This window comes from Oncorhynchus gorbuscha, linkage group LG11 (assembly GCF_021184085.1).
Source record: "Oncorhynchus gorbuscha isolate QuinsamMale2020 ecotype Even-year linkage group LG11, OgorEven_v1.0, whole genome shotgun sequence".
NCBI classification, from domain to species: domain Eukaryota; kingdom Metazoa; phylum Chordata; class Actinopteri; order Salmoniformes; family Salmonidae; genus Oncorhynchus; species Oncorhynchus gorbuscha.
In genome coordinates this window covers 47,800,453-47,936,565 of record NC_060183.1, presented here as the reverse complement: position 1 = coordinate 47,936,565, position 136,113 = coordinate 47,800,453, and the positions used below count along the sequence as shown (strand labels likewise).

The 136,113-nt window shown below is 43.3% G+C and overlaps 6 protein-coding genes across 16 annotated transcripts; 2 read left to right on the top strand and 4 right to left on the bottom strand.

Moving 5' to 3' along the window:
* Positions 1-3,263: 3,263 nt before the first annotated feature.
* On the bottom strand, positions 3,264-17,635 carry LOC124048796 (synaptic vesicle 2-related protein-like). The gene is made up of 16 exons (XM_046369884.1): positions 17,512-17,635; positions 12,210-12,349; positions 8,736-8,821; positions 8,516-8,614; positions 8,175-8,246; positions 7,073-7,197; positions 6,274-6,337; positions 6,016-6,141; positions 5,747-5,875; positions 5,543-5,616; positions 5,330-5,406; positions 5,048-5,155; positions 4,800-4,911; positions 4,540-4,621; positions 4,355-4,444; positions 3,264-4,240 (listed from the first exon to the last, which is right to left on the bottom strand). The coding sequence occupies exons 1-16, from the start codon at positions 17,571-17,573 to the stop codon at positions 4,016-4,018; spliced, it is 1,671 nt and encodes a 556-aa protein (XP_046225840.1). The 5' UTR covers positions 17,574-17,635; the 3' UTR covers positions 3,264-4,015.
* Positions 17,636-18,856: 1,221 nt separating this feature from the next.
* LOC124048797 (forkhead box protein N4-like) lies at positions 18,857-27,533 on the bottom strand. Of its 3 annotated transcripts, none has more exons than XM_046369885.1 (10): positions 27,122-27,533; positions 26,626-26,716; positions 21,674-21,837; positions 21,479-21,591; positions 21,281-21,391; positions 20,986-21,137; positions 20,748-20,844; positions 20,402-20,618; positions 19,936-20,283; positions 18,857-19,789 (listed from the first exon to the last, which is right to left on the bottom strand). In XM_046369885.1, the coding sequence occupies exons 1-10, from the start codon at positions 27,198-27,200 to the stop codon at positions 19,527-19,529; spliced, it is 1,635 nt and encodes a 544-aa protein (XP_046225841.1). In that variant the 5' UTR covers positions 27,201-27,533; the 3' UTR covers positions 18,857-19,526. The 3 variants fall into 3 exon arrangements, with proteins under 3 accessions (XP_046225841.1, XP_046225842.1, XP_046225843.1); XM_046369886.1 differs by having other exon boundaries at positions 27,061-27,252; XM_046369887.1 differs by lacking the exons at positions 26,626-26,716; positions 27,122-27,533 and adding an exon at positions 25,969-26,238.
* Positions 27,534-29,700: 2,167 nt separating this feature from the next.
* myo1hb (myosin IHb) lies at positions 29,701-46,069 on the top strand. Of its 5 annotated transcripts, none has more exons than XM_046369874.1 (32): positions 29,701-29,832; positions 36,546-36,707; positions 37,007-37,122; positions 37,257-37,455; positions 37,559-37,639; positions 37,739-37,927; positions 39,770-39,868; positions 39,997-40,110; positions 40,298-40,369; positions 40,484-40,603; positions 40,760-40,827; positions 40,952-41,057; positions 41,156-41,236; positions 41,361-41,452; positions 41,620-41,714; positions 41,950-41,996; positions 42,255-42,335; positions 42,462-42,567; positions 42,772-42,889; positions 43,043-43,156; positions 43,251-43,327; positions 43,486-43,554; positions 43,666-43,750; positions 43,863-44,025; positions 44,142-44,225; positions 44,344-44,437; positions 44,555-44,610; positions 44,697-44,832; positions 44,966-45,036; positions 45,177-45,274; positions 45,372-45,471; positions 45,589-46,069. In XM_046369874.1, exons 2-32 carry the CDS (start codon positions 36,582-36,584, stop codon positions 45,628-45,630), a joined length of 3,099 nt encoding a protein of 1,032 aa, XP_046225830.1. In that variant the 5' UTR covers positions 29,701-29,832; positions 36,546-36,581; the 3' UTR covers positions 45,631-46,069. The 5 variants fall into 5 exon arrangements, with proteins under 5 accessions (XP_046225830.1, XP_046225829.1, XP_046225832.1 ...); XM_046369873.1 differs by lacking the exon at positions 29,701-29,832 and adding an exon at positions 31,203-31,354 and having other exon boundaries at positions 37,739-37,918; XM_046369876.1 differs by lacking the exon at positions 29,701-29,832 and adding an exon at positions 31,203-31,354 and having other exon boundaries at positions 40,063-40,110.
* LOC124048806 (BTB/POZ domain-containing adapter for CUL3-mediated RhoA degradation protein 3-like) lies at positions 46,057-54,266 on the bottom strand. 3 transcript variants are annotated; one of them, XM_046369900.1, is made up of 7 exons: positions 54,112-54,266; positions 52,816-53,089; positions 51,947-52,116; positions 51,545-51,628; positions 51,375-51,427; positions 47,541-47,736; positions 46,057-47,390 (listed from the first exon to the last, which is right to left on the bottom strand). In XM_046369900.1, exons 1-7 carry the CDS (start codon positions 54,112-54,114, stop codon positions 47,172-47,174), a joined length of 999 nt encoding a protein of 332 aa, XP_046225856.1. In that variant the 5' UTR covers positions 54,115-54,266; the 3' UTR covers positions 46,057-47,171. The 3 variants fall into 3 exon arrangements, with proteins under 3 accessions (XP_046225856.1, XP_046225858.1, XP_046225857.1); XM_046369902.1 differs by having other exon boundaries at positions 52,876-53,089; positions 54,112-54,265; XM_046369901.1 differs by lacking the exon at positions 54,112-54,266 and adding an exon at positions 53,794-54,096.
* Positions 54,267-54,907: 641 nt separating this feature from the next.
* On the bottom strand, positions 54,908-91,134 carry LOC124048789 (autism susceptibility gene 2 protein homolog). 3 transcript variants are annotated; one of them, XM_046369869.1, is made up of 18 exons: positions 89,940-91,134; positions 71,873-72,088; positions 70,057-70,149; positions 69,898-69,924; positions 69,132-69,161; positions 67,296-67,344; positions 62,849-63,185; positions 62,526-62,746; positions 62,136-62,365; positions 60,109-60,159; positions 59,782-59,886; positions 59,594-59,662; positions 59,423-59,497; positions 58,999-59,134; positions 57,631-57,702; positions 57,333-57,416; positions 56,986-57,217; positions 54,908-56,895 (listed from the first exon to the last, which is right to left on the bottom strand). In XM_046369869.1, the coding sequence occupies exons 1-18, from the start codon at positions 90,288-90,290 to the stop codon at positions 55,866-55,868; spliced, it is 3,408 nt and encodes a 1,135-aa protein (XP_046225825.1). In that variant the 5' UTR covers positions 90,291-91,134; the 3' UTR covers positions 54,908-55,865. The 3 variants fall into 3 exon arrangements, with proteins under 3 accessions (XP_046225825.1, XP_046225827.1, XP_046225826.1); XM_046369871.1 differs by having other exon boundaries at positions 59,423-59,494; XM_046369870.1 differs by having other exon boundaries at positions 62,526-62,743.
* An 8,569-nt stretch (positions 91,135-99,703) lies between these two features.
* Positions 99,704-124,262, top strand: LOC124048794 (polypeptide N-acetylgalactosaminyltransferase 9-like). Its single transcript, XM_046369880.1, has 10 exons — positions 99,704-100,201; positions 109,523-109,712; positions 109,822-109,988; positions 110,205-110,379; positions 111,757-111,954; positions 118,183-118,300; positions 121,640-121,825; positions 121,920-122,156; positions 123,359-123,526; positions 123,636-124,262. The coding sequence occupies exons 1-10, from the start codon at positions 99,961-99,963 to the stop codon at positions 123,780-123,782; spliced, it is 1,827 nt and encodes a 608-aa protein (XP_046225836.1). The 5' UTR covers positions 99,704-99,960; the 3' UTR covers positions 123,783-124,262.
* The last annotated feature ends 11,851 nt before the right edge of the window (positions 124,263-136,113 follow it).

Here is a 136,113-nt window from a genome sequence, read left to right as displayed (position 1 = left end):
CTAGTGGAAAGCTTTCCCAGAAGAGTGGAGGCTGTTATAGGAGCAAAGGGGGGACCAACTCCATATTAATGCCCATGATTTTGAAATGAGATGTTCGACGAGCAGGTGACCACATACCTTTGGTCATGTAGTGTAGCTACCAGTGGTGTAAAGTAAAGTATAAATACCTTAAAGTACTACTGAAGTAGTTTTTTTATGTGTACTTTAATTTATTATTCATATTTTTGACTACTTTTACTTTTCTACATCCCTAAAGAAAATAATGTACTTTTTACTCCATACATTTTCCCTGACACCCAAAAGTACTCGTTACATTTTGAATGATTAGCAGGACAGGAAAACGGTGAGAACATCCCTGGTCCTCCCTACTGCCTCTTATCTGGCGTGCTCACAAACACACATGCTTAGTTTGTAAATTATGTCAAAGTGCTGGAGTGTGCCACTGGCTATCTGTAAATCTGGTTTGCTTAATATAAGGAATTTGAAATAATTTATACTTGTACTTTTGATACTTAAGTATATTTTAGCAATTACATTTACTTTTGATACTTAAGTATATTAAAAACCAAATACTATGACTTTTACTCAAGTTGTATTTTACTGGGTGACATTCACTTTTACTTGAGTCATCTATTAAAGTATCTCTATATTAAGGTCAAGTATGACCATTTTGCACTTTTCCACCACTGATAGCTACTGTAACTATTTAGCTTCTTGTACCCGTTGTTGGCGCTTGTTGACCCGCAGTGTTGTGCCAGTCCCGCTTGATCTGGTGCGATTCAGAATGGCCATCCACGATCTGTTTGCATCGCCAGACTCAACCCATTGTCCCGTTGTTGGCTTTCCATAAAGGGTTCATCAGGCCCACTCAGGGTCGATCCCCTATCACGCAGATGGCTTAGGGGGCTGCTGTATGCGTTTCCACCAATTCCCTTTCCCCCTCAGGTAGGGAGGACGATCAGTCTCGAGAGCGCATCTTTTCTACTTGTTGCTCCACTTTGGCCACAGCAACCATGGGAACTCCCTCTCCGGGCAGACCTCCTTTCACAAGCGAAAGACAAGCTTTGGCTCCCCAATCCCAGCATACTGAAGTTGTTGGTGTGGTCCCTGAACATGACCTCCGTGTAGCTGCAGTGTTGTCCTTCTTGGTAATTGATCAAATTCAGGCAACCAGGGAATCCTCTATCTGAACCCTGTATTAAGTGGAATGTCCTCAGGATAAGGTGTCGACCATGCAGAATTGCCTTTTCCTCTCCAATTTCTGTCATTTTGACTTTCCTCCAGGAGCTTCTGGCTGCCGGGAAGTCCCCATCTAAACTCAGCAAAAAAAGAATCGTCCCCTTTTCAGGACCCTGTCTTTCAAAGATAATTTGTAAAACTCCAAATAACTTCACAGATCTACATTGTAAAGGGTTTAAACACTGTTTCCCATGCTTGTTCAATGAACCATAAACAATTAATGAACATGCACCTGTGGAACGGTCGTTAAGATACTAACAGCTTACAGATGGTAGGCAATTAAGGTCACAGTTATGAAAACTTAGGACACTAAAGAGGTCTTTCTACTGACTCTGAAAAATACCAACATCTCATCTGCGTGAACGTGCCTTAGGCATGCTGCAAGGAGGCATGCGGACTGCAGATGTGACCAGGGCAATAAATTGTAATGTCCGTACTGTGAGATGCCTAAGACAGAGCTACAGGGAGACAGGATGGACAGCTGGGTCCGTCATGGTCTGGGGCAGTGTATCACAGCATCATTGGACTGAGCTTGTTGTCATTGCAGGCAATTTCAAAGCTGTGCATTACAGGGAAGACATCCTCCTTCCTCATGTAGTACCCTTCCTGCAGGCTCATCCTGACATGACCCTTCAGCATGACAATGCCACCAGCCATACTGCTTGTTCTGTGTGTGACTTCCTGCAAGACAGGAATGTCAGTGTTCTGCCACGGCCAGCGAAGAGCCCGGATCTCAATCCCATTGAGCATGTCTGGGACCTGTTGGATCGGAGGGGGAGGGCTAGGGCCATTCCCCCCAAAATACTGACTGTTACTTTTGATTTTGACTCCCCCTTTGTTCAGGGACACATTAATCCATTTCTGTTAGTCACATGTCTGTGGAACTTGTTCAGTTTATGTCTCCGTTGTTGAGTCTTAAGTTCACACAAATATTTACACATGTTAAGTTTGCACACAATAAACAAAGTCGACAGTGAGAGGACATTTCTTTTTTTGCTGAGTTTACATTGAAAGGGTATAGGGCAGCCACCTCTATAGCTCATAACCAGGGACACACCCTTTAGTTTCGAAATTCATGAAAGTTGCCCGCAGGCTACGGCCATCCAAGGCCCCTTCAGTACCCTCATTGGAACTAGACGATCACTTATAAGTCCACCATTTGAGCCCCTGTCTTCACTTGAGCTATGTGAGCTCTCTGTCAAGACGGCTTTTTATTGACTATTGTTTCAGCCAAGAGTGTTGGAGAATTGCATGCTTTTTCTACCTATCCTTCATACCTCACTTTAGCAGAAGATGGATCTAAGGCAGTGCTTTGGTTAAATCCAGCATTCTTACATAAAGTGCTTTCATCGTCACATGCTAACCAGACCCTAACAACGCGAAACTCCATCTTAACTCCTCTTCCATAGTTACTTTCCTCAAAAGTATGTATGTAAGTGTAACGGATGTGAAATGCTAGCTTAGTTAGCGGTGCGCGCTAAATAGTGTTTCAATCGGTGACGTCACTTGCTCTGAGACCTTGAAGTAGTAGTTCCCCTTGCTCTGCAAGGGCTGCGGCTTTTGCGGAGCGATGTGTAACGATGCTTCGTGGGTGACTGTTGTTGATGTGTGCAGAGTGTCCCTGGTTCGCGCCCGGGTATGGGCGAGGGGACGGTCTAAAGTTATACTGTTACATAAGGGACCTAGTTTCAGGCGTTTCTTTTACGCCTGCTACGTTAGGTAACTGCATACAATCATACTCCCCACCCAGAAACAAAATGCTATTTATCATGAAATGTCTTGATGTGAATATGTATTTATTTTTTGGATTTTGGGGCTTTACCTGGCTCATCACACTCTAGCGACAGCTTGTGGCGGGCCGGGTGCCAGAACGAGCAGTATGGCTGGTGGCATTGTCATGCTGAAGGGTCATGTCAGGATGAGCCTGCAGGAAGGGTACTACATGAGGAAGGAGGATGTCTTCCCTGTAATGCACAGCTTTGAAATTGCCTGCAATGACAACAAGTTCAGTCCAATGATGCTGTGATACACTGCCCCAGGGTGTGTTCGATCTTGTCTCATTGCTGAAACTCCCCAACGAGCTCGGGAGAGACGAAGATCGAGTCATGCATCCTCCGAAATATAACCCGCCTAACTGCGCTCTTTAACACCCGCAAGCCGCATCAATGTGTCAGAGGAAACGCCGTTCAGCTGGTGATCGGAGTCTGTTTGTCAGGCACCCGGCCCGCCACAAGCAGTCGCTAGAGTGCGATGAGCCAGGTAAAGCCCCAACGGCCAAACCCGGGTCTGTAGTAACTCCTCTAGCACTGCGATGTAGTGCCTTATACCCATACGCCACTCGGGAGGTTCCCATATTTGCACATTTTAAGTGGGAAATTCAAGCAAGGAACAATAGTACACACATTTCAGAACTCATGCACAGATATGCACCCATGTATTGCAATAATGAATATGAACACTCTTAAATGATCAAAATAGTTGTAGCAAAATTCATAGAAAAATGATCTGAGCCTCTCAGGCTACACAATATCCATAAATAGTCAGTCATCAAAGTCCCGTTAAAAAATGCTGGTGTGCAAACGTAAGTGTAGTCATGCTAATGTGCTGTAACTTGAGTTCTCTCCCCATCCAATAAGGTCTGCGTGGGGTTCCAGCTTGTAAACTGTCCCATCTTTAATATCCTTTTGTGTGGCATCCGTGAGAAATAACTTGATAAGACTAAAGTGGGAATAAGTGCCCTTTATTTCTCTCAACGGCTTACTCCCTATTGTCCTCATCAGCTGTTATAGGATGATCCATAGCTGGTGTGCGTTGGTGAAGCCTCAGAGCCATTTGACATCTGGCCTGTTTTCATCTCCTCCTGACCGGTTGTGATTCGACTAGACTCCTGCAGGCCCAGGCCTGTGGTCTCAATGGGCAACAGCATGGATGCTCCTGTGGCCAGCAGGCAAAAGATGCAGTACACAGACAGTGTGAGGTACACAGACTTCTTGAGCAGCACCTGTATGGGCCAAAATAGCTGGAGGTTAGCAGTGCTGGGGAGCCAGAGGGCTGGGAGTCCTCTGAGGGGGCAGGGTGTCTTCATCCGAATGAAGTAAAACAAGGTCATGATTACCTGTGACACAAAGGGAGTTAGAAGGGCACCCACCCTGGCCATCCCACTGCAGGTCCCAATGCCCAGAGCTCTGGTGGCTGTGGGATATACCTACAGAAAAAAATCATTTATACAAAAAGTCCTCAACAGCAGAAGCTGTGGTTTTGGATGTCAAGTACCTACTGATGGAGAAAAAAAATGCTTACCTCAGGCGTGTAGACATAAGCAACTTGGAACCCCCCAGTGATGAATGCTCTGGCGATGAAGATGAAGACTGTCAGAGCTACCCTGTAGACCAAGTGTATGAGACATCAGCAGAGCATGAACACAGCTGTCGCCCCCCCACGCAGCGTTAAGAGAATGGATGAAGCCAAATCAGTGACTAACTGGGCCAGTTCAGATTGAAGGCCCTTGATTACCAAGGTTCGCCAATCTTGGACCTGGTCAAGGTGAAGAGTGCACTTACCTTCCAACACAAGCGTACAGGGGCAGAATGCACACAGAGAACATCAGGAAACACATTGCCATGCTTTTCTTCCTGCCAATCCGATCGATCAAAAACAATGTCACAAAAAGACCTGCAGAGACAGGAGAAGAAAGAAATGGGACATACAGAATGTCCCACTCAGCACATCAACAAAACACAAGATTCAGTTCCGTTAAATTACTGCTGAACAGTATCTATGGTATATAAATGCCTTAAATATCATTCACCTGGAAATTCAGCTAAGGTGGTCCAGAGTAGGTCTTTGTAGTCATCTAATGTCAAGTATTTGCATTCCAGGTTGCACTTTGGCTCAGTCTTTGCACCTTGGGTGATGACTGGAGGTACATATTTTTTTAAGTCAAAGGTTCTAAAAGAGCAACTAGAAGGGCAGGCTTGCAGGACTGTTTACCATGTTTGATCGCTAGGGCGGTGCAGGAGTTTCTCCTTAAGACTATCAAAAAGGGAAGTTTCAACCTTTCAGAGTAACATGCAGACCAGCTGTCACTCACCACCACATGCATCTCCTGCCTGGAATAGCTCAGTGGTCAGGAGGACCAAGCCATAGTAGGAGAAGGCATTGGCAAACCTGAGACAGAAACCATACAAACACAGATCACACAAAGGGACCAACTCTGGGTTTCTGAGGTTCTATGAACTGGGAGGACGGGGTGCAGTGGTTGAGCTAATGAGATGCCTGTATAATGAGAGCAAAATCGACCTACCATATAAACCACAGGAGAAGGGTGGTTCTGCGATATTGAGGAGTTAAGAGATCTCGGATCCTACCACGCTCCTCCTGCTTTACAAATATATAAAAAGCACACCCGAGCGATTGTCGTGAATACACAAAAAGTTGTCAGCTAAGATGGTCTCGGATAAACATATACCACATGAATGCACACACCACACCAATTATACGGTTTCACCTGTTTATTGGCAATAAGCTTCCCAAGAGGCATGGTCTTCCCATTGTCAGCAGCGATGAGTCTTAACGTTCTCATAGCATTTTCCCTGTTTCCCGAAAGCACATCAAAGCGGGGACTCTCAGGCAGCCACTGTATCAGACGCAGACACGTGCATATGACACACTTCATCCACGACCTATGTGTTCAGTATCAACCACCTTTGTGCTGCATGTCAACCATTGTCTCGGAACCATAGGTACTGCAGGGCTCAGTTCAGTCGTAATACTTACAAAACAGAAGATAACAAAGACCACCAGGGGTGCAGTAGACAGGCCAAGCAGCCACCGCCAGCCCATGGTAGGCATGATCCAGATGGCCAGAAGGACCTCAAACACAGCGCCTAGGGCCCAGAATATCTGATGGCCGCCAAGACAAGAGGATTAAGCACTGTAGGATGGAACGCTACTCCAGAAATGGTTTATTTTCTTATGAGATAAAAACTAATGCAATAGAACAAATATGATTAAAGGCCAGTGGACAGAAAGTACCTGAATCAGCATAATGCAGGTGGCCCTTGACTTCCTTGGGAGGAACTCGGAGTACAACGTCACCCTGAAAGAAGGTGTCCATTAATGAACCTAAAAATGACTTTCCTACCTGATGCAGAGCACAACTATGGGGAATTCAAATAAGCACGGCACACAACATTAACTTCTACAGGTAATAGGGTTGCCCGGTATTGGTCAGAAAATTCAACCGTTACCTTGGCTATAAAATAGAAGGTTCCACAGCATCAGTTACATTCAGTACAAAATAAACTACTAACAGTCAGCATTTTATCAACAAAAGGCAATATTTTCTGGTCCTGAATCATTGAGTCTGGAACCAGTTCTATCAATCAGACTCAGGGCTAAAAATACATTTTGTTTTGTTCCTGGTTGGAGCGTTATTGTTGCTCTGCCATCTTCACAGGTCTAACTGTCCCAAGAGAGAATGTCAGTGTGCTACAATAACAGCGTTCTGTTAATTCAGCCTGATCAGCTCCACTGCAGATAAACCACATTTAGGAAAGGTTCAACTCGGATTGAGAGACTAACGCAGTCATTTCAAAGACAACAGTCATTTCAACAGTACTTTACAGTGCATCTCCATGATACTGTTAAAGTGGCATTTAGGGTGAATTTATGATGATCGTCTTTCATGTACGACTGTTATCATCTTGGAAATCTGGACAGTGACGTTGTTGTACAACAAAGTCTGATGTGTTCTATTCCACTGTATTGCAACAGAGTGCGGCACTGAGGAAGCCAGGTGTGCTGTATGTGCCTTATGGAGTACATCACTCACGACTGTGGGGCTCCTCCAATGCCAAAGCCCACCAGGCCGCGCAGCACCATGACCCAGCCATACGCCGGGGAAAAGGCACTGAGGAAGCCGTAGTATAGGACCCACATCATGCACATCGTCAGGCCCTGTTCACCACAGAAATACACAGTGTACAAGACATTAGGAACACCTTCCTAATACTGACATTTTGTCCTCAGAACAGCCTCAATTCCTAGGGGCATGGACTCTACAAGGTGTCGAAAGCGTTCCACAGGGATGCTGGCTCATGTTGACTCCAATGCTTCCCACAGTTGTGTCAAGTTGGCTGGATGTCCTTTGGGTGGTGGACCATTCTTGATACCCATGGGAAACTGTTGAGCGTGAAAAACCCAGCAGTTGGCATCCAATACGTTGCATTACTGCCCCCAACTGAACCATAAAAATAAATCCATTATACTTCGTAATACAAAATAAAATAACATCCTTCAAACTAACCCTACACTCACAAGCCATGTCTCAATTGTTTCAAGACATAAAAATCCTTATTTAACCTGACTCCTCCCTTCCATCTATACTTACAGTCCGCCATTAAACTCAGAAGAAGAAGATATGAATTGCATAGGTGTGCCATTCAGAGGGTGAATGGGCAAGGCAAAAGATTTTAAGTGCCTTTGAACAGGGTATGGTAGTAGGTGCCTGGCGCACCAGTTTGGGTCAAGGACTGCAACACTGCTGGGTTTTTCACACTCAACAAGGGCAGCAGGTAGCCTAGTGGTTAGAGTGTTGGACTAGTAACTGAAAGGTTGCAAGATTGAATCCCCGAGATGACAAGGTAAAAATCTGTCGTTCTGCCCCTGAACAAGGCAGTTAACCCACTGTTCCTAGGCCGTCATTGAAAATACAAATTTGTTCTTAACTAACTTGCCTAGTTAAAATAAAGATAACACTGAAGTGTATTTAACAGGTGGGATCATAGCTTTCACCTGATCAGTCTATGTCATGGAAAGAGCAGGTGTTCCTAATGTTTTACACACTCAGTGTATTTCACCATCAACATGACCAAATCATAGCCGTAAGATCTCAACCTTGTAGACATGTTAAACAATTGCAGACTGAAACTTACTACTTTTCTGCCGTACTTGTCAGATATATTTCCCCATAGAGTCGAGCTGAACATCATCCCAATGAACACCACCTGAGAGAGAAGAAGTGACCTGATGACATCACTGGAACATTGACACCCAATGCATGATGATTACTACAAATACTATCCTATTCAAATGTTGGCTGTATGCCTTCAGCATTTCCTCTCTAGCTGGTGGCTACCCTCACAAGCCTATATGATTAGGTCTGATGTGATGACGACGACATGGCGTAAGCAAACCCTTGCGATAAAGCTTATGAGAGAATAACCCCAGTCTCGATGCCTGAGAGGTAATGTTTTGGTGACAGAATGAGACTGACCGATGTTAGCATAGCCACCTTCCAGCTGGGCAGCATCCACTCACAGTGCAACTGAGGGGATATGACGCTCAGGATCATCATCTCCATGGCGTCCGCCATCTACAGTAAACACAACACGAGGGTCAGTGAGAGCAGCTCATGATTAGAAGGGGTTGTTGTTCCACAAATTAAAAAGATTTAAGGTCATGTCGGTCATTTGGAATCAATCCCACTCTCTCACCCATGACAGTCCAGTAAGGATAGAAAGCTTCCACTGAAACTTTCCAAAGCCAATGGCCTCCACTGCATCCTCCACTGTAAAGGTATCTGACAGGGCAGAGAGAAAGATGTGGTCAAGTTATAATAAAATCCCAAAACAACATATTACATGTTCTATCGTTCACAAACTTTCCCATACATGCTGCTTTTTCTACATCAGACCAGGAATGACTTCATTCATAATTCGTTCAGAATGGCTCTGAACGAACTTTATTTAACTCTTTGCAAACTGGAAAACATTTATCCGGAGGCTGCATTCATTGTAGCTGGGGATTTTAACAAAGCCAATCTGAAAACAAGACTCCCTAAATTTTATCAGCATATCGATTGCGCAACCAGGGGTGGTAAAACCTTGGATCATTGTTACTCTAACTTCCGCGACGCATATAAGGCCCTGCCCCGCCCCCCTTTCGGAAAAGCTGACCACGACTCCATTTTGCTGATCCCTGCCTACAGGCAGAAATTAAAACAAGAGGCTCCCACGCTGAGGTCTGTCCATCGCTGGTCAGACCAAGCTGACTCTACACTCCAAGACTGCTTCCAGCACGTGGACTGGGACATGTTTCGTATTGCGTCAGATGGGAATATTGACGAATACGCTGATTCGGTGTGCGAGTTCATTAGAACGTGCGTCGAATATGTCGTTCCCATAGCAACGATAAAAACATTCCCTAACCAGAAACCGTGGATTGATGGCAGCATTCGCGTGAAACTGAAAGCGCGAACCACTGCTTTTAATCAGGGCAAGGTGTCTGGCAACATGACTGAATACAAACAGTGCAGCTATTCCCTCCGTAAGGCTATCAAACAAGCTAAGCGTCAGTACAGAGACAAAGTGGAATCTCAATTCAATGGCTCAGACACAAGAGGCATGTGGCAGGGTCTACAGTCAATCACGGACTACAAGATGAAATCCAGCCCAGTCACGGACCAGGATGTCTTGCTCCCAGGCAGACTAAATAACTTTTTGCCCGCTTTGAGGACAATACAGTGCCACTGACACGGCCTGCAACGGAAACATGCAGTCTCTCCTTCACTGCAGCCGAGGTGAGTAAGACATTTAAACGTGTTAACCCTCGCAAGGCTGCAGGCCCAGACGGCATCCCCAGCCGCGCCCTCCGAGCATGCGCAGACCAGCTGGCCGGTGTGTTTACGGACATATTCAATCAATCCCTATACCAGTCTGCTGTTCCCACATGCTTCAAGAGGGCCACCATTGTTCCTGTTCCCAAGAAAGCTAAGGTAACTGAGCTAAACGACTACCGCCCCGTAGCACTCACTTCCGTCATCATGAAGTGCTTTGAGAGACTAGTCAAGGACCATATCACCTCCACCCTACCTGACACCCTAGAACCACTCCAATTTGCTTACCGCCCAAATAGGTCCACAGACGATGCAATCTCAACCACACTGCACACTGCCCTAACCCACCTGGACAAGAGGAATACCTATGTGAGAATGCTGTTCATCGACTACAGCTCGGCATTCAACACCATAGTACCCTCCAAGCTCGTCATCAAGCTCGAGACCCTGGGTCTCGACCCCGACCTGTGCAACTGGGTACTGGACTTCCTGACGGGCCGCCCCCAGGTGGTGAGGGTAGGCAACAACATCTCCTCCCCGCTGATCCTCAACACGGGGGCCCCACAAGGGTGCGTTCTGAGCCCTCTCCTGTACTCCCTGTTCACCCACGACTGCGTGGCCACGCACGCCTCCAACTCAATCATCAAGTTTGCGGACGACACAACAGTGGTAGGCTTGATTACCAACAACGACGAGACGGCCTACAGGGAGGAGGTGAGGGCCCTTGGAGTGTGGTGTCAGGAAAATAACCTCACACTCAACGTCAACAAAACTAAGGAGATGATTGTGGACTTCAGGAAACAGCAGAGGGAACACCCCCCTATCCACATCGATGGAACAGTAGTGGAGAGGGTAGCTAGTTTTAAGTTCCTCGGCATACACATCACAGACAAACTGAATTGGTCCACTCACACTGACAGCGTCATGAAGAAGGCGCAGCAGCGCCTATTCAACCTCAGGAGGCTGAAGAAATTCGGCTTGTCACCAAAAGCACTCACAAACTTCTACAGATGCACAATCGAGAGCATCCTGGCGGGCTGTATCACCGCCTGGTACGGCAACTGCTCCGCCCTCAACCGTAAGGCTCTCCAGAGGGTAGTGAGGACTGCACAACGCATCACCGGGGGCAAACTACCTGCCCTCCAGGACACCTACACCACCCGTTGTTACAGGAAGGCCATAAAGATCATCAAGGACATCAACCACCTGAACCACTGCCTGTTCACCCCGCTATCATCCAGAAGGCGAGGTCAGTACAGGTGCATCAAAGCTGGGACCGAGAGACTGAAAAACAGCTTCTATCTCAAGGCCATCAGACTGTTAAATAGCCACCACTAACATTGAGTGGCTGCTGCCAACACACTGTCATTGACACTGACCCAACTCCAGCCATTTTAATAATGGGAATTGATGGGAAATTATGTAAATATATCACTAGCCACTTTAAACAATGCTACCTTATATAATGTTACTTACCCTACATTATTCATCTCATATGCATATGTATATACTGTACTCTACAACATCGACTGCATCCTTATGTAACACATGTATCACTAGCCACTTTAACTATGCCACTTTGTTTACTTTGTCTACACACTCATCTCATATGCTGCTCTGTACCATCACTCATTCATATATCCTTATGTACATGTTCCTTATCCCCTTACACTGTGTATAAGACAGTAGTTTTGGAATTGTTAGTTAGATTACTTGTTGGTTATCACTGCATTGTCGGAACTAGAAGCACAAGCATTTCGCTACACTCGCATTAACATCTGCTAACCATGTGTATGTGACAAATAAAATTTGATTTGATTTGATTTGAACCATACGTAGAATGTATGCACGCATGACTGTAAGTCGCTTTGGATAAAAGCGTCTGCTAAATGGCATATATTATTATATTATTATGATCAGAAATGGTCACTAAATCAATGTAACAATTGAACAAGCGCAAACGTGATATTAGGTGCTGAATGAGGATGTCAGAAGAGTATTCTAGTTGAGAGAGATTGATTGGTTGTTTAACTGGCATAGACGTTTGTGTATAATTAGTGTTAATTGGATGAAAAGTTGGGTAACATTCAAGATAACAATGCCACATGTTGAAAATAAATGTATAGGTGTTCTCGTATCAATAAGTAATGGTAAACTGAGAAATAGTGTTGGTGAATTGAGTGGACAGTGGTTTAGTCAAGCTCAAACGTTGGGAGACTTTGTATGGTTCAGTATTTAGTTTGAATAGCATATTTTCATAAATCCATGGCTTCAAGAGCATCGTGTAATTCTAAACGACGAATGAGCAGCAAATAGATGTGGACGAAACAAAATATAAATCAGTATGTGAAACCTTCAGTGGGGTCCTGTCTTGTCCTGCGCTCCCCGAGGTCCACAGTCTGCATCCCCGTGGTGTACACCTCATAGTCTCCACACTGCTCCTCCTCATCATGACGCAGACTGTCTCCCGCTGTGCCTCGAAACGTCACCACACTGAAACCAAACCAAATCTTAAACAATACAGAGAAAGCAATAGATCGAGAGAATGACAACATCCTGATGTGACTTCCTGAACGTCATTGGTTTATTCCATACTGAATCTACTGTATTGTCCGTGACGACTATTCAATAGGCTACTCAAACTACTGCACATTGAGAAAAGATGTGACTAAACTGAATAAAAAGAAGACGAAACACTACTATGAAACAAATAAAGACTGAAAATAAGAAGATTTGATGCACCTTAAATGAAATGTTGGGCAAAAAGGTCAACTCAGCTCCATCATTCATTGAATTAGATGGCTCATTCATCACAGAACCCACTGATATTGGCAAATACTTTGATGATTCTTTTCATTGGCAAGATCAACAAACTTAGGCATGACATGCCAGCAACAAACACTGACACTACACATCCAAGTATAACTGATCAAATTATGAAAGACAAGCATTGTAATTTTGAATTCTGTAAAGTGAGTGTGGAAGAAGTGACAAGCCACCGGGGTCTGACAACTTTGATAGAAAATTACTGAGGATAGCGGACGACATTGCCACATCTTCAATCTAAGCCTACTAGAACGTTTGTGCCCTCAGGCCTGAGGGAAGCAAAAGTAATTACGCTACACAAGAATAGTAAATCCAACTTTACTGGCTCAAACAGCCGATCAATCAGCCTTAGTAAACCTTTAGAAATAATTGTGTTTGACCAGATACAATGCCATTTTACTGTAAACAAATTGACAACATACTCTCAGCATGCTTATAGGGAAGGACATTCAACAAGCACGGCACTTACACAAATTACCAGTGATGGAAAAAGTACCCAATCTACATACTTGAGTAAAAGTGAAAGTCACCCAGTAAAATACTACTTGAGTAAAAGTCTAAAAGTATTGAGTTTTAAATGTACTTAAGTATCAAAGTAAAAGTATAAATCATTTAAAATGTCTTACCAGACAACATGATTTTCTTGTTTTTTAAATTTACGGATAGCCAGGGGCACAGCTCAACACACAGACATAATTTACAAACGAAGCATTTGTGTTGAGTGAGTCCACCAGATGTTCTCTTGATAAGTGTGTGAATTAGACAATTTTCCTTTCCTGCTAAGCATTCAAAATGCAACGAGTGCTTTGGGTGTCATCGAAAATGTAAGGATTACATTATTTTCTTTAGGAATGTAGTGGAGTAAAAGTAAAAGTTGTCAAAAATATAAATAGTAAAGTAAAGTAGAGATACCCCAAAAACGACTTAAAAGTACTCAAAAGTATTTTTACTGAAGTACTTTAGACCACTGTAAATGACTGATCATTGGCTGAGAGAAATTGATGATAAAAAGATTGTGTGAGCTGTTTTGTTTGACTTTAGTGCAGCTTTTGACATTATTGATCATAGTCTGCTGTTGGAAAAACGTATGTGTTATGGCTTTACACCCCTGTTATATCAGAACACAGAGGGTGTTCTTTAATGGAAGCCTCTCCAACATAATCCAGGTAGAACTAGGAATTCCCCAGGGCAGCTGTCTAGGCCCATTACTTTTTTCAATCTTTACTAATGACATGCCACTGGCTTTGAGTAAAGCCCGTGTCTATGTATGCGAATGACTCAACACTATACACATCAGCTACGACAGAGAGTCTAATCACTGCAAGACTTAACAAAGAGCTGCAGTTAGTTTCAGAATGGGTGGCAAGGAATAAGTTAGTCCTACATATTTCAAAAACTATGATTTGGGACAAATCATTCACTATACCCTAAACCTCAACTAAATCTTGTAATAAATAATGTGGAAATTGAGCAAGCTGAGGTTACTAAACTTCTTGGACTAACTCTGGATTGTAAACTGTCATGGTCAAAACATATTGATACAACAGTAGCTAAGATTTTTAACAACACTATCAACAGGGCAGATCCTACAGGTTCTAGTTTGTTCGCACCAGTCGTGTGGTCAGATACCACAGAGGGATCTCTGAAAATTACAATTGGTTCAGAATAGGGCAGCACAGCTGGCACTTAAATGTACATGGAGAGCTAACATTAATAATATGCACGTAATTCTCTCATGGCTCAAAGTGGAGGAGAGATTGACTTCATCACTACTTGTTTTTGTAAGAAGTGTTGACATGCTGAATGCACTGAGGTGTCTGTTTAAACTACTAGCACACAGCTCAGACACCCATGCATACCCCACAAGACATGACACCAGAGGTCAAGAACAGAATATGGGAGGCACACAGTACTACGTAAAACCATGGCTACATGGAACTCTATTCCACATCAGCTAACTGCAGTAGAATCAGAAGCAGCCAATGGGGATCCTTAATAAATACAAATATAAATGACAGCAACTGGAATCAATCTACTGATAACATGGCAAGCCCAGAGTACCTGGGTCATTCCAGCAATTGGGTGCCTTTTGAGTAGTGTAACTTGATTAAAAAAACAAACATTTGATTTCACCTCATTTTAACATTCTGTCATAAAGAGCACATGTTCAACTAAATAGAAAAGCATGTTTTCCCATCTCAAGAGGTAAGTGCCTATTAAGTGCCAAATAAAGTAACAGCGTTGACTGCAACAGGTTTAATATTTCATCAGACAACAGCCATAAATCCCCATGTGACGAGACGTTTATTGTGTGCAACACGGAAGCGCAATTGAAAGTAAGCTTCACAATAAAAAAATAAAAAAATCGTACATTTCTAGCCTATTTATGGGTAACACGGTTGACATGTTATCTCCGACCCACTCACTTTTCCACCACAAAATACCAGAACATGGCCAAAAACAGTAGAACCAGCTCACCTGCTTTTACACTATGGTTTGACGGAGCTGCTCTTCCTCCCGGGGAAGGACTGCCCGTTCCATGATCTCGCCATCACGGTTGACAACTCCATTGTGTCCTCCTCCCAGAGCGCTAAGAACCTTGGCGTGATCCTGGACAACAAACTGTCGTTCTCAACTAACATCAAGGCGGTGGCCCGTTCCTGTAGGTTCATGCTCTACAACATCCGCAGAGTACGACCCTGCCTCACACAGGAAGCGGCGCAGGTCCTAATCCAGGCACTTGTCATCTCCCGTCTGGATTACTGCAACTCGCTGTTGGCTGGGCTCCCTGCCTGTGCCATTAAACCCCTACAACTCATCCAGAACGCCGCAGCCCGTCTAGTGTTCAACCTTCCCAAGTTCTCTCACGTCACCCCGCTCCTCCGCTCTCTCCACTGGCTTCCAGTTGAAGCTCGCATCCGCTACAAGACCATGGTGCTTGCCTACGGAGCTGTGAGGGGAACGGCACCTCAGTACCTCCAGGCTCTGATCAGGCCCTACACCCAAATAAGGGCACTGCGTTCATCCACCTCTGGCCTGCTCGCCTCCCTACCACTGAGGAAGTACAGTTCCCGCTCAGCTCAGTCAAAACTGTTCGCTGCTCTGGCTCCCCAATGGTGGAACAAACTCCCTCACGACGCCAGGACAGCGGAGTCAATCACCACCTTCCGGAGACACCTGAAACCCCACCTCTTTAAGGAATACCTAGGATAGGATAAAGTAATCCTTCTCACCCCCTCCCCCCTTAAAATATTTAGATGCACTATTGTAAAGTGGTTGTTCCACTGGATGTCATAAGGTGAATGCACCAATTTGTAAGTCGCTCTGGATAAGAGCGTCTGCTAAATGACTTAAATGTAAATGTTTGATTAAAATAGATATTCAAATGTATTCTTGTTTTTAATATTTCTTTTTTAAAGGACTAGTTTCACCACATTAAAACAAGAGTTCAAGTAACAGGGTTGACCTTACAATGTGGGACAGATGTACATGAATCACTAATGAATCACACATGAAATAAATAATACTTATTTAGAAATTACTTTGTCAAACCAACTCAATAAATAGGGCTTTACAATAGTGGTAAAAACTTGGTTTTTTTTCGGGTTTAAGTGGGTTAAATCTTAATACAGAATTTGGTGACGTTAGCTGCCACGCCTTGATCTGCTTCACCTGTACTTGTCCTTGTCTCCACCCCTCTCCAGGTGTCACACACCTTCACCACTTTTCCCATGGTATTTATACCTATGTTTTCTGTCGGTCTGTGACAGTTTGTCTTGTTTGTTCAAGCCTGCCAGTGCTTTGTGTCTCAGCGCCTGCTTTTTCCCAGTCTCGCTTTTCTCACCCTCCTGGTTTTGATCCCCACCTGTCCTGACTCCAAATACAGATATGCATCTGTTGGTTACAGATACCTTTTTAACAAATGGGCCTCACAGTGGGCCCTCAGGAACTCGTCGTTTGTGCATTCCAATTGCCAATCGATAAAATGCAATTGTGTTTGCTGTCCATAATTTATGCCTGTCCATACCATAACCCCACTGCCACCATTGGGCATGCTGTTCACAATGTTGACATCAGCAAACCACTTTCCCACACAACACCATACACATGGTCTGCGGTTGTGAGGCCGGTTGGACGTACTGCCAAATTCTCTAAAACGACATTGGTAAATTAAAATGAAAATAAATTAAAATAAAATGAAATTAACAATTCTCTGGCAACAGCTCTGGTGGACATTCCTGCAGTTAGCAGGCCAATTGCACGCTCCCTCAAAACTTGAGACACCTGTGGCATTATGATGTGTAACATAAGTGCACATTTTAGTGGCCTTTTTTGTGCCCAGCACAAGGTGCACCTTTGTAATGATCATGCTCTTTCATACGCTTCTTGATATGGCTTTCAGGTGGATAGATTATCTTGGCAAAATATAAATACTCACTGACAGGGATGGAAACAAATTTGTGCACAACATTTTAGAGAAATAAGCCTTTTGTTTATATGGAACATATCTGGGATCTTTTATTTCAGCTCATGAAACATGGGACCAGCACTTTACATGTTGCGTTTACGTTTTTGTCCAGTGTATAACAGGATTTTAAAATTCAATATTGGTGCACAATTTCTACTTACAATATAACAGGGCACTCATTTCATGGAACGACCCAGCTATGCAAAGTATCCAGTTTTCTTCCCCCTATGATTCCCCTACAGGTATTATCTAACGGAACACTAGGTCAGTCACCTTGCACTTCAACTTATCGTTAAGTGGGATTCCATCAATATAAAACTTCAGTAAGCTAGAATTTATGAGATTTAGATATTTACTGTACCTGATTTCAGGATCCCTCCATTGCTGGTAACTTATGTTGGATGTTTCCCCCCAGTTGCTCATGTCTATAAGGCTGAAGGACAGGGACTGAGACCACCTGGTTTCAGGTGTTGTTGAGTTGGTTAAACCTGCTGGGGCATCTTCTATCTCAAATTACAGTCAGTCATCCAATAGGAATTAAGCCCTCAGGGAAGGGAGAGGGAGGAGTTAAATCTACTGTAAACAACCTTTTGGGAGAGGAAGGAAGAAGAATGTAATAGACAATGAACTTTAAACCATTGGCGTCATAGTGCCTAATTGTACCATTGTCACTACTATGTATTACGTATACATAAGGGTTATACAACCACTTTTACAAATGGTACTTGGGATATATACAGTATGGATATGAAAATAACCACTTTGTCGCAATACTCTAGACTGACAGTAGACGGTGCTCTTGCATCACACTAGTGCCTACCAAAGTGCACGATTGACATTCAAGTGAACCAGCTGAAAATTAGGGGGCGCTTATATTTGTCGTTTCACACAACTGTGTAACCTGTACAAGTGTGAGGTGCGATTTTTTTTGTGTGCATATCCCACTTTGCCCGAGACACCATCGGAGCGGGGTCACGGCCATCAGAGGGGTATAGCGGTCTGTCAGATTCATCTCAAGATTGAATTCTTTAGTAAGAATAGCAAATGGCATCGGTAAATATTTACGGTTAGACAAATAGACAAATCCATAGTAGGCACAGGAGTCTATTGTCAGGTTAAAGCCGGTGAATATGCTAAGGCTTTAATACTGTTACGTTAACAATCTTTAGTTAAATGTTTTTAGTATTTCTGAAATAATAGTCCTCTATATTACAAATATACAAATAATTGTAAGGCACGGCATCAAGTGTCATGTTTTGTCATATATTGTCTTGTCATTATGCTTTCCCTTCTGTTCGTTTCCCCCTGCTGGTCTTATTAGGTTCGTTCCCTTTTTCTATCCCTCTCTCTCCCCCTCCCTCTCTCTCTTCTCTCTATCATTTACATTTACGTCATTTAGCAGACGCTCTTATCCAGAGCGACTTATCGTTCCGTTCCTGCTCCCAGCTGTTCCTATTCCCCTAATCAATCATTTAGTCTTCCCACACCTGTTCCCGATCCTTTTCCCTGATTAGAGTCCCTATTTCTCTCCTTGTTTTCCGTTCCTGCCCTGTCGGATCCTTGTCTAGTGTTCACCGTGCTGTGTTTGTTTGTATCGCCCGGTCGTGTCGTGTTTCCCTCAGATGCTGCGTGGTGAGCAGGTGTCTGAGTCTGCTAAGTTCAAGTGCCTTCCCGAGGCAACCTGCAGTTCAAGATCAAGTCTCCAGTCGGTTCTCGTCATTACGAGTGGAAATTGTTTTATTTGATTGTATTTTTACTTTACTGGATTAAAGACTCTGTTTTCGCCAAGTCGCTTTTGGGTCCTCATTCACCTGCATAACATCAAGAGTCATTTGGAGCATTTACTCAGAGCATAGTAAATAAATACAAATGAACCAAAATAAATACACAGAAAATGCAGAGATAATGCCTACCTAGTAGTACTATAGTACTACAAACATAACCTATCAAGCTACAGTACCACAGTGAAATCCGGTAAAATAAAAAGCATTGTTTGCACAAGCTAGTAAATCAGTAAGACTTTTCCTCCATAAGGAATAGCCTAGATGACAGATTAGTTTCCCCGACAACGTCTACATATCTTCACAGAAACAAACATTGACTCCGGCTCTTGTAGAAATAAAGTGGCATTGCATTTTACCGCCGAAGATCCACACACACAAAAAACGCTTCATCCTCATCACTCCAAAAAGCTGACAGACGCAATCAAACATGCCCATGCTTGTTGATTTTGGCTGCTTCTTACGCGCTTTGGTGTTTAAACAGGAATCAGGAAAAGAAAACACACAAAAAAAACAGACATAAAAGGGGCGAGACATCCTGTCAGGTGCAGAAAAGTTCAGGATTCTCATACAGTTGGTGCGAGGACTTTCAGATTCAACAGTAATGATCTTCCCATAGTCTGTCCTGGTGTATTTCAGTGTTTAATACACTGTATATCAGTGTTTCACAGTCAAAGTCAGAGCTGGGTGATGGCCTGGCCCCTGGCCTCTGTGGTTGTGATGTACTGGGAGGGGACACCTGTCGGTCCACCAGGGGCTGTCCAGTGCTGGGGCCAGTCAGCTCACAGTCAGAGTGGTTAAAGGTACCCAGAGACTCCAGGCTGAAGCCCTCCTCCCTCATCTCCTCCCATAGGCTCCCTGAAAGACAGAAACAAACACATTATCACCAGTCTTCCCCATTACTGTCTGTTTTAAACTATCTGTTTTGATAAATGTGATCAACAAATATGGCATTTTGATTTTAAACATACGGTAACATCCCTCCTATCCTCATCAGAACCCACCGGCAAACTCCATGACACTGGAGTCCAGAGCGTCCACCTCGGCTGTGACGTCTGGGTGGAGGCTGTACAAGCTGTGGCTAAAGGGGTGTCTGTAGGGCTGCTGCTGGGGGAAGGGGCTGTGGGAGTAGTCTGGGACAGCATGGAGGGGAGGGGTCCGGGCGTGTACAGGGGAGCTGGGTTCTCCTAGGAGGGTGTGATTCTGGGCCTGGAGGTGGAAGGGGAGGGAGGACTGCAGATGTCCAGACAGCGGGGGATCACAGGGCATGGACAGGACACATGTCTTCCTGGGATCACAGGCCTTTCTCCGGCAGCCGTCCGGTCGGTCTGTGATCAGCCAATCCAGCTCATCTGAGAGCCAATACAAGAGCATTAGCTATAAACACTCATCAAGCAATATTATATAATGAATCAGAATGTTGCAATTATTGTCATGTTTCCATTCCCATCATCCCCTGCCAGGTCTCACCTGGGTTGGCCATGCTGTGGCGGATGGCAGTCAGGTCCTTGCGTTTCCACTTCTGCATCTCCTCCTCCATCTTGTTGATCTTGGCTGGGTTGAGGGCCCACAGACAGCCCTTACGAGAGGTAGAGGAGGAGCCTCCCTGCTTGTTCTCCTCCTTCTCAAAGCACTTGTTCAGAGACAGGTTGTGTCTCACAGAGTTCTTCCAGCCATCAGGCGCCGTCTGTAGGGTGGAGAACCATACATCAGTAAGACACATTATACTGATCATATACAATGTTGCTGATGTTCCCAAACTTCCACGAGCCCTGACAATCTCAGGTGTGTAAAGCAGTATCTCCCCGCTCCTCACCTTGAAGTAAGGGAAGTGCTCCTTCATGAAGCCGTAGATCTCACTGACAGGAAGGCTGCCTGTCCGGCTGTTCTTCAAGGCCATAGCAATCAGGCAGCTGGCAAAAACCGTCAAATATCATGCATTTTCGCTCACTTTCAATTGTTCTGACCACTAGTCTGCTTTACACACTGTATTAAAACTGCACCAATTAAATGTCAATGGAAAAAGGAGGGGCCAGTGTGTTAGTGTATCCTACCTGTAGGAGTAGATAGGTTTAGGGAAGGCCTTGGGTTGTTGTAGCAGATCCTGGTTGCTGTGGGGGTTGGTGATGCTCGTGACTGCTGCTTGCTGATCATACAGGTTCGGGTTATGGTAGGAGGTGCTGTTGTACAGGCTGCTGGGGGAATGCTGGGAAAAAGCAAAACAAGAGCCCTATTAGGCTGTCTTTGAATCAATTACAAGTGCTAAAAATCCTCTGCATCTCTCTGACATACAGTCTTATGTTCATAAGAGTTCAGAAACACTTCTGAAACAGTCAGTGGATGAGTTACCTGTTGCACAGCCTGAGCTGGGCTGTAGGCCTGCTGGGGGGAGTGGAAGTAGTGGGCTGGGGAGGACTGGTATTCTGAGGCAGGCACAGCAATTCCTGGCAATCCTGCCATCTGAAAGACAAAGACACACAGTAGGAGGGGAAGAACAGTGTTGATTTAAAAATTATCTACAATAATAAGACCCCAAGAAATACTTACAATTCCATTTTGATTGTTGAGGTGGTTCATTCCAATATAAGTGTTTAGCATATTGCTATGTGGAGGGGCCATGGTATTATGTCCTAGTGCTGAACTCATGTTGCTTTGCTGGTCTGAAAAAAAGAGTTTGTTTCAGGCCAGGTGTGTATACGTGTTTTTTGGCTTGTGTGTGTGTGTGTCTGTATTGTGTCTCACCTGTGTGTAGTTCCAGTATGCTGCTCTGGGGTCCTGCGTTGTTGAAGGCCAGTCTGCCTGTGGCCATCTGCTGCAGCCTGGGTACATCCACGGTGGTTAGCCAGGACAGAGACTGCAGGTCCCCCAGCTCCTCACTCTGTTGGGGCGGCTCAGTGGTCAGTAGCCTGACAGACACACACAATGAGCTGGTTACATCTACTGTAAGGGAGCTACGGGATAAACATATTCCTTATAATGTATATTGCCACTGCCCTCAGCTTATCGAGACAAGAGGTCACTGAAACTTTTGCTAACGTGCTATTCTTCTTTTTTCCCCGCTTATATTGAGTTGAAATGTAAAATAAACTGAACAAAACCATAAACAAAACATGCAACAATTTGAAAGATTTGACCGAGTTACAGTTCATTTAAGGGAATCAGTCATTTAAAATAAATTCATTAGGCCCTAATCTAATGATTTCACATGACTGGGAATACAGATATGGCTCTGTTGGTCACAGATGCCTTAAAAACAAAGTAGGGGCGTGGATCAGAAAACCAGTCAGTATCTGATATGACCACCATTTGCCTCATGCAGCGGGATCTCCTTCGCATAGAGTTGATCAGGCTGTTGACTGTGTCCTTTGGAATGTTGTCCCACTCCTCTTCAATGGCTGTGCAAAGTTGCTGGACATTGGCGGGAACTGGACACGCTGTCGTACACGTTGATCCAGAGCATCCCAAACGTGCTCAATGGGTGACATGCCTGGTGAGTATGCAGGCCATTGAAGAACTGGGACATTTTTCAAGTTACCAGGAATTGTTTAAAGATCATGGTGCCATGCATATGAGGTGATGGCGGCGGATGAATGGCACGACAATGGGCCTGCATACGGCACGACAACGGTATATCTCTTTATTATGCCTGCCCATAAAGTAACCCTACCGCCATCATGGGGCACTCTGTTCTAGAGGTCGACCGATTAATCGGAATAGCCGATTAATTAGGGCCGATTTCGGAAATCGGTATTTTTGGACACCGATTTGGCCAATTTTTAGTTATTTATTGTTTTGTTACACCTTTATTTAACCTTTATTTAACCTTTATTTAACTAGGCAAGTCGGTAAAGAACGCATTCTTATTTTCAATGACGGCCTAGGAACGGTGGGTTAAGTTAACTGCCTTGTTCAGGGGCAGAACGACAGATTTTTACCTTGTCAGCCCAGGGATTCAATCTTGTAACCAGTTAACTAGTCCAACGCTCTAACCACATGCCTCTCATTGCACTCCACGAGGAGCCTGCCTGTTCCGTAAATCCAGTAAGCCAAGGTAAGTTGCTAGCTAACATTAAACTTATGAAAAACAATCAATCAATCAATCAATCATAATCACTAGTTAACTACCCATGGTTGATGATATTACTAGTTTATCTAGCGTGTCCTGTGTTGCATATAATCGATGCGGTGTGTATCGTTGCTCCAATGTGTACCTAACCATAAACATCAATGCCTTTCTTAAAATCAATACACAGAAGTATGTATTTTTAAACCTGCATATTTAGCTAAAATAAATCCAGGTTAGCAGGCAATATTAACCAGGTGAAATTGTGTCACTTCTATTGCGTTCATTGCACACAGAGTCAGTGTATATGCAACAGTTTGGGCCGCCTAATTTGCCAGAATTTTACGTAATTATGACATAACATTGAAGGTTGTGCAGATGTGGGATTGGCCATCCGATAGAACGACGGGTAGATCGGGGATGTAACCATCTCCCTCCTCTGGAGCCCAGCAGGAATCGGAGGATCATCCTCGCTTCTCCTTTTGTTAATTCATGTCCATGTAACAGCAATATTTAGACTTATGGATGCCACCCGTTAGATAAAATACGGAATGGTTCCGTATTTCACTGAAAGAATAAATGCCTTTTTTTTTCGAGATGATAGTTTCCGGATCCTACCATGTTAATGACCTAAGACTCGTATTTCTGTGTGTTATCATGTTATAACTAAGTCTATGATTTGATAGAGCAGTCTGACTGAGCGATGGTAGGCACCAGCAGGCTCGTAAGCATTCATTCAAACAGCACTTTCGTGTGTTTGCTAGCAGCTGTTTATGACTTCAAGCCTATCAACTCCTGAGATTAGACTGGTGTAACCGATGTGAAATGGCTAACTAGTTAATGGGGTGCGCGCTAATAGCGTTTCAAACGTCACTCGCTCTGAGACTTGGAGTGGTTGTTCCCCTTGCTCTGCATGGGTAACGCTGCTTCGAGCCCAGGTAGGAGCGAGGAAAGGGATGGAAGCTATACTGTTACACTGGCAATACTAAAGTGCCTATAAGAACATCCAATAGTCAAAGGTTAATGAAATACAAATGGTATAGAGAGAAATAGTCCTATAATTCCTAATAACTACAACCTAAAACTTCTTACCTGGGAATATTGACGACTCATGTTCAAAGGAACCACCAGCTTTCATATGTTCTCATGTTCTGAGCAAGGAACTTAAACGTTAGCTTTCTTACATGGCACATATTGCACTTTTAATTTTGTTTTTACATTATTTAAACCAAATTGAACATGTTTCATTATTTATTTGAGGCTAAATTGATTTTATTGATGTATTATAATAAGTTCAAATAAGTGTTCATTCAGTATTGTTGTAATTGTCATTATTATAAATAAATAAGGGGGGAAAAAATTGTCTGATTAATCGGTATTGGTTTTTTGGGGCCTCCAATAATCGGTATCGGCATTGAAAAATCATAATCGGTCGACCTCTACTCTGTTCACAACGTTGACGCCAGTAAACCGCTCGCCCAAACAATGCAATACACGTGGTCTGCGGTTGTGAGGCTGGCTGGACGTACTGCCAAATTCTCTAAAATGACGGAGGCAAATTATGGTAGAGAAATGAACATTCAATTCTCTGGGAACAGCTCTGGTGGGCATTCCTGCAGTCAGCATGCCAATTGCATGCTCCTTAAAAAGTTGAGACATCTGTGTCATATGACAAAACTGCACATTTTAGACTGGCCTTTTATTGCCCCGAGCAAAAGGTGCACCTGTGTAATGATCATCAGCTTCTTGATATGCCACATCTGTCAGGTGGATGGATTATTTTGGCAAAGGAGAAATGCTCACTAACAGGAATAAGCTTTTTGTGCATATGGAACATTTCTGGGATATTTTATTTCACCTTATGAAACATGGGACCAACACTTCACATGTTGCGTTTATATTTTTGTTCAGAATAATTTTTGTAAACTAATTTGCATAAAGGACATTTTCTTTATTTTAATGAGCATTTCCAGACACTGAAAAACAAGGTGATGTAACATCTGATGACCACTGATCCTAGTGCTCCATTGGCTGAATCACAATACACAGGGGCACACCCACGGTATTGAAAATGTGGAGTAGGGTCGGGTACACTGTGTGCACATGGTCTGCAACAGTTGGTCTGGCCATTGAATAATGATTAGTTATTGTGTCCCAAACGACAGTCCCCAGCCCAGCGACACGTGCCTCTATTGTTTCCAGAGGGCTGTTCCCGGATTGTCCCAACCCACTCCACCCCCATGATGACCAAAGCCTGCATTCATCTGGTTGAGTGACAGCTAATTGACAAGCGAGTTAAAGGAGAGCCATCTGCCTCTCTGTCACCACCAGACCCTCTGCACTACAACCAACCACTCTCTAGTGAAGGGGACTCCCTGAGGGGAGCAATAGCCTGGAAGGCAGGCTTAATGCTGTTGACTCTTCTAAACCGACATTACAATAACATGCATATTGCATACAAAATGACATAAGTCTGGCTTTACAGCTCCACCCACACACTGCTATCAGTAGTTAAACTTATTTTTAGTCACATGATAAAAACAACGTGTTGCTTGGAGACTCTGTGTGGGCTGTTTCATACCAACAAGCCAACAAGGGAATGGTTAATAACTATAAGTAATATAATGTGAAAACCCTGTCTACAAACTGGCCATTGAAGTTTGATTGTGGTTAATTTGACAGTTAGGGTTTGGTCAATGTGTTGAATTAATTCCATTGAAAGTAGGCTAATTATAAAAGAGCTGATCTGGGTTTCAATCAATGGGCCATAGGCTATGAGTTAAGAAACTAGGTAATAAGCATAAGAAATTAGACTACAGTGAGAACATTACAATAAAGTCACATTAATGTGGGAACAGAATATCCAGCATGATAAAAGTGACTGGAGTTCATTCGATGACAATTTGACTGCAAACAATCTCCAAACTTGATTGCTTGAAAAGTCACTAAACATAAAATCAGAAAAAACACCAACCTTTTTCAGGGAAACATCCATGTAACTGTGCCACAAATAATACCACTCAATTTAATACCGCTCAATTTAGCTTAGCACAAAATAATGATTCCTTCTGAGGTTAAACTCCCTTCACTCAACAACAATGTCGCTAGGGGAACTCCAAACAAACACAATGTGGAGGCTAGAGACAAGCAGGTCCAGTGCACTGAACAATAACCTAGTTGAAGTGAGCTCTGATTGACCAGGAAAAAAAGCTTGTACTCGAACTTGTAAAAAGGGGTGTCCGATGTGTCCACCCCCTTCGATTACCAGTACAAATTAGAAAGGCAGTGAAGCAAGTCCCCCCCAGGGGTAACTACAAGCAGTGTCCCCTTGTTTTCTATTTTTGAGGCCAGCCCTTCAAAGTCCCCACAACCAGACACCCAGGGATATATCTCCCGCTCTCCTCCATTGCCCCAAACAGCAGGACTGAAAACAGAGCTGATGTATTCATTGTAATGTTTTTTGTGTGCATATTTTCACACACACGTGGGTGTAAGAGAGAGAGAGAGGGGGGGGGGGGGACTCTTAGCAAACCATAACGTTAACATGAACCATCAGGTTTGCCTGCCAAGCTTTTCAGAGTTAGCTAGTTCAGACAAGTGAAAGCCTGATGATGTGATTAGCTGTCTGTACCTGAAATCATGTGATGAGGTGTGATGATTAACGTTAACGTTACTCCCAGAATGTCTGAGAATCGCTGTCATTCTGGGGGTGGTATCATCTCCTGAAAGATAAATAGCCACCGTTACTGTAGCTAGCTAACGTTAGTTCAAAGATGTTCATTGATCTATTTGTGGTTAGTTGATAAACATGGCATACTTACAACTAGCTAGCTAACCACAGAGATACAGCCAGCGTTACATTTAGCTATCCCGCGTAGTTACCTGGCCCATACCTGACTGTCTAGTTAGTTCGGTAAGTTAACGTTGCAAGCTAGCTCCCAACGCCACAACAACACTAGTGCGGGACATGTAGTTAACGTTAACGTCACTGTGCTAGCTAGATATCAGAGATAGCTAGCTGCGTTACATGAAATGCAAACAACTGTGTAAACAACACCTTGCTAACCTGTTTCTGAACGAATCCAAAGGTGTTCTTTTCAACTTTAAGTTTGAGTCCATTCATTCACCTTTCAAACCGTTTTTAAAACTCCCTCTTCTGTCACCGACTGTCCAGTGTCGACTCCTCTCTGTCGAGGAGCTGTTCATCAGCACCACTGGTCTGGTTCGAATCCCGACCCCGCTCGCTTGCCCGCGCCGTTTGGGAGGTGGTCGATGAGGCGCGGAGAGGAGGGGCAGTAGCGTCTGTTTTCAGACTCAATAACAGCAGTGGTATAAACACCAGTGAAAGCAGCAAACATTGACAGGTTGGGATGATGCTATTTGAAAGGGGAGGGAATTCAAAAGCGTGCAAATATTGATATTGCTTGTATAAAACATCGTTATCATATTTTGCTCAAATGGGACTAATGACCCTGCTAAACAATGACTTGGGGAGCCTAGGCCTAGGCCAACCTCCCAAATGAATGTATACTTTTTGAATAGTTTTTAGCCGTCCCAATGGAGTGCGCAAGTTTATCGTCCGAGTTGCTCTTGAAATGTATTTCCCCCGCAATAATCAGAACTGTTGCACATAGCTTCGTTCCTAGAATTTAATAATCCGAACACACTCTGTCTACAGAGTTGAAAGGTATGGTATGTTATCAACAGCAGCAAGCAGAACATTATTACTATATATTGTTTGGATCGTAATCAGTATGCTGTAGGCTATACTAGTTTATATCTAGCTGACTAAACTTAACGCCGTGGTGAAGGACGTTTCTGAGTTGAGTTCATTTTAAACAGTCGGGAAATGAGAGGGCAATGTTACACTTCCCGCAAATCTGTCACAATCCAACACATCATTTACTACTGAGCCGCAAGAAACAGAGAAAGTGGGACAAACATCTCGATTTAGTTGTTTCTTAAATAATCATTCTGGATAGCAATGTCGATCAATGACTCATTTATGGTTAGGTAAATCATGTATGATAGTTCTCATTTTCATTCAAACATAACTTTAAATATATATTTTTTAGATGACATAAGAGCCACTAGAATACATCATATGAGTCTCTCTGACACATGAAGGTTAAGCAGGAAAGCCATCATAGTATGGTATGTCCCTCTTACTGCAGCACAGGCTGGTGTTGACAGCAGCAGTAAGATGCACTGAAAGGACAATAGTTTCATCCCAACATGCCCGATACTGTAGATTCACCATGGCAGTGATGAGTGGTTTGTAATTAGTTAGAATTGTTGCATTGAGTTTAGTCAGCTAGTTGCTATCAAGAGTTCCAGACAGAAAAGTGTTGACATTACAGTGATCTGTGCCATTTTACGACACAGAGTATGATTCTCTGTATATTGCCATAATATTTTCTCACATTGGCATTTGTCTAGGTCTAGTGGCATTGTGTCTAGTGGTCTCTGTTGAGCTGAACAGGGAATGAGGCCAACCTAAAAAAAACAGAAGAAGGAAATTAGGACACCATGACAGCAAGTTTGCAGGGGCTGTTGCATTATGGGTTGTCCATAAATCCAGGTGCTATAGATCATGTTTATAGAGCTGCTCTTACCCTTGTATCAATGTCCCACTTCTCAGCAAGCATTCCTCAACCCACAGATCAGCTGGGTTCCTCCTTCTCTGTCCTATCCAGATCAGATTCAGCGTCTATTGACCTGGAATGGACTTGTCAGAACGGCCCGACCAGAAGAATTCTCCTTTTTATGCACATTACGCCATGTACATGTCCTCAAAGGTAAGATTTTTGTCATTTGATTGGTCATTAGATTTTCAGTAGAGCATCCTAAACTATTTTTCCATATCTACAACAATAACCTCCACTATCTGTACATTTAAGTGTTACCAGCTCTATCAGCATTATCATATTGTAGCTCAGTCAAGTATCTGTTAACCTAAGGGATTGCGTTTTAGCATACTTTTATTTTATTGCTATCGCATGCATTTGGTCATGGTGTCCTAGCAGAACGTCTCTCGCTCAAAGAACATGGCAGAGATACAGAAGGCTACTACAGCAACCTGGCTAGTGTTGACCTTCAGTGTCCAGCTCCGTCCTCAGTTATCTATTTGCTCCTATAAATAAAGCATTAATTGAATGTTGAGTTGTGTAAGACAAATTGAGCCTGTGCATATTTATTTGTCTATCCTGTGATGCCCTCTGGAGGCAGAGTTGTGCTGTAATTGGTCAGATTGTTTACCCATGATGTTCTGAGAAGTTAAGGGGTCACTGTTTTCCCCCAGGCACATGTTACCTAATAGGCTGATCTAGCTGGTTTTGTGTGTTTGTATTGTTTGGAGAAAGTTGGTGGTTAAGTGCCTTGCTCAAGGGAACAATGCCATACAGCCCTGGTAATTAAACTGGCAACCCTTTGGTTATAGGCCAGCTTCTCTAACCTTGAGACTACTGCCACCACTATTGACGGTGTTAAGGTAGAACAGTGAAATTGCTGTGTATGGGATCGGATATCCCATTTCATTGAATGATAGAATGAGAGTAAGGTCAGAGAGGTTGGATGAGGATGATGACCTTACCGCATGACTGGAGTGGACTTTGATGACTAAGGGATACCTCTTGTTCCTCGCATTACAGAGACATAAAGTGTCAGGGGGAAGAGAAAAGGAGTGTTTATGTGTGAGAGAGGGGCACGGGGGGCTGATGTGTGGGTTTAAAAATCGTAGTCCTCAAACTCAGCATGAAATCTGTAATGGGAAAATCAACCCGCTGACTCTGGTGTAATTGGATTTTACAGGGACTCGTGCTAATTCAGAGAGCTGTGGGTAGGTAGCACAAAGCTTTCTTGGGCTAGACAAGCCATACCGCATGCTAAAGGGGCAGGATGTGTGGTGATAGGACATGTGGTGTGATTGTAAGTATATGGGTGGGTGTGTTTGGTAGGGGGCTGCAACAAAGAGACAATAAACTGTTCAATAGTCTCTGGGAATGTAAGCGTCTGTAACGTTGACTGGAAAGGTAATAATCCCTTCTGTTCTGATTTGTAGCAGTGGTTGCTTTTAAAAAGCTATGTGGCTTTAAAATATAACTTATTTGCTGTGAATGTCTCCTCTCTGTTTAATCAGTGTGGCTGTAATGCAAGATTCCTTCGTTAGTGTTTACAGGATGCTCGACTTTAAATTTTAAACAGTTGGAATGAGAGGGCAATGTTACGCTTCCTACAAATCTGTCACAATCCAACACTGAGCCAATAGAGAAGGTGGGACATACATCTCTACTATTGTTGTTTCTTAAATAATCATTCTGGATAGCAATGTCGATCAATGACTCATTTATGGTAAGGTAAATCATGTATGATTGTTCTCTTTTTCATTCAAACATAACTTTAAATATAGATTTTTTAGATGACATAAGAGCCACTAGAATACATCATATGAGTCTCTCTGACACATGAAGGTTAAGCAGGAAAGCCATCATAGTATGGTATGTCCCTCTTACTGCAGCACAGGCTGGTGTTGACAGCAGCAGTAAGATGCACTGAAAGGACAATAGTCTCATCTCAACAGGCCCGATACTGTTGCTTCACCATGGCAGTGATGAGTGGTTTGTAATTAGTCAGAATTGTATCTGCCTAATCAAAGATCAGTAACACAATACCTGTGCTGTAATTTTGTGCGAGGAGGAGGATGAGGAGCTTGAAGCAGATAGTTTCCGCATCATTGTGTTACACGTGCACACACACACACACACACACACACACACACACACACACACACACACACACACACACACACACACACACACACACACACACACACACACACACACACACACACACACACACACACACACACACACACACACACACACACACACACACACACACACACACACACACACACACACACACACACTGGGTCTTTGGACACTCAGGTGAAGTGCTGAATGAGACCTCCCTAGACTTAATGAATGATTAACTATCTTAGAGCTCTCAGAGCCAACAAGATCATTATGGACCGGACAGGAATGACGCTTTAGCAGAAAGTACTAGTCCACACAGAGGCACTCCCAACTGAACCCCTCCCTTGGTCCCCAGAATCTGGCCAGTTCTGTCAGAGGGACAGTGGAAAGCGGAGGTAGAGCAGTGTGACGGTGAAGTGATACGGTCAAAGGAAAATACCTGCATCTGAGTCGTCAGAGGCTAAAAGTGACTCTAGAATGTGACTGCTTCTCGGTTGCTAGCCCCAGGACGAGAGTCCACCTCTACTGCGTACTTGATTTGGATTCTATCTGATCCATTACAAGACCGATTCAACCATGACTCACATGGCTTTGGAGATGAGTGAGGTAATACTGCGGTGTGTTTTTCTTTGTGTGTCTGTGGAGCCCTGGTTCTAACTTGCGTCCTTTGTCCTGATCTTGTCCACATTCTGATTGTGCCCACATTTGTTTGGCAGGTTTAGACAATCTAAAGACACATTGTGATCAGATCATCCTGCCCACCTCCAGAGGTAGTCAGACACACATTGTGTGCAGACAGATCTGGACAGAGAAACCATTTAAATCATTATTTTTCCACCTTCGAAAATCATTGACAATAAATAAAAAAGTCTTATTTTGAAAGAATAGCTGTGAAATAATTTGCATAAAGGGAAGGGACCAGGAATTCTGGTATCAATGCAAACATAGTGCAGACACATTTCTGGAAATGTGGCACAGTCAGAATGTAGACAAGATCAGGAAAAAGGACCCATGTTAGCACAAGGTATAAACGAGGCTTTTGTTTATCCTCTGTTTAGAACAACATATTGATAAGGTCTTATATGCAAAATAGATTTTTCCCCAATGCTATGAAGACCACCACCTAAAGCTTCTACCTTTGCCAGACTTTGAAAGAAATATATAATAGCAATACATATACAGTATTCATATTGTTTTATCCAATATCTATAATTGAAGCTATATAAAGGCAGCATGAAGAGATACAGAACCGTGACACTCGGGTTTCTCTAGACACCTGGAGCCCCCTAAACGTGTGTTTGTTTCCCTGAGTGATGTGATGTGTGGTGTCAGTCAGTGGCCCACGCACGAGCAGTGCTATCTGTTTCAGGAGCCTAACGGCCACTTTGTGACAGAGTAACAGGATCCTGTGCCATAGTGGAGAGCCTGGGACAATGGGCCGGCCTCTCGGGTGATGGCCGCTGGGTCAGATAGGCTTTCCTGTTCCGTTTTAGCCTGCCATCAAATTTAGGTATCTTGTTGCTCATTTTCCGCTTTTGCAAGTGTCATCCTTTTCTCTCCACATCCTTTTGCATTCTTTGTGTGTGTTATCACCTGTTTCAGCCTCCTTTCTACTCCCATCAACCTCTCCTTTAAAAATAGTCCTATGTACCATTACCACGAGATGCCACTGTTTCCTAGATTACAGTAGAACTGTGTTGTGCAAGTGTATCTGTGTGTGTGTGTGTATTCTTATGTATGAATTTACATGGATTGTGTCCTTGGGCCATACTGGTTGGCCATCTCATGACGACCTGGTGTTATCTTCTCATCTGCCGAGTGTTCTCCATTTTTCAGCTCAGATTCCCCCTGAATGGCTGTAATCTCTGCCTTGCTCTCTGAGGCGTACCACCGGCCTGCCCAGCCTGATGCCAACAGAGCATCAACAATGGGCAGAGTGCCAGAATCAGGCCTGGTATGCAACCTGACCACTCAGAGCCATTGTCTCTGTTCAGTATTTTAGGCCTGGTACAGGGTGGTCAGGTGTAAGCAGGCAATGTGCAACCTTGATGTCACATTGGAAGGAACCTTGGCATTAGAGGAAATAATACGAAATAGTGAATTTAATGCTTATAATTTGATGTTTTTTCCATTGTCAGTGATTTAGAGTGTGTCAAACACAAATGCCTAGAGCAACTCTTTCTCGCTCACGCACAGAATGGAATGTCAAGACAGTTTCCCTTTCAGTGTGGATAAGAAGGCTCCAGTTCCCATGTTGGTGCTAAGAAGGGGAGAAAGGGAGGGTTGATCCTCATCGCCCTCTTCTGTATTGTCAGATTGATTCTGACATCTCAAATAGGGCGCCTTCAATGATATTGTTCACTTGTCTCATTGGTTTAACTTGATGATGGGCTGGGGGGAGATTGGACAGATCTGGAAGGAGGGATGGAAGATAGTGCAAAATAAAGAGTGTCTTGGAGGTGGGAGAAATCAAGCCCCCACCCTGTCCACATCCATTACCCAGTTATCCTCTTTCCTTGAGGATCGGAATAACAATTCAATAGTAATAAAATCAGACTTAAAATTAGTTTCCATGTTTTTTCCCCCTCATGATAACTATAGGTGTCATAGTCCAACGCAAGTCTGAGACCTTTACTTCTCCTTAAAGTCTGTTCCTTGTCTTATGAAGGACTTGTTTTGGGGGTTCACAGATTAGACAAATACACCTCCCACCTCCGCCAACCCTCACCCACATCCCCTGTTGCTCTCTCTATTGCTCCATCGTTGCCCCCAGCATTGCTCCCCTTGTATTAAATAGGCCAAATCCCTTTTGTGTTTTGACTGCCGAGTGTGAAATTGACTATGACGTTGAATGTGTTCTAATGAATAATTACTGAGTAGATATACTGGCTGAATGTGTGTAATGGATTGTAGACTGCTCTTTAAAACATTTTTCACCAACGTTTTATTCACACGACCAAAAATGCTTTTCACATGCAAGAGAGAGGAGGGGCTTTGTGTGATAATTTTATACAAATTATTATCTTTTTATGGATGTTTTCTCAACTTCACAGAAACTTGAAAAAGCCTTTTTTTTGCAGTTCAGGGAAAAAGGTATAGGTTTTCAGTGTTGCAGGGCTGGCAACCAGGTAAGCTGTGGCCTGTTGCTGTGCCGGGTTGTTTTTTTTATCAGAGGAGTGGATTGAAGATGTTTTTAGCACTCCTGTGCCTAGTTTTAGGCAGCTTTAGCGATATCCCACTGGGCATAAACAAAATCAATCAATGTGATGATGTTGAATAAATGTGGAAAACTGACTGGATTTTCAAAAAGTAATCAGTGGAAGGGAATTTTCTTCACCCACCTTTTAACCTAAATCCAATAGCATGGTGACAATTTTGGTTGATTTCACGTTGAATTCACATTCGTTGTTGTCAACCAAATGTAAATCAAAACTAGACGGTGGGATATGTCTTCAGGTAGCATGGTGTGGGCCTGGGTGTGAGCCTCTGGATCTCAAATGAACATTTAACTCATGTCCGGACATTTACCAAACGGCTCCTAGTAAACGATTCACTGTAGCTCACTGAAGCTTAGAAGATAGGCATGAAGTACAGTCACCTCCGAAATGATTGGCACTCTTGAAAAAGAAGAGCAAAAAAAGCTGTATAAAGGAAATCATACAAACACTGAGCTATGTTGTATGCTAAAAAAAAGAAAAGTATACTATTTTATACTAATACAATTGCTCAAAGAGATTGTGTTTAACTCGTAATATTTGTTTCTCTCAAAACGATAGGGGTCAGAATGATTGGCACCCGTATTTTCAATACTCCTGCACCTTCCCCTTGTGAGGATAACGGCACTGAGCCTTTTTCTAAAATATTTTATGAGACTGGAGGAGTGATCTTAGACCATTCCTTCACATCAGATCCTTGATATCCTTCGTCTGTGCTTATGGATTGCCCTTTTCGATTCACACCACAGGTTTTCAATGGGGTTCCATTCCGTAGACTGAGAAGGCCTTCCCTATGGAAATGGCATCAGGAAACCACAATGAAAACAATTAAAAAAGTGATGAATCACCTTATGTGTTGGTGCCCTTGGCCCATCTTCCACCTTGTAACTGGGATTGGTAGTGTTGCTTTCCTGTAAGACGGGCTGAAAATAGCCCTGTTTCCCCTATAAATAAGAGTCCGGGGGGAGATTGCTATCCAGTGCTTTGCTGAGCAGGACAAGGGGGTCATTTGGTGGAAAGGGATTTGGAGAGAGAGAGTAGCTTTAGAACAGTTCAGTCATCACTGTACATATAGCTGTCTTTCCCACCTTTATGTCATAAATACTGTAAGTAAGCTAACAGTTTTATTCAAGACTTAGTAAGTAATAAAGGTACACATGTGCCTCCACACACACACACACACACACACACACACACACACACACACACACACACACACACACACACACACACACACACACACACACACACACACACACACACACACACACACACACACACACACACACACACACACACACACACACACACACACACACACACACACACACTATCACTTCTGCTTCCTTTCTCGCTCACTTTTAGCCATTATTGATGGCTTCCTATTGGTGGAAATGGAGGGGGCAATATGTCAATGTTTCCTGCCATACTGTTCTTTCCCTAAATAAACCCAGATGTTCAGTATAAAAAGGGATTGAAGCTCACAGCAGTCTGATACAGAAGACTTTCTTTCACTCAAGGTAGGGACTTACTTTGAAAATCTTTGTCAAGAAAAATACATATTAAGCTACATTTTGTGTATGGCAGTGTTTGAGTTGTACATTTAAAAATTGCCGTCACCATGAGGGTGGATTGTTGTGGGTATCGATTACGACACCATGGGACCAGGTTAACTTGGCACTGTTTGTATGCCAAACCAGTGGAGCGTTGAAATATTCTGGACAGTACTTTCATAGCACTGTAATTAAGGAGCACAGATCTGACTGATAATGTTACCTGATGCATATTGCGGCCCTGGAGCTCATTTGTTTGGGACACAAAACTTCAGCAACAATTGCATTCCATGCCGGTAAACCTTTGCCTTCTGTTTAGTATGTACATTATGGAAGCACAATAGCATTGTACATGACACACTCATGTTCTAAGCTGTCAAAGGGATAGCATTATTTGCATTTCTAGGAGTTGATTACAGTGCAACATCTTTGGAGTTGGTATGTGTGTTTTGACCCTGCTGTTGGGGTAAATTACAGGGCGGAGTCTGCCCTATAGTTGTGTGGGGAGGGGGACGTGTGTATCCTCTTAAACAGTGACAAGAGACTGATTGCTCCTTGAGGAACATGGAAGTAGATTAGATAGGGATCCCTAAACTGACCTGCTATCTGTGCTGAGAGGATGTGGTCAAGGCAACCACACACTGAGTGGAAGTGGATGGAGGGCCAGAGATGAGGACAGATTGACAGTAAAATAACTGGTGTAGGGCGAGATTGTCTGCGTGTGACAGTGAGCACCGCATGGCACGGCGTCATAACTGACGGATGCAGTTAACTACAGGGAAAACAGGACACAGTGGAACAGGACACATGAAAACCCTTAAACATGTGGCGTGTATCTGAAAATAATACTGCCGATACGTTATGTTGTAAGATGTGAAACATCTCAACTGGTTTGTCGTAAATAAACGTTTTACAGCAGTCATGTCTTGATGAGATTTGTGACAGTGTTGTTGGGTTGTGCTTCCGGGGCATTTGCACAGCTATAAGATATCAATGTAACCATCCTGGACCCTTTCTCTGATTGGTCAGAGCCTGGAGGAGCGCTGCAACCGGATCCTCCGGGACATGGAGGGCTCCCTTACGGCCCGGGATCGGGTGGGCATCCAGGATTTCGTTTTGCTGGACGCCTACACAAGTGAGAGTGCCGTCCTGGACAACTTGAGGAAACGCTTCAACGAGAACCTCATTTACGTGAGTCTATCACCTACACAGTCCAGAGGTATCACATAGCCTTCCTTTCAGCCAGAAAGCCACCCTACCTCAAGATGCCAGGGAGAACACAGTGTTCCTCCTCTAATTGAACTGGCACTTTGCTCTGCTGAAACAGCAGCTACCGTGCTGTAACTACAGCCATAGGGTGAGCTACCTTACTTTCTGTAAGGTCAGGTCTGATAATTACTCATACTGTGGATAACAAGCACAGCACATTCTCGTTGCAACCATGCAGTGAGGCATCCATCTCTCTTTCGATTCTAATACATTTCCCACAGACCTACATTGGTACGCTCTTAGTGTCAGTGAACCCCTACAAAGAGCTGGGAATCTACACCAAGAAGCAGATGGATATTTACATGGGCGTCAACTTTTTTGAGCTTCCACCCCACATGTAAGTTGCATTTGTGTTCGTGTGTAACGTGGCTGTGTGCTTGTATGTGTGAACCACACGATATGAAATAAGAGTGCTGCCCATCTATATCCACCAGCAGTATTACTGAACCTCTACATTGCCCTCCCTTTCAGCTACGCCCTGGCAGACAATGTCTACCGCACCATGTTAACAGAGACCAACAACCACTTCATCTTGATCTCAGGGGAGAGTGGAGCAGGAAAGACGGAGGCCTCCAAGAAGATCCTGCAGTTCTACGCTGTGAGCTGCCCCAGTACCAAACTGCTGGACAACGTTCGAGACCGACTGCTGCTGTCCAACCCCGTGCTCGAGGTGAATACCACAGTGAAGCAAATATGACACGAGAAATTAACATTGTTTTCACACTGCCATTTACAAATACAATGACTGATAATACAGTCTATACCTCTCTAAGGCTTTCGGAAATGCCAAAACCCTGAAGAATGACAACTCAAGCCGCTTTGGGAAGTACATGGATATTCAGTTTGATCACATGGTAAGAGTCAAGACGTTGAGCACAGCATTCCCATATTAAAACATCAGAGGAACATCAAACATCAGCACGTCAATCACTGTTATATCTTTAATAATCTAGGGGGGAGCTGTTGGTGGCCACATCCTCAGTTATCTACTGGAGAAGTCCCGGGTGGTGCATCAGAACCATGGAGAGAGAAGCTTCCACATCTTCTACCAGCTAGTGGAGGGAGGAGAGGAGGACCTGCTACGCTGGCTGGGTCTGGAGAGGAACTGTCAGCGCTACAGTTACCTGGTACAGGTGGGAGAGGTAACCTATCAACACTACAGTTACCTGGTACAGGTGGGTGAGGTAACCTATCAACACTACAGTTACCTGGTACAGGTGGGAGAGATAACCTATCAACACTACAGTTACCTGGTACAGGTGGGAGAGGTAACCTATCAACACTACAGTTACCTGGTACAGGTGGGAGAGGTAACCTATCAACACTACAGTTACCTGGTACAGGTGGGAGAGGAAATCTATCAACACTACAGTTACCTGGTACAGGTGGGAGAGGTAACCTATCAACACTACAGTTACCTGGTACAGGTGGGTGAGGTAACCTATCAACACTACAGTTACCTGGTACAGGTGGGAGAGGTAACCTATCAACACTACAGTTACCTGGTACAGGTGGGAGAGGTAACCTATCAACACTACAGTTACCTGGTACAGGTGGGAGAGGTAACCTATCAACACTACAGTTACCTGGTACAGGTGGGAGAGGTAACCTATCAACACTACAGTTACCTGGTACAGGTGGGAGAGGAAATCTATCAACACTACAGTTACCTGGTACAGGTGGGAGAGGTAACCTATCAACACTACAGTTACCTGGTACAGGTGGGAGAGGTAACCTATCAACACTACAGTTACCTGGTAACCAACACTATCAACACTACAGTTACCTGGTACAGGTGGGAGAGGTAACCTATCAACACTACAGTTACCTGGTACAGGTGGGAGAGGTAACCTATCAACACTACAGTTACCTGGTACAGGTGGGAGAGGTAACCTATCAACACTACAGTTACCTGGTACAGGTGGGAGAGGTAACCTATCAACACTACAGTTACCTGGTACAGGTGGGAGAGGTAACCTATCAACACTACAGTTACCTGGTACAGGTGGGAGAGGAAATCTATCAACACTACAGTTACCTGGTACAGGTGGGAGAGGAAATCTATCAACACTACAGTTACCTGGTACAGGTGGGAGAGGAAATCTATCAACACTAAAGTTACCTGGTACAGGTGGGAGAGGTAACCTATCAACACTACAGTTACCTGGTACAGGTGGGAGAGGTAACCTATCAACACTACAGTTACCTGGTACAGGTGGGAGAGGTAACCTATCAACACTACAGTTACCTGGTACAGGTGGGAGAGGTAACCTATCAACACTACAGTTACCTGGTACAGGTGGGAGAGGAAATCTATCAACACTACAGTTACCTGGTACAGGTGGGAGAGGAAATCTATCAACACTACAGTTACCTGGTACAGGTGGGAGAGGTAACCTATCAACACTACAGTTACCTGGTACAGGTGGGAGAGGTAATCTATCAACACTACAGTTACCTGGTACAGGTGGGAGAGGAAATCTATCAACACTACAGTTACCTGGTACAGGTGGGAGAGGAAATCTATCAACACTACAGTTAACAGGTGGGAGAGGAAATCTATCAACACTACAGTTACCTGGTACAGGTGGGAGGAAATCTATCAACACTAACCTGGTACAGGTCATCACACTACAGTTACCTGGTACAGGTGGGAGGAAATCTATCAACACTACAGGTAACCTATCAACACTACAGTTACCTGGTACAGGTGGGAGAGGTAACCTATCAACACTACAGTTACCTGGTACAGGTGGGTGAGGTAACCTATCAACACTACAGTTACCTGGTACAGGTGGGTGAGGTAACCTATCAACACTACAGTTACCTGGTACAGGTGGGTGAGGTAACCTATCAACACTACAGTTACCTGGTACAGGTGGGAGAGGTAACCTATCAACACTACAGGTATTAAAGAGACAAAGAATCAGTGATTCCATGGAGTGGTCTATCATCATCTGGATATTATCTCCCTTTTCACCCAGGGAGAATGTGCCAAAGTCAGCTCAGTCAACGACAAGAGTGACTGGAAGACGGTACGGAAAGCCCTCAGTGTCATAGAGTTCAGTGAGAGCAATATAGAGGTGAGTCCTAATCGCTCTACACTACCAAAACACTACCATCAGATACTGAAAGGTGAACAGAACATATCATTTGTCATAAAAAAAAACATATCAGTTATGACCAGCGTCTTCTCTTGCCCATTATGTAGAGCCTGTTTGCAATCATTGCTAGCGTACTTCACCTGGGAAATGTTACGTTTGTGACTGACTCACAGGGATACGCCACTCTCAACAACAGTCCGGAGATACATTGGCTGTCCAAGGTGAGACACTTCTGACGGCAAACTACAAACTGATGGACAGTCACTCTATTTAGCAGTACTCATACAACAGAAAACTATCGAAGCACTCTCCCTTTTCAGACATTATGGCAACTTTTCAGATTAATTGAAATCCCTTTTCAATTAGAGTATTTGGTGATGTGTGATTGGTTGTTTCTCTGCTGTGTAGTTGCTGGGCATTCCTGCACAGGTGATACAGGTGGGTTTGACACACAGGAAGATTGAGGCCCGATCAGAAGAGGTGAGGAGGATGCTACTGTTTTGGGCTCATTCATAGAACTTCATGCCATCACAGTAAATGTGCAACCTGTCTCTTGAAAATCAATCTCTGTGGTTTGTCTGTTGTGCTGGTCAGGTGCTCAGTCCCTTCACCGTTGACCAGGCAGTATATGCCAAGGACGCTCTAGCCAAAGCCATCTATGGCCGCACCTTCACCTGGCTGGTCAACGAGCTCAATGAGTCTTTAGCAAACAAGGTGAGTGACCTTTTTCAGTGGTCCACCAATAAGAGTGATGTCGTCCCAGTCCAAAACGACATCTAACCAATCATGACACTGCTAACAAGTATAGGATATACAGTAAGTAGTAAGACAGTAATATAGGAGGCTGACTGGTATTGTGCATCCATGTAGGATTCCTCCAGGAAGACCGTGATTGGTCTGCTTGACATCTATGGGTTTGAGGTCTTCAGTGTGAACAGGTGAGGGAAGACATGTGGGTCAGCACCTGTTGTATTCGGCGCATGTGACAAAAGCAATTTGACCCGATAGTGAACTTTAGAGTGTGAAAGGATGAGCCTAATGACTTGTCTCTATATGTTTAAGCTTTGAGCAGTTCTGCATCAACTACTGTAATGAGAAACTGCAGCAGCTCTTTATCCAGCTGACCCTGAAGTCAGAGCAGGAGGAGTACGAGATGGAGGGGATTGAGGTACACGCTCCTCCTCTACTCAAATCTATGTTTGGACTTAGCTACAAAACTGATGTAATGGGCTACACAGCTTCATGTTTTGTATTGTTGTTTTTCAGTGGGAGTCAGTGCCATACTTCAACAACAAGATCATCTGTGACCTGGTGGAGGAGAAATTCAAAGGCATCATTTCAGTGCTAGTATGTAGATACTGTAGACTTGACTCGATGACTGACAGACTCAGCAGTCAGACTGAAATGTCGTCAGACAGACACGATAGCTTTGGATTGGTTTTGTGCTCATGTTCTGTCTCCTTTCCACTAGGACGAGGAGTGTCTACGTCCGGGAGAGGCCACAGACATGACCTTCCTGGAGAAGCTGGAGGAGAAGATGGGAGGTCACCCCCATTTCGTCACGTGAGTGAGGCAGCGTTGGGATACTGCAACACAGTAATACATTTATAACTAGAACTATTAGATAAAGCTGAGCTCCCCCAACTGACAGCTGAGGATGGAGGGGTCACGGTCTGCCTCTGTAACACCTGACTAGAACATCCTCTTCTCTTTCTGTCCACATCCTGCAGACACAAGCTGGCTGACCAGAAGACCCGGAAGACTCTGGAACGAGGAGACTTCCGCCTCTTACACTATGCAGGGGAAGTCACATACAGTGTGGTCGGTGAGAGATGAGTTCCACAACGTAATATACCCAAGCACTCCGCCCTTCCTCAGACGGTTTCTGTACACCGCTCTCCATATTTGTCTCTCTAATGTGTCTCTTTGATATGGTTTCAGTAAGCCGAATATGCCCCAAGAGTCGCCCCCCAGTTCTCCTCACTTTCTGTCTCACTGACAGAAAGTGTTACCAGTCTTTATCTGTTATTTACTCTCAACTATACCTTTCTGTTTTCCAGGATTCCTGGACAAAAATAATGATCTCCTGTACAGGAACATTAAAGAGGTAAGTGTGCCCAGGGCTCTCGCTGGCACTGTTGTGGTCCGGAATTTACATCCTGCCAACTGCTGTATTATTCATTGTTAAGCACACCTGTGAATTATAGAGGAGATGATTGTTAAGCATTGTTTTGGGATAGACTGACAGGACTGTTAAGAGGGAGAACTGTGGGAGTGTTTGTTTGACTGCCTCTTGGTTTTGAAAAGAAGCCCGTTCTATATCTTTCATCCTGAGAGATTTAACGGAGAGATTTTCCACCTTCAGGTTATGCGCCAGTCTAAGAATGCCATTGTTAAACACTGCTTCCCCAGCACTGAGCCGGACAGCAAGAAGAGACCTGAAACAGTAAAGAGACGTTCTGTTGACACATGATCCACCAAAGTGAATTAGAAACATACCCATCCTTTACTGTTGTGTGTATGGTGTTCTGACCTTGCCATAAGCTTGCATGTTAATCCCCTGTCTTCTCAGGTGGCCACTCAGTTTAAGAGCAGTCTGGTAGGCCTGACTGAGATCCTCATGTCTAAAGAGCCCTGGTACGTCCGCTGTATGAAGCCTAATGAAGGCAAGCAGCCAGGTGAGGCCTCATCTATAAACCGTAACTTACATCTATGGTAGTCTATTTGACTAAGCACCACACACCTGTATACTCAGTATAGCCATTACACCAAAAGGAACCTTCCCTAATAGACTTGACCTATGCATGCCCTACAAAGTATTACTTGGCACATTCATTAAACAGTGCATGACCTGATGCCTGTAGCCTTGTGACCTCGCGCAGGGCTCTTTGACGATGTGTTGGTGAGACACCAGGTGAAGTACCTGGGGCTGATGGAGCACCTGAGGGTCAGACGGGCCGGCTTCGCTTACCGCCGGAGATATGAGATCTTCCTGCAGAGGTAAATACAACCTGCACTTCAAAGTTCTGTAGATAGTGTGCAATTGCTCTGTCCAGCACACCCTGCTCTGATACATGGCTGCCTTACAGCATGTAGATCTGATGCTCTCTAAACAATATATTTAACACGGGTGTTTCCTATTGTCCCTGCCAGGTACAAGCCCCTGTGTCCAGACACCTGGCCTAACTGGAAAGGTACAGCCGCAGAGGGGGTGGAGTGCCTGGTCAAGCACCTGGGCTACAAGCCTGATGAGTACAAGATGGGAAGGTGAGGTGCTCTCCAGGATTATACATTTGGGTTCACCTGGCAACACACAGTCTGGCTGTTTCTCACTGGCTTGTCTTTCATGATACAAAAAAAGGACCAAGATCTTCATCCGCCATCCCAGGACTCTGTTTGCCACCGAAGACGCCTTTGAGGTCTGCAAGCATGAGCTGGGTGGGTCCTGGCTCCAGCTTAAGTCTTTCAAACAACGGATCACAGACCACTACAAAAATTCAGGAATTGGATTGTTATATGGTGTTGGGATTATTTCAAAGAAAATGAACCTATTTGCCTATGAAGTTAGGTTCTACGTGTGTCTCTTTATGTTACAGCTACAAGGATCCAAGCAAAGTACAAAGGCTACAGAGTGAAGGGAGACTACATCAGACAGAGACAAGCAGGTAACTGCTGAATGAGACACAACAGGCCTCTACTTTTGACTGCCTTGGAACTCGTATAACAAATATGACGTATAAGCCGATAAGTTTATCAGCTTGTGTTTGTCTTGTTAGCTACAAAGATTGAGACATGCTGGAGAGGCATGAAGGCCAGGAGAGAGAGGGAGAAGAGAGCCTGGGCTGTTAAGGTCATTAAGAGGTAAGAGACAAACATCTGAAGATATCGCCAAAGACAAAGGTCCAACATCTACCACGCACAATGAAACGACATAACGCTCACCAATCAAATCTCTTGTACTTATATTTTGTAGGTTCATCAAGGGCTTCATGACTAGAAATCAGCCAGCCTGTGTTGACAACACAGAGTACCTGGCATTTGTCAGGCAAAACTACCTCACACGGCTCAAGGAGAATCTACCCAAAACAGTTGTGGACAAGAACACCTGGCTAACCCCACCTCCCATTATGCAGGAGGTGAGTCGCAGTAGGGAATTGACTGTACTTGAATACTTGCGCTAACCTCGTTCTGCACGCCTGTGCGTCATGGTATGAGTATGTTGTACACTTATTACATACATTTGTACTTGTAGGCCTCACAGATGTTGAGGAAACTTTACACCCGGCACATGGTACGGAGGTATGTACAAGGAATCATGACAGAGCGGAAAGCACAGGTAGGCCTACCCTACAAGCCAGGGTGCTTTAATGCATATTTGAACTGCATTTGACTATAGGGATAGCCTCACTGATCACTTAATATATCTCTACTGTGTTTGCTTACCCCATGTACAGTTGCAAATCAAAGGATTGACCAGTTCCATATTCAAAGGAACAAAAGAGAACTACCCTCACAGTGTGGGAATACCATTCATGGACACCAGGATAAGTAAGGCATAGGCCTTGTGCTGATGAATTATGTGCCCCATTGTGCACCTCTTACAAAGCAACAGTGATAATGAAAATGATTTATGTCATTTGACCAGTTGCATTGTTATCTGGTCAGGTGAGGAAGACATCCACATTAAAGTCTACCAGATGATTAGGCAAGAACGCATCAAGGTAAACACACGGAGCGAAATAAGCTATGTCAGAGTTCACATCAACTTTAATGTTCAATTGAAAGTAAGCCCCATACCTTCCCACAGTACAGTGTTCCTGTGGTGAAGTACGACAGGAAGGGCTTCAGGCCACGTTTCAGACAGCTGATCTACACTGGAAGTGCAGCCTACCTGGTGGAGGAGGCCAAGATCAAACAGCGGGTGGAGTTCAACAACCTCAAAGGTTAGCACCACTGAGTGGAACGTGTGTGTGCAAGTGGCAAGTTTGTTTCTCTCTCAATGGAATAGTCCGTGTGTGTATACTGTGTTAATTCAACCACTGTTCTAAAGTATCTGGGTGGTGTGTGTTCTTCCAGGTGTGTCAGTCAGCACCCTGAGTGACAACTTCCTGATCCTCCATGTCCAATGTGAGGATATCAAGCAAAAGGTTGGCTGCCCAAAACTCTTTTCATTGATGTGCACAAATGTATTTAAAATGTCTTATTATGCTTTGCACCAGTTATTTTCTGAATGGTATATAGAAGTATAAAATGTGCATTTCCATTGTTGCATTTTCTATTTGCTCAGGGGGACCTGGTGCTGCAGTGTGACTACCTGTTTGAGGCCTTGACCAAGTTGTGTCTGGTGGCCAACAAGCACAATTTTATCAAAGTAGTCCAGGGCAGGTAAGACCTGTGTTCAACTTGTAACTGGTCTTAAAAAAACAACTGTCACCAAAAGTATTAAGGTAATGTTATATATTATGTCTGTGCTCATTTGCAGTGTAAAGTTTGACATCCAGCCTGGCAGAGAGGGGTTTGTTGACTTCAAGAGTGGCCAGGAGACCATGATTTACAGAGCAAAGAATGGCCATTTGATGGTGGTGAGTATGAAACTAAAGACTGTGTGGCCATTCAATTCTCAAAATGAACAAATACATTTTCTAAACTATTATTAAACAATAGGCTAGGACATAAACACTTCTCTTATATTTACCCAGGAATCAACTCGAACAAAGTCCCGGGCAATGATACAAAATTGAACTGGATCCAATAATCAGATTCTACAAGGTTTTAGGCATCTTGGGACTTAAATCATGAATGAGAACCTGCATCCTCTCAGTAAGGGTTGGACATAATGAAATGAATTGAAATCTCAACAAAAGGTTCGTACTGTGGAGGAAACTCCAAAGGAATGACTACTGATGCTCTACTCGGATGAAAACTTCACCGGTTATTAAGCTATACATCACATGCATGGGCTCAGTTGTGACTTATCAAGCAAAGCGGTCATTATAATAGGGCTCATTTGTAAAATATGGTTTTGCTTTAGGTATATTTTCCCTAGATGTCCCATTTTGTAGCGATATAAGCAACATGGTTAAATCATTCAAACATTTTGTGATTTTGAAGCCATACTTTTTATACTTTCTCACAAAGATGCTGTACCATATTTACATTAAAACCAACTAAGTATTCATAAACATCTTTAATGTGTTAAATACAGTGCAAAAGACACTTGTACATGTGAAATGATCGCAAAGAATGTCACAATTTTACGCAATGTCTGGAGTTGCTTTGTCTCTTCAGCTGTGATCCATCTTCCAAACAAGTGTCGTCTTGTAACCACGTCACCCGCCAATCATTTGTGTAACAGGCAGCAATGACATCCATTTTTATCACACAGAAGAAAACCAGATTTCATACATGATGTCAAAAGATCATGAATCCTTGACTACGGAATAAACGGTGGCTTTATTCATACCACTTACAATTAAGAGGTGGGTTGTAAACTTATCGCTTCAGGGTTCCCGTAGGCAAACATCTAGGATCAGCTTCCCCTCCAAAAATCCTTAATCATTAGTGGGGGAACTACAACACTGACCGAAGATCACCATCTAGAGGTAACGTCAACCTAATATATCACACCTTTCAGTGTTTTTGTACACAACACCCTCTGCTGGACGAAATGAGTACATACAGAAAATAGAAGCACCCAATTTCTAAACACAAGATAAAATGCTGTTATACAGTTTACATATCACTTTATATTTTTTTATCTAAAACTGCTGTGGTAGGAAAATGTATTGTTCCACATTGTACATAATGTATAGAATCCTTTAACTGCAATTGACCTGAACTAGCTATACTGTGACACATACCTGAACTTCAAAGCAATGTTGTAGTGACGTGATAAAGTAAATCATGATAAAGATTGTAAGCAGCACGTACACCCACAGACTTAAGGCACAATATCTCTACTGGGCACAAGTAATATGTCTACATACATACAAAGACAAAACATATGGAAATAAAGGCGGTAAAATACATTCTGATCACTGAAAAAAAGATGACGGTTTAGAAAATACTGATATGGTCATTTGGGACAGAACATTAAAATCATGTTCTACTTAGAATGATATCAGACAAGCAACAGTTCATTAGTGGCTGTGGTGCAGAAGCACAGAAGTCGCTTGTGGTCAATGATGTGAGATTACCTGTGGGTATACCGGTAGTGTGATCTCAGTGATGGGTAATGGTCACTGGTGAGGTCTGCGGATCCTGATAATGCTGGTTGGTATAGTTACTGGTGGTGGTGGGTGCGGTCATCGGGACGTTTGATGTGGATGCGGCGCACCCTCTCAATGCGTTCCCGTTCCTCGTCCTCGTCCAGATGATGGGATCGGCCTGCAGCGCCTCCTGTAGCCTCCAGTAGAGCGTTGTCTGGTCCACGCCCATCCTGAGACTCATAAAGCAGGATGTTAAGGGTCTCCTCATAGATACGAGCCTCTGGGAACTCCACCTAAGGAAAGAGAATACTGCTACTTAGACCACTGCCCCAAGGTCAAAAGACAAGAAAACTCACTGACAACCAGGCTAGTCTATGATTTGGTCAAAGCAAGAAACATTCATATCTTCCTTTTCTGTGGTTGTGCTGTGGGGAACTGCATACCTTGGTTTGTTTCTTCTCTGTGGCGTAGACTATGGAGGTGCAGCACACCTCAGCGATCTTACGGCCCTGCCCATAGAACGACCAGCAGCAGATCTCATCCCCGATCACGTCCTTGATGAAGAGCACACGGCCGTTGAACCGCAGAGAGAGCTTGTCAAACAGCTCAATGTTCTTCAGCATGTTGTCATCGGAGTTGCTGTGAAAAGGCACCAGATGTTAATGTCTAGTTGTCAATCTGTTCAAATCTCCATACACATGTACATCAGACTACCCATGATTAGGGCTGTTGAGGTGAGAGTATTACCGCCACACTGAAGGTCACGAGTCATGAAGGCAGTCAAATTCCACGTGACCATTTAGTCACGGTAATTAGGCTTCTCCAAGCTCTGATGCTGCTGATGGTCATTAGTAGCCTACCAAACTTGATAACTGCCTGGTACTCAGCACTCTATTGTCCCCCTAATCACTCTGACATCAATGCAAATGTATTGGAAAATCGAATCAAACACTTCATGAGAGCCCATGAGCTCATGTTGCGCAACATTTCTATAGGCTATGCAATTGCGCGAGAAAACAGAGTGATGGCCTCTACTACAAAGAGGAGGATCAGCTTTCTATTGGCTCGGCCTACTATATTTATTAGTCAACTTTTCTAATATTAAGCACATTGCTTATATTTACAACAGCCTACCTGGCTGGCATGAAAATAAACCAGTTTCAATACAGGTGCATGATAATGGTCCATTCTAAATCAAAACAAATTTCACACATATTATTTAGTATATGTAAAGACAAGATTAAATCAAGAATAGTCCGATAGGTGACAATATTAGCCTTTCACTTGTGAATGATGCCCAGCATAAGAAACAATGCCTGTGCAACGTTTTAGAATCATAGTCGCACACCTCATGTAGCCTAGCCCATAGACCTACATGTTTTTTGCAAATGAAACATTTGCACTTATAGCGTACTACCATGTGCGCATTGATGCACTTACAATGTGAAGAAATAGCCTTATAGGTTATCAACATTTTAAGCTAAACGCTCTGATCTGTTGCGTCAGCCATATTGCATAAAATGTTTTTTTGATGATAGTGGTTGTATTACTTTGAGATCTATCCCATCTCACAACTGTCCCAGACTATGTTTGGAATACTTATTTCTCACACAGAATAGAATAGGTTGATCTTTGTACTATGGGTGACAGTAGATTGACATAGGCTAGTGCTTTTGCTGTTTGTTAGGCCAACTCATCTTGTTGGCTGACGAAAAGTAAATATGGACAGTTCTTCAATATGCACCTCAGAATTGGATAAGGACGTGAGCAGTTGCATCCCCGATATGTCTGTCTTCACTTGTAGCCTGTGAGAAAGACCTGATCATGTGATGGAGCGCGCAGCACTCTGGTAGTGTTTTGCTAGCACAGACTGGAATCTGTTCCAGTATTCCTCCGATGGCATTGAGGAGCACACCACATCAGTCATTGGCTTCATCAATAAATGCATCGATGACGTCGTCCCACAGTGACTGTACATACATACCCCAACCAGAAGCCATGGATTACAGGCAACATTCGCACAGAGCTAAAAGGCTAGAGCTGCCGGTTTCTAGAAGCAGGACTCTAACCCGCTCATAAGAAATCCTGCTATGCCCTCCAACGAACCATCAAACAGGCAAAGCGTCAATACAGGACTAAGATAGAATCGTACTACACCGGCTCTGACGCTCGTCGGATGTGGCAGGGTTTGCAAACCATTACAGACTACAAAGGGAAGCACAGCCGAGAGCTGCCCAGTGACACGAGCCTACCAGACGAGCTAAACTACTTCTATGCTCGCTTCGAGGCAAATGGCACTGAAACATGCATGAGAGCACCAGCTGTTCCGGAAGACTGTGCGATCACGCTCTCCTCTGCCAATGTGAGTAAAACCTTTAAAACAGGTCAACATTCACAAGGCCGCAGGGCCAGATGGAGTTTCAGGACGTGTACTCCGAGCATGCGCTGACAAACTGGCAAGTGTATTCACTGACATTTTCAACTGTCCGAGTCTGTAATACCAACATAGTGCCTGTGCCCATGAACACTAAGGTAACCTGCCTAAATGACTACCGACCCGCAGCACTCACATCTGTAGCCATGAAGCGCTTTGAAAGAATGGTCATGGACTCCAATTTGCATACCACCCCAACAGAACATGAAATCTCTATTGCACTTCACACTGCCCTTTCCCACCTGGACAAAAGGAACACCTACGTGAGAATGCTATTCATAGACTAAAGCTTTGCCTTCAACACCATAGTGCCCTCAAAGCTCATCAGTAAGCTAAGGACCCTGGGAGTAAACACCACCCTCTGCAACTGGATCCTGGACTTCCTGACAGGCTGCCCCCAGGTGGTAAGGGTAGGTAACAACACATCCGTCACGCTGATCCTCAACACATGGGCCACTCAGGGGTGCGTGCTCAGTCCCCTCGTGTACTCCCTGTTCACTCATGACTGCACGGCTAGGCACGACTCCAACACCATCGTTAAGTTTGCCGATGACACAACAGTGGTAGGCCTGATCAACGACAAGAGCGAGACAGCCTATAGGGAGGAGATCAGAGACCTGACCGTGTGGTGATGATTGTGGACTACAGGAAAAAGAGCAGCAGTAAAATAACAATAGCGAGATTATATACCGGGGGTACTGGTACAGAGTCAATGTGCTGCACTGGTTAGTTGAGGTAATATGTACATGTGGGTAGAGTTATTAAAGTGACTGTGCATAGATAATAACAACAGAGAGTAACAGCGGTGTAAAGGGTGGGGGTGGCGGGTTAAGGAAATGCAAATAGTCTGGGTAGCCATTTGACACACTGCCTGGTATAGAAGTCCTGGATGGCAGGGAGCTTGGCACCAGTGATGTACTGGGCTATTCGCACTACCCTCTGTAGTGCCTTGTGGTCGGAGGCAGAGCAGTTGCCATACCAGGCAGTGATGCAACTAGTCAGGATGCTCTCGATAGTGCAGCTGTAGAACGTTTTGAGGGTCTGAGGACCCATGCCAAATCTTTTCAGTCTCCTGAGGGGGAATAGGTTTTGTCGTGCCCTCTTCACGACTGTCTTGGTGTGCTTGGACCATGTTAGTTTGTTGGTGATGTGGACACCAATGAACTTGAAGCTCTCAACCTACTCCACTGCACCCCCGTCGATGAGAATAGGGACGTGCTTGGTCCTCTTTGTTTGTTTGTAGGTGACCAAATACTTATTTTCCACCATAATATGCAAATAAATCCTACAATGTGATTTTCTGGATTTTTCTTTCTCATTTTGTCTGTCATAGTTGAAGTGTACATATGATGAAAATTACAGGCCTCTCATCTTTTTAAGTGGGAGAACTTGCACAATTGGTGGCTGACTAAATACTTTTTTTGCCCCACTGTATCATGCTTCTTAGACCTGTCTAAAGTAAATAATGGATTTATTGTGAAGGTGTAGGCTATATTACATGGATTTATTGTGAAGGTGTAGGCTATATTACATGGATTTATTGTGAAGGTGTAGGCTATATTACATGGATTTACTAGACTTTTTAAAATGTAGATGTTCCAAAGGTCTGCACCAGTGCCTTCTAGGCTATGTGTGGGAGCCAGGAGATGCTAAATGTGTTTCTGTTAATCAACGGTCAATTACAGCGAGACCGGCTGTTATTTGCTTGACAATCACTGGCTGATGAAATTTTGTGACCGCCACAGCCCTATCCATGATACAATCCACTTCACACGTACATGTCAGAAATACAGTATAAGCTCATTAAGGATTTTACCACAATCATATGTAATGTTTAGCCTACCTGGTGTAAGAGTACTTGTTGTTGCTCCTGTTGTATAACAGCTTGACTGTGGGCTGTAATCCAAAATTAAAAGGAACATAGGTAGTCAGTGTTGAGAAACAAATAGAATACAACTCCATGCTGTCTGTCTAATCATACATGTCAATTGTGATTTTTAAAACATTTTTTACCTTGGAGGTAGAGATGAGTCTCTGTTCTTCCTTTGAGGATGTGACCAAAGGCACTTTACAGAAGGGCTCATACATATCTTTGTTCTGAAAGCATGGAGGAAACAGGACCCAAATAATTCAATGGGGACTGTGGCTACACCAGCATGCAGAGAAAGAGAGATGCCAAGATAGAGATTGATTACAGGTAAGTGTTTACAGTATGTTAAGGTAGTACACAATACACTGGAGACTGGTGGGAGGAGCTATAGGACAGGCTCATTGTAATAGATGGAATTGAATAAATGGAATGGAGTCAAACATGCGGTTTCCATTTGTTTGATGCCGTCCATTTATTCCATTCCAGCCATAACAATGAGCCTGTCCTCCTATAGCTCTTCCCACCAACCTCCACTGATACAATACCTCCAAGGCAGCGTGGCACTCGTCAGCTAGCCCCTGCACCAGGTAGTACTTGGCCTCTGCCAGGAGCTCTTCGACCTCTCTCCGGATCTCAGGCAAAGGTACAGCACCATCACGCAGGTAGTTCAGAATGGTCCCAAAGTGCTTCCCACACCTGTCAATAAGGATCCAGCCTGCAGGAGAGGACAGGACTCATTACATTGAGAAGTGGCAGAGACAACATAGTGGAGATAGTTGACTGTGTGTGTGTGTGTGTGTGTGTGTATCTTCATTTAGAGCCATATCAGATGGAAGGCATGCAAAGGGAGCTAGTCTGTAAAATAGAATCATATACTATGCAGCATCAAGGAGCATGTACTTTGCAGGACTAAAGACTTTGCAGTGGACATAAGGTTTGGGAAACCCTGGCTGCAGTCAACCCATGTCATCACCAATGCCTTCTCCACAGATAGAACAAGGAACTGTATAAATCTGAAGCATCCAGTTGGAATTTCCACTACCCATCAAATATGGCAAGGAGGAAGCCCAGTGGCCAGCAGTGGGAGAGTATGGAGCGAGATGGAACTGGGCCGACATTCTGCTTATTTTCTCATCTAAAAAAAGCCTGATCTCAATACAGTTTTCAGTTCCCAAAACTAGAATCTGTTACAAACAGAGTGCACTTAGTGTTTTAGGAGTGACCCTTTGCCAAAGCTTACATTTTCAAATTGCGTTGTTTACAAGAAGTGCAAGGCCAAATTTAATTACTGCACATGCGCACTTTAGAGAAGGTGTTCCCTAATGGAAATATGCAAATACATGCTAGAATGTGCCACTATGATCTCACGCTTGGCTGTGCCCACCTCCTTGCTTGTTTTGCCCATTATGCTTACTTTGCTCCCATTGAAAAGGACACAGATAAACTATCTTGGTGTAGTTATAAATATCTTTGCCTTCACTGTCTGTGAGGACCTCCATCCTGCCACTGAACATGGCCTTGAGCATGGTGTCCTGCTTGGTAAGGGTCTGCATGGTGGTGTAGTAGAGCACCCCGCCCACATTCAGCTTCACATACTTCGAGCTGGGGCAGGAGCCCTTGAAGGAGGTGGTACGGGTTGTAGCCGCTGGCAACGCCGAGCTCACCGCACTTATTCCTGACATCTCTTCCTGTGGGTCCAAACAGTCCATATGGAAGTCGTGACAATGCAATGGTGTTCACAGCTGATATCAATCAGGCACCCCAAAGAAATAGCATAATAACGATCGAGCTAGTTTGTTGTTTATATCATTGTTTATAACTAGCAGAAAAGCACATAGTTTAAGAACAGGTTCTGTTCTATGCTAAATAGTTCGTTATACTGGGTTCTCAGAATGGGGCCAATGTGACATAGACTCAGTGTACAAAACATTAGGAGAACCTTCCTAATATTGAGTCGCACCCCCTTTTGCCCTCAGAACAGCCTCAATTCTTCGGGGGCAGACTCCGGCAAGGTGTCGAATCGTTCCACAAGGATGAATGATAGTGTAGAATTTTAGCAACCAGGAAATGACAGAGATATTTCCACTAGACAACACCACCACAAAGTCAGAAAAGCTTTCCTATTCTGACATCAGATGCCGCTACGTCGGGAGAAACCAATAGTCGAATATCACAGTAGCTAGTATACCACAACTTTGATAATACTGTGAAACACTATCATTCCACTATTAGTGCCAGATATATTGTGGACATTTTCTGAAACAGTGCAAAAAAATCGTATGCGTAACGCTACCACCTTAAAATATGTCGATCCTGCAAATAAATGATTTCTTAGCTATAATAATGGTAACTTTCTAGCTGTAGTAGCTACTTAATAGCAATTTAACGTTACCGTAGTTATGGAACTTTCTAACTCTGATCTGGCAAGCTAACGGGCTTCATATGAATGCTACTGTAGCCACAAACGCTAACATGCTAAAGAACCTCAGCTACCGTTAGCAAAGCCATTGTTTAAGAGAGATACTAGCTTGCTAGCTACGTCGTTATTGTGGCACTATAACAACCATAGTTACAGGTTGGCATGCATTCCGCTAGCTGGCATCCTGTCGATATAACGTTACATATCTAGTATTATGTGTACTATAACATTAGCTACATTGTCGACTGGATTAGTTCCTAGCTAGATAACATATATATATTTTTTTTTTACCATAGAATCCTTGTTCAGTCAGCCTTGAAGAACAAAGTTAGCACCAACATAGAGAATGATAGAGGCCTCTAGTGGCCAAAAGGCTGAATAAGCATGGCCAGCTTCGACCATTTGGTGGACTTTCAGCTTAATTGGCTGATCTCTCCTGGTGACCCTGTTAGAGTCATGTCCAATCGGGTCATCAGGAGAGATCAGCCAATCGTGAAGAAGAACATGGTCTACTTCAAAATGGAGATAGCTCAAATGGCGCTGCCCATGCTGTCACAGGCGTGGAAATGGCACGTCTGTGAGTCCTCTATCTATGTCAATGGCACCACAAGCTAGATTTTGTTATGCACAAAGACTTCCGGTATAGCAGATGACATCCATGGAAAAGAATGAGGTACGCGCTACCTCAGTGGGCACAAGTCGCATACACATACATAGCACATGCTATGATAAATTATACTATTAAAACCTATAACAATTATGATAGATTAAAATGACATAATTCATTATAGATTGAATCAGCATTCATTAACTTGAGCAGGAATGAAATGGAATGCTCTTTTAATTTCTAAAATAAAACATGAACGTGGATGTGATTGAAGATTATTCTAAATTCGGGTTCCGTACCATTATTACTCGTGCCACCCTGATGGTCCGAGGGGAATGATTTATTTATTTTAAATCCAAGAGGGTGAATACTTATCATTTCTGCTTTATTGAGGAACATTTTACTTTTAACTCTAACCCGTTTTATTTAGATTTGATTTGAAAATGTAAAATACATAAACATGTTACATCCGGCAACATATACTTTCAATTACTATTTATTACTTTTAAACACAAATATATTAGTTGAAAAGCACACTGTAAGGCTTGGAGCAAATGAGCCCAAAAATATCCACAACACAAAAATAAACATGAACATGCTGCTGTCTTTTCCTCAGACAATGGAATTTGATAAATATACTCTCCTCTTTGGTGCACCGGTTGTATGTGCTTGTCTGATACAACATGAGGATTTCACAAAAGGTAGCTTTATGGTCATGAAGGCTATTTGTTTACTGAAAGCTACACAAATCTGGTGATCTACGACACTTGATAATCTAAAAGGAATTAAATCAAATCCGTGTTTAGATTCAGCATTTAGTTGAACTATTGAACCCTGTGCCATCAATTCCAAGTGGACAGCATTCTGTATTTTGTACCAAGTCTGCCACAAGAGGGAGCGCTGCTGATGCAAGTGAAAATAAGAATGAATTATAAAGTAATTACGTTTTTTGTTTAAATAAACATTCTTTATAGAAACAAATGACAGGTTATGTGAATATTTACAGAAGGTAAAAGTCAATAACATTTTCAGGTAGGAAACATGGTTACATCTAAGACAAACTATCAAAAGGAGAACATCTATTTTCTGTTTTACCTGTTGATAAATGTGTAATAAAGAACAATGTAATGCATTACACAACATAAAAAATATACAAATTCATAAATTCTACGTCTGTACACGGAAATCTTACAAACATGAAAAAACATCATATATTACTATCAAATAACATTATCCAACATCAGTTATTCAACTTAGTCAACAGTTCCTATGCAGACTCACTAATTAAACTTCTGATTTATTAACAAATAATCTACAATACACAATTTTGACTTAGAGCTTTTTCATTTTAAAAAGCGAGACATTTCATCAAGTTGAGTGTGTAATGTTTATTTAAAAGGATCCCAGTCTTGTCGCTTTTTTCTAAGAGACTTCCATGCTACTGTGCCTCCACCTCTACCTCTTTGGCTTTGCAGGATGGGGTGGGGTCCCCAGAGGGTGGGGCACTAGTGGGCGTGGTCTTTCGAGGAGTGGCAGGTCTGCCAGGGGTTGTGGTGGTGGTGGAGGTGGGCACCAGAGGGGGTGGGGCACTAAGAGTGACAGTCTGTGGAGTCCTGTTCAGATGGCCACTGTGTGGAGCTGAGGGGCTGAGCCTAGGGTACATCACCCCACCTAGAGAGGACACAAAGGTGGGTGTGTGGGCTAGGTGGCCCTCCATGGGAGAGCCCTGGAGCTGGTGCAGCCTTGCCCTCTCCTCTGCCTGCCGGTGCCTGTCCTGTAAGTACTGCTGTGGGTGGGGGTGTTGCTCCCGCTGTCTGTGGCCTCTCTCAGGGTCATAGGTCAAATGTACCTGCTGGCTCTGCAGGTACAGCCCTCTGTAGGGGTCTCGAAGTGGGTCCCAGTGGCCTGAAAGGTGAGGGGACACATGGTGGTTTCGACCTGCGGCTAGTGTACTGACCCCCATGAAGGGCTGGATACGGGCTCGCTCCATTGCACTGAGGCTACTCACTGGGTGCACGGGGCTCATGGAGAGGGGTAGAGAGTGAGGTAGATGACTGCTCTGAAGCATGCCTGCGGTGGGGAAGTGGTTGTGCCTTGAGGGGTATGGAGCCTGAGAGTGGCCTGGTGGGAGTAAGAGGGTACACTCCGGTGGCCCAGCCATAACCTCTGGCTCATCTCTGCGCTCCTGCTTTATCTTTAAAGGTCCCTTCAGAGTTTGTGTGTTCTCGTTGGATTGGTGGTTCTTCACTGTGGTGTATGGGGTTGAAGATCCTCTATCCTGCACCTCCAGCGCTGGAGAGGAGCTCTGCTTCACCTGGACTCTCCCAAGAGAGCTGCCCTCCCTCTCAGCCTGGGGTCCCTGATCTGGGCTGCTCCTCTTCCTCCCTGGGCTGCCGCTGCCAATCAGGTTACTAATCTGAAAGCCTGAGGATGTGTGGCTGGACTGATGGCTTCTTTCCAGAGTATTCCTATAGAGAGGACATAATATTATTATATCACAACTCTTGAAGGCCTTTATGGATAGGAAATGTCATTTCCACAGTAAGGCTGTCACTGACCCGTCTCTCTCCGACTCCTCCTTGGTAGCAGAGTGATCCCTTTTCTTAGCTTCCCTTTCCCTCTCGCTGCTATGGACCGTGGGCTTGCGGTCCACATCAGCAGGCCTGGACAGTGCTGGAGGTGTGGGGAAGGAGGGGGGCGTTCGGTGCAGGCGGTTACAGGCTTCCTGAGGGGGGCTGACAAAACCTGACAACCCATGGCTCTGCCTTCCACCAAACAGGCTGCCTGGGCCTGAGAGAGGAAGGGTTGATGTATTTTCAATCAAATCAATCAATTTTCTAATTTAGTTAATTAAAACAGTAGGTTGTCTTTGGTTGAGGTCAATTATTTAAGAGCGAAAACTTACCAATAGAAGAGGCACCCAGGCCACCAAATGCATTAGTTGCCAGTTGTCCAAGGTTTCCATAGTGACTGGCTCGTCCAAATGGATCTGAGGAACATCACAAGAATGGCACCTCTTAATGTCTATTCTAAAACTGGTTGTTTGGATCCTGGATGCTGATGCTATCATGTCGGGCCGAACAATGCCGTTTACCTGTGACTGTATTCATAATACAGCACTGCCTCTTGTGCCTTATTGCTTAATTGTCTTGGACTTTAAACATAATTATTTAGACGTTGCACCATCAGCCTATGGCACTTACCAGTGAGGTGGCTCGCAGGTAAATAGTGGACGTGATGAGTGGCGGCGCTGAATGGTGATGCAGACAAATGACCTGTAGGGGGTGAAGGTACAGTAGTGAGTGAATCAACCACACTGACGAAGGCTGTTGCCAAAACGTGTCTTTTTGTTGACCTCTGCTGCTGCTAAAATACAGTAAAACTGCAAAAGAAATAGCTGTTTTCCTTCTTTTCACTATGCATTCTTTTACTCAGCACCAAAGACTGTTAGTCTATAGACTTGAGTTGCACGCCAATTTATTTTTCTACGAATCAACCACACTCACATTGACATAAAGGGATATAAAGTAAACATGTCATCTCTACAGTAAGCAACCAACACAGTTGCTCCCAAGGCCGTACAAAATCATCATAACTGCACGTAGATCCTCATTTAATGTGTGGATGACGGATCACCACCTCAAGCTGAACTTCGGCAAGACGGAGCTGCTCTTCCTCCCGGGGAAGGACTGCCCGTTCCATGATCTCGCCATCACGGTTGACAACTCCATTGTGTCCTCCTCCCAGAGCGCTAAGAACCTTGGCGTGATCCTGGACAACAAACTGTCGTTCTCAACTAACATCAAGGCGGTGGCCCGTTCCTGTAGGTTCATGCTCTACAACATCCGCAGAGTACGACCCTGCCTCACACAGGAAGCGGCGCAGGTCCTAATCCAGGCACTTGTCATCTCCCGTCTGGATTACTGCAACTCGCTGTTGGCTGGGCTCCCTGCCTGTGCCATTAAACCCCTACAACTCATCCAGAACGCCGCAGCCCGTCTAGTGTTCAACCTTCCCAAACGTCACCCCGCTCCTCCGCTCTCTCCACTGGCTTCCAGTTGAAGCTCGCATCCGCTACAAGACCATGGTGCTTGCCTACGGAGCTGTGAGGGGAACGGCACCTCAGTACCTCCAGGCTCTGATCAGGCCCTACACCCAAATAAGGGCACTGCGTTCATCCACCTCTGGCCTGCTCGCCTCCCTACCACTGAGGAAGTACAGTTCCCGCTCAGCTCAGTCAAAACTGTTCGCTGCTCTGGCTCCCCAATGGTGGAACAAACTCCCTCACGACGCCAGGACAGCGGAGTCAATCACCACCTTCCGGAGACACCTGAAACCCCACCTCTTTAAGGAATACCTAGGATAGGATAAAGTAATCCTTCTCACCCCCCCCTTAAAATATTTAGATGCACTATTGTAAAGTGGTTGTTCCACTGGATGTCATAAGGTGAATGCACCAATTTGTAAGTCGCTCTGGATAAGAGCGTCTGCTAAATGACTTAAATGTAAATGTTAAATGTAAATGTAAATTTAACACCCACAATAATGAATATGAAAATGGGCTGGCTAACCTGAGGAGGACAGGAGAGGTCGGGCCAGGTCATGGCCATAGGACAGTCCAGGAGGAAGACCCGGAGCAGCTGGCCGACTAAACAGGTCCAGCTTCACCCCGCTCATATTCAGCTTATGTGGATCAAAGCGCATGTGCTGTTAAAGATAGACAGATAAAATGGGGAGGAGAGAGATTGACAGAGGAGGTGAGAGAGAGAAGATTAAAAGCTCAATAGAGATTGAGTGGTGAGTTGCTGAGACCGAGGAGGATACAGAAAGCATAACTTCACTGATTATTGTAAGTTAGAATTTCACGGCAAAGGTCTACACTTGTTGCATCCGGTGCATGTCACAAATAAAGTTTGATCTGATTTGGATTTGATTTGTACCGCTATTTGAAACTTTCGCTCCATTGAGTGAAATAAAGGAACACATCTGAAGTACCTTCATCCTCTGCTGGTGGTGTTGAATCTGCCAGGCGATCTGGGCATGCATTGCACACCATTTGCCAGCCTTCTGCTAGAATAAATAGAAGGAAAATAATTTGATTAGTCTTAAACCTGAGGGCTAGAATTCTGTCAACAAGCTTACATAAGGCTGGCGAATGGCATATACCCGTAGGCCCTTTGGTAGGAGATTGTGAGGAACTTCTCCTGGCCGTGTCACCACTTCCATAGGATTAGACTAGGGAGAGATGGGAAGTCACGTGTTTAGACTGAGAACAGCATGTGTGTGTGGGGGGTTAACACTGGGTAATGAAAGAGAGACAGACAGACTGAGGGAGTCAGTGATGTGTTATGGACCTTGGGCTGGAAGGCTCCTTGCAGAGAGCTGAAGGGCCCTGGGGGTCCTGAGTGGGGGTGCAGGGCTGACATGCCAGGCATCGCTGGGGGGTAGGGGGGGAAGAACTGGGCAAGACCACACATAGGTTAAGGTGAGAATAAATGAAGTATGACTTTAGGGTAAACAAAATAACTTTGTACGCTCAGAGAAGATCTGTGACTGTACTGCTGAGGTAGTATGGAGTAAATCAAATAACTGAGAATCACATTATAATAAAAAATAATTCATTTGAAAAGTAATCCAAAGGAACATATCCCCATCTTTCTGAAAGCAGTACTTTCACTTACATTTTTATGTCTTATGTAGGGGTTTTCCAGTTTAGCTGGGTACTTTTCCAACTGAAAGACAAAAAATATTGTAAGTAACATTAACAATATTAGACAAAGAAGAAACATCAATGTAAAAATGCTACAAATTATTGTTTTTGAGCAATTTTTCATCTTCAAGTCCTGATCTAGTGCTGACATCTATGCAGCTAAACCAGATCATTGACTGGTTAACAGATGCATGTACACACTTCGGATGGCTATGTTCAGAGTTTCCATATCTCGGCTGCTTAAACCCAACTGAAGCCCTGCCAATGCTGGCAAAAGCGTCCATGAGCAATTACCCACGATCAAAAGCACTCTAATGACCTCATTCCTTCTGCTGCGGCACAGTCATTTATCCTGACAGCAGGGCTTTGAGTGTGTCAAAACAGCCATGAGATCCATTTCCACTGGCTTTACTGAGCTGTCAGTGGAACAGCCAGCCATTTCAGGGCTCGTACATTTTTTTCCAGTATGATGAAATATTTCAAAATGTTCCCTGGTGGGTGGGAAAAAGTTTTAAACGGCTGAAAGCTAAAATGTGTCTCTCAGGGACTGTATCTGATATTTCTGTTATGTTGAGATACTGTAATAAAGAGTTTGATATTTGAGATGTGAAACTAACACAAGATTTTCCCCAGAGTAAAGGAGGCGGCTGCTGAGCCTGAGGCTACACTATTAAGGAGATTGAGTTCAGAAAACAGCAAAAACAAAGCACAGCGTTATCTCTCTCTCATTTCTGGGTGACCTAAAATGTTCCTCACAATGAATGTGGGTTTTGATAACATTAAAGAGTAAAACTGTTGGTGAAAACCATACCAGATTTTTTAGGCTTAGTTATAGTGAAACACGTCAATTCTGGTCTTCATTTTGACAGTTCGTTGTAGTAAATCTAGCTATTTTTGTCCACTAGAGGTTCAACTCCACCATTCAAACGGTGATGTAGAAGCACCTCGAGAAGGTTCCTCTACGTCATCTCAAGGGAGGGGTTCGGTATGAAATACACTCCCTTCTAGATGTGCTGGGTGGTACCACCTCAAGGTTTACTGGAAAAGCAAGATGCTCCCTACTGACGTTATACAAAATTCAAAAGGCAATAAGGCACTTTTCCGCATATGACCAAATTCAAAGTGTTGTGCCTCACAGTTCCATTCCTCCTTTTACGAAGGAAAAAAACACAAGTAGGCTATGAGGATTATATGTTTATATTCGTAGCTACATCCATCATAACAAGAAATAGATGACAATGGTGGTCATGTCAACTCGTTGTGTTTTTCCCCCATCTGCTATGAATGATTGGTGGCGCAGTCCACTAAGACAGTAGACTCAAATACTTTTAATATGAAATAATTTCTTATCCCACATGAATCAAATCTTTTATTTACTATCTTCATCCCGTGCCCACACACTTCTAATTCCGAAAAGTGAAAGCATACCTGTGAGAGGGGTCCCCCTGGTAGTAGTTGTAGGTTTTTATACAGTACCCAAGACCAATCTGAGTTCATTTGACCATTGGAAAAAGAGTTACTGCGTAAACACTGCAATGCAGGTTGGATTGAAATGAGCACCTAATCTTCAATTTCAAGGTGATGATTGCACTATTCTTCCCAACAGAATAACGCAATAAATGTCAGTCTACATTTCAACTATTTTCTTTTGCACCCCATGGGGGATTAGAATTTACACGGAAAGTGGCAATAGATTTCAGGAACTTGGCGCCTTACCACTGTGAGCCAACTGTCCAAAGTCGTATTTGCTCATGATGCACATCATTTTATTATCAGAGTGTGCTAGCGGACTTCTGGTAAGTATGCTTTAGTGAAAAAGTGTTGGGATCAGGTACAACTATGTTCACCCACCCCCAAAATGAATAATTATGAGCAATTCCCCCCACCCACAACTTCTCACCTGAATGCATATTTTTTGGGCAAAAGCTGAAATTGGGGTTGAGAGTTACCCTTTAACCTCACATGAAGCCGTTTGTGGTGGCCATGTACTGGACTTACATTTAGGTCAGCTGTGCGACCCATATTTGGGGTTGTAGAGAGGATGCCTGGTGGAGGAGGCAAACCATTGGGGTAGGATAAGAAGGTGAGTTGGTGCTGGTGTTGATGTTGGTGCTGGTGTGTGTGCTGGTGGAACTCTGTCCTCAGCAGAGGTGGCCTCGAGCCAGTCCCTCTCTCTGCAGTCTGCGCCAGGAAACGGTTGTTCAGTTCTTGGCGAAGCAGGTCGTGCTCTGTTGTGGGTGAGAGGTTAAAGGTCATACTCTATGACAAAAACTGCTCTTTCTCACCCACAACCCATATCCCCAGCAACACCTGTTGTACACTAAACACCAATCTATCTCCTATACGGCCCCTTCAATATCCATCTCCTGTACTGTTCAAGCCTCTTACCTGAGTAGCCTGCTTCAGTGGAGTGTCCTACGATGCCATTGGTTGGTAATCCCAGAGGGCTTGTGAACATGGCCGGGCGGCGATGCCCGTGAACTGGCAGGAAGAAGTGGGGTGCAGGCAACTCCGAGACGGACAGGGGGAGGACCGGCAAGGGAGAAGAATGGCGCCCGAGGTGGGGGGATGGCGGGAGGGTTCGCTTGCGGGATCTCTCTATGATGCTGCTGTAGGGAGGAGAAAGGCAAGGTTGTAAATAAATATCACCTCATCTAAGATATCAGTATTATGAAATGGTTTGAACAAGTACAGTCAATGCCATGACCTACCTGTTGTGGAGACCAATGTACAGGGGATGACCCTGGTGATGTGACAATGGTTCTCTCTTGACCTGGGATAGGCCTGACCCTGGCAGAGTTGGGGTGGTCGTGTTGCGAGGGGACGTCCTCTCCTTCTTCACACATACAGCAGGAAGTGGGCTGGTGGTACGGGTGCTGGTGAGAGGGGCTGCAGGGGCAGGGCTGCCAGCAGGCTGAGAGCCAGGGGCGGGACTGGCAGCAGGCAGATCGAGGGGTGTGTCGCTGCTCTGCTCCTGGCTGCGTTGTAGACCTGACACTGTGGCAGAGCTGCACACCTTCGTCTCGTCCCTCTCATCAACGCCTATGTCTATGAGCAACCAGAGAACCTTTGTTACCAACCACAGTTTGACAGAGCTGACGGAATCATTTAAAGCTGCAATATGTAACTTTTTTGGGCGAAACGACCAAATTCACATAGAAATGTTGTTATAGAGCTGTCATTCTCATTGAAAGAAAGTCTATGTGCGCTATTTCTATGCTTCCGGTTCTTAAGTTTCATTTTTTGTGTCTTTTACATTCGGTTTTGTACTCTGGTAGTAGTTTTTTTTCTTCAAACAGCTGAAAATACAATATTCTTGGTTATATTATTGCTTGTTTGTTTTGTCACATAAACTGAAATTAGGCAAACTATAAAAATGTTAGAAACCAGGAAATGGTAGACTGATTTCTGCATAGTGCATCTTTAATATTCTTTCTCACATCAGATAAATACTAAATCTAATATACACTATATATACAAAAGTATGTGGACACCCCTTCAGCTTAGTGGATTTGGCTATTTCAGCCACACCTGTTGCTGACCTGTTGCTGTCCCAGTCAACTGTTAAGTGGAAACATCTAGAAGCAACAACGGCTCCGCCGCAAAGTGGTAGGTCACACAAGCTCCCCGAACGGGACCGCCAAATGCTGAAGTGCGTAAAAATCTTCTGTCCTCGGTTGCAACACTGACTACCAAGTTCCAAACTGCCTCTTGAAGCATTGTCATCACAAGAACTGTTTTTCGGCAGCTTCATGAAATGGGTTTTCATGGCCGAGCAGTCGCACACAAGCCTGAGATCACCATGTGCAATGCCAAGCGTCGGCTGGAGTGGTGTAAAGCTTGCCGTCATTGGACTCTAGAGCAGTGGAAACGCGTTCTCAGGAGTGATGAATCACGCTTCACCATCTGGCAGTCCGACGGACGAATCTGGGTTTGGCAGATGCCAGGAGAACGCTACCTGACCCAATGCATAGTGCCAACTGTAAAGTTTGGTGGAGGTGGAATAATGATCTGGGGCTGTAGATAGCGACACTACACTATTTACCTAGAGAGTTTTCATCTGTATCTTTCATAGCTGTCTACATACCACCACAGACCGACACTGGCACTAATACCACACTCAATGAGCTGTATAGGCAAACATGAAAACGCTCATCCAGTAAGAATTCAAACAGGAAGCCTCAGTGACTCGGTCAATATAGAAGTGGTCAGATGTAGCAGATGCTAAGCTACAGGACTGTTTTGCTAGCACAGACTGGAATATGTTCCGGGATTCTTCCGGTGGCATTGAGGAGTACACCACATCAGTCACTGGCTTCATCAATAAGGCCATCATTAAGTTTGCCGATGACACAACAGTGGTAGGCCTGATCATTGACAACGACGACACAGCCTATAGGGAGGTCAGTGACCTGGCCATGTGGTGCCACGACAAGACAAAGGAGATGATTGTGGACTACAGGAAAAGGATGACAGAGCACACCCCCATTCTCATCAACGAGCTGCAGTGGAGCAGGTTGAGAGCGTCAAGTTCCTTGATGTCCACATTACCAACAAACTAACATGGTCCAAGCACACCAAGACAATCGTGAAGAGGGCACAACAAAACCTATTCCCCCTCAGGAGACTGAAAAGATTTGGCATGGGTCCTCAGAAGGTTCAACATCCGGGTTGCATCCCTGCCTGGTATGGCAACTGCTCTGCCTTCGACCGCAGGGCACTACAGATGGTAGTGCGTACGGCCCAGTACATCACTGGGGCCAAGCTTCCTGCCATCTAGGACCTTTATACCAGGCGGTGTCAGAAGAAGGCCCTAAAAATTGTCAAAGACTCCAGCCACCCTAGTCATAGACTGTTCTCTCTGTTACCGCATGGCAAGTGGTACAGGAGCGCCAAGTCTAGGTCCAAGAGGCTTCTAAACAGCTTCTACCCCAAAGCCATAAGACTCCTGAACATCTAATCAAATGGCTCCCCAGACTATTTACATTGCCTGCCCCCCACTTTTACACTGCTGCTACTCTGTTGTTATCTATGCATAGTCACCTTAATAACTCTACCTACATGTACATATTACCTTAATTACATCGACTAACCAGTGCCCCCGCACATTGACTCTGTACTGGTACCCCCTGTATATAGACTCGATATTGTTATTTTACTGCTGCTCTTTAATTATTTGTGATTTATATATATATATATATACAATTTTTTTTTAAACTGCATTGTTGGTTAGGGCTTGTAAGTAGGCATTTCACTCTAAGGTCTACTACACCTGTTGTATTTGGCGCATGTGACAAATAACATTAGATTTTTCATGGTTTGGGCTAAATCCCTTAGTTCCAGTGATGGGAAATCTTAACGCTACAGCATACAAAGGCATTCTAGACGATTCTGTGCTTCCAACTTTGTGGAAACAGTTTGAGGAAGGCCCTTTCCTGTTTCAGCATGACAATGCCCCCGTGCTCACTAATTCTCTTGTGGCTGAATGGAGGCAAGTCCCTGCAGCAATGTTCCAACATCTAGTGAAACGCCTTTCCAGAAGTGTGGAGGCTGTTATAGTAGCAAAGAGGGAACCAACTCCATAATGCCCATGATTTTGGAATGAGATGTTGAATGAGCAGGTGTCCACATACTTTTGGTAATGTGGTGTATGTGTTCATGCTTAGCTAAAACAACCTTCATTCATTGTGGTGAATAGCTCCTAATCTCTGTTGTCTGGTGATAAAAGCCTTAGTCCTGTGGCCTCCATGACTGAATACTAGGCCTACATCTAGAAACAACAATGAGGCTACTAATGAGCAGCTTCATAACAGCCATTGGGTTCATGTCTTGGGCAAATGAGCATGTTCATATTACAAAGTGCTCACAATTTGTTAGTTGCACCATTATATTTTCCATTCACAGCCAGACAGACAGTGTAATGACCATTAAATAATTCAACAAAGCCTATTTTCCCAGCACCAAACAACACTAGTCTCTACTCCCTGCAGTCTCTGAGCTCTGACAAAAACCGAGGGCTCTGGGGAGAGACTAGTGGTGTGTTTAGCATTCTTTGTAATCATAACATTCAATAGGCTGAAGTCCAGACGGCTCATTGGAAGACTCAATGAGAGACCTCCAAAGCGAACAACAAATGCCCTCTCCAAAGCCCACCACAGGCAGCTTGGAGGTAGGGAGAGTTAAATAGAGACCTTCTAATCGCTTTCACAAGGCATATTAAACCCCTGGGCTCAGCTCTAAAAGGTTCTCACCGCCAGCCAGCCAGTGGGATTAGAGCATGCTTTATGCTGCCTGGACCTGGATGCGAGTCTCCGCTTGGCTCTTTCAGGGCAAATGAGGCCAAATGTGACCACGTTAGTTCTAATGAGCTTTGAGTTTGAGAAATCGTGGGTTGTGAAAAGAACACAATCAATCAAGCTGCCCATATAAGGCAACAACAACTCAGTCGGGTAAAGAATACTGAATGGGAAAAATACCATTCAGTGATGTTGCTTTGAGAGGCATTCTCTTGGGTGAAAATTGCACTTAATTGTTGAATTTAAGCTATAGTTGGATCATAATATGGTATTGCTAAGAGATGCTAAGGATGATAATAGGGAATATTGCAGTAGCTTCCAAACTTGCTTGAGCCAGTAGTCTCATTGAGAATGACGTGTGACTCCAAACATCACTTCTTCCTAGCCCCAATGAAGCAGCGAAGCCACTGAAAGTGGAGGATCAATCCAATTCATAGCGAAAAGATTGTGTAGAAGGCATTTATCAACTATTTCACGCAACTCAACACATTCAAATGCACACACATCTCTGTCAAAACACTTGTGTCATTATTCTGTTTTACTTCAACATAAATCCCTCTAGCTCAGAGACTTTCCACAGGGTAGAGTGGCATTCAGTGTCAAACCACGTTGTGCAATTAAGAGTGTGTGGGTATCCTGAAACTACAATGGCCACAACACCTTGACAACAAATAGGTAATTCTTGATAATTGTGTGGTTTGAATAAGGGGTGTTGCCCTTATTCAAGTGAACAGAAATGGAATGTCAGAAAAAGCATATAAGAGCGTGTCACTGAGACAAATATATCTATTCTGTTTAGCAACAGCTAAGCAAGGACAGAGAAGTCAAGTGCAAAGAAAATTGAGAGTGAAAATATTCTTACCATTAGTTGTCCTTAGTGTGAAGAGCTTTTCAGACTCAATCCCTGAAACCTGAGTAAAGATGAGAAAATAAAAAGGTTAGGATTTTGAGTCTGGTGCTGGAACTGTCCCCAAAAGTGATTGCTTTTCCATGGTAATCTTTAACAGCACTCGATCAACAGGACCATCCGGTATGCTGGCTCTTGCTCCACTCCCAGACTCGACGTCAGCGCCACACTCCGGGGGGTGTGTTCAAGTTCCCAATGAATGTATGGTCCCGTGGGGCTCAGTTGGTACAGCATGGCACTTGCAACGCCAGATTTGTGGATTCTATTCCCATGGGGGACCCGTGTGAAAAAGTACCCACTCACTACCACTGTAAATCGCTCTGGATGAGAGCGTTTGCTAAATGACTCAAATGGAAATGGAAAAGGAATGAAAATGAGATCAGAGGAACAAAAAGGTGAGACATAACTCACTAACCTTGTCCAATGACATGAGAGGGAACGTTTTCTAAACGAAACTGAATGAGATTCAATCGAAACCATTCTAACTTCATGTAGTATGTGACAGCTCAATGAATGCATCTTTTTGCCAGTATAATAAAAAGCATCACAACATAGATTACACATTAAGAGGCAATTCATGTAATCAGTCATTTCTTTCATGTAAGAGCATTACGTAAATGCCCATGACATTTACCTTGTGAAAAACAAATTAGAAAGTGGATGACACAAATTAACTTAGTAGCTAAGTATCTTATTCTAATCCATAAATTACATTTAAAACAGTATGTTTCTAATTACATTGCTGAATATTGGCCAGATTGTCATACCAGGCAGCAGAGTCCACACACACACACACACGCGCACACACAGCCTAAAACACTCAACCATTTTCACTTAAATAAGCTATGTAGTGATATTATATTTTATGTGCTCCTCTGTATTCCTCATCTTTAAGCATTCTGTCCTTTGTAAAGTGTCAATCATACAGATGCTGGGAAAGCGCATGGTTATACACTAATGACATCAAAAAGACATCAAACTGACCAGATTCAATTGCTAAATCAAATTGTTGAACTCAGCGGAAATTCAGCTGTGGTAAACTATCATGAGGTTCCTTTCGTGTTGCAAATGTAAGTACCTTATTTCCAGATATTCCTGGAATCCATCAGTTGATTAACAACCTTGCAAAATGCTACATTACCGTAATCTGGTTCATATGACCTCTGTCATGAGTTTAATTTCAGTTTTGGAGCCTCCATATTTAATAGGAGGTTGCTGACAAAAATAAATAGATCATATAGAGGAAATAACAGAGACTTGTTATGATAATCAGAAAGTCCTTACTTTCGTAAGTAGCCCTAATGATATTCACAGTGTAATCCGGTTAGCTTCGGCGCATTCCTTAGATCAAAATCCAATAATGCAATCAAAGAGAGCTGGCATTATTAACATGTAGACATTTTTTTTTTAAAGAGTTAAATGAGTATAATGTCCGTAAGGCACACAGACTGAACCTCACACTCACAAACCAGTACCAAAACAAAAGTTAGAGTGTGTGGCCATTTACCCTCTTTGACGTCAACTATGTCCCAAAAATAGTCTGCTCAGGATGGAGGAGGACCACCACTGAGACCGAAGACACCCCACACACTGTTTACGCTGCCCTGACCTATTAAATAAAAAGGTCCGCCAAAACACCTGACCCCATCACAACCCTGTCTGCCATTTGGAGGACCCCCCCCTCTACAATACAGCCTGGCCAGCTGACAGCCCCAATGGGAATACACCAATACATAACATGTAGAGGACTGATAAGTTAATAGTTCTGAGAAGTGGGAATGTTTATCTGACCTTGTCATCGATGTCACTCTCACTGTCACACTGCGGGAGAAAGGATGCGAAGCGCTGCATTAATTCACGAGAACGGCTTCATCCATCACCAACACTCAAACTGAAACTCTAGAAATGTAACTGTAAATAATGCATATTATATATATATATATATAATTTTAAAAAACATGGAGATCCGTTGAGAAACGTATTATTGTTAGATTAGTAAGAAATGTGTTTATGCCTAGAAGTAAGAGTCTGTTTACATATCAAGTCAGAGAGAGAGAGAGAGAGTGTGCGAGAGAATGAAACCGAGCGGGAGAAAGGGGACATTATTATGCATTAGGTCTGTTACCTCGTTCCAAGTCATCGACGTGTGTTTAACTGCTGTGTGTACTGAACAGTTTGCTCGAAAGGAATCATCATGCCAGGCGACGGAGCAACACAGTATTGAGTTACTACATATCAGCCGGTCAATTTCTACTGAAACCACTGATAAATCATGTGTCAGTCCCTCCCTCAAGTCCTGCTCACTGTCAAAGTGTCACTCAGATATACAAATCACTAATCCGTGTTGACATGACACCTGTTTAGCGACGTTACTAAATATCAGCCTGTTAGCTTCTGAGGACATTTTGTTCCAGCTTCTGAGGACATTGTAGTTACGGACTGTTCTTCTCAGTATGCATGAGCTAATCACTGACCCAGTTTTGTCCTCATACTTTGAGCAGTACCATAGGTAACATAGGCGACATTCATTCTGTCAGAAAGGATTGAAGTCACTCACCGAATAGCCACGACCAGAGAATGAACTCTGTGGAAAGAAATTATAATGTTAATGAGCAAGGGCTTATAACAGATTCTGATAAATGCCTTCTGTAATCAGTTAATAGGTTGTTGTTGGCACACAAAAAAAATCCCTTTATCCAGACAATACTGTTCATACCCCACTGTGGTGTTCTTTAGAGTTGCTTCTCTGAGGCGTGCCCTGCGATCTGGTGACCTCAGCTCCGCTTTGCCTTCCCAGAAGCCGCCTCACCTGAGGGACAGGACAGACCCAGAGGGACAGATCAATCACACACTCAAAGGCTTCCAATGTAACTAATTATCACCATGTCTTTGAGTTATCTACATAACATTGAGTTGGTAGACAGTGGATTTACCAGGCCATAGCCCCTCTGCCCAGATGAGAATCTGGCCCACCAGAGGGCACTGGTGTATTACAGGAATGAGTGATTACACATCAGTGAGGACATCCATTTCAATGACACAGTTAACCCGATTTAAAATAAGCAGAGTTCATGTCCAGACTCATTCACTGACCGTGATGGGCAATTAGCCCTGGCCCTGGCTCAACTCCGAGCCAGAGCTGGCTTTTCTTTAAAGGCAAGATGAATGCAGTGCATGCATAAATGGGCACACACACATACCAACATTGGGTTGGAATGGAGACCTTGAATGATCCATGCAGCATAATGCAGATTTTATACAGATATTGATTCAGGAGATCACAAGTTGTTTCAGGACAAAACAGAGAAATCATATTGACTGGAAACTCAGCATGTGGTGATTCAACAGGAACAGTACAATAATGTGTTGTTGATCTGGGGTTTCATGGTTTAAAGCTACCGTTCCATAATGTTCAGCCCATGCTGCAGTGTTCATTTGGCTGCTACACTTCACTGCTTTGACAGGCAGGCCCAGAACACTGTATGTCTATTTCTGTGTGTGAGCGTGAGTGAGTGTGTGTGTTCATGTAAAAATGATTTACTTAAATAGTATAGGTGGGATTTAACAGTGGCAGTGAACATGTCATCCAGCCATCTTCCAGCTAGGCTCATGACTTGATTTGACACAGTGAATGTCCTGTGTCAATGCGCTTTAGCAAAGTACATGTTATCTGAGAAAGGATGTTATCTGAGGTCCTTCTACTTCCTACAGCACTCCGGATGTTACTTCAGTGACACAATTAAACTGCTCGATTGATCAAGTGTGAGTAGGTGTCATCCATTTCGTAGAGTAGATCCCATTTACCTACAGTAAAACAGTAAATTCAAGGAACAAAATACACCGAAAGAAACCTGATAATAGCTCTGTCCTGTTTTGCATAGGAGGCTACCATCCAACATACTGTTTTGCATACTGTTCAGAACAAGAGAGATCCACAGGGAGTAATCTAGGCGATACCTTAAAACAAGTAGTATCTGGTCGACACATACAGATTAGGGTGCGGGAATTGGCTAGGTCAGGGACTGATATGGAAGTGGACATAAGTTTGTGAGTGCCTGGTGTGCTCTCTGCTACAAACACAGACACATCCTGCGCTGAGGAGGAAGCTCTTCACAAAGCACCTTATCTCGTCTCTTTATTGGCCCTTGTTTCCTGTGTGGCACTATCCTAACTTCCTGCAAAGCAGACACGCTTGTGTGAAGCAATTACTAGATCAGGATGGGAAGATTCGGAAATGAACCTGATAACACAGTTCATTGACTGGCTGGTGCTGACAATTAACACCTCACGATGGAGCCATTTTGTTTTACAGGACAAAAGCCGTATCACCATTAGAAAAAGAAAAGGAAGAACTCCAGATAAACATATAGCTGCTTAGCTAGGTAAAGAAACAAAAACGAAAACAAACTGTACGATCTCTTTTACCTCACTGGGCAAAATGCCCACACACATTACGAGGTTAGACAGGTTTTTAGTTTGTAGGAGAGCATAGTCATTCAAATAGAAGGAAGGTTAATTGATCCATAGACTACCTGCTTGGTCTTCTTTGATCTATTTTTCACCTTCCCTTGCTCCTTCTCTCCATCCTGCTCATGATCAAAGTCAGCTCGATTGTCAGTGAATCCATTCACAGGAATCACATGCCCCCCAGCAGTCTGTTCAGTCTTCCGTTTCTTCAGCACCTGGCTCTCCCACTTCTCCTTGCCCCCCTGCGACCTCAGGCTCTTTGTGCTCTTCCTCAGAGCCACCTACGAAAGAGCAAACACAAAAGAGGCTTAATATGTACAGCACAGGAGAGCCACCTCAGTATGAATGATGATAATGCTTAACACTGAGTCAATATGACAAGGCGGCAAGGAAATCCTTCCAAAACCTCTAGTACATAAATAAAAACCCATCATAAAGAAATAGGGAATTGAAGAAGAGCCAAAGCTCATGATGCTTCTGGGCATGGTTGTGTATTGAGGTCATATCCTATGAGGCAGGCCTGTGAGACTAGAATATTGGCGGCCAGCTGCTACCCATTGTCAGGCTGTGGCGTTTGGCAGTCTGAGCTAAATGCGCCTGGACTAACCATGCCAGTGGCCTGTGAGTGGGTTGTCAGTGGTGTTGATATACATACTACCAAGCACAGTGGAGCAATGGACATGAACAAGAATCAGTTACAGGTCATCTAAAACACAGAAGTCTGTGAGAACTTGGAAAGGAGCAATTTAATACATGCTCCCCTCCCCCGATGGCTTTTGGGGGTATTGTTCAATGCAAGCACAACTAATCTCACTTAGCCAACGAGTGTGAACTGTGAGCATTCCCAGCTCAGCGTCCCCCCCTGCCTACAGCTTCAGCTATCCACGAAAACAAGTGACCTAATGGCACAAGTGTAATCTCCAGAACCATTGCCATAGTGATATTAATATTCATGGCACTGCTAAAAGACTAGCGGCGTGTGGTAAATGATGTGTCACTGTGTTTCTCCACCTCCCTGGACAGTTACCAAGCATGTCTGATAAAAACAATCACTGAGCTTGGCTCTGAATAGCATCAGGCACACACAGCTGTGGAGACGCAGGGGGGAGTAACTCAACTAACCCCCCCCCCCCAAAAAAAAACAAGGGCTGGGTGAAAATAACCTTGGGTAGTAGATCCGTTTTGCCAGCTACACTGAATACAATAGGGTGAAACCAGCTAAATCCAGGTTAGGGTTTGCAGTGAGAATGGCTTTGAAAATGAACATTGGCCCTAAATCCCAGGTAAAGCCCAGCGGCTTACAAAGGATTCAGTGGATGGGCTCTCATCAAGTTCCACTGTCACATTCGTACCTCTATCCAGTCACTCTCACCACCCATGGAGCCAAAAGTGAATGGCAGTAACATGCATGTTCTAACACGGTCTCTCCTCGGTGGACAGAAGACATGGACATCAAGCTATTAACAGCTCACGTGCCACAGCTTCTGCAATCAGACCTCACATATCAGCTCTCACCAGGTAGCTGAACATAACCTGGCCTGCAAACGTTCCACAAAGGACATGGGATACAAGAGGCCAGGGAAACAAGGTGGCTTGTTACAGTAGGCTGTTCAAATCCAATTTGCATCCAATGGCACAGGAAGCGCTGCTTCAGCCTCCATTAACTGCTCTGTAAATCATTAAATCTATTGATGTGACATAGATTTCAAAGATGCAACGCAAGCAGGGGTACAACAGAGAGTCGGTCGGTTAATTGTATAAAGCTAATAGCATCCGCTAACATGCCTTTTTATCAGAGTAATAGATGGCTAATTTCAGAGAGCTATTTTCCCATGACAAGATATCGTACAAGACAGTGGCACACAGTTCCTTCTAGAGATCCAGAGAGATCTGTTACAGTGAAATATATGCCTACAGTACTGCCTTCCTATGTTCATTGATTCAAGCACTGCACTGTAGGAGAGAAGACCCAGCAGATCTGGATGTTCCTGGGCATTACATTCATGATGGATTCCTAAACTGTGTGTAAAGCTACAGGTCTACAGATGGTTTGTCTCTATCCTCCTGACCACGACAGATATAATACTGGCAACAGCCTGTCCATAGGTCAAGCACTCCATTTATCCATACATCCCCAGCTAGACCGCTTTCTGTCATTAGGAACTGTTCGATCACATGGCACTATAGGCCAACATCTTCTGGTACAAGGTTCACTTTAAATGCCCCTGACTTTTACAGATGCCATCTGTAGAGTGGCCAGTGGTGGAAAAAGTACCCAATTGTCATTATTGAATAAAAGTAAAGATACCTTAATAGAAAATGACTTGAGTAAAAAGTTGCCCAGTAAATTCCTACTCGAGTAAAACTTTATAAGTATTTGGTTTTAAATACACTTAAATGTATAAATCTTTTCAAATTCCTTATATAAAGCAAACAAGATGGAACCATTTTCTTGTTTTTTAAATGTACGGATAGCCAGGGCCATGAGCTAACGCTCAGACATCATTTACTAATGAAGCATGTGTTTCATGAGTTCACCAGGTCAGAGGCAGTAGGGATGACCAGGGATGTTCTCTTGATAAGTGTGTGAATTAGACAATGTCCTGTCCTGCTAAGCTTTCAAAATGTAACGAGTACTTTTGGGTGTCAGGGAAAATATATGGAGTCAAAAGTACATTATTTTCTTTAGGAATGTAGTGATGAAGTAAAAGTAGTCAAAAAAATAAATAGTAAAGTACAGATACCCCAAAAAACAACTTAAGTAGTACTTAAAGTATTTTTAATTAAGTACTTTACACCACTGAGAGTGGCTATAGATATACTAGGTTCATAATCACTTTATTTGAATGCTGAAATGGAGTTTGTGTGTCATTTCCCACAGTACTTATGACACATAATTAAGTGGTAATTAGACACTTCACATGCTGACCAGACATGTTGATTTTGTCCACCCACACCAGACACGATCAGGACACACAGGCTGAAATATCAAAACCAACTCTGAACCAACTATTTTAATTTGGGGACAGGTCAAAAACCATTGAACATTTATGGCCATTTAGCTAGCTATCTTGCTGTTGCTAGCTCATTTGTCCTGGGAAATAAACATTGGGTTGTTATTTTTAATCTGAAATGCACAAGGTCCTCTACTCCGACAATTAATCCACAGATAAATGGGTAAACAGAGTTCATTTCTCGTAATCTCTCCTCCTTCAGGCTTCTTCTTCTTTGGACTTTATATGCCAGTTGGCAACCAACTTTAAGGTGCATTACCACCACCAACTGGACTGGAGCGTGGACCTCAGGTCATCTTTCAATCACACATGTGGGTATTTGCTCCTAAAAACCAACAAGGAGATGGGAGAGGCGGGACTTGCAGTGTGTCAAGCATCACAAATAGAACCAAGTTCTATTTTAATGCCTGCCAACGCAGATGCTCGTTTACTCACAAGATTTAATAACATGCATGTGTCAATTTATTTTGCAACGCGAGCTGTGTGGTCAGCATTACACTCTCTATTTCCCATGTCACGTCCAGCAGCCTGAGGTCACGGGTCCTGCCACTGAATTACTGGACCTGCACTGACTGGGCAATCAGTCGAGCAATTTATGCACCAGTAATGGACTGAAGATGAGTCATAAATATTCTGACACTGCCATGGCTTTGCCTTACAAGTCTAAATGTGTAGGCTACTTTGTCACATAACTGTCAAACATATTTAAAGGAGGTAATGGTGGCCAAAAAAGAAACATTTTTTTAATTGATCTGTTATTTTACCAGGTAAGTTGACTGAGAACACATTCTCATTTGCAGCAACGACCTGGGGAATAGTTACAGGGGAGAGGGGGATGAATGAGCCAATTGTACACTGGGGATTATTAGGTGACCGTGATGGTTTGAGGGCCAGATTGGGAATTTAGCCAGGACACCAGGGTTAACACCTGTACTCTTACAATAAGTGCCATGGGATCTTTAATGACCTCAGAGAGTCAGGACACCCGTTTAACATCCCATCCAAAAGACAGCACCCTACACAGGACAGTGTCCCCAATCACTGCCCTTGGGTATTGGGATATTCTTTTAGAAAAGAGGAAAGAGTGCCTCCTACTGGCCCTCCAACACCACTTCCAGCAGCATCTGGTCTCCCATCCAGGAACTGACCAGGACCAACCCTGATTAGCTTCAGAAGCAAGCCAGCAGTGGTATGCAGGGAGGTATGCTGGTATTGCTGAAATTGCAATAGAACATAATGTCACTTTCTTGTGTTGTTGTAAATTTAATGTGTTACAGAGTTAATGTTTAAGTTCATTCATTGAGCTGTATCTAAAGATATTTCTTTACAGTTATTTACATATGTAATTGTATTGGTTTGTATTGAATTACGCTTTTTGACTGCAAGTTCCAGAATGCCGTGCGACAGGAATGAGAGAGATAACGCGGCAATTATGTGCAGGTGCAAGGTGATTAAGTGATTAAGCTGACTTTCCGATAGCATCTTACCTGCATTGCTCTGTACTATCTAAGTTGTTAAATGTAACGTGAACAAGTATTATTACTAAAAGAAGCTTTCATATCAAACCCGACGTCCCGAGTGATTACTTTGAAGTTAGTTAATCTAAAATTTGGTGCCGAAACCCAGGACATGAGCTGCGACGAAGAAGTGGCTGAAATGGCTGAGGAGGAACGTCGGCATGAAGCAGAAAGAATGAGACGAAAGCGGGGTACCATTCGAGGCGCCACAACACGGATTTTGAATCAGATTGACGTTGAAATATCCCAGTCAAATCCGGATACCAATCACTTGAGTACATTGTTCGAAATGTTATCAACTAAGGATGACAGTTTGTTTGAACTCGATTGAACAGTTAACGCCATTGGACGGATTGGAGGCAGAGATTGCATGCACGGATGATTATAAAGAGCGCATTATCTTGCTGAAGAGTCGTGCACAAAGAGTGATAAAGAAGAAACAGGACGTCAATCCACTACCAGCCCGGGTGAGTGATGCTAACTCAAACATATCACAGAGACAATCAGTAAGGCTACCAAAGTTGATTATTGAGAAATTCTATGGAGATGTCAGTATGTGGCAGGAGTTTTGGAGCCAGTATGAGACTGCTATTCACAACAATGATTCACTGTGTAATAAAGAGAAGTTTACCTATCTGAAAACATATCTCACTGGACCGACCAGCTGCAAAGGCAGTAGCAGGACTGATGTTAACAGACAGTAACTATGATAATGCAATCGCTCTACTCAAGAGCAGATTTGGAAGGAAAGATATTGTGATTAGTGCTCATATGTCAAAGCTGCTGAATCTCACACCTGTGAAGAAATCCTCTGATCTAAATGCATTGAGGCAGCTATATGATGAATGTGAAATTCAGATTAGGAGCTTGGAATCACTGGGTGTAGTGTCAGAAACCTATGGAAGCCTACTATGCCCCATCTTACTGCAGTTGATTCCAGAGGACATACGTAGCTCTTGACTATAGTCGTCAGAGGGGAGTAGATGATGAATGGAAAGTGTCTGAGATTATCAGTTTCCTACAGAAAGAGGTTCAGAGCAGGGAGAGAGCGCTACAAATGACAAGATCATACAACCAACAGAAAGAGAGCAAACCATGGAACAAGTCATGCTTCTCCAATGGAATGAAAACAAAAAGACCCAACATGCCCTCTGCTGCAGCACTGCATTCAGACAGCCAGAAGGAACAACAAACGTGTCTATTCTGTGACAGTGCAGACCACAAATCAGAAAACTGCACTGACTACAATATTGCTACACGCAAAGAGAAACTAAAGAACATGGGAAGATGCTTTGTATGTTTAGGACAGAGACACATCGCAAAATTCTGTAAGGTCAAAGATGTGTCATGTGCAACATGTGGAAGCAGACATCACATTGCTGTGTGTACCAGTGAGAGGAGTGAGGTGCAACCCCCTACTGTTTCTGTAGACGCTGTTGTTTCCTCAGTTATTCCCCATTCAGTGAGGATGAAACCAGATGGACAGAACACTGTGTTGCTACAAACGGCAAAGACATGGGTAGAAGGCCCATCGGGCAGGAAGATAGCTCGTTGCTTACTAGATGGAGGCAGTCAGGAAAGCTTCATACATGAAAACCTTGTGAAGGGCTTGAAGCTACCAGTAATCAGACAAGAGGCACTCACTCTTCACACGTTTGGCTCCTCTGCCCCAGCAACATCCCAACGCAACACAGTGAAAGTCATCTTGGAGAATGTCTGGGACAAACAGCAGAGAATAGAGATAGAGGCAATTGAAACCCCACAAGTGTGCACAGCTGTGATGAAGGTTCCTGGTGAATGGATTCAGTATGAGCTCAGTAAAAGGGGACTGCAGCTCGCAGACTTTCCAGGAGATGACAATGATCCTGAACTCTCTGTCCTGATAGGAGCAGACTACTACTGGCAGATAGTATCAGGCAGAGTGGAGCGACTGACGGAGACGCTAGTCGCTATAGAGAGCACCTTTGGATGGTCGGTGCAGGGACCCGTGTCCATGTCAAGTGTCGCCGAGGCAACCTGCATGTTCATCCCACTTGATGAAGACACACTAGTCTCCAAGCAACTGCATGCATTCTGGGAGCTTGAGTCTCTGGGTATTCTAAGCGAGAAAACACAGAACCCAGAGGAAACCGAGGCTCTACAAAGGTTTGAGGAAACAACCACCTTCAAAAATGGGCGATACCATGCAGCGTTGCCATGGAAACGAGAAATGCCAGAACTCCAAGACAACTATAGAATCGCCAAAAAACGGTTTGAAGGTCTGAAGAAAAGACTGAAGAAGGATGTGACGTTGTACAGCAGATACAATGAAGTAGTAGAGGACTACTTACAACAAGATATGGCAGAGGACGTGCCCAAGGACAACGCATAAAGTGAAGACAACGTAAAATACTACTTACCTCACCATGCAGTACTCCGAGAAGATAAGGTGACAACAAAACTGAGAGTGGTGTTTGATGCCTCGTCCCATGAAGATGGCTGTCCATCCCTCAATGACTGTCTACTCACAGGACCGAACCTGAATCCGGATCTGCTCAGCGTTCTGATAAAGTTCAGACTACATGAGATCGCATTCATGGCAGACATCAAGAAAGCTTTCCTGCAGATATCCCTAGCAGAAAGAGACAGAGACGCCGTGAGATTTCTATGGCTCACTGGCCCAGCAAGGAGAGAAAATGAAGAGGAGCTGCGTATGCTGAGGATGAAAAGAGTGATATTTGGAGCTTCCCCAAGTCCATTTTTGCTGGCAGCTACAATCAGGAAGCACCTGAAACAATATGAAACAGAACAACCAGAAGTTGTAGAGATACTGAGAGAGTCACTCTACGTAGATGGCTTAATTGCAAGTTCACGCAATGTTGAAGAGGCTTACCTTGTGACAACAACTGCAAAGTGAATGCTGTCGATTGCAGGCATGGACTTCTGCAAATGGATGACCAATTCTCCTGAATTGAAAACAAAATGGGAGGAGAGTACGACAACTGACCACCTGTTGACGTTACAAACACAAGGATTAGTGCTGAAGGTTTTAGGTTTAGTATGGAGGCCGGAAACGGATGACTTTGTGTTTGACCTCAGGCCGCTACTGAGCATTCTAAAGCAAAAGCAAAACACAAAGAGAAGTGTTCTGCAGTCGTCTGCACGTATCTTCGACCCTCTTGGTTTCTTAACTCCCTTCAACATCAGGATCAAGTGCATGTTCCAGGAAATGTGGGAGAGGGGACTCAGCTGGGACGAAGAATTACCACCTGATCTGACACGAGAATGGCAACAGTGGTGTTCAGAACTGCCCCAGTTACACCAGCTCACCATACCAAGGTGGTACAGAACAGACATGCAGCCACAGAATAACCACACCCTGAAACTACACGTGTTCTGTGATGCAAGTGAAAGGGCTTACAGTGCAGTAGCTTACTTGCAAGGTGAGTCACAAGACAGGAAAACAACAAGTCTAGTCGCATCCAAGTCCAGGGTAGCCCCACTTAAGAAAATGACGCTGCCACGCCTGGAGCTCATGGGAGCTGTGATTGGAGCAAGACTAGCAAACAACTTGATGACCACACTGAAAATGGTAGAAAAACAGATCAAAATGTGGACAGACTCGATGATCGTGCTGCATTGGATTTGCAGCTCAGCTCAGAAATGGAAACAGTTTGTTGCGAACAGAGTGACGGAGATCCAGTCCTTGACCAATCCAGAGTCATGGTCACATATTGAAGGGAAAACTTATCCAGCTGACCTCCCTACAAGAGGACAAACTGTTCGAAACATGACACAGAGCGAGCTGTGGTGGAATGGACCCAGAATTCTGACATCACCCAATCAGTCCGAAGAGACTGATGATAACAAGGTTCCGGAAGAGGTGAATATAGAACTCAAGTCCAGTTGCCAGGTTACTGTACAACTCGCAGCAAACAGCACAGACACCACTGAACCTGTGTTGGAGCTTGAAAGGTACAGTAAACTGAAAAGAGTGTTCAGAGTCACCGCCTGGATGAAGAGATTCATAGCCAATGCTCATACAACCATAAAGATGCAAGGTGAACTGACTGCTGACGAACTGTTCAATGCAGAAAAGTACTGGATTAAGGTAACACAAGAACAGAGTTTTGGACAGGCGATCAAACTACTGACGGCAGGAAAAAGCCTAAACAATGACTGTAAAATCAGAGAAATGAAACCTTTCCTGGACGAACACGAACTGCTCAGTGTAGGAGGAAGACTGCAACAGTCCAACTTCACATTCAGAGAGCAGCACCCATGGGTTCTGCCCAATAAGTCCAGATACTCAGAAATGCTGATACAGTACCATGCATGAGAAGGTGATGCATTCTGGAGCAAGAGACACTCTAGTACAAATCAGAGAGCGATACTGGATCTTGAGTGCTAGGCAGCTAGTCAAGAGCACAGTGGCAAGATGTATAGTGTGCAAGAGATTCAAGGCAAGGGCCGGACAGCAGGTCACTGCACCTTTACCAAAAGACAGAATAACTGAATCCCCACCATTCGAAGTCACAGGTGTGGATTTTGCAGGACCGCTCTATGTGAAAGAAAATGGTTCTGTGAAGAAGTCATACATTGCACTGTTCACTTGTGCTGTAAGCAGAGCAGTGCATTTGGAACTGGTCTCAGTTCAGTCAACAGAGACATTGCTGTTAGCTCTAAAAAGATGCATCTCAAGGAGAGACACCTGAAACCCCACCTCTTTAAGGAATACCTAGGATAGGATAAAGTAATCCTTCTCACCCCCCCCCCCTTAAAAGATTTAGATGCACTATTGTAAAGTGGCTGCTCCACTGGATGTCATAAGGTGAACGCACCAATTTGTAAGTCGCTCTGGATAAGAGCGTCTGCTAAATGACTTAAATGTAAATGTAAGGAGAGGATTATGCAAGGTAATCTACTCAGACAATGCAAAAACGTTCAAGAGAGCTGATCAGGACTTGAAAGAGCTGTGGAAGGCAATCGAAGAGCCCCAACTCTTAGCGTTCTTCTCAGAAAGGGGCATCACCTGGAGGTTCATCGCAGAGTGAGCAACCTGGTGGGGCGGATTCTGGGAAAGACTCGTCAGGTCAGTAAAAACATGCCTGCGAAAGGTTCTTGGGAGAGCTTCACTTAATTTTGAAGAGATGTGCACAATCCTGACAGAGGTTGAAGCTATCCTAAATTCTAGGCCTCTGACCATCGTGCACAATGAGGTGGATGAACCACAACCCCTGACCCCTGCACACTTCCTGGTGGGTAAAAGACTAACCTCTTTGCCTCCAAAGCCATTTCCAGCTGACACTCAGCACCCAACATTAAACAAGCGGGAAATGACACGCAGATGGAAGTATACGCAGAGACTGACCAGTTTCTGGAACGGTTGGCGAAGAGACTACTTGCTGGATCTAAAGTCAGCACACCGCTGTGACACACCACAGCCTACCCCACTGAAAGCGGGTGACGTTGTACTCATTGGAGAAGATAACACACCCAGACAAACCTGGAAACGAGGAAAGATTGAGGAACTGTTTTCAGGCCGAGATGGCCTAGTTAGATCATGTTCAGTTCGTACTGCTTCAGGAACTTTGTTGAGGAGACCTATTCAGTTGATATACTGCCTAGAGATCTAGATGAACAGTTGTTCATCGGGGGGGAGGGGGAGGATGTTGTAACTTTAATGTGTTACAGAGTTAATGTTTAAGTTAATTAATTGAGCTGTATCTAAAGATATTTCTTGACAGTTATTTACATATGTAATTGTATTGGTTTGTATTGAATTACGCTTTTTGACTGCAAGTTCCAGAATGCCTTGCGACAGGAATGAGAGAGATAACGAGCCAGTTATGTGCAGGTGCAAGGTGATTAAGTGATTAAGCTGACTTTCCGATAGTACAGAGCAATGCAGTTAAGATGCTATCTAAAGTTGCTAAATGTAACGTGAACAAGTATTATTACTAAAAGAAGCTTTCATATCAAACCCGACGTCCCGAGTGATTACTTTTAAGTTAGTTCATCTAAAATGTGTCAAAACCTACAGTAATGATAAACACGAGGGCGGAAAATGGAGCCAGTTTATTATCACCTAGATCCATATGCAACCACGACTGTATATTCTGTCCATATATCACAGAATATAGACTATCTATAGTCCCTGTTGTCTTCATTCTTAGAGGTTACATGCCTATTGTATTCAGTGTAGCTGGAAATCTACCCCAGATTATTTTCACCCACTCTCTCTCATTCAGCCCTTGTTTGGTCTTTGGGTTGGAGTAGTTTCTCTCCCTCTGCCTCTCAACAGATGTGTGTGCCTGATGCTATTCAGAGCCAAGCTAGCAGTGATTGTTTTGATCAGAAGTGCTTGGTAACAGTCCAGGAAGGTGGAGAAACCAGAGTGGCTCAGTGGTCTAAGGCACTGCATCTCAGTGCTAGAGGCGTCAGTGCAGACACTGGTTTGATTTCAGGCTGTACCACAACTGGCCGTGATTGGAGTCCCATAAGGCAACACACAATTGGCCCAGTGTCGTTACGGTTTGGCCAGGGTAGGCCGTCATTGTAAATAAGAATTTGTTCTTAACTGACTTGCCTAGTTAAATAAAGGTTAAATAAAATACATTTTTTATCATAACTGTGTGAAACAATGAGTGATTGTTTCTTCTGCCCAGTACAGATCCGATCAAGGACATTCCGTGCTTTTATAGACAGATCTTGTCATGCATAAGAGCGATGTCAGTATCATTCAGAATCCTGTCTGACTTACTGTTCATCGACTCAATACATTATCTGCACTGTCAGCTCAGGTGAATCAGATAAAATACAGACACTGACAAGTGATCCTAATCAGAACTTTGAACCGCTGACAAAAGCATACAGACAACAAACATGATCACTCCTCAAGACCCACATTACTACAATCACTCTTTTTACAGCGAGATTATTTAGAGGAATTTATCTCAAATTATAAACTCGATGGTTCGAGCCCTGAATGCTGATTGGCTGACAGCCGTGGAATATCAGACCATATACCACAGGTATGACAAAACATTTATTTTTACTGCTCTAATTACGTTGGTAACCAGTTTATAATAGCAATAAGGCACCATTGGGGGTTTGTGGTATATGACCAATATACCAGGGCTAAGGGCTGTATCGAGGCACTCTGCGTTGCGTCGTTCATAAGAACGCGCTTAGCCGTGGGATACTGGCCATTTACCACACCCCCTCTGGCCATATTGCTTAAGTAGTGATGACAAGTTACTGTGTAAGAGGTTAGATCATGACTCCACAATATACACTGAGTGTGCAAAACACACATGGCATACAGTTGAAGTCAGAAGTTTACATACACCTTAGCCAAATACATTTAACTTCTCTAGGGTAGGGGGCAGCATTTGGAATTTTGGATGAAGAGCATGCCCAAATTAAACTGCCTTATACTCCGGCCCGGAAGATAGGATATGCATATAATTGGTAGATTTGGATAGAAAACACACTAAAGTATCCCAAACTGTTAAAATAATGTCTGTGAGTATAACATAACTGATATGGCAGGTGAAAACCTGAGACAAAATCCATCCAGGAAGTAGGATGTATTTGTTGTAGTTTTCTATTTAATGCCATTACAGTATCCATTGATTTAGGACTCAAATTGCAGTTCCTATGCCTTCCACTAGATGTCAAAGGTCTTTAGAAATTGTTTCAGGCTTGTATTCTGAAAAATTAGGGAGTAAGAGCAGTCTGAATGAGTGGACCCTGCCGTGTCACAGAGCTTTTCCATGCGCGTGACCGAGAGAGTGCCTTTCTTGTTTACCTTTTATATTGACAACGTTATTGTCCGGTTGAAATATTATTTATTATTTAGGCTAAAATCAACCTGAGGATTGAATATAAACATCGTTTGACATGTTTCTATGAACTTTACAGATACAATTTGGATTTTTTTGTCTGCCTGTTGTGACTGCGTTTGAGCCTGTGGATTACTGAAGAAAACGTGTGAACAAAACAGAGGTTTTCAGATATAAAGAGAGTCTTTATTGAACAAAAGGAACATTTATTGAATAAATGAATGTCTTCTGAGTGCAAACATATGAAGATCATCAAAAGGTAAGTGATTCATTTTATCTCTATTTCTGACTTGTGTAACTCTTCTACTTGGCTGATTACTCTTTGTAATGATTTGTCTGCTGGGCTATGTTCTCAAATAATTGTAAGGTATGCTTTCGCAGTAAAGTATTTTTTAAATCTGACACCGTGGTTGGATTCACAAGAAGTTCATCTTTAAACCTATGTAAAATAGTTGTATGTTTTCTGACATTTTATAAAGAGTATTTCTGTATTTGATTTTGGTGCTCTGCAATCTCACTGGATGTTGGCCAGCGTCCCACATAAACTGAGTTTAACCTCTCTAGGGTTTCACAATTCCTGACATTTACTCTGAGTAAAAATTCCCTGTCTTAAGTCAGTTAGATCACCACTTTATTTTAAGAATGTGAAATCTCAGAATAATAGTTGAGAGAATGATTTATTTCAGCATTTATTTCTTTCATCACAATTCTCAGAAGTTTACATACACACAAATTAGTATTTGGTAGCATTGCTTTTATTTTTTTAAAACTTGGGTCAAATGTTTCAGGTAGCCTTCCACAAGCTTCCCTCAATAAATTGGGCGAATTTTGGCTCATTCCTCCTGACAGAGCTGGTGTAACAGAGTCAGATTTGTAGGCCTCCTTGCTTGCACACACTTTTTCAGCTCTGCCCACAAATCTTCTATAGAATTGAGATCAGGGCTTTGTGATGGCTACTCCAATACCTTGACTTTGTTGTCCTTAAGCCATTTTGCCACAACTTTGGAAGTATGCTTGGGATTATTGTCCATTTGGAAGACTGGCTTTTTTATGGCAATTTTGAGTAGTGGCTTCTTCCTTGCTGAGCCGCCTTTCCGAATAGGTCGATATACGACTCGTTTTACTGGGAATATAGATACTTTTGTAACTTTTCCCCCATTGCATCTTCACAAGGTCCTTTGCTGTTGTTCTGGGATTAATTTGCACTTTTCGCACTAAAGCACCAAAGTTCATCTCCAGGAGACAGAACACATCTCCTTCCTGAGCGGTATGATGGCTGCGTGTTCCCATGGTGTTTATACTTGTTCATCTGTACAAACAATAGTACACGTGGTACTTTCAGGCGTTTGGAAATTGCTCCCAAGGATGAACCAGACTTGTGGAGGTCTACAATTTTATTTCTGAAGTCTTGGCTGATTTATTTTGATTTCCCCATGATGTCAAGCAAAGAGGCACTGAGTTTGAAGGTAGGCCTTGAAATACATCCACATGTACACCTCCAATCGACTCAAATGATGTCAATTAGCCTATCAGGTTCTAAAGGTTCTGAAGCCATGACATCATTTTCTGGAATTTTCCAAGCTGTTTAAAGGCACAGTCAACTTAGTGTATGTAAACTTCTGACCCACTGGAATTGTGATACAGTGAATTATAAGTGAAACAATCTGTCTGTAAACAATTGTTGGAAAAATCACTTGTGTCATGCACAAAGTAGATGTGCTAGCCGACATGCCAAAACTATAGTTTGTTAACAAGAAATTTGTGGAGTGGTTGAAAAACAAGTTTGAATGACTCCAACCTAAATGTATGTAAACTTCCGACTTCAACTGTAGACTGACAAGGTGAATCCAGATGAAAGATATGATCCCTTATTGATGTCACTTGTTAAATCCACTTCAATCAGTGTAGATGAAGGGAAGGTGACAGGTTAAAGAATGAGTTTTAAGCCTTGAGACAATTAAGACATGGATTGTATATGTGTGCCATTCAGAGGGTGAATGGGCAAGACAAAAAATTTCAGTGCCTTGAACGGGGTATGGTAGTAGGTGCCAGGCACACAAGTTTGTTTCATGAACTGTTTTTCATACTCAACATTGTCCCTTGTGTATCAAGAATGGTCCACCACCCAAAGGACATCCAGCCAACTTGACACAACTGTGGGAAGCATTGGAGTCAACATGGGCCAGCATTCCTATGGAGCGCTTTCAACACCTTGTCGAGTCCATACCCTGACAAATTGAGGCTGTTCCGAGGGCAAAAAAGGGGGGGTGCAACTCAATATTAGGAAGGTATTCTTAATGTATTGTACACTCAGTGTATGTTTAGGCAATACAGACATAGGCTAGAGTAAAACATGACTGTACTCTCCTTGACGGCTGTTTATAACGGCTTGATGAATGCCTCCCCTCTTCTGCCAGGTACTGAGACAATTAGATGACACCATCAGTACCTAACGAGGACTTTTCCTCAGAGAACCTATTCACAGTGACATTGTAGTGGAACCCTGACCTAACTGAAAACCCAACACAGGCAGACCATTAATGAGAGCGAGAGAGCGAGTTTTAAACAAGAGAGTGGTTGCACTGCGCCCTGGAACTCTACATTTGGAACTGTACCATATTCGACAGATAGCCCTACTTATCAGGGCTAAATAGTACCTACCCGCTAAATGGGGCCAACAGTCATTATTAAGCCAGTGGATTGAGGTCATGCAGTAGCAGCACATTCTACATATTAATTTTCTAAATAAAACTCGCTGTCTCTCTCTGTCTGTCAGTCTGTCACTGCAACAGACAGACATAATGGTGTTCCGTGTCAGTTCCAGGCCGGTCAGGACGACTGATGGTTTATTTACAGCATGGGCCGACAAGCAGCAGAACAAAGGATAGGAAATCACAGAGGGGGTTTATGGCAGGGGGAGTCAGCCTGTTTCCTGTCTCACAGCCTGGCTGGGCAGTGGGCCCAGGGAGAGATGGACACACACACACACACTTTTACAACTGCGGCCTACGGCCCTGCAAGTTGTCCATTATGTGGAACTGCGACGAACAAGGGTAAAACATGAAACGTTCAGCATTATTTGGCTGAGTGAAGTCATTGTGCTTCCACAATGCTGAAGAGAGGGGAATGTAATCCTTGGACATGACAGTCTAGCTGGAGACTAAGGGGGATGGCAAGGACAGATAACACAGAGGAGGGTAAATCAATGAGTGCCTGAGGGAGTAACACACTAACCTGGTTGTGGGACTACATGCAGTCAAACTGAACAGGCCACAGAGAGGTATTTTCAGTGTTCCTAGAACTAGAAGATTGATTCTACTGAAAAAAGGGGCTGAAAGCAAAAGCACGGCTTTCCTGTCAGCACACCGTATTATCAGCTGTCAGTGAACACTGTTACATACACAGACAAGTGACACCTGCTTGTTTAAAAACCCTTGCAGGTCCCCTGTAAGCCAAGCACTTCCTCAATCTTGTCCACACAAGGAGTTTGTAAAGAGTGTCATCCGAACAGGCAGACAAACACCACAAAGAGACAAGGAGCTGTGGAGCAGCAGCCTTTCCCCCTCTTGACTGCCTGGAGAGCTTTCAGCTGGACAGATGGGCCAGAGGTCCGGAGGGCTGGTGCACGTTAACTATGCAGCAGGGCCTTGGCTGTAATAAAGAACCTCTAGAAAGATTTACCAATCAATAGATGGAATAATTCAATGATATGCTTCTTGATCAAATAAGACCACTGTACCCACTACCTGTACAAGTTCCACCACAGAAATGATCTTGAATCTAGCAACACAGAGAGCAGCCTATTAAATAAACATTTAGCTTTTGACACACTGGTAGTGTTTATCAAACTGTTACTTACATGGCATCACCTCTGGGGTGTACAGTACAGAACACACCTGACCAGGAGGACGGACTCCGAGAATACATCAAACATATCAATTTATTTCTGCAAATAGGGTGTTGGAATGTCTGCTTGGGGGCCCTACTGCAGTAGGATATTAAACACTTGTAACAGTCTGACAGCTCGCTTTACAAATGACTAATCCTAGATTTAGTATTTATGAAATTCTATCTGGTGAAATCCTAGGAGCTCAGTCATCATAAAAGAGGGGCAGCAGGGAGAGATTCTCCCTGCTGCCAGAGCAGAGCTAGAGAAGAGAACAGGCCGTATAACAGAGAAGCGTTTCACCGTTTAAAGGGTCGAGCTGCTGCAGGCGTCACCCAAACATCCACATCTAGACTAGTGCCAAAGCCAGACTAGCTGGTTACAGAGCTAATGAAACTTACCCTGTGTAAACAAACATACAGTGGGCCAGAACATCCCAGAGTCACGCCCTGGGGAGTTACACCGTCTAGGTTACAGCACTCACTACAACAATCATTACCCAACTACACAGGCCTCGTATCAGAATCCAGGCCCAGGGTCATTTTGAGCTGGAGCCTTCATCAGTCTACAGTCATCCTCGTCCGGGATATAGTGGAAATCATGTTGACAATATGCAACAGCTGTATGCAGCAGCTGTTTCTACAGTGATTCATGTACAGTTAGCCGGTACATCGTGCGTAGTCATATAGCAAAGCAATTCCATGAGCTACTCCTCTGAGAAGCAAGGTTTGACAGGAATAGAGAAGGACCGTCATTATCGATGACCGAAGATCGTGTCGAGTCCTGTCTTGTTTTTCACCCCTGACATTTGGTATAACAATAAGTTTCTCTTCCTAGACAGAGAATGAATCAGAATGATGATGAGTATTCTGTCAGGGCCATATGCACCAATCACTGAGTAGGCTCTGGCTTTTTACTGCCGGGTTGTCTTTCACACAGTGTCACTTAGATACCATTTATCAAGTGTACTGTTAGTCACCATCTGGCAGGAAGCATTAAGAGAAAAATGTCCTCTTCAAGCATTTCAGGCACATAGAAGTCTCCAATGCCTTTATTATTGTCTATTTTGTATCTCTTTTGACACATGTCCCTGTGGTGACCTTGCGGGTCAAGAGCGTTGGGTCAGTAACCCGAAAGGTCGCTGGTTTGAATCCCCGAGCCGGCAAGGTAGAAAAATCACATACACTAATACTCCAGCTGATGATCCCTGCACCTGGAAGCATTTAAGCGCAAGACAGGAGCTTTCTATAAAATGGTTCAAGCCCAGGCCTACAGTTTACAACTTTTGATTTTCCATTTCTGGACCATCAGCAAATCAGAACATATTCAAAATGTGTGACATCTACCAGTTCTCTCTGCCAAACCCCAGGAATTATCATGACATTGATCAAACCAGCCAGTGTGCAGTAGTGCATCAACAATAATCTGTATTCCAGAAACACATATTCTGGAATGGAAATAAATCTGATCTATAGAAACATATGGACTGAGTGACACCTCAAAGCATCATAATGGTTGTTGTTGGGATAAATCAATAGTAACCTAACAGCATATGTTCAGCCATCAGCCTCTTGGCATATTGACCCTGCAAACCAACCAGTGTGTGTTTACAGCAATATCCTGGGTCCTGAAAACCTTGTCACAAGGCAGGTACAGTGTAATTACAGTGTAGATAACCATTTTATGTAACACTGTATAGGCTGTTATATAACTTTTACAATAAATGTGCTAATTCACTCACAAGAGATAACTGCGTCAACTAAACATGACCCTGGCAGAGATCTTGAGCGATGTGGGCCACGCAGGAAGATGTAATCCACTAATGTGTATCATGTCTAAACATACAACCGTCTGTCAAAAACAACAACAACATAGGCCAACGTTCTTACCTCTAAAGATTCCAGACTGAGAAAGCTGGCTATGGCAAATCCATCAATAATGTCCTCCTCCTGTGACACTGACCCTCGTCTCTTTTTCCGAGAGGGACGCGGGGGCCGGACATAATGCAAGTTGGTAATTTTTCCATAATTACACAGGGCCTTATTCCTGACCGGGCTTTGCCCTAGGTCGGAGCCAGATGATGGACTCCGGTTTTGGTCATTCCTGTCAATCGCATCCCTTCTTCGCACGCGGTCTCGTTGAGATCTTGACCTCCGGCTGCGCTTTATTTTCCCGTCCATTTTAGAACTCAGAGTCGAAGCGATCGCCACACGACAGAGCGCAATTCGTTCTTTGTCCATGTGAAGTAGAAGTGTGCAGAACAGCACTTGCTTTGTTTTACAAATTTAAAAAACAATCTGAGAGAATCCTTGATCCAACAATAACAGACAAGAACATTTTCGAAGGTTGGTTTCGACTTGAATGCGAACCGTGGCTGCCTTTCTAGTTGGACCACCACAACAGCAGATTGTTACTTTGTTGCGCCTAGAGAGTGGGAGAACTCTAAATTGTAACTCTTACAATAATATTAACTTGCTTTGCAACTTTTTTTGTTGTTGCTTGCAATTGTTGTCTGGCTGCGACAGAGCGAGCTGTCAGACGAGGCTACAACGCTGTATCATGTCGGACTGTTGTTCTTCCATCGCCGCCTGGCCAAATCTATAGTCATGAACGATTGTGCTTGGCTAGAGGGAACCCGTTTATTTAAGTAAAATAGCCTAAACAACACTTCACTTTGATGGTGTTTGGCCGATTGATTGATTGTTACTCTGGCCTTAGATATGCAAAAGCGAGACACATGAATAATCCACTTAACTCAACAAATTCCGTGAATTGTAGAATCATCCATTCTCAGGCTATTTGTTCAAAGCTTGTCAATCTTCACGACAAAGTAAGCAAACCCCAGCCAGAAAACGATTTGCCTTTCCTGAGTCGGTATTGTTTCTAAATAAATCCAGCCTCGAATTCTTCTTTCCTTGGTTGATATGGTTGGTTCGAATGGCAGGTTGATCTTGAGTAAAAACGTTGGGTAAATTGTGTAAAAAAAAAAAAAAAACACGTTAGATTTAAAGCCCACTTCCCCACTTCGCCCTACATTGCATTTTCGGTTGTACAGTAAATCCCAGTACCGCGAACAACTGACGTATTTCCGCCACTTCTGCACGGAAGTGCCTGAAATGATCAGCGATTTAACGCTGAGGGGAGGAGGTGAAAGATGTACCCTTTCATGACCCTATGTGCTGCTTGAAAGGGTTGGTTTTAGCTCTGTTCTTTATACTGCATTATTATAGGTTTGAAGTTTATTACAACACTGAGTAGCCTAGGTTGAGAATAGGCAGATCTTATTGACCATTTAAACAAACAACAACAAAAAAGATTTAGTGATGGTGAAATAAAGGGTTTTGAGGGAATGTGATTCATTTATTTCCCCATTAGTCATGAATAAATTACAAGCAAAACAGTTTTTCTACATGGATTTTTCTCTTTTGCATAATAACCTATTACTAATGGGAAAATGTTGCCTAAGATGTGTTACACTAAGGCAGTGTTAAATTAATTGGAGTGGCCACAGATCCGACTTGTCCGACACCTTCTTCCCAACATTCTCTGCTCTACTTGTTCGGCTGCTCAGAGAACAGGCTACTCTGGCAAATGGCTGTCATTATATGTTTAGATCAAAGTCGAGTCAATGTCTGCAAGATCACATAATGATAGTATTCTAAATAACAGAACGGAATAAAATAGCATAGTATGACGTTACTGTAATACAAAAAAACACCACATAATAGCTTACGAGATTTTAGGATGATTGTGCGAATGGTCATATCCTTCTCCGTTATGTGGCCAAAACTTAACAGTGCGTGGCACAAGGCAAAATATGTGTTTTGATTGAAACAAAACACAGGTACACTACCGCTCAACAGTTTGGGACCACTTAGAAATGCCCTTGTTTTTGAAAGAAAAGCTCATTTTTGTCCATTAAAAACTGGCAGTGATAAATGTAAAGGGAGGCCACAGAAATGTGTACATAATGCAGATCGTAATGTGATCTTGCAGACATTGATTCAGCTTTGATCTAACTTTATTAAACTAGCAGCATTCGCCAGTGTAGGCCTGTCGTGTTCTCTGTGCAGCCGAACGAGCAGAGCAAAGACTGTGCGTAAAGTAGGGAATCAGGCACATGCACAATAGCTTTGGGACCTTTGGCTGTCGTGGAAGGAGGGTCCGGTGCCGCCTAGGCCAGAAAATTATTCAAAAGTTGTAGGTCTAATCCTGATCCACAGGCATGCTCGGCATCGGCAGTCCTGTGTTGAGAAAACAAATAAACCTCCATGGCTGTAGGACCTACATTGATTCACGTTAGTGCTCAAAGTGTCCTGCTACAATTGCCTCAGGAACATAGTAGAAAAGCTTCCTCAATGCACAGGTTGCCATTACCAGTAACATCCAGCCTTTATTGAGCCTGCCCATGATTTGAGTCTCTCCCAGAGGAACCTTAGCAGAATGTTAAAATATGCATGAAGCATGAAGATGCTCATATCATCCTCTCTGTTGTCCTCTGGGTTTCTGAACAAAGTTGATCCGATAACGGCTTTATCACTGCAGTTCTACATTTTGCTCTATTATCATTTACCAGTCTCCAAACTCTGTTGATTTGAAACTTCTTTGATTTACAATCCTTGCATAGTGAGAGCTGTGCTGCAGTAGTTACCACATTCCCCATGTGTCTCAGGTCTCTAGAGGTGCACTGACAGACTGTGGGTTTACCCTAATTAAGTGCTCCATTTAGAAAGGTCCTGTAGGTTGAATTTGTACAGAATTGCTCCACTAGGCTGCTGGGGACCATTTACAAATGGGACATGTATGCTCTGAAACATTCAATACTCATTCATGTTCATTTGCTTCATTGTGCTCCCACTTCTCTCCTATTACATTGGATGCAATGGTGATGCTTGCTGGCAGACCAAATATTCATCTTGACTTAAGGTAAGGTTATGACTGTGTCTTCTATTCTTGTTGCCATTCCCAGATGTCAAAGCATTCAGACGAACCTTTGTTATGAGTGCAATGGTTTACTTTGTAATTGAATCTGACTGATGAGTTGCAGTGAAATTATATGAAACACAGAACAGTGGAGGGACAGAACTGAAAGCATATTTTGTGAGAAACAGGAACATATGTTGTACTTATCACAGTTTTGGAATAGGTGGCTTGTAATAAACTAGTCCTGAACATATCTAAAAGTTAAAGCATTACATTTGGTATTAATCATTCCCTAAGTTCTAGACCTCAGCTAAATCTGGTAATGAATGATGTCTCTGTTGAGCAAGTTGAGGATACTAAACTGGTTGGTGTCACCTTAGACTCTGAATTGTCATGGTCAATGCATATTGATTCGATTATTGTAAAGATGAGCAGAGGTCTGTCTGTGCTAAAGAGATGCTCAGCATTTTTAACACCACTTCAATTGAATTGAAACAATTGAAACAAACAATAGTGGCCACATCTCCCCCAAAACGGATAAAAAGTGAAATCACTGATAATTATAAGAGAGCAGGAGAACTTATAAATTGGTTCCAATAATAATACATTTTCAAGCACCAAATCAAGGAAATGTCTGATCTTCAAGGTAGGCCTATTCCAGTACTTGCATTTCTGAGCTCCAAATTCAAGTTTAAGTAGGCTACTTCAAGTCCCTTATATATTTTGTAATTGCAGGTGTAACTGTCACATCTGCTCCTGCAACGCCCTCTACTGCTCATCCTGTGTCTCCTTGACCTGCCGCCACTCCCCCAGTACTCTCTCCCTCTCTCTGTGTGGGCGTGATTGTGTGGGCGGAGACAGGTGTGCTGGAGTCAGAGCAGATCCCCACCAGCTGCAACCTGTTCCATAATCAAGACCTCTACAAATACTCAGCCCTGCCACTTCCACGCTGCCAGATTGTAATCTCTGATCAGTCAGTCTACGTTTCTAGCCGTTTGTTACTATTCAGATCCTGTTGTCACTGTTTTCCTTGCATGATGCTGTTTTCCTCTCGGCTACAGTTCTGCCCACTCTGACTCTGGTCCCTGTCTCTAGTCCCACGTATCGTATTCCTGGTACTCTGTCCTGGATTCCCCACTCTACTACTCTCTTGGATTCCCCCCCCCGGACCTGCTTACCCCGTCTTGCTCCAGCATCAGCCTCTGCACCTGATTTCCAGCAATCCGCCCGAGCTTCCCCTGACCTGCACTCCATCTCTCCCCTGTGTTTTAATAAAAAATACCTTGGTTATTTCATCCCAGTTTCCTCGTCTGAGTCTGCTCTTGGGTTCCACTCTGCGTAACAGTAACATATGGGGGGGAAATATATATTTGTCATGTTATTTCATTACCTGAACATATTGTGAATAAGCCCACTAGATTATGTAATTTGTTGTCATAATATCCAGAATAATTCATAGGAATAACGTTGGATGTTGCACTCCTAACAGTTGAGCACAGTAGACTCGGTATCCAATTCGAGGCACAAAAACATGAAAAAAGGAACTTATTAACTTGATGCTTTGTCTGTTATATCTAAGGAGACCTGCTGTAAATCAAGCAGACAACAACAGATGATCAAAATTATATCCACCATGGATCCAGTCACAGCTGTCTTCACCGGCGTAAGGAATGAGACACCAAAATATTGTGGACATTCCTATTGAACACCTTTTTTTTCCAGCACTTGGGCTGTTGTTGCATGGCATGCTCTATCACCACAGTTGTTGTAACGATCGTTGTTGGAAGGATGGTTGGACCAAGATGCAGCGTGGGGTAGGTTAATCATTTTTATTGATGATAACCGGCACAAAACAAGAAAGAGTAACAAACGAAACGTCCAGCTTTGTAAGGATAAAAAGAGAATAAAAGGCTCTCTTAAGGTCAGGGCGTGACAGTTGTTCGTAACTTGACCGTCATTTGGAAAATCCCTTCCTGGATCAGATGAAAATATCAAGGTGTAACTAATCAGCTGGACACCAAATGCGCATCCAACAAGTACTATGCATAATTATTGGAAAAACACGTTAATGTCAGTATCGATTTAGATTTTCAGTGTCAAGGTAAGGTGACTCTTTCGGTTAGAAGCATTACATTTTGGAATGCATACATAATTTGGGATTTGTATGCCCATGAAATGTACTTTCACCCCGTGACAGAAGAAGACACAAAATGTTACATAAATACACTGCATTTTTGAGATCTCTAAACCAAAAAACGATCCGACAGCTAGATCCAGGGTTCTTACAGGGTTCAAGTTCAATGTCTAATTTAACTGATTAATGCTTAATATATATAATGACAACTTACACTGACATAAATGCAAGGACAGAAAAGTAAGGTTTTATGCCACCCTTTTTAGGACAAATCCATCAAGACACCCACCATGATAAAGGGTTAAACAGGTTTAAATCAACTCGTGACTTTTATTGAATTATAGCTATGATCCCCCCCTTTTATCTTAATGTAATGACATGAAAGAAAATTGCAGATTGTTATCAACAACATCAACAGCTGTAACAAGTTGTCCAGTGTAGGAAATCCTCACTGAAACCCTCATTTAACTGTCAGTAATATGGGTAACTGTCAGTAATGTGGGTAACTGTCACTCATGTCGGTTACTCAGTCTTGGGTAACTGTCAGTAATGTGGATAACTGTCAGTAATGTGGGTAACTGTCAGTAATGTGGGTAACTGTCAGTAATGTGGGTAACTCAGTCGTGGGTGACTGTCACTCATGTCGGTAACTCAGTCGTGGGTAACTGTCACTCATGTCGGTAACTCAGTCGTGGGTAACTGTCACTCATGTCGGTAACTCAGTCGTGGGTAACTGTCAGTAATATGGGTAACTGTCAGTAATGTGGGTAACTGTCACTCATGTCGGTAACTCAGTCGTGGGTAACTGTCACTCATGTCGGTAACTCAGTCGTGGGTAACTGTCACTCATGTCGGTAACTCAGTCGTGGGTAACTGTCAGTAATATGGGTAACTGTCAGTAATGTGGGTAACTGTCACTCATGTCGGTAACTCAGTCGTGGGTAACTGTCACTCATGTCGGTAACTCAGTCGTGGGTAACTGTCAGTAATGTGGGTAACTGTCAGTCATGTGGGTAACTGTCAGTCATGTGGGTAACTGTCAGCAATGTGTTCTATTGTTCTTATTTTAGATGTGTGTTGTTTAGTCCTTGAGCACTTCTAGTGTATTGATGTTCTTCTGTATTATGTCATGTTTTGTGTGGACTCCAGGAAGAGTAGCTGCTGCTTCAGCAACAGCTAATGGGGATCTGAATAAAATACAAAAAATACTAAATATACACTGTTATTTCAGTCACGCACAGATCTGAGAGATCACAGGGCAAATTTGCAAAACGAATCAGTATTGTGAAATGCAATTGTTCAATGTTATTCAATACCAGATAGGCCCAGACAGTCACCATAGCCATTTACTTTTGTGTTACACTGCCCTCTGCTGGTGTAATGCCTAGCTCTTTGAAAACCCCTTGAGAAATCAGAAACATGCCTGTCAGTAGAGGGCAGCACAGGTCTATTCAAGCACAGAGAATGATAGAGGCCTCTAGTTGACAAAATACTATTTTAGCATGGGCAGCGCCATTGAGGGCCTTCACCATGCTTCCCCCATTTTAAAGTTGTCAAAGTTGTCAACTGGGTGGGTATTCCTATAAGTTGTAGCCTCAATGGCTCTACCCATGCTGTCACATATCCTATAATGGCACACATATAAAGATGAGTCCTCTATCTATCTCTAGGATCCCAGGTCACTCACTGTGCTGTTGGATCTAGTTCTCCAACATTTACATTGTACCTTCTACTATGGGATGAATGGTTTATCCACAGCTTCCACATTCACCTGTAAACAAAAATCTCTGTGTGCACATTGCACATCATCTAACAGAAATACCTAACAGAAACGTTCTCAGTAAAATCATTTTTGTCATCTTTAGCTAATGATGATATTGAACCTTTTCAATGTCATAGTATGGTAGACATAATAGCTAAGCAAACGTACAATACAAAATGACAAAACTCTGATCAAGGACAACAAGATAGAAATGCAGCTTGTCTATGTCTTGCATAGAATTAGAAATTAGAACAGTAATCTAGTAGGATCTCTATGGTGTCTTGTCTCTCCCTTCCATCTCAGATTTCAAAGAAACAAATGCCATTGAAACATGTTAGGTAGACTACATGTTGCAATGAGGCAAGAATCTTTATTATTGTTATTCTCACCATCTTTCTTCTGCTTGTGATGTGCTGTATAATCCGTTTACTGAAGCAGTGACCACAGCAGCTGGAGCCTGATGGCGCTCATGAAGTTGTGAGGTTAATCTGGCTAAGAGAGGGTGTCTGACACCGAGGCAGCCCCAGATTCTCAGTTGGATGAGATGGCTTTAGACAGTTGCTAATACAGACGCAGGATTGCCTGGGAAATGGGTTTGGATTGATTCACTGGGTAGGCCAATTAGATAGAGCGAGAGAGAGAATCAGGCGGTCATCCCCAGTGCCACCTCTGCTGTATCTTTTTAAGCAATATATTCTGGGTGTTGTGGATTTTTAATGGGGTTATTCTTCAGCAATGGTGTGTAGTGTTGGTTCACAGAATAGCTACTAGATGGAAGGGCTGGGCTATTGCTCTCGAATGGTTTAAGGTAGAAATGGAAAACCAACTTTAAAATGTGCAGACAGGCTGGCGTTTGCTAGTGTCAAATATATCTTAACAAACACTTTATGTGGCTAAAGGTCAGTGGGTTTTTCAATCAATAACAAGTTTAATGGAAGATTAGTGGCCTTCGCCAAGGGTACTCCAACTGGCAGGAAAACAATCTTTTATACAAATCATTTATAATTATGGCTGAATCTAGTTGATGATCCCTGATTTGACCTATTGTCCTGTGCCCTTTAACGCATGATCAAGTAAGAAAATATTATCAGTTGGCATTTCTGTTCTGTGCAGACATTTTCATTCCTGTCACTTTGATGAAAAGAAATACTGTTTTGGTCACAAATCAACTTTTGTTAGAAACATTAACCTGCCCTCAGCACTTTTTACCCAGAATATAAAACATCTTACGAAGTCAGGTTTATGCTGATGGATGTAAAGCTGTACATTAATATTCTCTATGGATGATTTGGTTTGTCCGCGTAATCAATTTCACCAAGAAAATAACAGTTTTGCTCATGTTGTTAGATGCAAATAAGGGATTTGGCAGATCCACATATCAGATTGAAAAGATGAAATGAATGTGCTCAGATCATGACAGTTCATGGATCACTTTGACCAAGTAAATAGAAGTGTTGCAAGTATTGGGCCCTGGAAAACATGCATGTCTTCATTCTTGATTTTCTTTTGCAGCTTCTTCAATGCATAATGCTACTGTAGCATTATTTAACAGCTGGCTTCAGTCCTTTTATTACTGCAATATAATTTAGGTCTTGATGATATGTATTTTATTATTCAAGGAATTATGCAATTGTAGACATCATGTGATAATGATTATGTGTGGGTGGGGATATTTATTCTCTCTCCATAGGTGTTTATTATCGTTGGATGTTCTGGGACAAGCTTTATTTATTCTATATGATTTGAGGCCCCACAAACCCTCCCACCTGGTCTAGACTGTTGACCGTTGCCCCGAGGAACAGTTTGGGCCTCCGGGGTGGATTGTGTAATTATAGCAACGTACATTCAGCACCCGCCTGCTTTATGTGGGGTGCCCTGGGAAATAACTGTGCAGGGAAAAACCACATCAGCAAAACTCCACAGAATGACATTGTGTACCTTCCTGGCATTATTCATGGTGTTTCCTAGAAAGCACACCAAACATCCTTGACTGACCTTGGTGGCTTAGTTTCTTGATGATGGAAGTAGGCCAAGTCATGTTACCTTGCTTAATCAATAAGGGAAATAGGTTTAGATCACAAGGGTTCACAATAGATGACAAACCAATAAACATTTAAATACAATTGGAATTTTATATAAAGGCAGAGCTGCTGAAAGTATTTGGTGACAAATTGCACCAGATTATTATTATTTTTTACCTCAACTGGTTAAAACTATTAAACCAATTGTTACCTCAACTGATTAAAACGATTAAAACAACTATTGATCAGCTTTCAACACTGACTGTAACAGGGCTCTCAATGAGAGAGAGAGAAAGAGAGAGAGAGGGGGATATTCTTATTCGTATTTTTGAAACTACATTGTTGGTTAGGGGCTTGTAAGTAAGCATTTCACGCTAAAGTCTACCTACAACTGTTATATTCGGCGCATGTGACTAATACAATTTGATTTGAGAGAGAGACCAGTAACAGGAATGCTTTTATCTCGCTGTACAGACGCAGAGAGCATCCGCGCGATATCGGACATACCTTGGCCCTTTTATCTATAGCTTCTAAACAGTCTTCATCAAGCGACCATGAGAAACTGCGAGTAAGGATTACGTCTCATCAGTAACTCCTTGGTATTTTTTTTGTTTCGTGATTTTTTTGTAATCGTCAAGAAGGGTGACTGAGTGAAACCAGCAGGGATAATACCTACTCTCGCTTCTTTTGTCATCAATTTTAGCCTACTACTGGCAAGTGGAAAACAAGTCCCACGTACGCTCAATCGAGAGAGAGATTCTGTCGTTCTAACGATGTGGCAGTTTGTTGGAGGGGGGGGGGGGACCACTTTGGAGAGGATAACCTGTGCAATGGAATGGCAATGAGATTAAATTAGGGTTGATTGTCTTTATATACAGTCTTCTTGCCTGTTATAATCTCTGCGGCGAAACTGGTGCTGATGACAGGATATCTAATTTTCTGCGCGGGAGCACTGAGGTGGCTATGATGACGATACGTGCCTTATACACATAAGCAAAGACCGGTCACCAAACTTGGATTGGGCATGTTTTTCTATCACGGGTAGGTGTTCTCGGTTTCCCTTCGGTTTCATGGCTGGCGCACGGCAGATAAAAACTTTGTTGACTTTAAACATCTGCATGTTTGTGGGTATTATACTGTTCTCGGTTTACTGCAGAATTCAGGATCGCTCAGAGAAACTCCTGAAGAACGGCAGGACCACTATGCAAAGATCTAATCGCAGAAATGGGAAAGTTAATAACTTTGTGGAGAAGCAAGCTATTCTACAGAGGCTTGAGCACCTTGAGGACATGGTCTACCATCAATTGAACGGTAAATGATTGATCCATGTGATCATGAACGCCAAGTCAGCTTGGTGCAACTTTATTTCACTCCACATCAGTGCTTTATGAATTACTTTTATAGTGCCCCGACTGAGTAAATCATGCATTTGACAGTGTTTCTTTGATTTGCCACATCTCAGCTGTTGTACAACCCATGGGTATTGTCATTCTCTTAAATTGGAATAACCGATCAACCTGGCCCACATCCACCTCATCCATTATAGATCCACTCCTAGCATCGCTTTCAGCCTAAATGTCTAATCTGCTTTTACATAATTCAAAAATAACCCAGACAAAGGGCTCTGTTTTTCTCCAAAAGAACAGCATTATAAAAGTCTAACTCAGGGTGCCCCAACTGGCTGCCCTCAGGTGATTTTATTTGTCACATGTTTTATTGTTTGACATAAACGACTGTAAAAACACCAGCAAATCAGCTCCAAATGATTTCCATTTTGGAAATATGTTCCCAAGTATTCCCACTAGGTTTGCACATTTTGGGAATATTCAGATGTTTTTTTGCATTGGATATATTTACCATATCATATGGAGACAGAAACATAAACCTTTTACCGTTGCATAAGTAGTTAAAATAATTAAATCCTTCCAATAGAAATGTTAAAAAACAATTTAGTTATGAATTGAACTTTAATTAAATAAGTTGACTTCACATGGGATGATTTCACAGAACAACAAAAGAAAGGGAATATTGAATGATCCCCAATGATACATCACATCTCCCAAAAACGTTTTTAACATTCATCTGTAAAATGATAGTCTAGAAACTAAAGCTTTGGATAACTTCCTCTGAGGCCTCAATATCTTCTTCCTGGACCTCCTCAATGTCCACCTCTTGAACATCAGACTCCAAGGCCTCATCTTCACTGTCACTTTCCAACCTTGTTGAGGATGGCTCGTTGTCAGGCTCAAAAAGCCTCAAATTTGCCCAGATGGCCACCAATTTTTCCACCCTTGTATTGGTCAGCCTGTTGTGTGCTTTGGTGTGTGTGTTCCCAAACAAGGACCAGTTGCGCTCTGAGACGGCTGATGTTGGTGGGATTTGGAGGATGATGGAGGCAACAGGGGAAACAGCCTTGGATCCACAAAGTTCCTTCCACCAGGTGGCTGATGAGATATGTTGGCACAACTGCTATATTGCATCTCCATCCCAAAGCCCTTGCTTGGAAGTATATTTCGCCAGTCTGCCAAGCACCGTGGCCTCATCCAGGCCAAGGTTTCGAGACACGGAAGTGATGACACCATAGGCCTTGTTGATCTCTACACCAGACAGGATGCTCTTGCCAGCATTTTTGGGATCCAACATGTACCAAGCACCATGTAGACCAAGCAGCCTTCATGTTCGCAGCATTGTCTGTCACCAGTGCAAATACCTTCTGTGGTCCAAGGTCATTGATGACTGCCTTCAGCTCATCTGCAATGTAGAGACCGATGTGTCTGTTGTCCCTTGTGTCTGTTGTAGAATACTGGTTGAGGGTTGGAGATGTAGTTAATTATTCCTTTCCCACAAACATTTGACCACCCATCAGAGATGATTGCGATACAGTCTGCTTTCTCTATGATTTACTTGACCTTCACTTGAACTCTGTTGCACTCTGCATCCAGCAAATGAGTAGATAAAGCATGTCTGGTTGGAGGGATGTGTGTTGGGGGAAGAACAGTCAGACAACTCTTCCAATACACATTGCCTGTGAGCATCAGAGGTGAACCAGTTGCATACACAGCTCGAGCAAGACATTCATCAGCATTTCTCTGACTATGTTACTCCATTGAGTCAAAAACATTCTGATTCCAGGAGGACTATGAGCTATTGCTATCGATAAGGTGTTTGATTCATAATTTTCACCTCGAATAGAAGTAGCGGGACTTTTGTCAGAGAATGCTTGTTGTGAGCACTGAGGGAACTTTATGCACTTTGCCAGATGATTCTGCATCTTTGTTGCATTCTTCACATATGATCTGTCACAGTATTTGCAAATGTACAGAGCTTTTCCTTCTACATTAGCCGCAGTGAAATGTCTACATCAGATAGTGCCCGTGGAAAAAGATGAGTAAAAAAATCCAAGTACAATACCATGTACAGATAAAATAAGAGTTAAGCAGTTAGATTAAACAACTAATTTGTAAGATACATGTTTTAAAATTAAACATGTATGGAAACAGGGTGATTTACACAGTTAGCATGCTCAGTTAGCATGCTCAATTAGCAGGCTCAGTTAGCAGGCTCAGTTAGCAGGCTCAAGCAAGCTAAAACTCACATGGTAGCAAAATCTAATTAGTAGAAATTGTTAACAAGTTAGAAATTATTTAAAAACACACTTTGTTGTGGGCTACTATTTACTAGTTAACAAAAAACTAATGTATGTCATATCAAATATATTCACTCCACCCAGTATTGTAATCAAAACTTACCAGAAAGCATGTAGTCCCTGGCTCAGACAGTGTAGTAGTGTGGGCTCAATAACATCTCATTAGTGTGAGAGATCTTGAGAATCAGCTGTACATGTGACGGAAGTATGTACTGTGCATGCAGAGGGTTGCTATTCAATTGAGTTGGAGATATTTTTACCAAAATATACCACAAGACCTAGAATTGCCTTATGTATATCCCACAAAAAGGTTCACTGTTATAAGCTAACTCTTTTTGATGAATTTAAAATCAAATCAAATCAAATAAAATTTTATTTGTCACATACACATGGTTAGCAGATGTTAATGCGCGTGTAGCGAAATGCTTGTGCTTCTAGTTCCGACAATGCAGTGATAACCAACAAGTAATCTAACTAACAATTCCAAAACTACTGTCTTATACACAGTGTAAGGGGATAAAGAATATGTACATAAGGATATATGAATGAGTGATGGTACAGGGCAGCATACAGTAGATGGTATCGAGTACAGTATATACATATGAGATGAGTATGTAGACAAAGTAAACAAAGTGGCATAGTTAAAGTGGCTAGTGATACATGTATTACATAAGGATGCAGTCGATGATATAGAGTACAGTATATACGTATGTATATGAGATGAATAATGTAGGGTAAGTAACATTATATAAGGTAGCATTGTTTAAAGTGGCTAGTGATATATTTACATCATTTCCCATCAATTCCCATTATTAAAGTGGCTGGAGTTGGGTCAGTGTCAATGACAGTGTGTTGGCAGCAGCCACTCAATGTTAGTGGTGGCTGTTTAACAGTCTGATGGCCTTGAGATAGAAGCTGTTTTTCAGTCTCTCGGTCCCAGCTTTGATGCACCTGTACTGACCTCACCTTCTGGATGATAGCGGGGTGAACAGGCAGTGGCTTGGGTGGTTGATGTCCTTGATGATCTTTATGGCCATCCTGTAACATCAGGTGTTGTAGGTGTCCTGGAGGGCAGGTAGTTTGCCCCCGGTGATGCGTTGTGCAGACCTCACTACCCTCTGGAGAGCCTTACGGTTGAGGGCGGAGCAGTTGCCGTACCAGGCGGTGATACAGCCCGCCAGGATGCTCTCGATTGTGCATCTGTAGAAGTTTGTGAGTGCTTTTGGTGACAAGCCAAATTTCTTCAGCCACCTGAGGTTGAAGAGGCGCTGCTGCGCCTTCTTCACGACGCTGTCAGTGTGAGTGGACCAATTCAGTTTGTCTGTGATGTCTATGCCGAGGAACTTAAAACTTGCTACCCTCTCCACTACTGTTCCATCGATGTGGATAGGGGGGTGTTCCCTCTGCTGTTTCCTGAAGTCCACAATCATCTCCTTAGTTTTGTTGACGTTGAGTGTGAGGTTATTTTCCTGACACCACACTCCGAGGGCCCTCACCTCCTCCCTGTAGGCCGTCTCGTCGTTGTTGGTAATCAAGCCTACCACTGTTGTGTCGTCCGCAAACTTGATGATTGAGTTGGAGGCGTGCGTGGCCACGTAGTCGTGGGTGAACAGGGAGTACAGGAGAGGGCTCAGAACGCACCCTTGTGGGGCCCCCGTTTTGAGGATCAGCAGGGAGGAGATGTTGTTGCCTACCCTCACCACCTGGGGGCGGCCCGTCAGGAAGTCCAGTACCCAGTTGCACAGGGCGGGGTCGAGACCCAGGGTCTCGAGCTTGATGACGAGCTTGGAGGGTACTATGGTGTTGAATGCCGAGCTGTAGTCGATGAACAGCATTCTCACATAGGTATTCCTCTTGTCCAGGTGGGTTAGGGCAGTGTGCAGTGTGGTTGAGATTGCGTCGTCTGTGGACCTATTTGGGCGGTAAGCAAATTGGAGTGGGTCTAGGGTGTCAGGTAGGGTGGAGGTGATATGGTCCTTGACTAGCCTCTCAAAGCACTTTATGATGTCGGAAGTGAGTGCTACGGGGCGGTAGTTGTTTAGCTCAGTTACCTTAGCTTTCTTGGGAACAGGAACAATGGTGGCCCTCTTGAAGTATATGGGAACAGCAGACTGGTATAGGGATTGATTGAATATGTCCGTAAACACACCAGCCAGCTGGTCTGCGCATGCTCTGAGGGCGCGGCTGGGGATGCTGTCTGGTTCTGCAGCCTTGCGAGGGTTAACACGTTTAAATGTCTTACTCACCTCGGCTGCAGTGAAGGAGAGACCGCATGTTTTCGTTGCAGGCCGTGTCAGTGGCACTGTATTGTCCTCAAAGCGGGCAAAAAAGTTATTTAGTCTGCCTGGGAGCAAGACATCCTGGTCCGTGACTGGGCTGGGTTTCTTCTTGTAGTCCGTGATTGACTGTAGACCCTGCCACATGCCTCTTGTGTCTGAGCCGTTGAATTGAGATTCTACTTTGTCTCTGTACTGATGCTTAGCTTGTTTGATAGCCTTGCGGAGGGAATAGCTGCATTGTTGATATTCGGTCATGTTACCAGACACCTTGCCCTGATTAAAAGCAGTGGTTCACGCTTTCAGTTTCACGCGAATGTTGCCATCAATCCATGGTTTCTGGTTAGGGAATGTTTTTATCGTTGCTATGGGAACGACATCTTCAACGCACGTTCTAATGAACTCGCACACCGAATCAGCGTATTCGTCAATATTTTTATCTGACGCAATACGAAACATGTCCCAGTCCACGTGATGGAAGCAGTCTTGGAGTGTGGAGTCAGCTTGGTCGGACCAGCGTTAGACAGACCTCAGCGTGGGAGCCTCTTGTTTAAGTTTCTCTCTGTAGGCAGGGATCAACAAAATGGAGTCGTGGTCAACTTTTCCGAAAGGGGGGCGGGGCAGGGCCTTATATGCGTCGCGGAAGTTAGAGTAACAATGATCCAAGGTTTTACCACCCCTGGTTGCGCAATCGATATGCTGATAAAATTGAGGGAGTCTTGTTTTCAGATTAGCTTTGTTAAAATCTCCAGCTACAATGAATGCAGCCTCAGGATAAATGGTTTCCAGTTTGCAAAGAGTTAAATAAAGTTTGTTCAGAGCCATCGATGTGTCTGCTTGGGGGGGGGGGGATATATACGTCTGTGATTATAATCGAAGAGAATTCTCTTGGTAGATAATGTGGTCTACATTTGATTGTGAGGAATTCTAAATCAGGTGAACAGAAGGATTTGAGTTCCTGTATGTTTCTTTCATCACACCATGTCTCGTTAGTTATGAGGCATACGCCCCCGCCACTCTTCTTACCAGAAAGATGTTTGTTTCTGTCGGCGCGATGCGTGGAGAAACCCGTTGGCTGCACCGCCCCGGATAGCGTCTATCCAGTGAGCCATGTTTCCGTGAAGCAGAGAACGTTGCAGTCTCTGATGTCCCTCTGGAATGCCACCCTTGCTCAGATTTCATCAACCTTGTTGTCAAGAGACTGGACATTGGCAAGAAGAATGCTAGGGAGTGGTGCGCGATGTGCCCGTGTCCTGAGTCTGACCAGAAGACCGCTACGTTTCGCAAAATTCCCCAAATTCCCGGGCTTAACTTCCCTTGGAAAATGTCCAGAAAATGATGGAAATATACCGGAACTTTTCCGACTGTTACGGTTTTCTTCCGTCGAAGGAGAGTCGGACCAAAATGCAACGTGGTTAGTTCGATACATCTTTAATGAAGAAAAACCACGAACAATACAAAAACAACAAACGGAATGTGAAAACCTATACAGCCTATCTGGTGACAACTAACACAGATACATGAACAATCACCCACAAAATACTCAAAGAATATGGCTGCCTAAATATGGTTCCCAATCAGAGACAACGATAATCACCTGACTCTGATTGAGAACCGCCTCAGGCAGCCATAGACTATGCTAGACACCCCACAAAACCCCAAGACAAAAACGCACCACAAAAACCCATGTCACACCCTGGCCTGACCAAATAAATGAAGACAAACATACTATACTTCGACCAGGGCATGACACCGACCCATTGCAACCCTAATTCCCACGCATAATACAGAGAGAGATATGTGATCGTAAGCAAGGTCTGAAATGATTCTGTTTTAGTCAAATATGATATCTGTTTGGGCTTCTTGCGGTCAATGTGCAGTCTATAAATGATTTGTAATTATTTTCTGGCCCCCAGACCATTCACTCAAGAAAAAAAATCGAGTTGATGATCCCTAGTTGAATCCATATGGAGAGTTATACTTTATGTTTTATATAAAATTACATTCCAGATAATTAACACTATTACTGTATAATCAATATGTGATTGGCCAGACATTTGTTTGTTTGTTACTAGAACAAATAAAATAAAATATTATTTGTCACATGATTCGAATTCAACATGTGTAGTTGACCTTACGGTGAAAGACTTATTTGCCAGCCCTTAACCAACAATGCAAATTTGCTAAATAAACTAAAGGATAAAATAGTAACACAATAAAATAACAATAATGGGGCTATATACAAGTGGTACGGGTACCAAGTCAATATGCAGGGGTACGGGTTAGTCAAAATAATTTAGGTAATATATGCATGTCGGTAGGGATAAAGTGACAATGAATAGATAATAAACAGAGAGTAGCAGCAGAGTATGTGAAGAAAGTGAAGGAATGTGAACATGTGTGTGTGTGTGACATCAATACGCATGTGTGTGTGTGTGTGTGTGTTTTGTGTGCTGGAGTGTCAGTGTAGTATTTGTGAGTGTGTGCATAGAGCCAGCGCAAGGGAGTCAGTGCAGAAAAAAAAGACAAATAAAATAAGGGGGTCAAATCAAATAGTCAGGTTAGTCATTTGATTAACTGTTCAGCAGTCTCATGGCTTGGGGGTTAAAGCTGTTAAGGAGCCTTTTGGTCCCAGACTTGGCGGTCCCGTACTGCTTGCCTTGCGGTACCAGAGAGAACATTCTATGACTTGGGTGGCTGGAGTCTTTGAACATTTTTAATACCTCCCTCTGACACCGCCTGGTATAGGGCGGCAGGGTAGCCCAGTGGTTAGAGCGTTGGACTAGTAACCGGAAGGTTGCAAGGTCAAACCCCCGAGCTGACAAGGTACAAATCTGTCCTTCTGCCCCTGAACAGGCAGTTAACCCACTGTTCCTAGGCTGTCATAACTGACTTGCCTGGTTAAATAAAGGTAAAATAATAAAAAATAGAGGTCCTAGATGGCAGGAAGCTCGGGCCCCAGTGATGTACTGGGCCATACACACTACCCTCTGTAGCGCCTTGCAATCGGATATGGAGCAGTTGCCATACCAAACAGTGATGCAACCAGTCAGGATGCTCTCGATTGTGCAGCTGTAGAACTTCTTGAGGATCTGAGGTCCCATGCCAAATCTTTCAGCATCCTCAGGGGGAATAGGCATTGTCGTGCCCTCTTTACGACTGTCTTGGTGTGTTTGGACCATGATAGGTCCTTAGTGATGTGGACACCAATGAACTTGAAGCTCTCAACCTGCTCCACTATAGCCCCGTCCTTTTTGTAGTCCACGATCAGCCACTTTGTCTTGCTCACGTTGAGGGAGAGGTTGTTGTCCCGGCTCCACACTGCCAGGCCTCTGACCTCCTCTCTATAGGCTGTCTCATCGTCGTCGGCGATCAGGCCTACCACCGACGTGTCATCGGCACACATCATGATGGTGTTGGAGTCGTGTGTGGCCACACTGTCATGGGTGAACAGGGAGTACAGGAGGGGACTAAGCATGCACCCCTGAAGGGCCCCCATGCTGAGGGTCAGCGTGGTGGATATGTTGTTGCCTACCCTCATCACCTGGGGGCAGCCCATCAGGAAGTCCAGGATCTAGTTGCAGATGGAGGTGTTCAGTCCCAGTTTCTTAGTGATGAGTTTAGTGATGAGCTTGGAGGGCACTATGGTGTCGAACGCTAAGCTGTAGTCAATGAACATCATTCTCACGTAGCGGTGGCCAACACTCTTACTGGAGAGACACTAATAAGGTGTTGAATCAGATTTGTTTAGAGGACTGTCTGGAACAAAATCCTGCACATCTAGTAGCTCTCCATGAGAAGGGTTAAAGAGAAGGGTCCATGGCCCATCTTTTTAGCACCTAAAATAGTTAACAACATTCTCTTTGAGGAGCTTAATTGGACTCCACCACAAAGCAGTTTAGGAGGATGGATGCTGTCAGCCTTAATTGATGGGTCTCAACCTTGCTGCAAACAAGTGTAGAGGACAAACTAGTTATCCTGAAATATCACCTCTTTTTTTTCTGCACAAAACAAGTAGTCCCAAGAAGAAATCTCTATACCCCATGATCCTGAGGTTATGTATCAGGAGGTCAGTGATATAATAAAAGCCAGTTGGGGACATTTCTGCAGCAGGTTTGACAGTTATATCACATTTACTAATTCCTCTTCCTTATCCAATGTGGTGTTGTCTGATGCATTTGCTTTATAACCCCCCCCCTCCATTCCCAAAGTTTGGACTATGACACTCATAATTCAGTGTTTAAATGCATAATCAGTTCAGAAGTAGGATTAGCAAGATGCCAGGTCCTGCTGTAATACTGACAGTATAAGACATTCTTCTCACATTACAAGTCAATCATCCTGTCCCCCTGTCTATTACTTCCCACCAGTAAAGTCTAGGTGAATAATAATAGCCTTCAGTTTCCTTTATCCCTGGCTCTCCTGTTTGTCAGTCAGACTGGGAGTTTATTAAGATGACCTATTTTAATTTCACAGACAAGGTGCTGCAGACAGTAGACGTGTCAATTATGTATCTTGTCTAAACTTCAATTGCCAACTCTCTAATGAATCTAGATGCTCACTATTGTTTACGTTCTCGAGGGAAATGAGGCAGCTCAAATGACTGACACATTGAGATGAAAAGTGCAACAGCTTGCTTGCTTTTGTGATCCAGAGGCACCTCAGACAGTTTGCAAAATGAGTCTGACATTTTCCTCGGACTTTCCACAGGTCTGGGAAAGACGGTTGGGGTAGTGGAGAGACGAGTGGGCCAGGGACAGGGGCAGGCCAGGACCCCTGCAACTCTGAGAAACCCTGTCCGCGACCCAGATGGGGGAAAGTACGAAGAGTATGGCTACAACGCACAGCTGAGCAATCAAATCCCACTGGATAGATCCATTCCTGACTACAGGCCGAAAAAGTAGGTCCTAAACCCTGCCCTCACAGCTTGAAAACCAGAAGGTAACATAATAAAGCATTATGAGTTTAGGGTACTGATGTGACAGCTTCTCACTAAGTTGTGTTGACAGGTGCAAGCTGATGACTTACCCAGATGACCTCCCTCAGATGACGGTGGTGTTCATCTTTGTAAACGAGGCTTTGTCAGTGATCCTACGGTCAGTCCACAGCCTGGTCAATCACACACCTGCACACATCCTCAAGGAGATCATCCTGGTGGATGACAACAGTGACAGTGGTAAGACAAGGGCTTTTACAGTGTGTGTGTGTGTGTGTGTGTGTGTGTGTGTGTGTGTGTGTGTGTGTGTGTGTGTGTGTGTGTGTGTGTGTGTGTGTGTGTGTGTGTGTGTGTGTGTGTGTGTGTGTGTGTGTGTGTGTGTGAGAGAGAGAGAGAGACTTGAAATTATGGTTTTCTAGTTTGAGCTCCAACACTTTATTATTCTTGTTGTTGTAGTGGACCTAAAGCTGAATCTGGATCAGTATGTGAATAAGCAGTACCCAGGCCTAGTGAAGATGGTGAGAAATAGCAGACGGGAGGGACTTATACGGGCCAGAATCCTTGGCTGGAAAGCTGCCACTGCACCAGTTGTTGGCTTCTTTGACGCACATGTTGAGTTCAACACAGCATGGTGAGGAACAGCTTCTTATTTCCCCTCAGATTGACACTTGAAAAGGAGTTTAAAATAGTCTCATGCATTATCATCAATCAGATGCAGATTCCTCCCAACACTGAGGTGCCATTTGTCCTCCAATATCTAGCTATATACTGTACTATTTTAAACCTGGAATGCATTACACCGAGATCTGCTGACAGTGTTTGTGCATCTGACAAGAAGAGCATTTTTATTTGCAAATCAGAGGTATTCCTTTCTCTCAGTAATGGAAAGACAAGGAGGTACAGTAGTCACCACAATCCATCTTCACCACACCACTTTAAAGGAATTCATTCAGGCAAGGTGACACTCTCTCAGAAGTGATATTGCAGCGGTGAAAGGTTGACTCCTTAACTGCACTCATATTGCAAAAGTTATATCCACAATGGAAATGATATCTGATTGCATCAGTCACGTTTTACACAGAAATACTATTGAACACACCACGCAGCCCATGGGTCGTTCCATGTCATTTCAGTAAGCCATGACACCCACCATCTGAAATTGTTTCTGTAGTTAGAAACGGATAAGATTAGCATTCCTGCAACGTTCCTTTGTTGAAATATAATCTGATCTCTGAGAAATTAAGCTAATTGATTGCACACAAATTGTCCATTTTAATTTATAGGATTCATATAATATTAACTAAGTATAGTACTTAACATCCAATTGGGTCCAAACATTTTTCAAACAATGAGTAAGACATGAAGAATCCAAAGACATGAACAAAAGCCCCCCGCGCACCCCGGCACACCCCATGCCAATCCCAATCCAAAAACAAGTATAAAATGGACAATTTGGATGCAATCAATTAGCTTAATTTCTCAGAGATCAAATTATATTTCAACAAAATAATGTTTCAGAAATGCTAATCTTATCTGTTTCTAAAACCAGAAACAATTTCAGAGCATTTTGAGACGGTGGGTCTTGAAATCCTCTTTCTTGTGCTTTTTGAGGTGGAACGACCCACATGTGAGGCCATCAGTGTTTCACCACAGTTGTAACACATAGAACTGCTAGCTACAGTACATAAATGACTATTTATTTGGTTTTGTTCTCTGGAACGGATGTGAAATGGAAAATAAGCTGGGAAGGGAAGATGGGAACTGTACAGTACCTTCCTCTGCTAGCAGTGAGGATTCAGGATGTTTTGATGAAGATGATTAAACGCTTGAACAGACTGTGGTGGCCCCATTTTCCCCCTGGGAACAGATGAGATGACAGAAACATGATTTACTGTCATGCCAGCAGCATGAACAGCATGAAGTTACCAGTAAACATCTCAAGCACCTTTAGAATATTTATAGAGATACAATATTTGACTAAAATGTGTTTCCTTTCCTCCTTTGACAGGGCAGAGCCAATCCTAACCAGAATCAGGGAGGATCGAACGCGTATTATTCTGCCGTCGATCGACAACATCAAGTACAACACGTTTGAGGTGCAGCGGTATGACAACGCGGCCCATGGTTACAACTGGGGCCTTTGGTGTATGTACATCACCCCCCCCCAGGCCTGGCAGGACAGAGGAGATGAGACGGCCCCCATCAGGTATGGGAAAAGTACAGTATGTTTCTAGGACATTATTGGGGCGGTTGTCTGATGCAATACATTGCCTATCGATAATCTACACCCCTTCTATTCACATTGTCTTGCATTACAAAAATGGATTGAAATAGATTTAATTGTAATTTTTGTCATTGATCTACACAAAATATTCCATAATGTCAAAGTGAAAAGAAATTAAAGAAAGAAAATTAAAGAAATTAATACAGATTAAATAACTATGTGCCCCCCTTTTAGGCAAGCCTAAATGAATTCAGAAGTCAAATTTGGCTCAACAAATCACATAATAGGTAATATGGACTCACTCTGTGTGAAATAATAGAGTCTGATGTGATTTTTGAATGTCTACCCCTTCCTCTGTCCCCCATACATCAACAACTGTAAGGTCCGTCCCTCAGTCAAGTATTGAATTTCAAGCACAGATTCAACTACAAAGACCAACAAGCTTTTCAAAAGCTACATAAAGAAGGGCAATGATTAGTAGATGGGTAACAATAACAAATCAGACACTGAATATGTCTTTAAGCATGGCCAAGTTAATAATTATGCTCTGGATGATGTATTAAAGCACCCAGACACAAAGATGTAGTCGTCCTTCTGAATTGAGCTCTATCACAGGAAGGTATACTTAGGGACTAAGGCTGGGAATAGCCAGGGACCTCACAATAATACTACGGAACTTATGTGCTAATATGATGTGTTGAGATTCTCACGGTTCGATATGTATTGCGATTTCATACTGTGATTTTATTGCGGTTCGATATACTGTTCACCATATGCCTGCTGTAAAGGTATAGCACAAGAGAGAGCCATGAGAAAATGAGTTTGCTGAAATAAAAGTGCGGAAAACAAATTGGCTCCCCATTTAAAAAGAAGATGATCAAGCTATGAAGGACAAATACTGGAGTTTTGGTGCAGGTACAGCCATCTAGTGCAAAATTATATTGCGATATTGTCAAAATAATACGATATGATATGCAATGCTGGAGTGGTGTAAAGCTCGCCGCCATTGTACTAGTTCCAAGATGGCGTAGCAGTCGGACGTGTGTTTTGTCTTGTCCCGTGTAAATATCGTTTTATATATCGTTTTCCTTGTTTTTTTTTCCGTTTACATTTTAATCTCACTTTCCATCTACGGACTGAATATACTCTCCTGCAACCCGCCTCACCCAATGTGGTACGGATCGGCTATTTTTATACTTTAGAACCGGAACCCCCATCGGAAACTAGCCAGCTAACTAGCTACTAGCTAGTAGTCAGTTAGCCACTGCTAGCGTTCTTCACCGTTAACTCGGACACCAGCCAGCCTCAGCTCGGTCAATACCTGCCAGTCTGCACAGTGCGATATCAACCCAGAGCATATTGGACTGCTTTTTCTCTACCAGGATTCCTACCGCAAGCTCTGAACCTTTACACCAGATCATCACAGCTAGCTAGCTTCAATCCGAGTGGCTACCCCTGGCTAACGTCTCTGTCCCGAAGCAAGCACCAGTTAGCTTTGAGCTAGACTCGAGCTAGGCCCATTACGCAGATTGCCGAAGAGGTCCACCAGCTAATTCTTGGGCTACAAGGCCTCTTTTGCCAATTGGACTGGACCCTTTACTGCCGACACAGAGCCCCGCCAATCCATCATGACTGGTCTGCTGACGTAATCGTCCAAGGTGGTTTCAACAGGGCCTTCCGTTCCGACACCGCCAAAGGCCCTTCTGCAAGCCCCGGCCCGGCCCGCTACCTGTCTGAAGTGTCTCCAGCTCGCCTAGCATAGTAGCGACCACTGAATCGGCTCCCTGATTCACCTAATGTTACTCATTGGACGGTATGATCACTTGGCTACACATGCCTCTCCCTAATGTCAATATGCCTTTGTCTATTGCTGTTTTGATTAGTGATTATTGCCTTATTTCACTGTAGAGCCCCCAGCCCTGCCCAATATGCCTTAGATAGCCCTTTTGTCCCACCCCTCACACATGCGGTGACCTCACCTGGATGAACTGGTGCCTCTAGAGACAAAACCTCTCTCATCGTCTGATAGAGGAAATTATGGTTGAAATGACTAATTATGTATACATTCCAATCAGAACTGACTAGTCCAAATGCTATAATGTACTGTACATGTGAATTTTCTCTCTTGCTCCCTTTCCCAATTGTATATAATGTATTCAGGAGTTTAGTAACAATGAAGGTCTGTTCCTTAGTTCATTCAGTTGTACAAATCTCCAGGTGGTGGGAACGGGCCATCTCCAGATTGTCGAGAATGTTGATTTATGCTGACTGGCCTTGACTTCGTGCTGATAACGCGAGGGCCCTCTGCTTGTGAAATGGAAAGTTTGGAAAACGCTGACGTCATTTTCAGTTTATAACCTGTGGAAATGTGTGTAAGCATTTAGTACTCTCTGGAATTAAACGCTCTTACCTGACTTTTAAGACTGGTCTCGATCTACTTCATACATAATTAATGAACTTACACCTCATTAATGAATTAGAAACGAGTGCGAATTTGGTTTTGGCTGTAAAACAATAAGGAATTTAGAAATTCCTCTATCATCGTCCCTCAATGCCTAGGTTTACCTCCACTGTACTCACATCCTACCATACCCTTGTCTGTACATTATGCCTTGAATCTATTCTTCCACACCCAGAAATATGTTCCTTTCTGAACGCACTAGACGACAAGTTCTTATAGCCTTTAGCCGTACCCTTATCCTTATCCTACTCCTCCTCTGTTCCTCTGGCGATGTAGAGGTTAACCCAGGCCATGCAGCCCCCAGCACCACTCCTAGTCCCCGGGCACTCTCATTTGTTGACTTATGTAACCGTAAAAGCCTTGGTTTCATGCATGTTAACATCAGAAGCCTCCTAACTAAGTTTGTTTTATTCACTGCTTTAGCACACTCCACCAACCCTGATGTCCTAGCCATGTCTGAATCCTGGCTTAAGAAGGCCACCAAAAATCCTGAAATTTCCATCCCCAACTACAACATCCGATCACTCTACCTGTACACAGCCAATCTGTAAATAGCACATCCAACTACCTCATCCCCATATTGTTATTTATCTTCCTGTTATTTTGCACCCCAGTATATGTACTTGCACATCATCATCTGCACATCTATCACTACAGTGTTAATGCTAAATTGTAATTATTTTATTAAATATTATATATTTTATTTATTGCCTTACCTCCCTAATCTTTTGAGGATCTCAGGGCCCATGCCAAATCTTTTTAGTTTCCTGAGGGGGAATAGGCTTGACCGTGCCCTCTTCATGACTGTCTTGGTGTGTTTGGACCATTCTAGTTTGTTTTTGATGTGGACACCAAGGAACTTGAAGCTCAAGTCAACCAGCATGATTTTTCCCGTACTCCTTTTGCTATTCTCTTTTTGATAGTCTGCCCGGTTTTGAGCCCTGCCTGTCTCTGGACTACTTTCCTGCCTGCCTGATCATCCTGCCTGCCATGACCTTGACTCTGCCTGCCCTTCGGTACCTTTTGGACTCTGAACTGGTTTTGACCCTTTTGCCTGTCCACGACCATTCTCTTGACTTAACCTATTGGATTAATAAATACTGTAAGACTCCAACCATCTGGCTCCTGTGTCTGCATTTGGGTCTCGCCTTGTGTCATAATAGTTTCAGCATTACAATGCCCCCGTGCACAAATTGAGGTCCATACAGAACTGGTTTGTCGATATCGGTGTGGAATAACTTGACTGGCCTGCACAGAGCCCTGACCTCAACCCTATCAACCTCCTTTGGGATGAATAAGAGCCAGGCCTAATCACCAAACATCAGTGACCGACCCCACTAAGGCTTTTGTGGCTGAATGGAACCAAATGAATGGAACCAAATCCCCGCAGCAATGTTCCAACATCTAGTGGAAATCCTTCCCAGATGAGTGGTGGCTGTTATAGCAGCAAAGGGGGATTTTGGAAAGAGATGTTCGACGAGCAGGTGTCAACATACCACTTAATATACCGATATATCCTGATCAGACATAATATCCCGATATGTAACTGTATAGTTTTTTCCCCAATCACTATTAGGGCTGCCACCATGAGGCCATTAGTGATTTTAAAACAGCTACAAGGTTCTATGACTGTGATGGGAGAGAACTGAGGATGGATCAACAACATTGTAGTGACTCCACAATAATGACCTAAATAACAAAGTGAAAAGAATAATACAAATATACAGAATATTCCAAAACATGTGTGGTAGAAATTCAACACCAGGGACACCTGAAGTCAGAATTAAATGAATCCCTCTTTACTGTCACGGCCGGAGAGGTTCACCAACTCAATCCATCTTGATGCTACAAAAGCAAATCATATAAGCATGATTTACATGTTTCATTATTCATTTATATTGTTGGTTCCTGCATGTGACTGACTGATACCTCACAAGGCTTTTTCTTTCATAGCTGGGACCTTGAAACTGAGATACTCCTTTTGGTTACCAGAGCAATGTTCTGGGCTTACTGCCAAATTGCTTATCAGTGACATTATGGTTTACTCCTGTGTGTAGTCAATCCGTCACTTGCATGAACCCAACCAAGACATTTAATTACAAAGCAGCATTATTCTAAACACATGACCATCATTAAGTTTGCCGATGACACAACAGTGATAGACCTGATCACCGACAACGATGAGACAGCCTATAGGGAGGAGGTCATGTGGTGGCCTTGTGGTGCAAGAACATCCTCTCCCTCAACGTGATCAAGACAAAGGAGATGATTGTGGACTACAGGAAAAGGAGGACCGAGCACGCCCCCATTCTCATCGACGGGGCTGTAGTGGAGCAGGTTGAGATCTTCAAGTTCCTTGGCATCCACATCACCAACAAACTAACATGGTCCAAGCACACCAAGACAGTTTTGAAGAAGGCACGACAAAACCTATGCCCCCTCAGGAGACTGAAAAGATTTGGCATGGGTCCTCAGATCCTCATAAGGTTCTACAGCTACACCATCGAGAGCATCCTGACTGGTTGCATCACTGCCTGATATGGCAACTGCTCGGCCTGCGACCGCAAGGCACTACTGAGGGTAGTGCATATAGCCCAGTACATCACTGCGGCCAAACTTCCTGCCATCCAGGACCTCTATACCAGGCAGTGTCAGAGGGAGGCCTTAAAAATGTTCAAAGACTCCAGCCACCCTAGACATAGACTGTTCTCTCTGCTACCGCACGGCAAGCGGTACTGAAGCGCCAAGTCTAGGTCCAAGACGCTTCTAAACAGCTTCTACCCCCAAGCCATACGACTCCTGAACATCTAATCAAATGGCTTCCCAGACTATTTGCATTGCCCCCCCTTCTACACTGCTGCTACTCTGTTACTATCTATGCATAGTCACTTTAATAACTGTACCTACATGTACTGTACATGTTACCTCAATTACCTTGACTAACCGGTGCCCCCGCACATTGACTCTGTGCTGGTACCCCCTGTATATAGCCTCGCTTTTTACAATTATTTGTTACTTTTATTTGTTACTTTTTTTTAGGTATTTTCTTAAAACTGCATTGTTGGTTAGGGCTTGTAAGTCAGCATTTCACTGTTGTATTCGGCCCATGTGATAAATACAATTTGATTTGATTTGATACACACAGAGAACATTTCCATCACACATGCAATGTATCCAACGAGGCACTGAAGTAATACTTGAAACAATATAGCAGAGGAATACACCTTTTGGCCTAAATGTTTGGGGGAAATCCAACACAACACATCACTGAGGAACTGCCTCCTTAAATTGCTGTCTAGCAATGATCCCCAACACCTTGACAGAGCTTGAAGTATTTTGAAAAAAATAATATGTAAATATTGCACAATCCAGGTGTGCAAAGCCCTTATGAGATTTACCCAAGAAGACTCAGCTGTAATCACTACCAAAGGTGTTTCCAACATGTTAGTGTTTTATATATAATAGTGTATATTAGTGTTTTATTTTTCATTACTCAAAAAAAGTGTTAGAATTTATCTTCAACTTTGACATTAGAGTATTTTGTGTTGATCGTTGACAAATAAATTACAATGAAATCCATTTGAATCCCACTTTGCAACAGAATAAACAGTGAAGAAATCCATGGGTGTTTAGGCTTTCTGTAAACAGAAAACGTGGGCTTGAAAAACATGTTCTTAAAATATACAAGATGTTCCAACTCGCTTCTACAGTGTAGGCCGCTAGGCCTAATCTGTTCTTTCTCCGTTCAGAACCCCTGCCATGATTGGCTGCTCCTTTGTGGTGAACAGAGAATACTTTGAAGAGATTGGCCTTCTAGACCCAGGCATGGAGGTGTATGGAGGAGAGAACATTGAATTGGGCATGAGGGTAAGTTTCTAAGTGATACATTCTTAAACTAAGAACAAATCAATACAGTATGTTCTGTGGTCCATTATGTGTTAGCCATTACAATGTGTGTAACGGTCGTCGGTGCATGAAGGATCGGACCAAAGCATGGTAAGTGTTCATGATTTTTATTAACACTGAACAAAATAACAAGGTGAGAAAGGAAACCGAAACAGTCCTGTCAGGTGCAGAACACTAAACAGAAAACAACTACCCACAAAACACAGGTGGGAAAATGCTACCTAAGTATAGTTCCCAATCAGAGACAACGATAGACAGCTGTCCCTTATTGAGAACCATACCTGGCCAAAACAAAGAAATACCAAAACATAGAAAAATTAACATAGAATGCCCACTCAAATCACACCCTGACCAAACCAAAATGGAGACATAAAAAGCTCTCTAAGGTCAGGGCGTGACAATGTGATTATAAAGCAAGAAAATCATTATGTAATTGTGACTGGAGAGTTCAAGTGTTTGTGTGCTGTAAGAGATGCATGAAGTTCAATTAAGCTCTGTCACAGTAAAAAGAATGTGGGTGGGATTTAATATGAATGTAATGGCAGCAAATGTTTCTATATATTTTGGCCCTGATCCAAATAGATTTCAATATCTTTTAAAAAGGGATAGGCTGCCATTATCTGAAGTATGATTCAAAACAAGTTTAGTTTAAAGTTTTAAGTCTCGTGCACAAGTACAGTGAAATGCCTTTCTTGCCAGCTCTAAACCCAACAATTCAGTAATCTATATCAATGTAGTACTAAACATAACAAAAGGCAGAACAAAAACACACTAGTAATAAAAATAAGAAATAATAAGAACACAACAAAGTAAGCACACTATATACAGGGTCAGTTTTACTATCAAACAGAATGGAATATTCAATCCGATCATTTAACTTAGGTCCTAAGAAAATGTGTGACTTGGCCTCAATGGCTTGTTATTAAAACGTATGGGTCTGTTCTGACTAAATTCTCTCCCTGCATGTTTTGTTTGGCTCTGCTGAGATCATTAAGGAATCATTAGGTTCTAAGCATACAGGGAGACCAATTTGCATGAATATGGATGGAAGTTATCCTGCACCACACCACCTGGTATACTGCTGAATAACAAACCCATGCCTTTATAGTGCACCAAAAAATGGTCTGTGTCAGGTGATTTGTCCATCAGTTATTTCCCAAAAGCCTGGAACCATTTGAATTCCCTTTCTTTCTAATACTATAACTGAGATACAGAGGGTCAAAAAAGTATTTAGTCAGCCACCAATTGTGCAAGTTCTCCCACTTAAAAATATGAGAGAGGTCTGTAATTTTCATCATAGGTACACTTCAACGATGACAGTCAAAATGAGAAAAAAAATCCAGAAAATCACATTGTAGGATTTTTTATGAATTTATTTGCAAATTATGGACACCAGAAACAAAATTGTAGACCTGCACCAGGCTGGGAAGACTGAATCTGCAATAGGTAAGCAGCTTGGTTTGAAGAAATCAACTGTGGGAGCAATTATTAGGAAATGGAAGACATACAAGACCACTGATAATCTCCCTCGATCTGGGGCTCCACGCACCCTGTGGGGTCAAAATGATTACAAGAACGGTGAGCAAAAATCCCAGAACCACACGGGGGGACCTAGTGAATGACCTGCAGAGAGCGGGGACCAAAGTAACAAAGCCTACCATCAGTAACACACTACGCCACCAGGGACTCAAATCCTACAGTGCCAGACGTGTCCCCCAGTTTAAGCCAGTACATGTCCAGGCCCGTCTGAAGTTTGCTAGAGAGCATTTGGATGATCCAGAAGAAGATTGGGAGAATGTCATATGGTCAGATGAAACCAAAATATAACTTTTTGGTAAAAACTCAACTCGTTGTGTTTGGAGGACAAAGAATGCTGAGTTGCATCCAAAGAACACCATACCTACTGTGAAGCATGGGGGTGGAAACATCATGCTTTGGGGCTGTTTTTCTGCAGAGGGACCAGGACGACTGATCCGTGTAAAGGAAAGAATGAATGGGGCCATGCATCGTGAGATTTTGAGTGAAAACCTCCTTCCATCAGCAAGAGCATTGAAGATGAAATGTGGCTGGGTCTTTCAGCATGACAATGATCCCAAACACACCGCCCGGCAACGAAGGAGTGGCTTCGTAAGAAGCATTTCAAGGTCCTGGAGTGGCCTAGCCAGTCTCCAGATCTCAACCCCATAGAAAATCTTTGGAGGGAGTTGAAAGTCCTGTTGCCCAGCAACAGCCCCAAAATATCACTGCTCTAGAGGAGATCTGCATGGAGGAATGGGCCAAAATACCTGCAACAAGTGTGTGAAAACCTCGTGAAGACTTACAGAAAACATTTGACCTCTGTCATTGCCAACAAAGGGTATATAACAAAGTGTTGAGAAACTTTTGTTATTGACCAAATACTTATTTTCCACCATAATTTGCAAATAAATTCATTAAAAATCCTACAATGTGATTTTCTGGATTTTTGTCCCTCATTTTGTCTGTCATAGTTGAAGTGTACCTATGATGAAAATTACAGGCCTCTCTCATCTTTATAAGTGGGAGAACTTGCACAAATGGTGGCTGACTAAATACTTTTTTTGCCCCACTGTAGTTGACTGTAAAAAAGTCTGCAGTGACGTTGGTGCGGAAGTTGTGTCCCAGTGTGAGAACTGAATGTGTTCCAGAACTCTGCAGTCACCTACTAGCGTCCCACTGACAGACAGACTTATTTCACTCTTCCGACATGATCGTTATGACGTGAGCAGCAGTGTGCAGGAAGCGACGGGGGACAGCAGGACAGAGACGGAAGGGGGGAGAGAGAGAGAGGGGTGGGGACAGGAAGAGAAGAAGAGGTCAGGTTTGCACCTATTACGCTGAGAGGGGAATAAAGTACAAAACATTTGGTTCAGGTAATGGAGACAATGGGAAAGGGAGACAGCACAACAACAGAAGCCCAATGAGAGACAGTTGATTGTATGAAAAGAGATCTAAGCCAAATGATATTTTTGTTAAACCTACCAGACCTCTCTGTGCTGTGCTCAATGCACGGGAGTATGAAGAGGTACTCTAAAAAATAAAATTTTGGCAACACCACCAGTACAGTATAATCATAAACACAATGAAGTGGCCCTTTGCCTGAAAAATGTCCTAGCAACTGGGCAATTGAAAGGTGTTAACAGCTTTCCATATGCCTGTGGGCAATTGCCTCGGCGGCACCTCTCTCAACAAGATTTCTTTTTAGAGTACAATGTTACTATTACTATTGTGGTCAGGCTTCTTTCTGTCTTTCTTTCTTGAACTGTCTATGTTATGTCTCAGGTATGGCAGTGCGGGGGGAGTATGGAGGTGTTACCGTGTGCTCGGGTGGCACACATTGAACGCACCAAGAAACCCTACAACGACGACATTGATTACTATGCAAAGCGCAATGCCTTGAGGGCAGCCGAGGTGTGGATGGATGACTACAAATCGCACGTCTACATGGCCTGGAATATCCCCATCAACGTGAGTCGAGTGTAGTTCCCCAATATTCTACAGCTCAATTGCGTGTTAACTGGTCATTGATTTTGGTGCTGTGAATTGTTTTCTAACTCAACAGAACCCCGGAGTTGATTTTGGAGATGTTTCTGAGAGAATCGCCTTGAGGAAAAAATTGCAATGTCATAGTTTCCAGTGGTATTTGCAGAATGTGTATCCAGAGATGCGAGTGTACAATGACACCATCACCTATGGTGAGGTACGAAACAGCAAGGCCAGTGGCTATTGCTTAGACCAAGGACCTAATGAGGACAACAACAGCGTGACTCTCTACCCGTGTCATGGCATGACATCACAGGTCAGGAAAAGTTCTTAAAACCTTATATGCTTGAATGCATAGAAATGTAATCCTCTTACACAGGCTCTTATGTTAGTTCAGGAAACCATGTATAACTATCCCATACACTCTGGCCCCTGCAGACGTCCACAATATGTTATGCATCCCCACCCATTTGCGTTGAACCCCTTCCATTGTTCATCTTTACAGTGGTTGTTTGTGCTTTCATTTAGCTTGCTTTAGCATGGTAATTCAGTGAATTCCAAATGAATTGGCTTGGCACAGGGCAATTTGACAAGGTTACCTCGACTCAGAACTGTGCAGCAGCACCTGTGATGGGCTCCAACATCCTCTCTGAGTGTTGTTCACCGTGAATAATTCAACCCTGGATTTTGTAATCGTCTGTGCCGTTACTTGTGACATTCACTGGTTTGAAGCTGCGTTTGGCGTGTGAAATGGAATAGAGATCAAGCTCACAATGTCGAATGACAATGAACTCTTCAGAGAGGATCACTGGGTCTCATTTATAACAACATGTAATATAATAATAATAATATATGCCATTTAGCAGACGCTTTTATCCAAAGCGACTTACAGTCATGTGTGCATACATTCTACGTATGGGTGGTCCCAGGGATCGAACCCACTACCCTGGCGTTACAAGCACCATGCTCTACCAACTGAGCTACAGAAGGACCATGTACTCACCTAAGGGATCTGTATGGTCCATTACGCTCATAAACAATTTGGCTTTCATCGGCATGGAACATACATAAATGCACGTATCCCTGTGGCATCTATCAAGTCTACATTATCATTAGTATTTAAGTCAATTACACAGCAAATGTTCATTGGACATCTCAACAGTAACTAAGGACAGGCCTTGCATTGGATTTCATTGATCTTTCGTTTCAAGATGGCCTTTCCACTGGGTAGTTGTGGTTCAGCTGTTGAAAGAGCAGGCACTGGTTTGACAGCTCTTGTTCAGCTCAAGAGGCACTATGACCTTTTGTACTCAAGGTATCAAGAACTATCTTTCTCATGAGACAGCTCAATGATTACACAATAACATGTACCATTCTTATGTATGCGGAGTATTTAAAATGTTTTGTATTGTCCTAAGACTACTGTATGTAGGTGTCTGTAAAGATAGTATTTGTGTATAACCGTTCATATATTTTTTCAGAACTTGACGTTTACTTGGCATTAACGTGTTTTTTTAGCTGGCCCGTTACACCTCAGAAGGGCTTTTGCAGATTGGTCCTCTGGGTTCCACTACGTTCTTGCCCAACACCAAGTGTCTGGTGGACGAGGGACGAGGGAGGACGCCAAGTCTCAAAAAATTTGATAGAGCGTCACACTCATCACAAAGGCTTTGGGACTTCAGTCAGGTAAAAGTTCAAAATGTCATGACTTGTGGGGAAAAAGGACTCCTGCCAAAACTGTATTGCTTTTTAATACTGCAATTATAACCACAGATTGTTCCTCTTCCCTCTGTAGAATGGCCCAATAATCAGCAGAGACACTGGTCGTTGTTTGGAGGTGGAGATGTCTAGAGAGGCCAGCTTCGGCCTGCGGCTGGTGGTCCAGAGGTGCTCTGGTCAGAGGTGGACTATCAGGAACTGGATCAAACCACCACGACACTGAGGGCACAATATACAGGCCAGCTGATGTCTACAAAAAAACATGGGACTCCTACCGTGTAGCACTTGTACTTCCTCTTTACAAATATTGTGTTCCTTTGGATTGAGGCTATAGACTCCTCTGTCTGCTCCTGGAAAGGTCAAGGGATTTCAAAGCATCTCAACACCAACCTTCCACAACTCAAGCATCTTAACAACAAGTCATCACAAAGTATGAAGGATACATATCCCTACGAAGAACCAGAGGATGTACCATGCAGAGGTTGTCTATGACAATGATAGTTGCAGTCTGCGATACTTAAGGAGGTAATACAAGCGAATTGGCACATGTTGACGAAACAGTTCATTTTGAGTGTGTTTTGTTTCTGATTTCAGATTTCACGCCATAATCCCTGAACACAATTATGTTCCTTCAATCATATGTCTGTCATCTGGAGGGCTACGTTATCTCACGTTCATGGACAAAAGGACAGAACAACACAAATTGCACACAACAACTTGAATCGAATGATAATATGACATTAAACATTATGACATGTGTTCCTTCTTGACGAGTGATTTTGTATGAGAGCTGATTTTTTAAACTATTCTTAATCATGAAAAGTATTGTTTTCTCACCTCTACAGCTGGTTCCATATACATTTATGCAAAGCCCTGACCTTGAGTATCCAGGCTCTCTAATTATATGTAAGTGTTTCACTCAGACAACATGTGAACTGTAATCTCTGTGATCAAGCACAGGGGAGGCATCCAGGTAGCCATTTGATTAGCTGTTCAACAGTCTTATGGCTTGGGGGGTAGAAGCTGTTAATAAGCCTTTTGGACCTAGACTTGGCCCTCTGGTACCGCTTGCTGTGGGGTAGCAGAGAGAACAGTCTGTGACTAGGGTGCCTGGAGTCTTTGGCAATTTTTAAGGCCTTCCTCTGACACTGCCTGGTACAGAGGTTCTGGATGGCAGGAAGCTTGGCCCCAGTGATGTACTGGGCCATACGCACTACCCTCTGTAGCACCTTGCAATCGGAGGCCAAGCTGTTGCCATACCAGGCGGCGATGGAACCTGTCAGGATGCTCTCGATGGTGCAACTGTATAACTTTTTGAGGATATGAGGACCCATGCCAAAACTTTTCAGTCTCCTGAGGGGGAATAGGCATTGTTGTGCCCTCATCACGACTGTCCTGGTGTGTTTGGACCATGATAGTTTGTTGGTGATGTGGACACAAAGGAACTTGAAGCTCTCAACTTGCTCCACTACAGCCCCATCGATTAGAATGGGGGTGTTTTCAGCCCTCCATTTCCTGTAGTCCACGATCATCTCCTTTGTCTTGATCACGTTGAGGGAGAGATTGTTGTCCTTGCACCACACTGCCAGGTCTCTGACCTCCTCCCTATAGGCTGTCTCATTGTTGTCGGTGATCAGGCCTACCACCGTTGTGTCGTCAGCGAACTTAATGATGGTGTTGGAGTCGTGCTTGGCCACACAGTCATGGGTGAACAGGGAGTACAGGAGAGGACTAAGCACGCACCCTTGAGGTTTGAGGATCAGTGTTGAGGATCAGGGTGACAGATTAGACTATGGTGGTCTGCTTGAAACATGTATGTATTGCAGACTCGGCCAGGGACAGATTGAAAATGTCATTGAAGAAACTTGCCAGTTTGTCTGTGAATGTTGACCTGTTTAAATGTCTTACTCACATCGGGTAAGGCGAGCGTGATCACACAGTCGTCCGGTACAGCTGGTGCACTCATGCATGCTTCAGTGTTGCTTGCGTCCCGATTAGAGTCCTGCTCATTGAAAGCAGCGCGGATGCGGATGTAATCCATGGCTTCTGGTTGGAGTATGTGATTATGGTCACTGTGGGGATAACGTCATCGATGCACTTATTGATGAAGCCGTGGACGGATATGGTACACTCCTCAATGCCATCGGATGAGTCCCGGAACATATTCCAGTCTGTGCTAGCAAAACAGTCCTGTAGCTTAGCATCTGCGTCATCTGACCACTTCCGTATTGAGCGGGTCACTGGTACTTCCTGCTTTAGTTTTTGCTTGTAAGCAGGAATCAGGGGGATTTAATTATCGTCAGATTTACCAAATGGAGGGCGAAATAGAGCTTTTCACGCGTCTCTGTGTGTGGAGTAAAGGTGGTCTTGAGTTTTTTTTGGCTCTGGTTGCACATGTAAAATGCTGGTAGAAATGAATTAAAACGGATTTAAGTTTCCCTGCATTAAAGTCCTTGGTCACTAGGAGCGTCGACTACGGATGAACATTTTATTGTTTGCTTATAGCTTTATACAGCTCATTGAGTATGGTCTTAGTGCCAGCATCAGTTTTTGGTGGTAAATAGACAGCTATGAAAAATATCGATGAAAACTCTCTCGGTAAATAGTGTGGTCTACAGTTTATCATGAGATACTCCACCTCAGGAGAGCATAACCTTGAGACTTAATTTTGATTTTGCGCACCAGCTGTTATTGACAAATAGACACAGACTGCCACCCCTTGTCTTGTCGGGGGCTGCTGTTCTGTCTTGCCGATGCACGGAAAAACCAGCCAACTGTATATTATCCACGTCGTCGGTCAGCCACAACTCGGTGAAACATAAGATATTACAGTTTTTAATGTCCCGTTGGAAGGATAGTCTTGAACGGAGCTCATCCAGTTTATTCTCCAATGATTGCACATTGGCCAATAGGACGGATGGTAGAGGTGGGTTACTCACTCGCCTACGAATTCTAACAAGGCACCCAGGACCTGCGTCTCCTGTATTGGTACCTCCCTGTGTAGAACTTAGTTATGACAAGTTTTTGCTGTTTGGTATCCACTACCATTGCAATATTTGAGATACTGAAATAGAGCATGTGCAACCTGTGCAAAACAATTTAAATTCAAGGTCAAGACAAGTAGAGCGAAGATGATATGTTGATGACAAATGCATGAATATCATGAGATGCAGAGGGTGATAGCTGTGCTTGTTTTAATCTTGCGTAGAGACTACCTCAGACTGAATCACTTGTTCCCTCATCATACTACACCAGAAGATACGGGCCTAACTCCACTTCCCCTCTGTAATAAAATAGTAGGTTTGGCTCAGGGGGAGAGAGTATAAGTAGGTGGCACAATGCAGAAGGGACCTCAATATCCCTTCCAGGAGGAGACTGCTGGATTATAAAATGTCTAATTAAATTGGTGGTGGATATCTTTACACTATGATGAAAGCCAGCACAGTTCCCTGCTAGGCTTTAAACGTGACAATACCTGTTATTAAAGCTTTGCTGCTGTGACAGGTTTTTCCCAGAAACTATATATTTCATTCAGAAACATAATGGATGAATATTGATATGTTCATAGTCAAGTTGTAGACCCATGCATATAATATGTGTATTAAAAGCTTTGGAAAAAGGATTCCATTTCTTATGGTGCCCATCATAAATGCCAGATATGATTTGAACTTGAAATAATTCTAGATCTCCAAAGTCTACAAGAGATAAATGTTATCTGAAATGTTAAAAGTGATACATGATACAAGTGGTTTGGTTGGAGCAGTTGGAGATAACCCTGGGAAAGTTCTTCACCTCTGAGGTAAGTCCCACACTGATCAGAGTTATTGATGTCCAAATCCTGGAATCATTCTCCATGGGACATAGCTTGGGTGAAACAGCTAGGAGGCTGGAGAAGGCTAATCAGAGCCCAGCAGACAGTGTTACAGTACTCAGAGTACTGTGACACACTTCCACTTGGCTACAGCCTGCCAGCACAGCCTGGAGCTACATCCAAAAAAACCTCCAGCCATCTGAGCCCAATCTGCCTGTGTGTGTGTGCGTGTGTGTGTGAGAGAGAGAGAGAGAATTAGCATCTCCATAAATGACTGCTGAAACCGTTTAAATCATTTCATAATTTTTAAAACGATTACATACAGTATGTTTCTGTGACAGTGTATGAATTTACTGGAAATCTAATACAACAGCATATCTATACTGAACAAAAATATAAACGCAACATGCAACAATTTCATTGATTTTACTGAGTTACAGTTCATATGATGAAATTAGTCAATTAATTCATTAGGCCATAATCAATTGATTTCACACGACTGGGAATACAGATCTGTTGGTCACAGATACCTTAAAGAGCCTCAGGATCCTGTTACGGTAATTTTGTGCATTAAAATTGCCATTGATAAAATTAAATTGCGTTCGCTGTCCTTAATTTATGCCTGCCCATACCATAGCTCCACCACCACCATGGGGCACTCTGTTCACAACGTTGACATCAGCAAACCTCTCGCCCACATCACGCCATATACGTGGTCTGCGGTTGTGAGGCTGGTTGGATGTACAAATTCTCTAAAACAACATTGGAGGTGGCTTATGGTAGATAAATTAACATTAAATTATCTGGCTACAGCTCTGGTGGGCATTCCTGCAGTCAACATGCCAATTGCATGTTGTGTGACAAAACTGTGCAATTTAGTGGCCTTTTATTGCCCCCCAGCACAAGGTGCACCTGTGTAAGGATCATGCTGTTTAATCAGCTTCTTGATATGGCACACGTGATGGATTATCTTGGCAAAGGAGAAATGCTCACAAACAGGGATGTAAACAAATTTGTGCTCAAAATTTGAGAGAAATAATATTTTCGTGCTTATGGAACATTTCTGGGATCTTTTATTTCAGCTCATGAAACATAAGACCAACACTTTACATGTTGAGTTTATAGTTTTGTTCAGTGTAAATCAAGAGTGCAACAAAACTCACAAAGCACAAGAGTATTGTTTTTGTCAAAAGATATTTGGTAGAAATGCTCGTTGCCTAAAATTGCATTTCCCATCCTCTAAGATTGATGCTTGTTTGTTCTCTATCGGATGAAAAAAGCAATCAACAATGCAGGGAATAAATCAAAATAAGTGTCTCCTTGAAAATAATCCCATTAAGTACAGTATTTCTATTTGTATTTATTATGCATCCCCATTAGCTATTGCCAAAAACAGCAGCTACTCTTCCTGTGATCCAGCTAAATTAAGGCAGCTATACAATTTAAAAAACATTACAAATCATTCACAACAGATTCCACAGCATATTAAGTGTGTGCCCTCAGGCCCCTATTCTACAACCACATAATATCTACTACCACATATCTGAAGGCTGAAGAATGTACCTTACCTAAAACATCAATGCCTCTTTATCAAACCGTAAATGCTTTGAAATGATGTCTCACAATAATACAGCTGTCGTGCTCAGCTTCTTTTGATGTTTGGTTTGTTCCTTTTTTCTTTGTAGTGTCTGATAATTATATTGGTTGAAGGCATGAGCAGAGGGAGGGAGCGACCATCAAAGCACTCATCCATCCATTTCAGTTGAATATGGCACACCTTCCCTGAGATACAATGCAATTCCTGTTTCCTGTGTACCTCGATTCCTGTTTCCTGTGTACCTCAATTCCTGTTTCCTGTGTACCTCACCCATCATCAATAAAACACGGGCAGTGTCAAAGGATTTTACATTTACATCAATGCAAATGCAATTACGTTGTTGAGTAGGATGCCACAGTATGTGCAATACCAGAGGGTGAAAGTTTAGTACCCTATATGCGGAGATATCGGCTTTAATATCATCCTCTTGCAGGAAAGCTGACTCTAGTAACATAACACAGCAAATAACATTGTACATGGAACACTTTTTAAATGTACAATGCCTCTAGCATAGAAATGCTGAAGGCTAAGGAGGGTGTCTCTCCCAGGTCTTTTAGGGAGAATGCCATGCCATCCTTAGAGATTCATGTGAGCTGTAGAGCTTCCAAAAACAACACATGCATTTTAGTAATTTAGCAGACGCTATTATCCAGAGCGACTGACAGTAGTGAGTTCATCTTGAGATACGCAGGTGAGGCAACACATATCTCATAGTAAGTACATTTTTCCTCAAAGCAGCTATCAGCAAAGTCAGTGCTAGTGGGAAAAAGTCAAGTGCGAGTGTTAGTTCACGAAAGGCAAGGGTGGGATTATTTAAGATACTCTTTGAAGAGGTAGGGTTTCAGAAGTTTTCGGGAGATGGGCAGGGACCCTGCTGTCCTAACATCAGGGGAAAGCTCGTTCCACCGTTTAGGGTGGTAGGACAGAGAAGAGATTTGACTGAGCTGAGCGGGAGCTGACCCACCATAGAGGTGGGAGGGCCAAGAGACCAGCGGTGGTTTGGGGTGTAGGATTTAAGCCTGAAGGTCGGGACGGGCAGTTCCCCTTGCTGCTTCATAGGCAAGCACCAGGGTGTTGAAGTGGATGCTTTGAAGCCAGTGGAGTGTGCAGTGACATAGGAGAACTTGGGAAGGTTGAACACTGAGCGGGTTGCAGCGTTCTGGATGAGATTTTTTTAAACGTTTATTATTCCGCTCCACAGCCAACAGAAAGTTGCAGTAGTCCAGACGGGGGATGACAACTACTGCCTAAACCTGTCATGTGGTTGTCTTACTTTGTTACCTTAAGATGAATGCACAAACTCAGTTGCTCTGGATAAAAGCATCTGCTAAATTACTCAAATGTAAAAATGTATCCCCATTCTCCAGAGCAGTGAGCTGTGCATTACACTTCATGGCTACTACAGTATGTGTGATTCAACATGGCATTTATCAGCCTCCAGCCAGTCACTCAGCTCCTGCATGAGTCAACAGAAGACAGCCAGCCATTTACTGGGCTGGATTGATGTTAGGATCGCATCATCCCATCCCTCTTGAATCAACAGATATATGGGTTTACACACTAGGCTGGAGCTATGTCACACATTACCCTGATGAAGTGATGCTCCCATCTTTATGATGGTGTGTGTTACCTGTTCAACTTCTGAAACGTTTCAGCACATCATATGCTCGAGAGAAAATCTTCTCCTATTTCGCCCTGTTAGTGAGTACCTACATCTTCGGTAAATCACAGTATTATGGTTCGTGCTGTTCATCAAATTGAATGGCCTCTGCTCTATATTACTGCTGGAGGCTATGAAGAGTGTGGACTCATTTGAATGACAAGCTTGTCAGAACAGCTTGCACTTGGTGAATGTGCTTATTCCATTACAATATCAAAATAATGTTTATTTCCACATGATCAGTATTAATGAGATTTCCTTGCTGAAGGCAACAGTTCCCCTTGAATAGATGGAATTCATAATCTGAAGGATGGGCTGTCACTGTTAGTGTCACTGCAATATTGCCATGTTTCTACGAATGTGGAGGTATCTGATAATAAAGTCTGTGGGAAAAAATGGAATGTAGCGAATTTGATTGCATTAGCTGTGCTCAATGATCTTTCTGTATTTCCTTAGATAAGATATTGAATAAATGACATATTCACATGCAAATCTTGTCTAAATCGTCAAAACCTGATTGAATATATCATCATATTTTTAGCTACATTTGGAAAGATCACAATGACTCAATGTGATTTGCCAGTGTAATGTAACTGCATATTCTTTCATTTGTGTAAGTGAGCAGAGCAGTTTGGCATAAGTGTTTTGTACTCTGAATCCCTCTTTACTAGAGCAGTGGAGGGTCGTACTTACGGAGTTGGCTGTAGTGCATCTTCAGCCATGCCTCTTTCAAATCAGACTTTCAAAGTGATTAATACAAGCAATAATTATCACGCAAACATATCTTCAAGTCTCTCAGATTTTCTAAGTGGGAGTTCATCATCATTGTGTCTTAATTCAGAGTCAGGTTTTTGAGTCTGAGAACAATACTTCGCACCAGGTCTGTCTCAAGGGGGCTCTCTGCCTCCGGAGGTTACCAAGGCAACTAACTGACTCCCCGTTGACATTGTTATGATCAGAATGGGTATTGTACATAAATCTAAGGGCTGAGAGACAAAATGTGACTGGATTCAGGAAGGTGGGCAATTGATGCTAGTTCCTACTTAGTAGGGCTGTTTGAATTTTTGTTTTAAACAACAAATGGGTGTGTTATCTGTAGGCCTAAATATGAATACAAATATTTAATTACGAGCCTAGTTTAGCCAAGGAGAAAGCACTGTGCTATATGAGGAGAAAGACAGGATCCTTTCTGGTTTGCCATGATTGGCTGAGATAATGAAGGGACTGGATGTGCCAAGAGATGAGTCCTGATTGGTCAGTCATGTCACAGGCTTCTGTCTATAACAGAATGAGGCCTTCCCTGGTCAGAATAGATGATCTTTGCTAACTCAGCTATGGACTAGAGGTCTTCTCGGTCCCGGAAATGAGACCCGAACCGAACTGTACCTGCGAAATGCACAACTGACCCGACCTGGTCATTTTTGAAAACAATACCTGACCCAAATTGGATCCTAGGTGGACCAGATCCGCCCGGAACATGTCCAAAATGAGAGAGACCCGGATCCAAGTTGGGTCGGGTCTGTCTTGGACCCAAATGGATCCGCAACATTTTAAATGCAGCTTCATTGCAGCGCAAGCCAGAAATATGTAGTCTGGCAGTGAAGTTTCACAAGCGCATTTTCTGTTGTATCTAAAATAATGGATTTGTGGTCTATATATGTATTTATATAATGGCATCCCTATAGTTTGATGGTGCATAATATGAGGCTTTCCTTATTTCTGTTTACAAAATATTTGAGTTGGAGGATTTGTTTTATATGAGGCATGATCGCGTATCAGACAGACCACTGCATAATTAAATTTAGTGTGTAACCTACACTCTAAAAATAAAAGGTTCCTGGAGTATCCTTTAGGGGTTGTTCAAATTGAAAGTGTGGAGGAACCCCTATAAGTTCTTCGAAGAACCCTTTAGAATGGTTCTTCAAAGAACCCCTTTTAATGCATCCTCAAAGAACTTTTTGAAGAACCTTTTGGGGTACGTTTTTGAACTACCCCTCCTGCCCTACCATTATTATTATTATGAATAATAATAGGCATAACAGTAACACAATATTTTAGTTCTCAGTGCTTATCATGATTTTAGTGTCAAAGCAGAAAAGAAAAATCCAAATATGATGTCAACTCAAAACAGAGACCCAAGTATAATGGGTCGTGTTGATGTTAATGTTGATGTTCTCCATATCCATAGCTAGAATGATTTTGCAGTGCATGGTGATCTAACAGGTTTCCTGTTATATTCATCAGAGCTGTAGGGAGGGTGAAATATGTGAATCCCAAAAATAGTAATTAAACAAATGCAAACGACAGAATTCATACCTTGGTATTTGAGGTGAATGCTGCCCTTTCAAATTCAAATATTTCAGTTGGGCAGTTATGATCCTGCAAGAACCCCCACCAACTAAGGAGGTTCCCTCGATGAACCCCACCTTCTATGGGGTTCTTTGAAGAACCTTAGGGTTCATGGCACTACAAATGGCCCCCAAAAGGATCTTCCAAGAACCCCAGAGGAGGTGGGGTTCATCGAGGGAACCTTCAATCACAAAGGAGACAGATGGCTTAACAGCACAGCAGTTAGGAATCAACCATATAGGGATTTAAAATGAGAACATTTGAATAACGTGAGTTACATTTTACGGGTTGTAGCACAGGCCAACAGAATGTTGTATTATATTCTCACTGTTGTGTGTCGTTAATGCATCACACACGGCTCGTAATGTAATGATGTTCCTTATCAGCTCACTCTCAGTTCAGGGTGTTGATGAAGGGTCTAATGTTTTGTGAGGTATTTCATATGTATGGCAGTTAGAGCCATCTGCAGGCAACGCTTTCACACTACAGTCTTATTCCTCAATGGTAAAAATAGGGTCCAAATAAATAAACAGGCACTGATGAGTGAATTAGTCAGCTGAGGACAAGCTTAAAAAAATGTGTTAACGCAATGACTTTTGCTACCATTACTCAACAGAGATGGCTGGAATGTTAGTGAACGAAAGGTTATGGGACATTGGACTGTTGAGCACAAAAAAAGATTTGATGAAACATTACATTTGCCCTTATATTTATAGTACCTGTCAAAAGTTAGGACATATCTACTAATTTCAGGGTTTTTCCTTTATTCTGACAATTTTCTACATTGTAGAATAATAGTGAAGACATCAAAACTATGAAGTAACACATATCATGTAGTAACCAAAAAAGTGTTAAACAAATCAAAATATATTTTATATTTGAGATTCTTCAAAGTAGCCACCCTTTACCTTGATGAAAGCTTTGTACACTCTTGGCATTCTCTCAACCAGTTTCACCTGGAATGCTTTTCCAACAGTCTTGAAGGAGTTCCCACATATGCTGAGCACTTGTTGCCTGCTTTTCCTTAAATGCTGTGGTAGCCATGCTGGTTAAATGTGCTTTGAATTCAAAATAAATCACAGACAGTGTCACCAGCAAAGTACCCCCACACCATCACAACTCCTCCTCCATGCTTCATGGTGGGAACCACACATGCGGAGATCATCCGTTCAACTACTCTGCGTCTCATAAAGACACGGCAGTTGGATCTAAAAATCTCAACCCAAAATCAGACCAAAGGACAGATTTCCACCGGTCTCATGTCCATTGCTCATGTTTCTTGGCCCAGGCAAGTCTCTTCTTCTTATTGGTGTCCTTTAGTAGTGGTTTCTTTGAAGCAATTCGACCATGAAGTCTCCTCTGAACAGTTGTGATGTTGAGATGTGGCTGTTACTTGAACTCCGTGAAGCATTTGGGTTGCGATTTCTGAGGCTGGTAACTCTAATGAACTTATCCTCTGCAGCAGAGGTACCTGGGTCTTCCTTTCCTGTGGTGATTCATTATAACGCTTGATGGTTGTTGCGACTGCACTTGAAGAAACTTTCAAAGTTCTTGAAATGCTCTGTATTGACTGACCTTCATCTCTTAAAGTAATGATGGACTGTTGTTTCTCTTTGCTTATTTGAGCTATTCTTGCAATAATATGACTTGGTCTTTTACCAAATAGGGCTATCTTCTGTATACCCTATCTTGTCACAACACAACTGATTGGCTCAAACACATTAAGAAGGAAAGAAATTCCACAAATTAACTTTTAACAAGGCACACCTGTTAATTAAAATGCATTCCAGGTGACTACCTCGTGAATCTGGTTGAGATAATTCCAAGAGTGTGCAAAGCTGTAATCATAAAAATATATATTTTGATTTGTTAAACTCTTTTTGGTTACTACATGATTCCATATTTGTTATTTCGTAGTTTTGATGTCTTCAATATTATTCTACAATGTAGAAAATAGTACACTTTTTTAAAATCATGGAATGAGTAGGCGTGTCCAAACCTTTGACTGGTACTGTCATGTTTTGTCATTTATTATCTTGTCTTGTCCCTGTGCTTCCCATTCTATTCGTTTCCCTCTGCTGGTCTTATTAGGTTCTTTCCCTCTTTCTATCCCTCTCTCTCCCCCTCCCTCTCTCACTCTCTCGCTCTCTCTTCTCTCTATCGTTCCGTTCCTGCTCCCAGCTGTTCCTATTCCCCTAATCAATCATTTAGTCTTCCCACACCTGTTCCCGATCCTTTCCCCTGATTAGAGTCCCTATTTCTTCCTTTGTGTTCCGTTCCTGTCCTGTCGGTTCCTTGTCTAGAATTCACCGTGCTGTGTTTGTGTATCGCCCTGTCGTGTCGTGTTTTCCTCAGATGCTGCGTGGTGAGCAGGTGTCTGAGTCTGTCTGGTTCAAGTGCCTTCCCGAGGCAACCTGCTGTTCACCTGCTGTTCAAGATCGAGTCTCCAGTTTGTCCTCGTCATTTCGAGTGAAAGTTGTGTTTTTTGTTTGTATTTACTTTACTGGATTAAAGACTCTGTTTTCGCCAAGTCGCTTTTGGGTCCTCTTTCACCTGCATGACAGAAGGAACCGACCAAGGAATGGACCCAGCGACTTCAGACGCTCGTTACACTGCCGTCAAGATCCAAGGAGCCATGCTCGGCAGACACGAGCAGGAATTGTCTGCTGCTCGCCATGCCGTGGAGAACCTGGCCGCTCAGGTTTCCGACCTCTCTGGACAGTTCCAGAGTCTACGTCTCGTGCCACCTGTTACTTCCTGGCCTGCCGAGCCTCCAGAACCTAGGGTTAATAACCCACCTTGCTACTCCGGGCAGCCCACTGAGTGCCGCTCCTTTCTCACGCAGTGTGAGATTGTGTTCTCTCTCCAACCCAACACATACTCTAGAGAGAGAGCTCGGGTTGCTTACGTCATTTCACTCCTTACTGGCCGGGCTCGAGAATGGGGCACAGCTATCTGGGAGGCAAGGGCTGATTGCTCTAACAAGTTCCAGAACTTTAAAGAGGAGATGATTCAGGTTTTTGACCGTTCAGTTTTTGGTAGGGAGGCTTCTAGGGCCCTGGCTTCCTTATGCCAAGGTGAACGGTCCATAACGGATTATTCTATTGAGTTTCGCACTCTTGCTGCCTCTAGTGAGT

What these genes read in the sequence shown, in the direction of transcription:
- LOC124048797 (XM_046369885.1), bottom strand. Translation starts at nt 27,200, where the DNA reads ATGAACAGCTCCTCGACAGAGAGGAGTCGACACTGGACAGTCGGTGAC. An exon ending in ACCTCATCACATGATTTCAG is followed by an intron (nt 21,838 to 26,625) that starts GTACAGACAGCT and finishes TGTGTCTGTCAG; the next exon opens with GCTACTGACCACTGAGCCGC. An exon ending in AAACCTATCTACTCCTACAG is followed by an intron (nt 20,845 to 20,985) that starts GTAGGATACACT and finishes GGTTTTTGCCAG; the next exon opens with CTGCCTGATTGCTATGGCCT.
- LOC124048806 (XM_046369900.1), bottom strand. An exon ending in TCCTTTTCAATGGGAGCAAA is followed by an intron (nt 52,117 to 52,815) that starts GTAAGCATAATG and finishes CCTCTCCTGCAG; the next exon opens with GCTGGATCCTTATTGACAGG. An exon ending in AGTGCCACGCTGCCTTGGAG is followed by an intron (nt 51,629 to 51,946) that starts GTATTGTATCAG and finishes CCATGCTTTCAG; the next exon opens with AACAAAGATATGTATGAGCC.
- myo1hb (XM_046369872.1), top strand. Translation starts at nt 31,325, where the DNA reads ATGACTCACATGGCTTTGGAGATGAGTGAG. An exon ending in ACGAGATGGAGGGGATTGAG is followed by an intron (nt 41,058 to 41,155) that starts GTACACGCTCCT and finishes GTTGTTTTTCAG; the next exon opens with TGGGAGTCAGTGCCATACTT. An exon ending in GGTCACCCCCATTTCGTCAC is followed by an intron (nt 41,453 to 41,619) that starts GTGAGTGAGGCA and finishes CACATCCTGCAG; the next exon opens with ACACAAGCTGGCTGACCAGA.
- LOC124048789 (XM_046369869.1), bottom strand. Translation starts at nt 90,290, where the DNA reads ATGGACAAAGAACGAATTGCGCTCTGTCGTGTGGCGATCGCTTCGACT. An exon ending in TCTCTGGTCGTGGCTATTCG is followed by an intron (nt 69,162 to 69,897) that starts GTGAGTGACTTC and finishes TTTCTCCCGCAG; the next exon opens with TGTGACAGTGAGAGTGACAT. An exon ending in ACCTGCGAGCCACCTCACTG is followed by an intron (nt 57,417 to 57,630) that starts GTAAGTGCCATA and finishes GATGTTCCTCAG; the next exon opens with ATCCATTTGGACGAGCCAGT.
- LOC124048794 (XM_046369880.1), top strand. Translation starts at nt 99,961, where the DNA reads ATGGCTGGCGCACGGCAGATAAAAACTTTGTTGACTTTAAACATCTGC. An exon ending in GGTCTACCATCAATTGAACG is followed by an intron (nt 100,202 to 109,522) that starts GTAAATGATTGA and finishes GACTTTCCACAG; the next exon opens with GTCTGGGAAAGACGGTTGGG. An exon ending in ACATTGAATTGGGCATGAGG is followed by an intron (nt 118,301 to 121,639) that starts GTAAGTTTCTAA and finishes GTTATGTCTCAG; the next exon opens with GTATGGCAGTGCGGGGGGAG.
- LOC124048796 (XM_046369884.1), bottom strand. Translation starts at nt 17,573, where the DNA reads ATGAGCAACTGGGGGGAAACATCCAACATAAGTTACCAGCAATGGAGG. An exon ending in CTGTACGCTTGTGTTGGAAG is followed by an intron (nt 4,622 to 4,799) that starts GTAAGTGCACTC and finishes CTTGGTCTACAG; the next exon opens with GGTAGCTCTGACAGTCTTCA. An exon ending in CTTATGTCTACACGCCTGAG is followed by an intron (nt 4,445 to 4,539) that starts GTAAGCATTTTT and finishes TTTTTTCTGTAG; the next exon opens with GTATATCCCACAGCCACCAG.